The sequence below is a fragment of the Bufo gargarizans genome, chromosome 1 (genome assembly GCF_014858855.1).
Source record: "Bufo gargarizans isolate SCDJY-AF-19 chromosome 1, ASM1485885v1, whole genome shotgun sequence".
NCBI classification, from domain to species: domain Eukaryota; kingdom Metazoa; phylum Chordata; class Amphibia; order Anura; family Bufonidae; genus Bufo; species Bufo gargarizans.
Window position 1 is genome coordinate 368,320,389 of NC_058080.1, and position 144,179 is coordinate 368,464,567.

The 144,179-nt window shown below is 45.0% G+C and overlaps 1 protein-coding gene across 1 annotated transcript; it reads right to left on the reverse strand.

Moving 5' to 3' along the window:
* Window positions 1–569: 569 nt before the first annotated feature.
* Window positions 570–120,038, reverse strand: HCN2 (hyperpolarization activated cyclic nucleotide gated potassium and sodium channel 2). The gene is made up of 8 exons (XM_044269687.1): window positions 119,576–120,038; window positions 78,678–79,101; window positions 35,848–36,009; window positions 30,848–31,066; window positions 25,578–25,724; window positions 18,706–18,946; window positions 11,454–11,618; window positions 570–3,904 (listed from the first exon to the last, which is right to left on the reverse strand). Exons 1-8 carry the CDS (start codon window positions 120,034–120,036, stop codon window positions 3,012–3,014), a joined length of 2,712 nt encoding a protein of 903 aa, XP_044125622.1. The 5' UTR covers window positions 120,037–120,038; the 3' UTR covers window positions 570–3,011.
* Between the last annotated feature and the right edge of the window lie 24,141 nt (window positions 120,039–144,179).

A 144,179-nucleotide genomic window follows, 5' to 3' on the forward strand; every position in this document is an offset into this window, starting at 1 on the left:
TTATATGTGTTACCCTACAGGGGCAGTCCCATTAGAAGTCCGTTCCTCAGACAATCTTTTGGTAAGATATCAAATTGTCAAAAAAAAGGTTCCTAAATTTCAAGACAAATGGAATGTAGGAATCATTGCAGGCTGTAGTAGGTACTGCTGTATTCTGTCACAATCAAAGCCACGAGCCAGCAGATGGCAGAATGGATTTTCGCTTCTGATAAAATGAAGTCACTGAAACAAACAGTATTAGTCTAGTTAGGACTGCCCTTGCTAGGATATTTCTTAAAGCAGCACTCCAGTGGTAAGGACCTGTTCCCATATTGTGGTTTACCTTTAGTGTAGGTGCAGACATCTAGTGAAATATCATAGAAACATGAAGAACTGCAATGTACTTGGATGAAGAGGACATGATAACACGGTATAAGGGTCCATTCACACGTCCGTTGTTTCTTTCCTGATCTGTTCAGTTTTTTGCGGAACAGATCTGGACCCATTCATTTTCAATGGGTCCTGAAAAAAATCGGACAGCACAATGTCAGATTTTTTTTCAGGACCCATTGAAAATGAATGGGTCCAGATCTGTTCCGCAAAAAACGGAACAGATCAGGAAAGAAACAACGGACGTGTGAATGGACCCTAAGGGTGCTGCCACGCTATGTTTTTTGGTTTGTAAATAACAGCAATTACAGTCTTGGAGGTTTTTTTATGTGGCATTTTTTTCCAATAGAGGTCTCTGAGGAAACACTGCCCCAAAAAACACGTTTGCATTGTGTTTTATATTTTACTACTGCCCAACATGTTAGATATGACCATGGCATTTGTCACTGCAACAAAATGCACAAGAACCACTGGAGGGGGTTTATTATGGCTGTATACCACTTTTTGGCATGCAGAAGTTGCATATTTTGTCAGAAGTGGTGGTCTGCAACAAACTGTTTTCCTTTTTGGCCTTTTACGATGCCCTTTCCACTTTAGCAGGCTGTGGGTGGGAGCTCCACAGCATGACACCTGAAATCTACTCCAGCTCCCAACAGGAGATGTGACAAATGTATTAATAAAGTTGGTATGTCACTCCAATGCAGGGCAAATTAACACCCACGAACATAATGCTGGTCTTAATAACCTTTCCCTGCTGTGTTTTTGCAAAACAAAAGACATATGTGGAGATTTATCCAGACTTCTATGCCAGTCAGTTTCTGTTCTAGTAAATCCGGAGTGCTGTGATAGGTTCAGCCCCTCCCTTTTATCATCACTTGGCCAGATGCTAAAAAAAAAAGTCAAAAATCATGGCGTGCACCATAATCTGCGACTTATTAATGCCACAAGAGTGCTGTAAAGACAATGATAAATGCCCCTAATAATATGAAACCAACCTAACGCAATTTGTCTGGCCAGGTACTGACTGCCGTTAGATATTCCCTGCTATAGTAGTTTAATCACACTACTTTTCCATTCTGGAAACAGGCCACAGAGATTGGAACCGTAGTCCATCACTGACCAGCTTTCAAATGGAAGCATGTTGGTCTATGATGGGAACAGAGAAATTCTTGTTTCATCCTAAGGCACCAAACCACTGATAAATCACAAAATGTGAAGAAGTCCTAAATGTGCTCTGCCACCACATTCCTCCTTCACGACGCGTGAAAGGTCCTGATGTGTAGCTTCTACGAATCTACGGCTATAAGAGACACTCAACCCCTCTCCTGCTTTATAACAGGATGTTTAGTGTACAGATTATACAGGTATATATATCTTAATATACAGCTGTGATATACATAATATGGCTTTCTAAATACAATCCATGAAATCGACAAACAGCAGTGAGATATAGAAACAAAATGAATCAAAACAAAAAAGGGGGGGGGAAAAAGCTTTACATAGTTGACAAAACACATACAGGTCCTTTGGTGCGAGGGATCTGGCAGATCCATGATCATTGGAGTGCCCGGTAGAGGTGAAGGGCTGCTTGGCACCACAGATAAACCAGGAGAAGGTTGTAAACTAGCAGCTGCAATTTCAGAGCATGCGTGTCTGGCTACCAGTGTTTTTCTTTTTCATATATATATTTCTTGTATTTTTTTTAATATTAAATCAAGCGTTGACACAGCAGCCTCATCAGTCGTACTGGTTACCCATTGGAAGGGTTAGACAGTATAGATTGGCATTCAGCTGTAGACAGTGGTTGCATTATTGCTGTAAGGATACATCTAATACCACAATAGCCCCCTGCACCATTGCTGCAATGCATACAGTTATTAGTACCACATCTGTCTCTAGGACTTACCGTACCCAGTCTTAATAACATTTTGGTGGTTTAACTCATTACAGGGAGAAAGCAGCACTAACTGTGCTGAACTAGCATTCATACGTGTGAGATCATGTGCCTCCCCTTTAAATAAAAATGATTATAAATTAAATTGCTTATGAACGATCATATAAATATAGGTGCTTCACATGATACCCATATGTGACTGTCACTGGATTAAGGTAGCCCAGGAGGACTAGAGCTGACACAAACTGCCCGCAGCCTGCGCAGAACTACTGGCTTGGTATGTTTTGGACTTAAGTAACAAACTTGTAGCTTTTACATTTTTGTTCTCCGAGTGAGGATCTATCAAGCAGGCCTTTTGGATTTGCAGATTCTTGTTAACCAACACTCATTAGCATCCAACAGCCTCTTCACTAATGGCAGGCCGGCTGCCTCTGTCCCATCTAATTGAAGATTTACGCACTTCAGGCAGAGCGCTCCACAGATCTCTGACATGGAACAGTGCCACATTTTCCTACTCCTGTAAACAGCAGAGGAGTTATGTGGTCGACTGCTGTCAGAGGTGGTATTTACTGAACTGACTACTAATTCCCCTGACATTTTCACACATTAATACCTCCACTATTCATCATGATGCTATGAAAATATTAGGAAATTAGCAAAAGACAAGGAGTGACTGACTACAAGTGCACATTTTACTTTCTCAATTATGTACCACCCAGAACAGATGAGGTTAGGTGTTCTCACTCTGTCACAAATTAGCGGACAGTCTCCCTCTTACTGGATCGGTATCTGGGGCACTAACCACAGAATCTTTCCTGCCTCCTAATGATGATCCCACTGCAGAGTCCGAGACACCACCAACTGTACCAGAAGAGGACAACTGGTGGGAGAGGGCAAGTCTTGCAGGGACAGGCACCCTTGGGCCTGCCTGTGGCCCTAAGCCCCCCTTGGCTGTAGAGGAGGTTAAGCTGCCGGTTACTTGAGAGGGAGCTGGTGGACTGCGGAGCGGGGATGCTCCTTGAGGCAGTGAGGGCTGTGAAGCAGAAAGTGGACGAGACTCGCGTGTTAGTGTAGCAGAATGCAGAGAGTGTGTACTCTTGTGTACAGAGAGCCGATGGGGAGAGGCAGAAGCCCCAGAATGGGTGAGAGAAAGTTGTGAGCCTGTTTGATGTTTGGCTGGATAGGCAAAGTTCTGAGACACTCTTGGTGATTGGTTTGGAGGACTGGGCACGACAGCAGACTGTCGACGTGGACCTTGGTGGGGAGGTGGATGATGCTGTAAGAGCTGCAGGGGTGGTTGGAACAGAGCTGGGGATACAGAAAAGGCTCCAGGCCCTCCTTGGGCATATTGGAGCCGTCTCATGATTCGGGGAGACCCCACTAATGGGCTAGCCATTGGAGGACAAAAGCTCATTGCCACGGCTTGCTGTAAAGTTGCAATAGCAGATGTGACTTGGGGTTGTGGAGAAGGAGGATTGCATGTGGCATACATCCCTCCACTCAGCTGGTTGAGCTCAGCCTGATGCACCATCTCACGATCATACTTTACAATCTCTTGGATAATTTCATTTTCCTGGTTGTTAAAAACACCCGAGTTCAAGTCATGCTGAACCTTGTGCATTAATATGGAATTCTTCTTCCCTGTGGGAAAGACAAATGTTCAATTAAACATGGTTTGATAATTTCAAACTTTTTAGGGCACTTTCAGATGAGCGTGTCCTGTGCAGATATCACGTGCCGTGTGTGGGGGTTATCCCTATTATGGACACTGCTTGTTTCTCTGGCGCACACAGCATTATACTGATTTATAATGCTGTGTGTCTGCATAACTTGTATCTAATTAATTATACTGACAGCATTATGTCAGTATACAGTAATTCTGGAGAAGTGAGGTCATACAGAGACGCACAGCATTATAAATCATTGTAATGATGTGTGCTCATCAGAGATGAGCAGTGTCCATAACGGGAAATCATGCATGAAGTGTGATTTCCGCACAGGACACGCTTGTCTGAAATTGGCATGATTATTTAAGTCGCCAGGTCACAATTAAAACATTCTCATAAGCTAGTTCTTCAGTGGCAAAGTATTTTGCAGCACTACACACAGATTGTCACTGATTACATTGGGCCTTGTCCCTAATGCAGCACAAATTTCAATTATTCTGCCGTTTTGGAAAACCTGAATAACTTAATACCCAAGGAAAACCCACACAAATACAGGGGGATTTATCATTGACTGTATGTCTGAAAACGATCCTTAAATTTTTTTTAAATTGTCTGGCTTGTCAAACGTACTACCAAATGGTACTGTTCTAACGAATAATGAAAGCAGCATTCATGTAGTCCTTGTGGTCCTTTAGTCACACTACTGCAAAACTGAAGACAATGGGGGAGATTTTTTAAATACTGGCCCCTTTTGGAGTGGTTTGCCAATCTACCTAATAGGGCAAAACTGGCTTTCTGACACACACTTACATACAGGAGCACTAATAACACTTTTTATTCACGTGCAGTGTTTCTTTATTATAAGAAAATTCCAACTCATATAAATTACACCAATGTAGTAAGACAACATGCAGAGATACCAGCAGTGGCGGATTACAATAGCGACATTCCAGCACCGACCCGAACGCCCACATACTGCAGCGGGGCACGGAAGCGCATAGTTTCCTGCCCCGCCGCCGATCACCGCCATAGGATTCAGGCCTAGTAGGCCTGAGGCCTATGCAGTAGTGAAATCCCGGCGCAGGCGGGCGTGATGACATCATTGTGCGCCTGTGCCAGGATGCAACACTGTGCGTGTGCGTGCCTGCCTCATCACGCCTTCCTCTCCTCCGCCTGGCCCTGAACACAGGTGAGTATTTAGCTTTTCATTTTTTTTTTTCTCCATTTTTTTATTTATTTCATGTGCCTACTTTGGGGGACATGTGGAGTGGGGACACACAGGAGGACATTAGTACATGTGGGGAAAATTACTATATGGAGGCAAATTATTATGGAAGGATAACTGTGGGGACAAATTATTATGGGAGGGACTACTATGTGTTGGGGCAGTGTGAGGGAAATTGCTATGTGGGAGAAATTACTATATAGGGGCGGTGTAGTTTGTAATACAGACACGTTAGATTTCTATAATGTGCCCTAGAATGCATGGGTCCGCTTCCATGATGCGGGGTGCACACCGACCCGCCTTTTGCGGGCAGCAATACAGCCACGGCTGCCCAACGCCCGTGTGCGTGAGGCCTTAGTGAGCTAAAAAAAAAAAAGGCGAACTCCAGAACACCTTTTGAACCAAAGCAACACAAGAAACAAATAGGAACAAGCCAACAAAGAAATCAGATTTCAATAAAGCGATTGTATGCATCAATAGCAAGCGGTCACGATCCTCTGTGAGTGCCTAGAACAATGATGGCCAACCTGCGGCTCTCCAGCTGTTGTAAAACTACAACTCCCACCATAGCCCTGCTGCAGTCTGGGCGTGCTGGGAGTTGTAGTGCTGGCCTAGAAGCTCCAAATCCAGAGCTGTTTGGAGTAAAGCTGCATCTTATACAATGAGGCCACTTTCACACAGTCAGTGATTGTGAGCTAAACCAGGAATGGAGGCTGCACAGAGATAAGGTATAACAGAAAGATTTGCATTGGATCTGTTTCTGACCCACATCTGGTTTTGGCTCACAATCATTATGGAGATCTGTGACCGAACACTGACTGTGTTAAAGTGCCCTACCTAGCAGAGACTCTTGAAGAAAAAAAAAAACTAAACTTTTTGGTATTTTTATTTGACCATCCATATAAAAAAACTTATTCCAATTTTCACTCTAGCCAGTAGAGCAATGGCAGTTCCTGCAGCTCACTTGTTAGCTTTACTGTGTAGACTGGGATAGGGTCTACAGGGTCATTATCATTAGTGATTTAATGATGACTACTGGACTGCTGGAGGCCTATTTAACACATAACAGCAACACTATAAACATAGATGAGGCTGTGTATGCATAACCCCTGTCACTCCTTACCCTCTAGTTTAGTGTTTCCCAACCAGTGTGCCTCCAGCTGTTGCAAAACTACAACTCCCAGCATGCCTGCACAGCCAAAGGCTGTCCAGGCATGCTGGGAGTTGTAGTTTTGCAACAGCTGGAGGCACACTGGTTGGGAAACACTGCTCTAGTTACACCCCATCACTTTCATGAGACCATTAACTTCCACTTCTGCAGCTATCATAAAGCACAGACATGCTCTTTAACAATGACCATATAACCAGAAAGTTTTTTTAAATTAAAAATAACTAGCTATACTATTAAAAAAAAACTAATAAACACATTAAGGCAGGTTTATTGTTGCATTAATGCACTGAAAAATACAGGAAGTCAGAACATCATATTATTGAAGGCCCTGCATGCTTTTTTCTGACATACAATATACAGTAAATATATCAGGAAGATGAGACAGGGCTCCACATTCACACTGACTGCATGTTGAGGAAACAGTTTTGTGCCACTAATAAAGGGCCCAGTGTCCTTGTATGGTAGACATTAATAAACCTCCCCCATTAGGACTTAAAGGGGTTGCCCAGGTTCAGAGCCGAAACTGGACATACCTCCATTTTCACCCTGGCAGCCCCCCTGACTTGAGCATCGGAGCAGTTTTTTTTTTAGATCAGGTGACGTATCGGGGCTCTCCATGGGGCTGCCAGGAAGCCCGGTGATGTCACCGGCATTGATGGGCAGGAGTTAGCACTGTCCTAGCCAGTAAAACTGCTAGGGCAGCGATAAAGCCCGCCAATCAGAGCCGGTGACGTCACCGAACACACTGCCGGGCAGAAGTTTCCGCCCGGCAGTGTGTTATTGAAAACAAAAGAGCCCGTGCCCTGCACAATTTAGCGCAGGGCAAGGGAGCGCATCGGAGCATGAGATGCTCCGATGCTAGGCTCAGGGGGGCTGCCTGGGTGAAAATAAGGGTATGTCCGGGTTCAGCTCTGAACCCGGACAACCCCTTTAAGTGAAAAACTGACCATAGAAACCGATCACAGTTCAGCTTTCCTTTCTGTAGAGAAGCTCTGGAAATAATAGCTATGTTATGGTTGGCTGTTAGATGCTAAATTATTTGGTATTAGTATTCTACTATTGTTAGTCTTATTTTTTTTTTGTTTAAAGGGGTTGTCTGGGATTAGCAAAAAGGTCTGCCAGATTGTAATTTCAGGAATTGCAACGGAGCACTATTCATTTAAATGTGGATAAACTGCAATACCAGACAATGCCCATGGAAACTAATGGTGAAGTTTCTGTATAAACATCTTGCATCATGTGTAGTCTGAGAGCGTTGCATCTGCTGGTAGCATACACTATAGCAGAAGTACAAATTCCTAGAAACACAGAAGACTGCCAAAAGAAAACGATCACATAGTCCATCTAGTGTGACCATCTATTTCCTTTTGATTTTTATCTTAGGATTATATATATATATATATATATATTTCACATTCTGTTAATTTTCCAATCACATCTGCTGGATATTTGTACCCAGTATCTACTACTCTTTCAGTAAAATAATATTTTCTGACATCGTTTCTGATCTTTCATCAAAATGCAAGCACTCTCTGCATACTTTTTTTTTCTCATTAAAGGGGTTTTCCGAATGTTTCATACTAATGACCTATCCTCAGGATAGCTTATTAGTATACAATCGGTGGGGGTCCACACCAGGCGATCAGCTGTTTGGGGGGAGTCCATTGTACAGCGGCTGCGCTTGGTATCGCAGCTCGGCCCCATTCACTTCTACGGGGCTGAGCTGTTCCTAGGCCATGTGACTGAGGAATGTGACTAGGAGGTCCCAGGAGTCAGACCCCCACCGATCAGATACTGATAACCTATCCTGAAATGGGTCATCAGTACAAAACACCGTTTTCCGAGACTTAAAATCGGTATCTGATGGGTGGGGACACCCGGTACCCCGCCGATAAACTGTTCGAGAAGACCCTCTTGCAGCTTTCCCTAGGCTGAATGACGGCGTGGCGCTGAGCTGCGATACCAAGCACAGCCGCTATACAATGTACGGTGCTGTGCTTGGTGACCTGAGAGAAGGCAGCAGTGCTCACAGGAGCCTTGTCAAAACAACTGATTGGTGGGGGTCCCGGGTGTCGGACCCCCACTGATCACATACTGATGACCTATCCAAGAGGATAGGTCATCAGTATTTAAACCTCAGAAAAGCATTTAAACGCTTCCTTTGCACATAGTTTCTATGGATAGATTTCTTTTTTTTTCAGTTATTTATTATGTGCGTTTTATGTGAAAACACATGAAAAAGGGCTGATCTAGAGAATGCTGTGACAGGGAAGAAATAATAAAAACTAGTGTAAAGGAAAACTGGCTTAGTTGACCATGGCAACCACTCAGATTCTACCTTTCATTTTCCAGAGGAGCTCTGGTTGCTATGGGCAACTCAGTTTTTTTTCAACCGGTTTGATAAGTCTCCCCCACAGTTAGTAGTATGATTATATTTTATATATATATACAGGTCCTTCTAAAAAAATTAGCATATTGTGATAAAGTTCATTATTTTCTGTAATGTACTGATAAACATTAGACTTTCATATATTTTAGATTCATTACACACCAACTGAAGTAGTTCAAGCCTTTTATTGTTTTAATATTGATGATTTTGGCATACAGCTCATGAAAACCCAAATTCCTATCTCAGAAAATTAGCATATTTCATCTGACCAATAAAAGAAAAGTGTTTTTAATACAAAAAAAGTCAACCTTCAAATAATTATGTTCAGTTATGCACTCAATACTTGGTCGGGAATCCTTTTGCAGAAATGACTGCTTCAATGCGGCGATGGCATGGAGGCAATCAGCCTGTGGCATTGCTGAGGTGTTATGGAGGCCCAGGATGCTTCGATAGCGGCCTTAAGCTCATCCAGAGTGTTGGGTCTTGCGTCTCTCAACTTTCTCTTCCCAATATCCCACAGATTCTCTATGGGGTTCAGGTCAGGAGAGTTGGCAGGCCAATTGAGCACAGTAATACCATGGTCAGTAAACCATTTACCAGTGGTTTTGGCACTGTGAGCAGGTGCCAGGTCGTGCTGAAAAATGAAATCTTCATCTCCATAAAGCTTTTCAGCAGATTGAAGCATGAAGTGCTCCAAAATCTCCTGATAGCCAGCTGCATTGACCCTGCCCTTGATAAAACACAGTGGACCAACACCAGCAGCTGACATGGCACCCCAGACCATCACTGACTGTGGGTACTTGACACTGGACTTCAGGCATTTTGGCATTTCCCTCTCCCCAGTCTTCCTCCAGATTCTGGCACCTTGATCTCCGAATGACATGCAACAGTCCAGTGCTGCTTCTCTGTAGCCAAGGTCAGGCGCTTCTGCCGCTGTTTCTGGTTCAAAAGTGGCTTGACCTGGGGAATGCGGCACCTGTAGCCCATTTCCTGCACACGCCTGTACACGGTGGCTCTGGATGTTTCTACTCCAGACTCAGTCCACTGCTTCCGCAGGTCCCCCAAGGTCTTGAATCAGTCCTTCTCCACAATCTTCCTCAGGGTCTGGTCACCTCTTCTCGTTGTGCAGCGTTTTCTGCCACACGTTTTCCTTCCCACAGACTTCCCACTGAGGTGCCTTGATACAGCACTCTGGGAACAGCCTATTCGTTCAGAAATTTCTTTCTGTGTCTTACCCTCTTGCTTGAGGGTGTCAATGATGGCCTTCTGGACAGCAGTCAGGTCGGCAGTCTTACCCATGATTGCGGTTTTGAGTAATGAACCAGGCTGGGAGTTTTTAAAAGCCTCAGGAATCTTTTGCAGGTGTTTAGAGTTAATTAGTTGATTCAGATGATTAGGTTAATAGCTCGTTTAGAGAACCTTTTCATGATATGCTAATTTTTTGAGATTGGAATTTTGGGTTTTCATGAGCTGTATGCCAAAATCATCAATATTAAAACAATAAAAGGATTGAACTACTTCAATTGGTGTATAATGAATCTAAAATATATGAAAGTCTAATGTTTATCAGTACATTACAGAAAATAATGAACTTTATCACAATATGCTAATTTTTTGAGAAGGACCTGTGTATATATATATATATATATATATATATATACACACACACACTATTGGCTTACATCTAACTCTGGATTATTTATTTTATTTTATTTCACTAAATGTCCTAATGAAATATAAAACAAGCAATATCTTATGTACATCAAACGTCAATTAATTGTTAACACTAAAAATATTGGCAGGTGTATTTACTGAAATAAAATACATTATCCAGGGGGGCATGATCTCCAATTGATCAGGACACTCTTTTTTAGCAAATAATTTTTAACCATAGAAACCTAAGGAAAGTTATATTTGTGTGGTCTCCTGGGATATATCGGGTGAATTTCAGGTGACTTCCACATTGCTTAGTCTCCAGAAGACCACTAGCTGTCACTGAATTCTATTCAGTGCATATGCTCTAAATTTTTCCAATGGAAGCATTCAATTTCCATATTAAAGGGAACCTGTCATGTGGATATTTGATTATAATCTAACTAATTATATACAATCATTAACTACTAAAAAGTGCCTTAGATGTATTCGCTTACTGGTGTGACAGATGGTTACCTCATAATATACACACAAAGATGCCGCATGCTAATGAGCCGATTTGAGTCCAGCGTGATGTGGTTGAGTCCAGCGTATATTTAATTCAGAGCTATAGCCACTCCCCCGCCCACCTGCTGCTGATTCATATGGAAAATAACTGTCAATCAGCAGCAGGTGGGCGGGGAGAGTCAGGAGCTCATGAATATTCAGAACTTATCATTATTAGCTGGAGCTTTTCAATAAAAGATGTTGGCAGATTGACTGGGTCAATTAAAGAAAGTGACCCAGCATTTTGCTAAGAGAATCAGTCACTTATTTATGTAGCCCTTAGTTAGGACACCATAAAACTGGTGACAGATTCCTTTTAAATATGGTGTACACAACCTCCTATGGGACCATACTAATACTATATCTCTGCTGTTGATTTTACACAATGGCAGATAATACAGATTACACTGTAGAAGACGCCACGGTCCAATGCATGCTGTATTTTCAAGAAGAATACAATGCCAGGGAGACGTTGCACAGATCAGCACTGCTGTGTGAATGAAGCTTAAAAGGAAAGAAGGTGTTTAAAGTAATCTTACCTATTCTGTCCAGTCTGTCTATGGCGACAGTCTCAAATGCACGCCTCATCATGGGATATTCTTCCAGAACCTCATTGAAATGATCCACAGAAAGAGAATATAAACGGCAATATGTGTCTGCTCGGACACTAGCTGTGCGCCGTCCTCGCGTCAGCAAGCAAATTTCTGCAAAACACAAAACTTGATGAACAAGTCTCCTGAACAACTGGACTGAATAGGGTCAATTTATTAAAGCTTCTATGTCCCTCCTCATTTTGCAAAAAGTGGTGCACTTGACACCTTTCTAAACAGTGGGAGGGGTGAGGCCTCTGTGGCTCGATAGATTTAACATTATTTATACTGAAAACTGGCTATATTATGGTGCATGGACATCTGAAGATGTGCTACAGTTATGAAACCCTTCTCGAACACTCCATGTAAATATACATCAGCGATGCAGGATGAGTTTACAGAGCGGGCTCGCTAGTTGAGTTTGCTTAATGCCTGGCAGGTGCCAGCTGTGTGATACAGCTGACACCCAGCCACAATGACAAGAATGGAGCTAACTCTAAGCCCGGTCATTTGACCTCCTCAGATGCCTTCTTTAATAGTGACCATAGCATCTAAGAGGTTAGTCAGAGGGATTGGGCTCCTCTGACCTTTAATCGGCATTCCTGCAGCACATTTGTGGGGTGCTGATTGCTTGCTATGGAAAACTAAGGCCTTGTGAAAGCTCCCTGGACTGCCATAGTACACTGCCTTATTATGCACTGCATGCAGCAGGGCTTAATAGGAAGCCTGTCCAAATCCCATAGATTGCAATAGTATACTACTGCAGTCTATGGTATAACCGATCGAATGATTGCATGTTGAAGTAACCTAGAAGAATAAAAAACAAAAACAAAACAAATGAAAACTAAAAAACGGTTTGTAAAAAATAAAAGGAATTTAAAACTCAAATCACCCCTTTTCCAATTGTACATAACAAAATAAATAAATAAATCATAATTGGTTTTGACACATCTTGAAAGGTCCAAACCATTTAAATAAAAGTTTTTATCCTGCTTGGTGAATGCCTTAATGACAAAAAAAAGAAATGCTGAAATTTATTTTTTTTGGTCACCTTGCCCCCTGACAAAAAAAAAAAAAAGGTCAAACAGTCATGCATACTAAATTGTTACAAATAAGAGCTACAGTTCATCCGCAAAAAAACAAACCTTCAAACAGCTGTGTAGATGGAAATATAAAAATGTTATGGATGTCAGAATATGGTGATGCAAAAGAAAGTCAGATTTTATTTTATTTTGTAGTTAAAACATAAAAATTATAGAAATTTGGTAACTGGGCTAATCTGCAGAATCTGACCGTTGTCATTTTTAGATGGCTGTAAAAACGAAATTTTCAATTTCACCCCACAAAGAATGTATTCCTATTTTTCATTACAAGATATGGAAATTTACACAGGGCCATTAAAAAGTACATCTTGCTTTACAGAAACCAAGCCCTTTACATGGCTAAGTCAACAGAAAAGTAAAGTTATGGCACTTGGAAGGCCGAGCGGAAAAAGTCAAAGTGCAAAAACAAAAATTGGCCAGTTCCTGAAAGGGTTCAGATATGTGCACACTACACGCCAACCTTATTCAACCCCACAGTGTTAGTATCTATTCCTGTAAATACTTTTACAACCTAACCTACTTCTGAGCACTGTACATAGCAGGTGACATATTCCATTTTTATTTGTTATATATTCCCACGGAGACTCCTGGGCTGCAGTTTCTCCCAAAAATCCCAGTTTACTCAGTCATTTCATTGTCAGAGATGGAGCGAGAAAGAGACACAAGGCCAGAGCATGCTGCACAGGGAATGCCCACTGTGCTCAGAGCTCTGCAGCTGCACGTTTAGGCTGGTCATGAAAACAGTAGAAGCAGTAAAGAAATCAGCTAACAACAAACTCACAACGTACAGAGATACATATGTTAAAAAAAAACAAAAAACGTTTTCCATGATGAAGATGTCTTTAAGACAAAGTAGTATAACAGCTGAGTCATCATGGTTTGTCTACTGAAGAATGATCCAGGAGCTGGAAATTACCAAAGCCGTGCTTGCATCTGCAGCAAGAGCATCCGTCTGCCTGATCCAGCGCAAATGCAATTATGTCGCAAAGCGGCTGGATCACTGCTAGATTCCATTATAATCACTAGGGATCCAGCATTGATCTGCTGACTCCAGCAATGTCGGGTCTGGTGAACGCCGGCAGCCTGACGGAAACGCTCATCAGAGATGTAAACGTGGCACGAGTAGTCTGGAGTAACAGAAACTTTAGAAATGATAAAACATTGAATAAATCATAATAAAGGGAAGTTTCATGACAGAACTGGTCTTACTCGCATAGTGTTCCCATATCTGGAAATGGTTTAAAGAGGTCACTATTCAGGAAGACAGCTAGATAGGATCAGTGAAGGTTTACACTACATTAAGATGAAGTAGACATTAAAGTTTTTTTTTTTTGATTTTTTTAACTGATAATCTATCCTCTGCATAGGTCTGACACCCGGGATCCCCCGCCAATCAGCAGTGCCGCAGCCTTCTCTTGGCTCACCAAGCACAGCACCATACATTGCATAGCGGCTGAGCTTGGTATCGCAGCTCAGAGCAGCACCTAAGCCATGTGACATCACATGGCCTAGGGAAAGCTGAGAGATGGCCGCGGCTCTACTGTGAGCACCGCTGCATTCTCAGACAGTTGATCGGCGGTGGTCCCCGATGTTGGACCCTAAGGCCCCTTTCACACGGGCGAGTATTCCGCGCGGATGCGATGCGTGAGTTGAACGCATTGCACCCGCACTGAATCCAGACCCATTAATTTCTATGGGGCTGTTCACATGAGCGGTGATTTTCACGCATCACTTGTGCGTTGCGTGAAAATCGCAGCATGCTCTATATTCTGCGTTTTTCACATAACGCAGGCCCCCTAGAAATGAATGGGGTTGCGTGAAAATCGCAAGCATCCGCAAGCAAGTGCGGATGCAGTGCGATTTTCACGCACGGTTGCTAGGAGACGATCGGGATGGAGACCCAATCATTATTATTTTCCCTTATAACATGGTTATAAGGGAAAATAATAGCATTCTGAATACAGAATGCATAGTAAAATAGCGCTGGAGGGGTTAAAAAAATAATAATTTAATTCACCTTAATCCACTTGATCGCGCAGCCGGCATCTCCTTCTGTCTCATCTTAGCTGTGTGCAGTAACAGGACCTGTGGTGACGTCACTCCGGTCATCACATGATCCATCACATGATCTTTTACCATGGTGATGGATCATGTGATGGACCATGTGATGACCGGAGTGACGTCACCACAGGTCCTGTTACTGCACACAGCTAAGATGAAGACAGAAGGAGATGCCGGCTGCGCGATCAAGTGGATTAAGGTGAGTTAAATAATGATTTTTTTTTTTAACCCTTCCAGCACTATTATACTATGCATTCTGTAGTCAGAATGCTATTATTTTCCTTAATAACCATGTTATAAGGGAAAATAATGCAATCTACAGAACACCGATCCCAAGCCTGAACTTCTGTGAAGAAGTTGGGGTTTGGGTACCAAACATGCGCGATTTTTCTCACGTGCGTGCAAAACGCATTACAATGTTTTGCACTCGTGCAGAAAAATTGCGCGTGTTCCCGCAACGCACCCGCACCTTTTCCCGCAAAGCCCGTGTGAAACCAGCCTAACCGATCATGTACTGATGATAGGATAGGAAAGGAAAAATCTCGGAAAACCCCTTTAAGTACACCAGTCAAGATGTAATCAAGTTGTGGTGTAGGTCTTCTACTTCATAAGAAGACATCAATTAAATGAAAACATGTGAATAACACCATTGTAATTACTTAGTCTTTCTGACTCACTAATGGATAATGTCTTAGCTGTGCCGTTCCCTAACCAGCAGACCAATAGTGTTTTAGCCATTGCTTAGAAACAACAGATGCAGCCCGTGGGTGACAACACCTGACCTGCATGACGTTGTGCAGATATGTCACTGTCACTCAGAGAAGGGTTGGAGAAGCGTATACATAATTAGACATGTTGTAGATCACTTAGGCTGCGTGAGGTGAACGCATTGCACCCGCACTGAATCCGGACCTATTCATTTCTATGGGGCTGTGCACATGAGCGGTGATTTTCACGCATCACTTGTGCATTGCGTGAAAATCGCAGCATGCTCTATATTCTACGTTTTACACGCAACACAGGCCTCATAGAAGTGAATGAGGCTGCGTGAAAATCGCAAGCATCCGCAAGCAAGTGGTTGCTAGGATGAAAGTCTAATCACTGTATTATTTTCCCTTATAACATGGTTATAAGGGAAAATAATAGCATTCTGAATACAGAATGCTTAGTAGAAGGTCAATTGTAGAAGGTCAATTGGGGGTTAAAATAAAATAAAAAAATTGGCTCACCTCCTCCTCTTGATCGCGTAGTTGTCGATCTTTTATTACTTCTTTAATCATGAGCTGGCGGCTAAAGGACCTGTGGTGACGTCACATCACATGGTCCATCACCGTGGTGATGGACCATGTGATGAGCTCAGTGACGTCACCACAGGTCCTTTGACAGGTCCTGAAGAAAGAACAGGAGACCGGCAGCTACGCGATCAATTGGAAGAGGTGAGTTAATTTATTTATTTATTTTTAACCCTCAATTGACCTTCTATATTAAAGAATGGTATTATTTTCCCTTATAACCATATTATAAGGGAAAATAATTACATCTACACAACCTTGTACCCAAACCCGAATTTCAGTTAAGAAGTTCGGGTGTGGGTACCACATTCAGTTTTTTATCACGCGCGTGCAAAACGCATTGCAACCCGCGCTATAAAAACTGAACAACGGAACGCAATCGCAGTCAAAACTGACTGCAATTGCGTACCTACTCGCGCAGGTTTGCCGCAATGCACCCGGGACGCATCCTGAGCCAAGTGTGAACCCAGCCTAAAGGGGTTATGCCGTGATTGATGTAAAAAAATAAATACAAATCTAAAATCATATGGTATATGACAATCTCCTTCTAACAAAGCTAAAACCAACTGTGTACCTCACATGTATCCAGAGAGCTCACCATTCATCATTGCTACAATTGTTCTGCTAGATTTATATCAGTCTGGCAGCTTCGGGGGGTGTCCTTTCTGCTGCAGCTCTTTCCCTGTACCTGCCACAGCTTATAACAGAAGAAATGGCTGGGGGCAGTTGAAGATTTAGGGCAGACACACAAACTAGTTTAGTGTGAGAAACTCGCTGCATGTGGCAATGTGATTTCCCGTTCTAACGTCTGCTCCTCTGACAGGATCACACAGCATTATTGTGATTTATAATACTGTGTGTCTCTGTGAGACCTGGAATTAAATGAATAAGGCCTCATGCACACGACCGTTGTTGTGTCCCGTGTCCGTTGTTCCGTTTTCCGTGATTTTCTGCGGACCCATTGACTTTCAATGGGTCCGTGGAAAACTCGGCTAATGCACCGTTTGTCATCCGCGTCCGTGATCCATGTTTCCAGTCCGTGAAAAAAATAAGACCTGTCCTATTTTTTTCACGGACAACGGTTCGCGGACCCATTCAAGTCAATGGGTCCGTGAAAAAACACGGAGGCACACAAAATTGTCATCCGCGTCCGTTTTTTTCCTATCGTTTGCATGGCAAACTTGACTTATATTTTTTTTTACTTTCCTTCATGTCTGGTGATCCTCCAAAAATAAAAGAAAGACACACGGAAACAAAAACAGATCACGGAACAACGGAACCCCGTTTTGCGGACCGCAAAAAAATACTGCCGTGGGCATGAGGCCTAACACTGACAGCATCCTGTCAGTATAATTCAACTGATTACATATCTCACAGGGATACACAGCTGTATAATGCCGTGCGATCCTGTCAGCGGAGCAGAGGTCAGAACGGGAAATCACATTGCCACATGCAGCGAGTTTCTCACACTGGACTCGCTTGTGTGTCTGTCCTAAATCTTCAACTGCCCCCAGCCATTTCTTCTGTTATAAGCTGTGTCAGGTACAGGGAAACAGCTTTCTCACTTTCACCTCGCTAGTGTGTGCCTGCCCTTAAACTGGGCATGTGCGGCCTTCTCAGTGAGGTGGACAAAGAAATAAGGAAAAGAACAAACAGCAGGTGGCGCTACACAGATAAATTTTATTGAATAGCTCAGTGACTATACTAAATATTTTAATTACATGCAATTACAAAAGTATTCAGATCCAGGTGCTGGTTTGAAGTGTAGAATATGTTTCATGGCATAACCCATTTAAGGCACATTCAGGCAAGCAATCAATGTTCATGTTTCTGTGCTGTACAGACAGCATCCAAACTTAACTTGACCATCGGTCCATGCAGAGAGAATCGCAGTATGCACTACTTTGGTCCAATTTTCGTGCAACTTTAAAAAGCTGCCATTTTTTAGGGACCGGAACATAGACTAGTTTTACATCGCTCGTCTGAATGTGCATAAGTTTGTGTTTTATTTTATTTTATAGCTTTTGTTTTTTTTATGGAACAGAGACAGGAGAGGACGGGCCATAGACCCTAGAGGGAAATTTCCCGGTGAGCCGATGCCCAGGGGGCGGCCCATGCCCTCCTCATGATTGCCAGACAGGTACATTAATTAATGTAGCAGCATCAGGCACGCATGCACCTGGCCAGCACCCGCAGGCTCCCTCCTATATTCAACTGTATTGCCGTCCTCAGGATGATAATACAGTTTCATACTGTGGTGAGGTATTCTGCTGGGGCGGTATCTTGTCCTGCACTATGGTATTGCTGGCCCCTTCTACTTATGTTGTCTCTGCCTACATGTGTTGGCCATCCTATTTGTGTTGACAGAAGATGGGGCCACTTTGTTTTCCAGGGCCACTTTAAGTTCCTAGTCCACCCTTAAACTGAGGGATAGATCAGTTGGGGGCATTATGTAAGGCTTCATTCACACGTCCGTGGAACATGGTCCATGAGATACCGGACTGGCATCCTGCCTAGTGCAGGAGCGCACTGTCATTGATTGCTATGACACTGAGCTTTGTGCTGCAGTACAGCAATATAGATCATACAAGTTTATTACTGTACTGCAGCAGCACAACGCGCACAGCGTCATAGCAAAACACTGTGCGCTCCTGCACCAAGCAGGATGCCAGTCCGGTATCTCATGGACAGTGTTCCACGGACGTGTGAATAAAGCCTAAACCAGAAACGTGCACTCTCTCTTACCTCCAAAGTAAGAGCCGTCCGAGAGCTTGACCTCCTTGTTGCCTTTGGTAAGCACGCTAACCACACCATGTTGGATGAAGTACATCTTCTTGCCAATGGTTCCCTCACGAATGATGTAGTCGGTAGGTTGAAAGACCTCAAATTTCAGCTTGGTAAGCATTGCAGTGACAAAGCAGGGGTCTGCATTGGCAAACAGAGGCATAGATGCGACCAGTTTCCTACAATTAAAATTGACGATCTCCTGGCATAGGGATGGAAGCCAAAGCAAGAAGGAGATTAACAAGATGTAGATATACATAGCATAGATGTTGTTATGCAGAAATATTTATTTTCAAAGGTCAACATTTTCCATTTGATAATTTCACTAATTAAAGGGGTTTTCAGGGGGGGGGGGATTTATGTTAAAAAGTGCCAGGATGGATTAATAATCCTTACTGATAACCCGCCATTAGCACTGCATGTCGATCCCGGACCAGGGCTTGTAGAGCAGTGCAGACCGAAGGGGGAATCAGTAGGGTTGAGTAACGCGTCTTTATTCTTTTTATCGCTTCTGGCCTTTTTGACATTTTTACATTATCTCTGAGCTCCATTTTTATTACTTTTTTATTGAAAATGTTCTACCGTTCTGCTCTCCCTGGCTGGCTGTGGTTTCGTCTAACACTGCAACCACGGCTAAGCCCACACATGGCTTCCACCCATCTCCCAGTAACGTGTAGGGAATATAATGGTTTGTAGTGGCTCACCCGACTATTGCATATGGAGTAGGTGCCCCAACTGATATAGACACACCCCGTCTATAGAGAAAGATCAATGTCAAATATAGAGTAGTTGTGCACACCTCATTTGGAAGAATACAACTGACGTATAGAACAAAGGTAATTACACTTTTATTCCAATAACTATATGGCAGTATCCAATGTACAAGGAATCTCAGAGATAGGCCTCATGCACACGGACGTTTTTTTTCACGGTCCGCAAAACGGGGTTCCGTTGGTCCGTGATCCGTGACCGTTTTTCCGTCCGTGGGTCTTCCTTGATTTTTGGAGGATCCACGGACATGAAAAAAAAGTCATTTTGGTGTCCGCCTGGCCGTGCGGAGCCAAACGGATCCGTCCTGAATTACAATGCAAGTCAATGGGGACGGATCCGTTTGATGTTGACACAATATGGTGCCATTTCAAACGGATCCGTCCCCATTGTCTTTCAATGTAAAGTCTGGAGTTCTGTTATACCATCGGATTGGAGTTTTCTCCAATCCGATGGTATATTTTAACTTGTAGCGTCCCCATCACCATGGGAACGCCTCTATGTTAGAATATACTGTCGGATATGAGCTACATCGTGAAACTCATTTCCGACAGTATATTCTAACACAGAGGCGTTCCCATGGTGATGGAGACGCTTCAGGTTAGAATATACAAAAAAACTGTGTACATGACTGCCCCCTGCTGCCTGGCAGGTGCTGCCAGGCAGCAGGGGGCAGACCCCCCCCCTGTTTTTAACTCATTGGTGGCCAGTGGGCCCCCCCTCCCCTGTTGTTAACTCCTTGGTGGCCAGTGTGCGCACCCCCCTCCCTCCCTCCATTGTTTTAATACATTGGGGCCAGTGTGCGCGCGCCCCCCAACCCCCCTCCCTCCCTCTATTGTTTTAATACATTGGGGCCAGTGTGCGCGCGCCCCCCCAACCCCCCCTCCCTCCCTCTATTGTTTTAATACATTGGGGCCAGTGTGCGCACCCCCCCACCCCCCTCCCTCCCCCCATTGTAATCATCATCGGTGGCAGCGGAGTAGAAGATTTTCATACTTACCTGGCTGCTGGCTGCTGCGATGTCTGCGTCCGGCCGGGAGCTCCTCCTACTGGTAAGTGACAGCAATGCGCCGCACAGACCTGTCACTTACCAGTAGGAGGAGCTCCCGGCCGGACGCAGACATCGCAGCAGCAAGCAGCCAGGTAAGTATGAAAATCTTCTACTCCGCTGCCACCGATGATGATTACAATAGAGGGAGGGAGGGGGGGGGGGGGGGGGTTGGGGGGGGTGCGCACACTGGCCCCAATGTATTAAAACAATAGAGGGAGGGAGGGGGGGTTGGGGGGGCGCGCGCACACTGGCCCCAATGTATTAAAACAATAGAGGGAGGGAGGGGGGGTTGGGGGGCGCGCGCACACTGGCCCCAATGTATTAAAACAATAGAGGGAGGGAGGGAGGGGGGTGCGCACACTGTGCCACCAACAGTTAACAACAGGGGAGGGGGGGGGCCGCACAATGATATTCAAACTGGGGAGGGGGGGGGTCTGCCCCCTGCTGCCTGGCAGCCCTGATCTCTTACAGGGGGATATGATGGGGTTAATTGTACTATCATATCCCCCTGTAAGAGATCGGGTGCTGCCAGGCAGCAGGGGGCAGTCTTGTACACAGTTTGTAGTGTATTCTAACTAGAAGCGTCCCCATCACCATGGGAACGCTTCTGTGTTAGAATATACTGTCGGATCTGAGTTTTCACGAAGTGAAAACTCAGCTCTGAAAAAGCTTTTATGCAGACGGATCTTCGGATCCGTCTGTATGAAACTAACCTACGGCCACGGATCACGGACACGGATGCCAATCTTGTGTGCATCCGTGTTCTTTCACGGACCCATTGACTTGAATGGGTCCGTGAACCGTTGGCCGTGAAAAAAATAGGACAGGTCATATTTTTTTCACGGCCAGGAAACACGGCTCACGGATGCGGCTGCCAAACGGTGCATTTTCCGATTTTTCCACGGACCCATTGAAAGTCAATGGGTCCGTGAAAAAAAACGGAAAACGGCACAACGGCCACGGATGCACACAACGGTCGTGTGCATGAGGCCATATTCAAGGGCAAATAAACCTATGAATATCTCAGATGGTCCCCAAGTGGTTATAGACCTCTGACCGTTCAAAGAAAATAACAAATATTATAAATTAAAATAGTATTAGAAATATGTAAAGTAAAAATCTGTAGAATAAAAAATCTAGCAATTCTCTTCAAATGGGTATAATCATTAATCATAATTCATCAATATAGTGATCGAAAGTTCATCCACAATTCGGCCAAGTGAGAGCAGTAAATGATATCCACAATGGGACCACAAATACAAATAAAAACACAACGTGAGGTGTATAATAAAACGTGAATATATAGAAGAAAATATACAAAAGTAAATCCACCTGAATATTATAATAAATTCATAAAATGAATCCACCTATAAAGAATCAAAATAGAATCATTCAGGATGTTTCCACCTATATATGAGAAGTTCCACCTGTAGAGTAGGGGGAAGAAGAGGGAGGATTCCACCTCTATATAATAGTAAACTGTGTGTGAAGATTCTTCCAATGATTACTCCATCCACAGCGGAATTGCAATGGTTAAAATGGAACAAAAGATTAAAAAAAAGTTCATCCACTATGAAAAACGGCACTGTATTGCAATAGATGGATTTGAATGTTTCCAATTACGTGACAATGTGTCACTTCAGTGTTGAAATGAGGTATCATATATTGGAATACATTAGTGATTGTTGCAACTTTTAGCGGTTCCTGCAATTATATAGGTGATCGGGCTAGGAGATAGTGCCCGTACTCACAGTTCGATGTCTCGACTGGAACACAAACTGGCAGTATCGCAGCACAGCGGAGGGTCGGCTAGTGTACTACGTGTCTGCCGCAGACATCCTGAATGATTCTATTTTGATTCTTTATAGGTGGATTCATTTTATGAATTTATTATAATATTCAGGTGGATTTACTTTTGTATATTTTCTTCTATATATTCACATTTTATTATACACCTCACGTTGTGTTTTTATTTGTATTTGTGGTCCCATTGTGGATATCATTTACTGCTCTCACTTGGCCGAATTGTGGATGAACTTTCGATCACTATATTGATGAATTATGATTAATGATTATACCCATTTGAAGAGAATTGCTAGATTTTTTATTCTACAGATTTTTACTTTACATATTTCTAATACTATTTTAATTTATAATATTTGTTATTTTCTTTGAACGGTCAGAGGTCTATAACCACTTGGGGACCATCTGAGATATTCATAGGTTTATTTGCCCTTGAATATCTCTGAGATTCCTTGTACATTGGATACTGCCATATAGTTATTGGAATAAACGTGTAGGGAATATAGCTTCAACGGGGCTATTTCAAGGGTTAGATCTATTAATACCACTTATCTACTAGTATTAGCAGCCTCAGTTATAATAAAGGGACACTAGAATCACATTTTTATCACAGATTAGCCTGTATGTGAATATTCTATGTATTTATTTTTTATATTTTTTCCCAAAAAAAAATGGTGGATAGTTTACTGGATATTACTTTTTGAAGTCACTCCGTGTATTCTACTTTTTGCCCTGGCTCTAAAAGCGAATGTGTCATCAGAAAATGACCTATTGTTTAAATCTGATTTTTATGTTAAACTTTTTTTTTTTTTTTTTTTTTTTTTTTTTTTTTTGGTGCTTTATTTTAACATTTTCCCATTTCACATGTCACTATATATTTTAAAAAAAAATTCTTAAATTCTGCAGTTCTCACACTTGCCACTAGGCCTAAAATATGTCAAGATTGTCTGTTCTTTGATATACGGTAGGCGATTTTCCTTATAAAGATGCATGATCCGTTGTACTACTTCATCTTTTATACCCAGATGCTACAACTGGAGGAGAATCAGGCTAAGCGGATTAATATGAAAGCTTCCAAACAATCACAGGGAATTTCCAACAAATCTGTGTTTAATGCAACCGTTTGGTACAATATATTCGGATGTGTCAGAGACCATTCGTGTTCATCAGACGTCTGCACATCTATAGCTACACAGAGAATAAAGTGAATAATCTTCTGTGCTACTCATAAGGGTCCATTCACACGTCCGTAAGTGTTCTGCGGATCCATAAAACACTGACACTGGCAATGTGCATTCCCCAATTTGCAGACCGCACATCGCCGGCACTATAATAGAAAATGCCTAATCTTGTCCGCAATTGCGGACAAGAATAGGATATGTTCTATTTTTTTAGCGGAAATGGAAGCACGGATGCGGAAGTGCGGATCCGCAAATGCGGATGCGGACAGCACATTCCGGCCCCAATGAAAGTGAATGGGTCTGCACCCGTTCCGCAAAATTGCGGAATGGATGTGGACCCATTTTGCGGACGTGTGAATGGACCCTAAGTCATATTGTGGTGAGTTTCCAGGGCTTGGCAAACACCTGTCAGATTCCCCGTACACATGCATGCTCAACTCAGCCAAGCTGCCTCTTAAAAAAAATAAAAGGTAAGAAATTGTGAAAAGGTATTAAAACGTTAAAAAAAAGCTACTATATTTGGCATTGTTGTAATCATACTGAACCAGATTATAAAAATATCATGTTATTTATGCCAAAAAGTGAAAAATGTATAATGTAAAAACTTAGTAGCAGTATTTCAGTTTTTTCCCTTCCCCCTTCCAGAAATATGGACAGAGGTGTGTACCCCAAAAACTGCACTATTAAAAACTACAACCTGTCCCACAAAAAACAAGCCCTCATACGACTACATAGACTGAAAATTAAAAAAGGGAATTGCTTGGTCATTAAGAGGTTAATTAATGTTTTTTTTTTGGAAGAACTTGAACATCAGTCTGCCTGTTCTGGTGAAGCTGTTGGGGAAACCAAACAAAACATCTATTTTTATACTGTTTATAGCTAAAAATTATTCTACAAGATTCTCATCTAATTAAGCAAGTTTTGGTCATGCCTTTAGTTTAGATTTTTTATCCCAGAATGTCGGGCAGATTGTTCTCAAGCCCGCAGCTATTAATGGTGTTGCCAATAAAGGCTTGAACAGGGACTAAAGTACTCAGTATAAAGGAATCTGCTACTGAAGTCAGGTGGAATACCATATCCAATTACATGCACACCTTATCTCCAGCTTTTGTGAAGGCTATATCGATTTCATAAGAATTTAGCTATAATGAGTGTTTATGAGCTCTAAGGAATTCAGAGATAAGGTCTAAACATCCAGCCATCAGAGCAGCAACATGACTGGTCTAGTAAGATAGGACAAAAACCGCAATTTTTTTTATTTTTTTATTTTTATATATTTTTTTTTAGAAAGACCAAATGAAAAAATAATCTTTAGCCCAAAATGAGTAAAATTCAGTAAAACAAATTGGCACCAAAATAGCCTTTAAATATGTCACATCTATCCTTTTGTTAAAGGGGTATTACAGTTTCAGCATATAAACCCCTTATTCACTGCATGATGACATGTTATATATTTTTACTATATATACATTCTGTGTCAAAACCTCACAGTCTTCAAGACATCTTCTTACTGTCATTTAGTAATAGCCTGTTAGGATAAAAATCTGTCCTAGTCATATGATGGACACACTGGTGCATGTTTTTTTTTGGTCCAAATGATAGCACCATGCTAGTTTACTAGATCATTGAGACTTTTCGTGTCTTCCATTCTGGTAATTATGTGAAGATATGTAGACTTACACATAAGCAGCATGTATGTACTCTGCACACCTTGAAATTTTTTTTTTAAGAGGTGTTGTTCATCTTAGGCTCTTTTTGTGCCAGATTATTAGCCCAGAACATAATTTTTTTGTACATTTTTTTTTACCAAACTTTGGTTGAAATGTAAAGTGCTGGATGACATTTTCACAATGTGTCGGTTGTCTCAGAAAATATATGGGTATGGGGAAAAGGATTTTTGACATTTATAATTCAGCTTTGTATAAAAATTCACAGTAAAGTGGGAAAAGGCTTAACCTAATGTTCCAATGCATTTTCTGTTGGAGGCTCATTAAAAAAAAAAGGCCTTTCACCATCAACAAGATTCATACCTCCCTCAAAGGTTCGTTCAGCTCCTCCAGAATACTGTCTTCATCAAACATCTTCCCTTGATATCGATGCTCGTAATAATCATGAAGCCTTTGGCGAAAATCTGCAGGCAGTTTATGGAAGGACATGTACTGTTCTACTTGCTTGTACTGTAAATATAAGATAGAATATGATATCGGAGACATTAGGGAAAATGCAATCATTTAAACACAACATTCACATACAAATACCCTCCACCAATGACCATAAAGCATTCCACCATCCTTCTATGACTACCTAAAGAATTACTAAGCCTGGAAATGAATGCTAAAAGTAAAAAAAAAATAGGAGGTGCCCTCACTACTATTCAGTTTAAGCCAGTCTTGTAGAAATCCTGTGGAGAACACAAGAGTTAGGCCCCTTTCACACGGACGAGTATTCCACGCGGATGCGATGCGTGAGTTGAACGCATTGCACCCGCACTGAATCAGGACCCATTCATTTCTATGGGGCTGTTCACATGAGAGGTGATTTTCACGCATCACTTGTGCGTTGCGTGAAAATCGCAGCAAGCTCTATTTTGTGCGTTTTTTTACGCAACTCAGGCCCCATAGAAGTGAATGGGGCTGCGTGAAAATCACAAGCATCTGCAAGCAAGTGCGGATGCGGTGCGATTTTCACACGCGGTTGCTAGGAGACGATCGGGATGGAGACCCGATCATTATTATTTTCCCATATAACATGGTTATAAGGCAAAATAATAGCATTCTGAATACAGAATGCATAGTACAATAGCGCTGGAGGGGTTAAAAATAAATAAAAAAGAATTAAACTCGCCTTAATCCACTTGATCACGCAGCCCGGCTTCTCTTCTGTCTTCATCTTTGCTGTAAAGGAGGAAAAGGACCTGTGGTGATGTCACTCCGGTCATCACATGGTCCGTCACATGATCTTTTACCATGGTGATCGATCATGTGATGGCCCATGTGATGACCGGAGTGATGTCACCACAGGTCCTTTTCCTGCAAACAGCAAAAAAGAAGACAGAAGAGATGCCGGCTGCGCGATCAAGTGGATTAAGGTGAGTTTAATTATTTTTTATTTTTTTTAACCCCTCCAGCGCTATTGTACTATGCATTCTGTATTCAGAATGCTATTATTTTCCCTTATAACCATGTTATAAGGGAAAATAATACAATCTACAGAACACCGATCCCAAGCAGTTCGGGTTTGGGTACCAAACATGCCGATTTTTCTCACGCGCGTGCAAAACGCATTACAATGCGGAAAAATCGTGCATGTTCCCGCTACGCACCCGCACCTTTTCCCGCAACGCCCGTGTGAAAGAGGCCTTAATGTCCTGCTGATCTCTTCCATCTTCAGCTGGAGACCAATAGAGGGGCTTAAACAATGGACAGACTTTTTGGCCTACTGCAGATACGGCATAGTTGGAAGGCTCCTGCTCCAGCCAGCTGTCTTACCACCAGACACAGAACAGTGACTAAGAGGGTGGCATGGAAAATCATCTGGGACACAAAGATATCTTCATATATTTCTCAGTTTTAATTGAAATATAAGTCCGAAGGAATAGAGGAAATAAAGTAGGGAAGTGTCCAGCTATTTTTTTGCATTACCTGTTTAGGGAGGGGGGATTTATCATTTGCAGTTTTGCTTTTGGTGTTAGTTTTAAGTCTGTCTTTGGTTTGTGAAATTATGAAATTGGTGCACAGTAAAAAATAAATTAGGCACAAGTACAATGTGGTTTCGATGCAATTGTTTTGTGCCATTTATAAAAGTTGTAAATGATAAATGAGGCAGAAAAATGGCTTACGTGGCAAAATTCACTTAAAACCGACTCCCCTTTTGAAAGCGGCGAAGTGTGGTGCAAGAGGCTAAATGTTGAGGTATCTGGCATAATAACTTTTGGGCAACATAGGATTTGACACAAAAGAGACGCAGAGCAATTGATAAATGTCCCCCTTGGTGTCTAATGCTCCTTTTCCCTCTATAAGAAATGGATTGAAATGTTTCTGACCCCCTAATGGTACCATGCCCCCAGCTGTTCTTTCTAGTTGGCCATGCTCCCAGCGTCTGTATGGTCAGAGGATTATCACATACTCAACAACACTGACATTAACGAGTTAGCAGGAGACACTAGGAATACAGGAATTGGAAAAGTATGGCCCTGATCCAGACACTAGTCTTCTCCAAACGGGATAAACTCCTATAGCGAGGTTTGTATATACATTCAGCTCTGAAAGTCAAGGTAGTGAACCTACTCATATGTTACACAGATGTATAAACAGTAACCCCCATTATAAACTTTACTTTCATAATTTAATATGTTTTGCTAGACTCTTAAGGGAAATGAGAAGGAGAAGATACAGTAGATGCAAACGTGGAGTTAACAGAACCAACCACAGAGGCATAAAATATTAGTGGAAAAATAGTAACATTGTGTATCACTACATGGACGTATTAAAGAAGCACTCTGGGTTTTTTATATTTTACATATATATTTTTTACTTACTACCAATATCCCAGCAGTGTAATTTGCACACCCTAAGAGTCCATTCACACGTCCGTAGTGTATTGCGAATCCGCAATACACCCGGCCGGAACCCCCATAGAACTGCCTATTCTTGTCTGCAACTGCGGACAAGAATAGGACATGTACTATTTTTTTACGGAGCCACGGACCGGAAGATTGGTGGCGCGCTCCGGAAATGCGGATGCGGACAGCACACTGTGTGCTGCCTGCATCCATTCCTGCCCCATATAGAATGAATGGGTCTGCACCCATTGATGCGGACCCATTCTACGGACGTGTGAATGGACCCTTACTCAGTTGCATCCATACATTTTGAATAGGGTTGATCCGAAGCTCGCTTCGCTCAACACTAATTTTGAACCTTTTCATTATAGGAATCTGGTCAGGTGTTGTCAGGTCTGAGCACCAGTCAGAGCTGGTCTCCCCTGGAGCTGATTTCCTGTAAACTACAGAATGACATCATCACCCATCAAATCTCCCCACCCTCCATATTCCTCTGTATATCTCTGTATTCTGATAAAGATATATAATGTTTCCCTATGTAAAAGACCAGGAGTGCAGATATATAGTAGGTGAGTGTATACAGAGATTAGCTGCAGTTATATAAACCTCCTGACTCACACTGCCTACCTGTACTATCTGTGTGTGCTGACTCGCCAGTGTAGGTCTATAAAATGTAGCTTCACACTGGTTTCCCTGCCTCCTGCATATAAAAGCTGACAGGAGAGAGGGTTGACAGGCTCAAGCTGCATCACATAGGAAAACATGGAGACCTGCAGAGGGGACAGCAGATATGTTATGGCTGCTCTCGGAGGATTAAGAGCAGTGCAGTCGGGGGAGACTCCGCTCCCTTTGTCTACTCTAGGCAAACCCAGGACAGAAAATGTAGGATTCATTAGGAAAACCATATCTGATGGGAGAAGGAATTAAATGGCTGACAACCCACAAATTACCGTACACATCATGTAAAACAGGTATAAACAAGACGCACACAAGAGCCTCGATCTTTTTCTTTAATAATGGCCTATCCTGCACTATAGAGGCAAAGAAAAAAAAATCCTGGAGTGCTTCTTTAAAGGGCTGCTGTCCCCCCACTAAACTTTTTTTTTTTTTTTTTTTTTTTTTTCTTACTTATAATCCCTACACTGCGATTTATGCCTACATAATCTAATTAATCCTTTTGGTCCAGTAGATTTTGTTTAAAACGTGCTTTTAAAATATGCAAATTACCTTGCTACCAGCAAGTAGGGCGGCTACTTGCTGGTAGCAGCCGCATCCTCCGATCCTAAAGACGCCCCCTCCGCATGTTGATTGACAGGGCCAGGGAACGGGATCGTTCTCTGCTGGCCCTGCCTGTTTGCGTTCAAAATCTGGCGCCTGCGCCGTACCTGTCTTCAATCGGCGCAGGCGCACTGAGAGGCGGCCGCTCGCTCGGCCGCTCCATCCTCAATGCGCCTGCGCCGGGTGTAGATGTGACGTCATCGGCGCAGGCGCATTGAGGATGGAGCGGCCACCTCTCAGTGCGTCTGCGCCAATTGAAGACAGGTACGGCCGTGGCGCAGGCGCCAGATTTTGAATGCAAACAGGCAGGGCCAGCAGAGAACGATTCCGTTCCCTGGCCCTGTCAATCAACATGCGGAGGGGGCGTCTTTAGGATCGGAGGATGCGGCTGCTACCAGCAAGTAGCCGCCCTACTTGCTGGTAGCAAGGTAATTTGCATATTTTAAAAGCACGTTTTAAACAAAATCTACTGGACCAAAATGATTATTTAGCTTATGTAGGCATAAATCGCAGTGTAGGGATTATAAGTAAACAAAAAAAAAAAAAAGTTTAGTGGGGTGACAGAATCCCTTTAAGAACTGCTTTCCAATGTGCCCTTGATTCTGTACTTATTAGCATAAAGGAATTAGAAGAACACATTACATGAAATGCAGACATAGGAAAATGGAAGCAGTGATTGCCTAGTAGAATATTGGTAGATGAATATCATAACTGGTTAAACATAGCATCATAAAGGCTAGGGACTGACGGCAATAAGGCGGTGCCTGTGAGTCGTAGTTTAAACTGTAGCATAAGCAACCACTATGTCTCCGTATGAGATAAAGAAGTCATGGGATACTTTTGATGATTGCAAAATTCTAACCATGTCGGAATTCTTGCAGCTCTTTGAGGTTCTTCTTGGTATTTCATTGGAGTCAATGTAATTTTGTGATCTCACTACCATTCACAGGCAAAACCATACTGCTGAGGTGTCCTTTAGCCCCATACACATACTGTACGTTCCAACAATTCAGGGTCAGACTGGCCCACCAGAGGATCCTCTGCTGGGCCCAAGCTCTGACAATAATGGACACCTAGTATAACAGGGCCCATAAGGTCTTATATATACAGAGGGTGGCCCCTAAGAATCATTTCCTCTGGAGGGCCCCAAGGAACTTCAGTCCAACGCTAATTCATATCCATTCAGAGGATATTTTATGCCCCACCCCCAAATCATACAGAAGCACACACAAAACCATTTTGGAGGCATGTTTGCAGAAGCCCCATCCTGTGAAACATGGGATGTTGAGGGGGATGGTAATACATAGCTGGTGCATTCTTAAAAAGAATAAGACTTTGTATCTTGTGATCTGCTTATCTTGTGAAGGAATCTACACAGGCTTTAACAAGAAGTATAAAGAAGGATATCGTCATAGAAAAGTGAGCGGTACAAGTGTGCGGTTGGCAGACAGAGAGACTTACCTTTTCTTGATACTGTCTGCGAGATGAGTCCAGTGACTGGATAAGAGCAGTGGCATGTCCAATAAACATGGCATAGCATGTGGCACCTACGATCATGCTCAGCATTGTCAGCCAGATATCAGTCATGCTTTCTGGAGCCTGACGTCCGTAACCGATGCACAGCATGTGGCTCATGGCCTTGAAAAGGGCGAAGGAGTACAACTCGCTCCACGAGTCATTCTGTGCAAAAGCACAAAAAGCAAAATTAAACACTCTTTTAAAAATGGTGCCCATCCTCATCCTGCTTACCAGGCTGAGAATGAGCCTATACATAGTGTTTTAAACACCTTCTTAAAATCCCAATCGTTTTTATTTTTTATATTTTTTTCGTGCCCGTGCTGAAAGGTGGCATGGATGAGGCATGCCACAGATGTGTACTGATATGTTTTGTGCAAGGACATGAGCGTCATGTCTCTAAGTAACCAAGTAACGATGCATGCTGCAACCGTCAAGGAGCGAGCATCAATAAAGTGCACCAACGCAATGTGTGCAAACACTGTGCTACATATACATGCACCATTACATTGCATTTCTAAGCCGTGTCCCATAAACAACCCTCTAAAACACATACAGACCAAGAGAGCCAACTACAGACACTGCTCAGAACACACTTTACCCAGAGGAGCAGAACGAAGAAACCTCACTTGGGCTGAAAGAAGAGAGAGCCAGAGAAAGTGGAGACGGTGAGATAGATGGAGGCAGATCATGCGAGGATGAACAGGATCAGACATGATGGTGAACATGGACAAACATCTGGTGTTCAATGTATCCGCAATCGAAAACAGGGAATACACCTAACGCAAAGGCTGCAGTGATGGATTATTAAAAGGAAGGAAATGGAGACCTCAAGGGACTGTAGAGCAGATCTTATTATGAGAAACAAAAGGCAAGACAATGGAAAAAGGGTCCAAAAATAAGAGCTGGGAAGATACAAGAGAAAGGACACAACAAGGAGGTGACGTGCAGAGAGACAGGAGAGAGAAAAAGCTATTATTATTCCTGTGCTGAGCCATGCGATTCCAGCTGAGACACAAACCAAGTCACTGATCCCTCTCTCTGCCCCATCGTGGTTTCTCTTGTGCCACTTTGCAGCCAACTGGCACCGGCCTTCTGTGCCAAGCTGAGCTAGAGAAAGCTTCAAGGACTTAACCCCTTCTACTTCAATACAGTTTTGTTAGTTAAACAAATATCAAAGGCTGGATGAGACATGATAAGAAACTGAACATATATGATATCCAAAATATTAAAAATAATATGCCTTTTAATTAACCCTGGTATTGAAATGCAAGGTATTGAAAAGCTATAAGCACTTTTAAACCCATTTGTATTGATAGAATATAAGAATGACACATGTTTACTGGTAGTCTTGACTAAAATATTGTACTTGTTTTGTGTATACAGCTCCTATGCAAATCTGTCACACTAGAGCCAGGGCCTACAAACAGTGGAGGCCATTTATAATGGTTGCATGCCAGTTTTCTGGAGTACAAAAGTCATTGCATTTTGTTATAAAAAATAAATAAAAAATCCCTAACTTTTAGGATTTTCCTCTTCTCTCCCCACTTTTTTGAAAAAGAGGGCAAGGGTAGGGTTTAGTAGAAGGGGCCATGGTCACTACATCTGACACATTTGTAATAATTTACACCAGAATACTGGTGTAAATTCTAAATAACATCTATGCCAGCTCCTCCCACTTCTTGTGACACATTTAATAAGAGGCACGCACCTATCAATAAATTTGTGACTTTTTCACTGAGACTGCCACCACCATTTAGTATACATGTCCCAGTGTGTACAGCCTTCTCTTGCAGTCAGGTGTTACTCCCTTTCATCTGCTTCCCCCTCTATGGGCTGTAGGTTAGCAAAAAGAGAGGGAGGGTGGAAGAGGGTAAGCCATCACTGCAAACACAAGATTTATATGTAGTCTGAAACCATGAAGACACCTCGAAAACTTTACTACCAGGGCAACCATGGATGTGCAAGCCTACCCTTACATGTTATTTGAGGTTTTGCCTTCCCACCATTAGTCAGAACAGAGCTCCTCTCAGTAGTTACAGCACTATCCCCAACTATTATAAACTGTCTCCCATACGTCCTGCCCACTTCTAGTAGTCACAACAATCCGATCCCATACCTTTAGTCACAGCAGTCTTCCCAACAGCCTCGATTGTCACAGTAATCCCCTTACCGCAGTAGTCACAATAGTCAGCCCTTTCCCAACCAGCAGTCACAGAAGACCTGAGAATTCCTTCTCAAGTGAACAAGCAAGTCTTGGCAGGCCTACTATTTCAGTGGTTATAGAGAGCCTCCGCAGCTGCACACTCAATGTACTTACAGGTGCATCTCAATAAATTGATATATATTTTTTATATATATATATATATATATATATCTCATATAGATTAATTACACACAGAGTTAGCTATTTCAAGCTATTTCTTTTAATATTCATGATTATGGCTTACAGTTAATGAAAACCAAATGTCAGTATCTCAGAAAGTTCGATTATTGTGAAAAGGTTCAATATTGTAGACTTATAGTGTCACACTCTAGTCAGCTAATTAACACAAAACACCTGGAAAGGTTTCCTAAGCCTTTAAATGGTCCCTCAATCTGGTTTAGTAGGCTACACAATCATGGGGAAGACTGCTGACTTGACAGTTGTCCAGAAGACAGTCATTGATAACCTCCAAGGAGGGTATGCCACAAAAGAAGCTGGCTGTTTACAGAGTGCTGTATCCAAGCATATTAATGGAAAGTTAAGTTGATGGAAAAAGTGTGGTCGAGCAACAGGGATAACCACAGCCTTGAATGGCTTGTCAAGAAAAGGCCATTCAAGAATTTGGGGTAGATTCACGAGTGGGCTGCGGCTGGAGTTAGCGCTTCAACAGCCACCACACACAGACATATCCAGGACATGGGCTACAACCTCGCTTTCCTTTGTCAAGCCACTCATGACCCACAGACAACGTCAGAAGCGTCTTACTTGGGCTAAGGAGAAAAAAATACTGTTCCTCAGTGGTCCAAAGTCTTGTTTTCAGATAAAAGTAAATATTGCATTTCATTTGGTAAATCAAGGTGCCAGAGTCGGGAGGAAGAGTGGAGGGTCACACAATGCAAGTTGCCTAAGGTCCAGTGGGAAGTTTCCACAGTCAGTAATGGTTTGGGGAGCGATGTCATCTGCTGGTGTTGGCCCACTGTGTTATATCATGTCCAAAGTCAGGGCAGTCGTCTACCAGGAAATTATAGAGCACTTCATGCTTCCCTCTACTGACAAGCTTTATGGAGATGCTGATTTCATTATCAGGCAGGACTTGGCACCAGAGATGGTCAGTTCGCAGTGTTCGCCAGCGAACACATGCGGGCTGCCATGTTGACTCACCCATCCGGCGATGCACAGGTAAGCCCTTACCTGTGCCTGTGCCAGGAGCTGGTCTGAAATCAAATGTGGTCACCGGGAGCAGGAAGTTCTAAGAACAGCCGCCGGGGGCCTTCATCAGGCTGTTCTCGGAACTGCCTGCTCCCGGTGACCGCTTTTGATTTCAGACTGGCTCGCGGCACAGGTAAGGGCTTACTTGTGCATCACCGGACAGGTGAGTCAAGATGGCAGCCCGCATGTGTTCGCTGGCGAACACTGCGAACTGACCATCACTGCTTGGCACCTGTCCACACTGCCAAAAGTACCAATATTTGGTTTAATAACCATGGTATTACTGTGCTTGATTGGCCAGCAAACTCACCTGACCTAAACCCCATAGAAAATCTATTGAGTATTGTCAAGAGGAAGATGAGAGACACTAGACCCAACAATGCAAACAAGCTGAAGGCGAAGCAACCTGGGCTTCCATAACACCTCAGCAGTGCCACAGGCTGATCGCCTCCATGCCAGGCCGCATTGATTCAGTAATTAATTCAAAAGGAGCCCTGACCAAGTATTGAGTGAATATACTGTACATACCTTTCAGTAGGCCAACATTTCTGAATTATAAATAATTTTTTAATTAATTTTTAAATAATTCAAATTTTCTGAGATACTAACTTTTGGGTTTTCATTAGGTGTAAGCTATAATCATCAACATTAACATAAATAAACGCTTGAAATAGATCACTCTATGTAATGAATTTATATATGAGTTTCACTTTTTGAATTGAAGTACTGAAATAAATTAACTTTCTCGATGACATTCTAATTTATTGAGATGTACCTGTACATTAAGCATACTACAATGCACGCTCCACTGACTGCTAGCAGGAGGCGGCAGTATGTAGCTTCCCACATCAGTCTCCTACAATGCAGGAGGAGTACACAGCACTGAGGGACCACATCCAGCTGCTGAAACTCCAAGACGATGCATTCATGATGGGCCAACCCCTGAGAAATCTGCACAGGTGGCTGTATACACAAAACAGGAGGATATTTTATTACAAAAATGTGCAAAATCCCTTCCTTTTTAGATATGCAAGTAAGGCCTCTTGCACACGAACATTTTATTTCCCCCCCATTTCCGTTCCGTTTTTTGTGTTTTTACGGAACCATTCATTTCAATGGATCCTCAAAAAAAAACAGAAGGTACTCCGTATGTCTTCGGTTTCCGTATTTCCATTCCGTTCAAAGATAGAACATGTTCTATTGTTGTCCTCATAACGGATAGTACTGTTCTATCAGGGGCCAGCTATTCCGTTCCGCAAAAAACTGAAAAACCCATACGGTCATGTGCAAGAGGCCTAAATGTAAGAATTGAGATTTATAGTTGAAGAATCTCCTCAAGTGACTAAGAAGAGCAATGCCAGCATTTAGATGATCAGATTTCTGATAAAACTGTTCTGAAGACTATAAACCCGCTATCAGTCACCAATGTATCACGTGTCTCTCATTCTCATTATTAAGATTAACATTTGTGAAAAGGACAGAGGTGCAGTCAGAAATACACAAACACGTGATATATGTATGGGCTACTTACAACCATCTTGTTAATGGACACCCAACAATTACTGGGGAATTCCTGAAGCATCGGGACAAGGAACTGAAGACATCCATCCCAGTGGCATAACAAGAGCATCATGGCAATCAGGTTAATAATGCGCATCACTGCGCTAGCCAGGTCGTAGGTCATATGAAATATCTGAAACAGAACAGAAAAACAATCATCAAATGACCAGCGGTTGTCACACACAGCAAGATGAGCAGGAACATTTAGCCACATGTGGTAAATTTATTTTCGGCTGAAGAAATTGGGAGTTGTCAGCTAAATCCATGTGAACAGATTTCTTGTGGATTGTGCTGTGGATTCACTGTGCATTTGGAGGCATAAATTCAGAAGTCCCATGATCATCCACACATACTGTACTGTAATCTGTTCGCATTTGTGTGGGTATGAGCTCCGCCAAACAGTATCAAATAGGCCACCTCTCAACACACCCTTATATGGGTATTTAATATTGCTGACCTTTCCTATCAGATGGCAGAGGTCTGACACCCAACACCAACGCCGATCAGCTGTTTGAGGAGGCCTCCCTGTAGCACTGTCCTTTGGATAGTGGCTGTGCTTGGTATTGGAACGTAGCCCCATTTACTTGAATGGGACTGAGCTCCGCCTAGGCCACGTGACTGATGAATGTGAAGGAGGCAGCAGCAATCACCGGAGCATCTTCAATCAGCCGATCGGCAAGGATGCCAGGAAATGGACCTCTGCCAGTCTGAAACTAATGACCTAACCTGTGGGTAGGCCACCAATATGAAAATCTTGGACAAACCTTTTGAAAATAACTTGAGTCTTATGTTAATTTGCACAGTTCTTTCTACTCCTGTCTCAGAGACGGCTGATGGAGTCTTTATAAGACAACCCTTTTAATAATTGCTCAATGAAGAGTTTTACAACTTTATAATATACTTTGTTTCGATCCCTTACCTACACATTTATGGGGGATTGTGGCTGTCAATAATAATGGTGGTTGCTGTGTCTACTGCGGGGGTGGGCAGTGTGGATCTAGTCCTACTGCACGTCGTTGCTGGCGCCTAGACCTGGCTAATATATTGGCAGACCCAAGTTAATATGTTTTTTTCATTAAAATCAGATCTGTTTTTTAACATACAAAGATACACTAAATACAAAAAGTATTTACCCAACAGCTCGGCGATCCCCAGGCAAACTAGAAACCGCTATGTGGCACCACCTGTGTACGCAAAAGAGCCGCAGTGGCTAGCCCTGAATGTGCAAGCCAAGCAGTCCATTGTTTGTCAAATTTAATATTGCTTCTTTTCACATATACTTTCCATTCCATATAAATCATATTATTTGTTTATTAATTCCGTTATCCCTGGAGCAGATGATTGTAGCCAATACTTAGCTATGAGTTTCCTTGTTAGATATAAGATCTTGGCAAGCGCCAACTGTATTATATCTGTAGTAGGGATGTCTATTACACAGCCCAGGAGCCCAACCCTGGGGACTTTCAGTAGCGAAACATCATAAACGTCTTCCAGAAGGGTGTAAACCGCAGACCACAGACCCGTGAGAGCCAAACATGACCACAACATATGAGCTATGTCTGCATCGAGATGGGTACACCTAGGAAAACTAGCATCTGTCTGAATGCCCATTTTATTTTAACAAAAGAGGTGTCTTATACACCCTGTGTAGTAAAAATATTTGTGACCTATTCTGTGCCACCGATAAAGAGAGTGATGGAGTGTAGGCCAGAACATTTTCCCACTGGGTGTTGGAAAGGGGGCCGAGATCTGCTTCCCACTTATCCTTCAGCCCCTGTAAAGGGTCTCCAACACACTTTGGCAAGAGATCCCCATAAGTAAAGGAGATCAGTGTTTAAAATGTAAGGGCCATAACTATCCTATCAAAGACCCCAGCACCAGAGATGGGTAATTGTATCGTGCTCCCCTGAGAATGAATGGCGTACCGCAGTTGAAGATATTGACACTGAGTGTTCTAGTCCAAATTCAGTCCGTAAAGTCTGAAAGGCTTGTCATTCTCATATAATTGGCGATTATATTTTACCTTTCCTTTCCCTTCCGAGGCATCAAAACCTGGCAGTGCACCAAGTTAATATGATTACCTAGGAGGCATACTGCAGACTGCCAACAGGAAATAGACAAGATGACCTTCAATGAAAAGGAACCTGTCATGTTAAAAAACTAATGACATGTTATACACATATCAGAAATTTTCACAGACTGACTAAATGAAGGGGGTCCTGAGCACCCAGCAGAACCAAATACCATAGAGGATCACAAAATACTACCTCAACAGAAGGAAGTACCATAGTGCTGCAAAAAATACTGCCGCCCTTACCAAAGAATTCAACTGTCATGATCCTGAGAACAGTGATACAGTTGAATTCAGGAGGGCATTTGCGGCGGTTGAGGAAGTGTATAAGTACCTGATGCTCCTGGCATTAAAGGGAGTCTGTCACTGTGGTGAAGAATGAGAATCCATTGTATGAACATGTCCTCCATCCTTCTGTTTAGGTGGAAAATTACTGATTACTAATGCTCCTAGCTACAAGGCCAAGGTAATGGCCCCCTGGCTTCCTTATCAGAATCTGACATACAAGAGAGAATTAGACTCCTTGTTAGTTTGGAATGCGCTGCTAACGAGTACTAACTTTGAGATAAGATTCAGCAGAATCTTTTTAATTAGTAGAATTTTATTAGCATGATGTGGAAGTATTACCTTTTATGAATAACCAATCAAATCATTAGTTTCGCTTTCCACCCCCCTTTGGTGGTGTGCCAGATTTTTCTGTTATCTATACTGTTTTAAAATGTATGCTTTTTATGGAATAAAGGAGAGTAGTTGATTCAGCAAGCGTGTCTGTGTCAGCTCTCCGAGTGCTAATAAATAAAACTTCAATTTTGAATCCCGACAATCATAGAGGTAGGGGTTTTGCCCCAACAAAACTTGGCACGCAACGAGGGGCTCGACTTAGGGTCTATTCACACGTCCGTAAGTGTTTACGTGGATCCGCAAAACACGGACACTGGCAATGTGCGTTCCGCATTTTGCGAATCGCACATCGCGGGCACTTAATAGAAAAAGCTTATTCTTGTCCGCAATTGCGGACAAGAATAGGACATGTTCTATTTTTTCGGGAACGTAATTGCGGACCCGGAAGTAGGGATTCGCAATTCCGGATCCGGGCAGCACATCGTGCGGCCCCATAGAAATGAATGAATGGGTCTGCAATTCCGTTCTGCAAAATGCGGAACAGAATTGCGGGCTTGTGAATGGACCCTAAAGGACACTTCATTGATCTCCCAACAACTTGGATAATCCGGACCGGGACATACAGATATTAAAGTCAGCGCTGAAAGGTAAGAGACTTTATCTCAGATCATTAGATCATTATATCTGTGCCTCCCTGACCGGTTGTCTGGCTCGAGGGATTGTTGAAGGAACGTACGTATAAAGTCCTTTTGCAGTCTAGTTCATATTGATAAAGAACCTTAAAAGTTGAAAATACCTATGATTGTTGGGTTTAGTTTCTGATTATGAGTAACTTTGATTTGGATGTTTTTGGTCTGGCTTTAGGAGTCATGGTATACGTCTGGTTTGTTCTGTACTGTGTTGGGAAAATTGCAGAACATTATAGAAAGGGAAATAAAAGTCCTTGGACTCAGATGTCCGGTGACATAAGAACTGCTGGCTGTAAAAATTATTAAGAGTCGTATAGAGGACAAAATCTTTGCAGAACTAAAAGTCCTCAATTTGCAGCTGGGAGTCGCTTCCTGACATCTATGAGGGCATCTATGGAGACACCTGATAATTACATCATAGCAATGGACTACATGGCTGGAGGAGACCTGTTTGACCTGATGAGGGAATGGATGCCGTTTGATATTCAGACAAGGTAGATTTCTTACATCTGAATCCTAATCATCTGCTGCATGTACATTGTAGCCCTAGAGCAGGGGTGACCAACTTGTGGCTCTTGAGCCACATGCGGCTCTTTGCTTCTTCAAGTGAGGCTCTAGCTGTGAAGCCAGGAAAGCTCACTCTCCACAGCATGCTCAGATCTCTTTTCCTCATAGGGCACTGTTACTACTTTGCAGCTCCAGCTCACTCTTCACTACAGTGTGAGAACGTAGTACGTGGAGACACGCACTATGACCTGACATTGTGCTCATCAGGTCACAGTAGAGAGCGTGTCAGACCTGTAGTAGCAGGAGCCCAGTGCCTGATTAGGAGAGGGAAGATATTTTTTTTAATTTATAGAACTGAGCATGGGGGTCTGATCTTAGCATGGGAGGTTCTGATCTGAGCATGGGGGGGGGGGGGGGGGGGAGGTTGGAGCATGAGGGTTTAGATTTGAGCATGGGCAGATCTGATCATGGTGGTCTTGTTTGAGCATGGGTTGGTCAGGTCTGATCATGGGGGTTAGATCTGAGAAGGGGGAGATCTGAGTATGGGGGGGAGATCTGACACTGGGAGTCTGATTGCTGTTGCCTGATCCGAGCATTGAGGGTCTTATTTTGGAGGTCTGATTTGGAGGTCTGATGAGGTTTGGGGATCTTATTGTAGGTCAGATTAGGATTGGGGATCTGATTTAGGAGTCTGATCTGAGGTCTGATGAAAAATATATTATTTTTTTTTCTCTGCTAATGAAAAATAAGAAAAATATATTTTTAGCAGACCTTAGATCGGATGAAAAATATTTATTTTATCTTATTTTTCTTTGTTTAAAACCTAGGTGCATCTTGTAGCGCGAAAAATACAGTGACTCGTGTGTAACTGTATAGCTCCTGGTAGTCATATGTTTTTTTTTTTTTTTTTTTGGCTCTTTGTGTATGTAAGGTTGGCCACCCCTGTCCTAGAGCAATGGACGACAGGAGATAATGAAGATACAGGACACTTTAGGGTACTCTCACACTAGCGTCGCTGGATTCCGGCAGGCAGATCCGGCAATCTGTATGCAAACTGATACCATTTGTAGACGGATCAGTCGGATTGGTCTCTCCGGTTGTCATCTGGAAAAACAGATCCGGTATTTATCTTTTTCACATTTTTAAAGGTCTACGCATGCACAGACCACAAAAATGTATCAGATTTTTTCGGAACACTTGGCCGGATCCGGCATTAATGCATTTCAAGTGTTCCGGAATGCTGCAGTATTTTCTCGGTCCAAAAACTGTACAGTGACTGAACTGAAGACATCCTGATGCATACTGAACAGATTGCTCTCTATTCAGAATGTATTAGGATAAAACTGATCATTTTTTTTCCGGTATTGAGCCCCTAGGACGGAACTCAACACCGGAAAAGAAAAACACTAGTGTGAAAGTACCCTAATTGTCTCATGTTCTCTGTATGATTATATATGTAACCACTGAGTCATCCTCTACTTTCTAATCCAGGCCTTTTGCGGCAGAGATGGTCTGCGGACTCCAATACCTTCATGAACATGGCATCATACAACGGTGTGTAGTATATTTATAATTGTATCTTTCCATTACATTTCTATTGTATAAAGATCTTCTCATTAATTTCCATCAAACTAAGGGCTCATGCACACGACCCTATGGCCTCCGAGACATACAGTCCGTGAGCGGGCCATATGTCCCGGATCGGCATACATCGTGCGCACAGGAGCACACAGCATCTTAGGTTATATATATTGTCACATATCATAATAGCTAATTGTCTAAAGGGTGTATTAGACAGGTAGATTTTGTAACAATGACGATTGACGATCAAATAGTTGACGAGTCGTTATCGTTCGTAACTGGTCCTTATTACACAAAACAATGATCGTAGAAGTAATGGTTATTGTGATTGTTCTAAAAACTAGAATCATTCGTAAATTCATCTATTACATACAAAGATTTTAGCACTTGGAGGTTCCACTCCGATTTCACTCCTCTACTATGATGACGTTCGAGTGACAAATTATTACACGGCGAGATGTCATGTCGACGAATGTTAATTTTTTACAAGTTCAAAGATGTGGTTGAACGAGAATCAAATGTTTTCACGATTGCTAGAAACTATTACACACTATGAACATCAGTGTATAGCGAACGATATTACGATTTTTAGGATAATTATTGATTCGTCTAATACTCCATTAACGTTTTCAGCTTCTATGCAAATCTCCATGTGGCCGACTGGCAATAACATCATCCATCAGATCCTACCTGTTCTTCCACTCAATAAACTGGGAGGATGTGCAGTCTGGCAGAGCCCACCCGCCATTCCAATGGGACTTTGTAAGCATAACACTAATCACACTCATCTATAGTGCTATCACTGCTCTATAGGACACACTCTATACAGCATTTAGTATATGACAAACTGATCTGGACGTGCATATCTGTCTTCTTATAGGAGTAATTAGCTGATATAAATCAGCCCCATTCCAATACCATCCAGGAATGAACCTTTCTTTACTGGATGTGACAAACCCACCAAGCTTCCACTACTCTGGACATGGAGATCAGTCCGTTAATATCAAGTGGATGATACAACTCAACTGGACTTTACTATTTACCAGACTGTGACAAAACCACCGAGTGTCCACCATTTAACATTGATGTAGAATCAAGCCAAAGATCTAATAATTTAATCTGATCGCCATATTTGGGGTCAGGAAGGAATTTTTTTCCCCTTATATGAGGACCCTACTAGTCCTCAGGGTTTTTTCTCCTTCCTTTGGATCAACATAGCAAGTGATTATATTATAGGTTGAAATTGAAGGTCTTTTTTCAACCTTACTTGTTATGTTACCATCTGGACATCTGATCTACAATGTGGCGGCAGAGACAGAAGGAAGCTGCTGAGAAACAAAGCATCTCTTTCACCCACCAATTGGAGACGGAAGGAAGCTGCAGAGTTAAAAAGCAGCACCTTTACCCACCAAACATGACAATCAGAATGCTGAATGCAGTGTTGTAGGAAGAACATCATAGAGGTATCCAGGATAACTACATCTACAGAGGTCACAATCTGCTCTTAACATTTACATCATGTGTGACCAAGACCTGGATTTCAAAAAGAGAAGACAAGCGTAAGCCAAGGCCTAAAGGGCGGAGTGATCTCCATCTGCTCCTTTACCCACTTTGCATAAAATTCACATACTTTATGCATAAATATAACATCTGAAAATCTATACAAGCTTCAATGTGATCATTTCCATATAGGTCAGGTCCATAAATATTGGGACATCAACACAATTCTAAAATGTTTGGCTCTATACACCACCACAATGGATTTGTAATGAAACAAACAATATGTGCTTTAACTGCAGACTGTCAGCTTTAATCTGAGGGTATTTACATCCAAATCAGGTGAACGGTGTAGGAATTACAACAGTTTGCATATGTGCCTCCCACTTGTTAAGGGACCAAAAGTAATGGGACATAATAATAATCAGAAATCAAACTTTCACTTTTTAATACTTGGTTGCAAATCCTTTGCAGTCAATTACAGCCTGAAGTCTGCAACGCATAGACATCACCAGACGCTGGGTTTCATCCCTAGTGATGCTCTGCCAGGCCTCTACTCCAACTGTCTTCAGTTCCTGCTTGTTCTTGGGGCATTTTCCCTTCAGTTTTGTCTTCAGCAAGTGAAATGCATGCTCAATCGGATTCAGGTCAGGTGATTGACTTGGCCATTGCATAACATTCCACTTCTTTCCCTTAAAAAACTCTTTGGTTGCTTTTGCAATGTGCTTTGGGTCATTGTCCATCTGCACTGTGAAGCGCCGTCCAATGAGTTCTGAAGCATTTGGCTGAATATGAGCAGATAATATTGCCCGAAATACTTCAGAACTCATCCTGCTGCTTTTGTCAGCAGTCACATCATCAATAAATACAAGAGAACCAGTTCCATTGGCAGCCATACATGCCCACGCCATGACACTACCACCACCATGCTTCACTGATGAGGTGGTTTGCTTAGGATCATGAGCAGTTCCTTTCCTTCTCCATACTCTTCACTTTTCATCACTCTGGTACAAGTTGATCTTCATCTCATCTGTCTATAGGATGTTGTTCCAGAACTGTGAAGGCTTTTTTAGATGTCGTATGGCAAACTCTAATCTGGCCTTCCTGTTTTTGAGGCTCACCAATGGTTTACATCTTGTGGTGAACCCTGTGTATTCACTCTGGTGAAGTCTTCTCTTGATTGTTGACTTTGACACACATACACCTACCTCCTGTAGAGTGTTCTTGATCTGGCCAACTGTTGTGAAGGGTGTTTTCTTCACCAAGGAAAGAATTCTTTGGTCATCCACCACAGTTGTTTTCCGTGGTCTTCCGGGTCTTTTGGTGTTGCTGAGCTCACCGGTGCGTTCCTTCTTTTTAAGAATGTTCCAAACAGTTGTTTTAGCCATGCCTAATGTTTTTGCTATCTCTCTGATGGGTTTGTTTTGTTTTTTCAGCCTAATGATGGCTTGCTTCACTGATAATGACAGCTCTTTGGATCTCATCTTGAGAGTTGACAGCAACAGATTCCAAATGCAAATAGCACACTTGAAATGAACTCTGGACCTTTTATCTGCTCATTGTAATTGGGATAATGAGGGAATAACACACACCTGGCCATGGAACAGCTGAGAAGCCAATTGTCCCATAAATTTTTGTCCCTTAACAAGTGGGAGGCACATATGCAAACGGTTGTAATTCCTACACCGTTCACCTGATTTGGATGTAAATATCCTCAAATTAAAGCTGACAGTCTGCAGTTAAAGCACATCTTGTTCCTTTCATTATAAATCCATTGTGGTGGTGTATAGAGCCAAAAATGTTAGAATTGTGTCAATGTCCCAATATTTATGGACCTCACTGTATGCTACTTTATAGATAAGTCGTAAAACACCTTTATTAGTGGCTTCTTATGCAGGAGGAGAAACCCAAAAGTTTTGTTTGCCTTCCCTGATCTTGACCCTGTTCACACCGGTAGAAGCATTCTCTAATTATATAAATACAAACACCCACAGATAGATGGATAGATATATAGATAGATAATAGATAGATTAGATAAATCAGGGGTGCACAACCTCTTTTTGGTCTGAAGGCCGCATTTTCACATCGCACTATTAAAAAAAAAAAAGTTAATCAGCGCTTGTTTGCATCAGCCTATTACACAGGCTAATGCAAAGTGACTGGGGAGGAATGATCACTACCAGAGTCAGAGTCATTATTGTACATCTTTCACCCCGATAAAATATGCAAATCAGCCGACAAACGAGTGATTCCTTGTTTATCGGCTGATCGGCGGCACAATTATACCGGCCAGATATCAGGAATGAACTTGTTGCACTTGTTCCCAGTAATTGTCCCGAATATCGTGCCGTGTAACAGGGGCTAAGAGATTTCCTGGTAAAAAATGATTTTTAACACGTTCCTCCAGCTTGGGCCTGAAACAGAAGATTCATACTTTACTGCTCCCTGCCGCTCCCGCTGTCTCCATCTTCTGGTTCCAGCGCTGTTTACATCCAGTTGGATATGGGCAAAGTGTACCTCTCCAGCCAATGACTGGCTTCAGTGGTGATGTGGAGGAATCTTCTGTGTCAGGGACTATGCTGCAGGAACTTGTTAAAAATCATTTAAACTAGGAAACTCTTTTAAGTGGCAACATTTCCTTCCTGCCTCCTAGTCCCAAATAAGCGCTTTCCTTCACTGCAGAGGACAGTGATCACTGGTTAATACTGCCTCCTGCCCCCCCCACATATACTGTAGGTGTCCTGCAATAACTAGTAAACACTTTCCTTCACTGAAGAGGACGGCGCTCACTAGTTCTTACGGCATCCTGCACCCCAGATATACTGTAGGTGCCCTGCACTAACCAGTAAGCACTTTCCTTCACTGCAGAGGACAGCACTCACTGATTCATACCGCCTCCTGCACCCCAGATATACTGTAGGTGTGCTGCAATAACCAGTAAGCACTTTCCTTCACTGCAGAGGACGGCGCTCACTGGTTCTTACCGCATCCTGCACCCTAGATATACTGTAGGTGCCCTGCAATAACCAGTAAGCACTTTTCTGCACTGCAGAGGACAGTGCTCATTGGTTCTTACCACCTCCTGCACCCCAGATATACTGTAGATGCCCTGCAATAACTAGTAAGCGCTTTACTTCACTGCAGAGGACTGCGCTCACTGGTTCTTACCACCTCCTGCACCCCAGATATACTGTAAGTGCCCTGCAATAACCAGTAAGCACTTTCCTTCACTGCAGAGGATGGCACTCACTGGTTCCTACCGCATCCTGCACCCCAGATATACTGTAGTTGTGCTGCAATAACCAGTAAGCACTTTCATTCACTGCAGAGGACAGTGCTCATTGGTTCTTACCACCTCCTGCACCCCAGATATACTGTAGATGCCCTGCAATAACCAGTAAGCGCTTTACTTCACTGCAGAGGACGGCACTCACTGGTTCTTACTGCGTCCTGCACCCCAGATATACTGTAGGTGCCCTGCACTAACCAGTAAGCACTTTCCTTCACTGCAGAGGATGGCACTCACTGGTTCTTACTGCCTCCTGCACCCCAGATATACTGCAGGTGCCCTGCACTAACCAGTAAGCACTTTCCTTCACTGCAGAGGACGGCACTCACTGGTTCTTACCACCTCCTGCACCCCAGATATACTGTAGGTGCTCTGCACTAACCAGTAAGCACTTTCCTTCACTGTAGAGGACAGCACTCACTGGTTCATACCGCCTCCTGCACCCCAGATATACTGTAGGTGTGCTGCAATAACCAGTTAGCACTTTCCTTCACTGCAGAGGACAGCACTCACTGGTTATTACCGCCTCCTGCACTCCAGATATACTGTAGGTGTGCTGCACTAACCAGTAAGCACTTTCCTTCACTGCAGAGGACGGCACTCACTGGTTCTTACGGCACCCTGCAGCGCAGATATACTGTAGGTGTGCTGCAACAACCAGTAAGCACTTTCCTTTACTGCAGAGGACGGCACTCACTGGTTCCTACCGCATCCTGCACCCCAGATATACTATAGGTGTGCTGCAATAACCAGTAAGCAGTTTCCTTCACTGCAGAGGACAGTGCTCATAAGTTCTTACCACCTCCTGCACCCCAGATATACTGTAGGTGCCCTGCACTAACCAGTAAGCACTTTCCTTCACTACAGAGGACGGCGCTCACTGGTTCTTACCACCTCCTGCACCCCAGATATACTGTAGGTGCCCTGCACCACTTTCCTTCACTGCAGAGGACAACACTCACTGGTTCTTACCACCTCCTGCACCCCAGATATACTGTAGGTGCCCTGCACTAACCAGTAAGCACTTTCCTTCACTGCAGAGGACAGTGCTCACTGGTTATTACTGCCTCCTGCACCCCAGATATACTGTAGGTGCCCTGCACTAACCAGTAAGCACTTTCCTTCACTGCAGAGGACAGTGCTCACTGGTTATTACTGCCTCCTGCACCCCAGATATACTGTAGGTGCCCTGCAATAACCAGTAAGTACTTTCCTTCACTGCAGAGGACGGCATTCACTAGTTCTTACGGCATCCTGCACTCCAAATATACTGTAGGTGCCCTGCACTAGCCAGCAAGCATTTTCCTTCACTGCAGAGGATGGCACTCACTGGTTCTTACCGCATCCTGCACCCCAGATATACTGTAGGTGTGCTGCAATAACCAGTAAGCACTTTCCTTCACTGCAGAGGACAGCACTCACTGGTTCTTACCACCTCCTGCACCCCGAGATATACTGTAGGTGTGCTGCAATAACCAGTAAGCACTTTCCTTCACTGCAGAGGACAGTGCTCATTGGTTCTTACCACCTCCTGCACCCCAGATATACTGTAGGTGTGCTGCAATAACCAGTAAGCACTTTCCTTCACTGCAGAGGACAGTGCTCATTGGTTCTTACCACCTCCTGCACCCCAGATATACTATAGATGCCCTGCACTAACCAGTAAGCACTTTCCTTCACTGCAGAGGACAGTGCTCACTGCTTATTACCGCCTCCTGCACCTCAGATATACTGTAGGTGTGCTGCACTAACCAGTAAGCACTTTCCTTCACTGCAGAGGACGGCGCTCACTGGTTCTTACCTCCTCCTGCACCTCAGATATACTGTAGGTGTGCTGCAATAACCAGTAAACACTTTCCCTCACTGCAGAGGACGGTGCTCACTGGTTCTTACCGCATCCTGCACCCCTAGATATACTGTGGGTGCCCTACAATAACCAGTAAGCATTTTCCCTGAGGGCTCACGCATGCGGCCATTGTTTTGGTCCGCATCTGAGGCGCATTTATTTTATGTGTCTTGGATGCGGACCCATTCACTTCAACGGGGCCGCAAAAGATGCGGACAGCACTCCATGTGCTGTCCGCATCCGTTACTCCGTTCTGCAAAATGCAGAACACACATGAGCACGTGGTTCAAACACTTGTAACTTTTATTTTTTGGACTACCAAAATAACTTCTGCAGCTTTTTATTACATAACACAAATTTTGGGTCACTTTTATTCAAACTATAGCTCATTATTAATATATGCAAATTATAATTAGTTCCCTATATGTGTTGGATCGTTTTATTATACAATATGTATAGTTTCACATGAATGGGGTGATAACTGTAATGGTTTTGGTTGGTGTGGGAGTTTTTTTCTTTTATGTATTTTCCTTTTTTTTATTTTTTTTTTATATATTGCTGCTACAAAAATACCTTTGGGGACATTGACTTTTAATTTTGCACATTTTCCTTTTATTTATTTTGTATTTTTTTTTTTATCATCACTAATATTTATTTTTAAAATATATTTTTACCATGTAATATGATAGTGAACAATTTTATTTTGCACTTTTTCCTTTTTATAGTTTTCTTTTGCTTGTATTTTATTTATTTATTTTATATCTTTTTGCTAAAATTCTTTTCTTTTTTTTAAATATATTTTTGCAGCATTGTATGTCCGATGAGTCACTGCCTGTGTAAGACGCTAAAAATGAACACAATAAATCTTTATTAGTTGTAAGGATAAAAAAGGGGGGCAACACCCGGTTACAGGCCACAATTGTAGTACTCCCGACACCCCAAACAATAGCAGATAAATATGCGCTAAAATTAAGCACCAAATATCACGGTAGCTTATACCATGTGCCTGAGAGTAATCAAACTTTGGTATGAAGTAGGGGGTTCTATTGGAACATCGGCTGTTGGATTACAAGATAGAGTGTAGGTGTACTGATTTGCATACACCACTTCAACACCCTATACCTTTAAGAGCCTAGAAGTGCAAATGACCCCACTTCCTAATATAGCACCCGTCCTCAGCTACCATCTGCAAATTAAATACATCTACTGGGGATCGTGCTGATAGATTACTGTATGATTTCCCACCCCAGAGCTGTGTGCCTGCAGTACACACACACAAGATAGGATTTTGAATAGGCAGCGGCTCAACACGTTTCAACATGTACACATCATCAGGAGCCCATACAGTGACAAAATAATAAAGGCAGAAGAAACGTGACCACACATATAGTGCGGCATCCGGCGCTGGTATGGCCGTGAGCGAACGCACCATCAGGCCAGCTGATAAGGGCAAATGCCCACCCCTAGGTGGAGCGAGGGATGCAGACGCTGCCAATGGGAGAGCAGGAGTGGGACAGGACCCGTCAAGCTCCCCCGGCAGTGCACAGAGAATATGCGATCCCGCTATAGTCAATGGGGCCGGAGCAGTAGTCCGTGGCCACTCACGTACACTAGCGGCAGGACGGATCCGACAGGCTGTTCACCCGCCGGAACAGCCTGCCGGTGGTCCCTGCCGCTGGTGTGAAACTAGCCTTTGGCCTCTTGCACACAAATGTATTTTTCTGTTTCCGTTCCGTTTTTTGGGTGGACTATATATACAGAACCATTTATTTCAATGGGTCCGCAAAAAAAACGGAAGGTACTCCGTGTGCATTCCATTTCCGTATTGCTGTTCCGCAAAAAAGCAGAACATGTCCTATTATTGTCCGCATTACCGACAAAATAGTACTGTTCTATTAGGGGCCAGCTGTTCCGTTCTGCAAAATACGCAATGCACACGGATGTCATCCGTATTTTTTGCAGACCACAAAATACATACGGTTGTGTGCAAGAGGCCTTATACAAAGACTAGAATGATGAATCACAAGGTGTGAAAATGATCCCGTAGACTTGATGTGTATCCTGGAGTGCTTATAATAGATAGTTCACATACAGGTCCGGCCTGCTCATAATCTTGTAGGAAGTAGGACACAACAGCAGGTTCTACGATGCGTTCACACACTGCAGATTTCGTTGCAGAAAATGTCTGTAACTGACAATCTGTTCTGTTCATCTGAATGGGGTTGTTTTGGCAGGAAGGACATAATCTGAAAATAATAATCTGCTACGTTATCCAACCTGAGTGATATGCTGCAGATTTTCTGCTTGTCAACGATTCTGTTGCAGAAATGCTGCTGATTTGAGACACTTTTCACTCCCTGCAATGCAAAGGGTGAAATCCGCAATGAAAATCCACAAGTCAGTTTTTGCAGATTTTTTTTCTGTGATGAGTGAACGAGAATTGGTAAACCTCATCCACTCTGGTACAACACTGAATAAAATGCCACACGAAATCTGCAGCATTTCAGTCACATGTGGACATGAACCTTGGGGTTCACACTGTGGATGTTGATGCTGTCAAGATCTGCCACCATTTCTACCACTTTGAATGCTGCAGACCAGCTCGCGGTTAAGCTCCGCTGCATGAAGCTAAACCACAAGCAGATACCCTCCCATGGCTTCCAGCCCCGTCTGCCCAGACACCACACCAAGAAGGGACATGTCCTTTCTTGGTGCAGAGTGAACATCAGCACTGCCTCCCACTGCAAACAATGGCATGTAGACACCACAAGCCAAAATTCCGCCGTGTGAACAGGCCTGTAAAGAGGTTTTCCCTCAAGAACTTTTATCACCTATCCACAGGAGGGGCTGTAACCGCTGGGACCCCCAGCATTGATGTTTAACTCCTGCTAAGCCACACGCCCAAATATCCCCTATCCTTTGATGACCATGTGTTGAGATAGGTAGCAACTAGGGATGAGTAAATCGACGTCAGATGAAACATCCAAAGTCGATTCGCATAACACTTTGAATACTGCAGGGCTAGACAAATTTCCTTGGTATCTAGGAGCCAGCTAAAACAGTTAGGAGCCCCCCCCCCCCCCCCTGCCCTGTATTAAAATCATTGGTGGGCAGTGCGTCCCCCCCCCCCCTCCCCGGTATCAAAATCATTGGTAGGCAATGCGCCCCCCCCCCCCCATCATTGGTGGCAGCGGCAGTTCCGATCGGAGTCCCAGCAGTGTAATGCTGGGGCTACGATCGGTTACCATGGCAGCCAGGACGCTACTGATATCCTGGCTGCCATGGCCAGTTACTCTGCAGCAATATACTTACATGCACTGTGGCTGCCCAACGCCTCCTTCTTCTTGTAACTCACAGGTCTGTGCGGCACATTGCTTATGCTTATAGCAATGCACCGCACAGACCTGTGACGAGTTACAAGAAGAAGGAGCGCCGGGCGGCCACAGCGCATGTAAGTATATTGCTGCAGAGTAACTGGCCATGGCAGACAGGACTTCAGTAGCGTCCTGGCTGCCATGGTAACCAATCGGAACCCCAGCATTACACTGCTGGGACTCCGATTGGAACTGCTGCTGCCACCAATGATTGGGGGGGGGGGCGCGCACTGCCCACCAATAATGGGGGAGGCCGCAGTCTATCGTACCACCACTCGCCACATTTCTTTGAAGAAGACGCAACATAGGGAACACTGTATAAACAAAACCCATAAAACCTTTTCGGAATTGCATTTTTTTTCCCCCACTACATCTTATACATTATTAAATGTTGGAATTAGAAAGTGCTAATTGTCCCGCAAAAAACAGGCCCTCAAAGAGCTATGTTAACGGTAAAATAAAAAAGTTAAACCAAAAGCTGTGCTGCCCGCTGTATTGCGAGCAGTGATCACATACCACATATCCATCAGCCCAAAAGAACTGCTGGATCTTAGAAGATGAGATCTGCCTCTGACCAATGGCTTGGCCGGTTTATACTTTACAGCAGCTCTATTTGCAGAGGGAAACAGAATGGTGTAAAAAAGTCTGGACTCAAATGGCTTAAATTCCACATACACTACGTGCAGAATTATTAGGCAAATGAGTATTTTGACCACATCATCCTCTTTATGCATGTTGTCTTACTCCAAGCTGTATAGGCTAGAAAGCCTACTACCAATTAAGCATATTAGGTGATGTGCATCTCTGTAATGAGAAGGGGTGTGGTCTAATGACATCAACACCCTATATCAGGTGTGCATAATTATTAGGCAACTTCCTTTCCTTTGGCAAAATGGGTCAAAAGAAGGACTTGACAGGCTCAGAAAAGTCAAAAATAGTGAGATATCTTGCAGAGGGATGCAGCACTCTTAAAATTGCAAAGCTTCTGAAGCGTGATCATCGAACAATCAAGCGTTTCATTCAAAATAGTCAACAGGGTCGCAAGAAGCGTGTGGAAAAACCAAGGCGCAAAATAACTGCCCATGAACTGAGAAAAGTCAAGCGTGCAGCTGCCCAGATGCCACTTGCCACCAGTTTGGCCATATTTCAGAGCTGCAACATCACTGGAGTGCCCAAAAGCACAAGGTGTGCAATACTCAGAGACATGGCCAAGGTAAGAAAGGCTGAAAGACGACCACCACTGAACAAGACACACAAGCTGAAACGTCAAGACTGGGCCAAGAAATATCTCAAGACTGATTTTTCTAAGGTTTTATGGACTGATGAAATGAGAGTGAGTCTTGATGGGCCAGATGGCTGGATTGGTAAAGGGCAGAGAGCTCCAGTCCGACTCAGACGCCAGCAAGGTGGAGGTGGAGTACTGGTTTGGGCTGGTATCATCAAAGATGAGCTTGTGGGGCCTTTTTGGGTTGAGGATGGAGTCAAGCTCAACTCCCAGTCCTACTGCCAGTTTCTGGAAGACACCTTCTTCAAGCAGTGGTACAGGAAGAAGTCTGCAAGGTAAGAAAAACATGATTTTCATGCAGGACAATGCTCCATCACACGCGTCCAAGTACTCCACAACGTGGCTGGCAAGAAAGGGTATAAAAGAAGAAAATCTAATGACATGGTCTCCTTGTTCACCTGATCTGAACCCCATTGAGAACCTGTGGTCCATCATCAAATGTGAGATTTACAAGGAGGGAAAACAGTACACCTCTCTGAACAGTGTCTGGGAGGCTGTGGTTGCTGCTGCACGCAATGTTGATGGTGAACAGATCAAAACACTGACAGAATCCATGGATGGCAGGCTTTTGAGTGTCCTTGCAAAGAAAGGTGGCTATATTGGTCACTGATTTGTTTTTGTTTTGTTTTTGAATGTCAGAAATGTATATTTGTGAATGTTGAGATGTTATATTGGTTTCACTGGTAAAAATAAATAATTGAAATGGGTATATATTTGTTTTTTGTTAAGTTGCCTAATAATTATGCACAGTAATAGTCACCTGCACACACAGATATCCCCCTAAAATAGCTAAAACTAAAAACAAACTAAGAACTACTTCCAAAAATATTCAGCTTTGATATTAATGAGTTTTTTGGGTTCATTGAGAACATGGTTGTTGTTCAATAATAAAATTAATCCTCAAAAATACAACTTGCCTAATAATTCTGCACTCCCTGTATATATCAAAATAAGTGTAATACATTGGCCAGGCCTCTTTCACACTTGCGTTGTCCGGATCCGGCGTGTACTCCACTTGCCGGAATTACACGCCGGATCCGGAAAAAGTGTACTGAAAGCATTTGAAGACGGATCCGTCTTCAAAATGCTTTCAGTGTTACTATGGCACCCAGGACGCTATTAAAGTCCTGGTTGCTATAGTAGTAGTGGGGAGCAGGGGAGCAGTATACTTACAGTCCGTGCGGCTCCCGGGGCGCTCCAGAATGACGTCAGAGCGCCCCATGCGCATGGATCACGTCATCCATGCGATCACGTCATCCATGCGCCTGGGGCGCCCTGACGTCACTCTGGAGCGCCCCGGGAGCCGCACGGATGGTAAGTATGCTGCTCCCCGCTCCCCACTACACTTTACCATGGCTGCCAGGACTTTAGCGTCCCGGCAGCCATGGTAACCATTGAGAAAAAGCTAAACGTCGTATCTGGCAATGCGCCGAAACGACGTTTAGCTTAAGGCCGGATCTGGATCAATGCCTTTCAATGGGCATTCATTCTGGATCCGGCCTTGCGGCAAGTGTTCCGGGTTTTTGGCCGGAGCAAAAAGCGCAGCATGCTGCGCTATTTGCTGCGGCCAAAAAACGTTCCGTTCCGGAACGGAAGACATCCTGATGCATCCTGAAGGACGGACTGTCCATTCAGAATGCATTAGGATAATCCTGATCAGTATTCTTCCGGCATAGAGCCCCGACGACGGAACTCTATGCCGGAAGACAATAACGCAGATGTGAAAGAGCCCTTATATATTCAAAGATCATGAAAGCAAGAGAATAATATATTTTTTTCTATTTTATTATACTTAACACCTCATAAAATATGTATTTTATGTGCATTACATATGTATTATAAGATTCAAAAATCAGCCTAGTAGAATAAAAATAGAAAGACTTAAAATGTAGCGCAATGTAAAATGTCTATGCTGACTAGTCACGTTACACTGTATATAAAGGAGCCAATTTTATTTTAAACCCTTTAAACATGTACAAGCAGCAGTCTGTGTCCTATAAAAGGCAGGAGAATGTAGCCTATAAAACATGTGGGGCCGAATCTAAATCTCAAGAAAAGCTGTAGGAATCCTGCGAGTGGAGGCGTTCAGAGGCACGCCTGATAGAAAACTATGTAGAGATCCACCTTACCAGAAATAAAAATATATATAAAGAACATTAAAAGCATAAAAACCATGCAAAACCTTCATGAAAAGGTGTAAATAAAATGGCAAATCTCCTAGTCAAGGATACAAGAAGGTTTATGTCTTGTCTTAACAATTTAGCAGTTTTTGCTGGGGTATACAGGTCACAAAAAGTTTAAGCATCAGGGTACATTTACACAACCGTATGTAAAATACAGATGACCTCCATGTGAAATCTGTGTGGCACCTGTGTTAAATTTTAACGGACCCATTGGCACACGGACGTCATCCGTATTTTGCAGACCACCAAATACATACGGTTGTGTAAATGTACCCCAACACTGAGAAGCTCCTACTGCAGTAAGAAGCCTAATTCGGCCTTCTGGGATCAAGAAACATGGGCCAAGGGAAGGGGTGATCAGTGTCAGACCGAGGTTCCCTGGGCCCACCAGAGGAAATTATTCTCGGGGCCCAAGTCTTATGTCATCAATCATATCTAGAAGGTTTTGAATCAAAGAAATAGACCGTAGTGGAAAATGATTATCTCCAAAAGGGTCATCAACATCTGATGGGTGGGGGTCTGAAACCCGCACCCCTGCCGATCAGCTGTTTGAGAAGGCACTGATGCTCCTAGGAGCGCTGCTGCCTTCTCCCTGCTCACCAAGCACAGCGCCGTACATTGTATAGTGGCAGTGCTTGGCATCACAGCTTAACCGTATTTACTTCAATGGGGCTGAGCTGCGCCTAGGCCATGGGACTGATGAATGTGATGTCACATGGCCTAAGGAAAGATGAGAGGCGGCCGCGGCAATACTGCAAGCGCCACTTCCTTTTCAAACAACTAATTGGCAGGGGTCCCCGGTGTCAGAGCCCCATGACGTCCGTATGGCATCCGTTTTTTTTTTTGCGGAACCATTGTAACAATGCCTATTCCTTGTCCGCAAAACGGACAAGAATAGGACATGTTCTATTATTTGGCGGACCACGGAACGGAGCAACAGATGCGGAGAACACACTGAGTTGTCCTATTGAAGTGAATGGGTCCGCACCTGAGCCGCAAAAAATGCAGCTCGGATGCGGACCAAAACAACGGTCATGTGCATGACCCCTTAAAGCCCACTATTCACTGTGTGCTTAAAATCTACTGTACCCAATGTACTATGCCAGGATTTGTGGAGCGGGCTCCTCTGACATGCAGTTCTCTTAGCTTGGCGAAGCAGGCACAGGCAGGAGCCCGCTCCACTAATCCTGGCGTAGTAAATGGGTACAGGGTTCCCAAGGTTCTAAAGTGCTATGCCAGGAGTTAGTAATCCTCCGGGGAGCATGGGCAGGAGCAGCAATATGCCCTCCTCATCCGTACTCAGTGAGCGCTGCTGCTGCCCATTGATAAAATGTACTCCGTACACCACTGACCTGTCAGCGGTGTACAGAGAACTGAGTTTTAAGCGCACAGTGAATGGTGGGCTTCAGGCAGGAAAAGTGGAGCAAAAATAGAAAATTCATTAATAAAGTATATTAGAGATAGTTTTATTAGGGCATTAGAGAGCACATATTAGAAGTTTATATAACGGTTTAGTTTTTCTTTACCAGGAAACTATATCTTTTTTCCTGTTCACACAGTGTTTTTTTTAGCACACAATGTCTAATACACTAGATAACTCACACACTGGACACCCCTCCAACCCCACCTTGTACAGGACACATGGTCTACACACCACTGACACACTGGACACATGGTCTACACACTGCACTGACACACTGGACACATGGTCTACACACCACTGACACACTGGACACATGGTCTACACACCACTGACACACTGGACACATGGTCTACACACCACTGACACACTGGACACATGGTCTACACACTGCACTGACACACTGGACACATGGTCTACACACCACTGACACACTGGACACATGGTCTACACACCACTGACACACTGGACACATGGTCTACACACCACTGACACACTGGACACATGGTCTACACACTGCACTGACACACTGGACACATGGTCTACACACCACTAACACACTGGACACATGGTCTACACACCACTGACACACTGGACACATGGTCTACACACCACTGACACACTGGACACATGGTCTACACACCACTGACACACTGGACACATGGTCTACACACCGCACTGACACACTGGACACATGGTCTACACACCACTGACACACTGGACACATGGTCTACACACCGCACTGACACACTGGACACATGGTCTACACACCGCACTGACACACTGGACACATGGTCTACACACCACTGACACACTGGACACATGGTCTACACACCACTGACACACTGGACACATGGTCTACACACCACTGACACACTGGACACATGGTCTACACACCACTGACACACTGGACACATGGTCTACACACCGCACTGACACACTGGACACATGGTCTACACACCACTGACACACTGGACACATGGTCTACACACCGCACTGACACACTGGACACATGGTCTACACACCGCACTGACACACTGGACACATGGTCTACACACCACTGACACACTGGACACATGGTCTACACACCGCACTGACACACTGGACACATGGTCTACACACCACTGACACACTGGACACATGGTCTACACACCGCACTGACACACTGGACACATGCAGCACACACCACTGACACACTGGACACATGGTCTACACACCGCACTGACACACTGGACACATGGTCTACACACCACTGACACACTGGACACATGGTCTACACACCGCACTGACACAGTGGACACATGGTCTACACACCACTGACACACTGGACACATGGTCTACACACCGCACTGACACACTGGACACATGGTCTACACACCACTGACACACTGGACACATGGTCTACACACCGCACTGACACACTGGACACATGCAGCACACACCACTGACACACTGGACACATGGTCTACACACCGCACTGACACACTGGACACATGGTCTACACACCACTGACACACTGGACACATGGTCTACACACCGCACTGACACACTGGACACATGGTCTACACACCACTGACACACTGGACACATGGTCTACACACCGCACTGACACACTGGACACATGGTCTACACACCACTGACACACTGGACACATGGTCTACACACCGCACTGACACACTGGACACATGCAGCACACCGCACTGACACACTGGACACATGCAGCACACACCACTGACACACTGGACACATGGTCTACACACCGCACTGACACACTGGACACATGCAGCACACCGCACTGACACACTGGACACATGCAGCACACCGCACTGACACACTGGACACATGCAGCACACTGCACTGACACACTGGACACATGCAGCACACTGCACTGACACACTGGACACATGCACCACACCGCACTGACACACTGGACACATGCAGCACACTGCACTGACACACTGGACACATGCAGCGCACCACACTGACACACTGGACACATGCAGCACACTGCACTGACATACTGGGCACATGTAGCACACCGCACTGACACACTGGACACATGCAGCACACCGCACTGACACACTGGACATATACAGGACACCGCACTGACACACTGGACACACGCAGCACACCACACTGACACACTGGACACATGCAGCACACACCACTGACACACTGGACACATGGTCTACACACCGCACTGACACACTGGACACATGCAGCACACCGCACTGACACACTGGACACATGCAGCACACCACACTGGACACATACAGCACACCGCACTGACACACTGGACACATGCAGCACACAGCACTGACACACTGGACACATGCAGCACACCGCACTGACACACTGGACACATGCTGCACACAGCACTGACACACTGGACACATGCAGCACACCGCACTGACAAACTGGACACATGCAGGACACCGCACTGACACACTGGACACATGCAGCACACCGCACTGACACACTGGACACATGCAGCACACCGCACTGACAAACTGGACACATGCAGGACACCGCACTGACACACTGGACACATGCAGCACACTGCACTGACACACTGGACACATACAGCACACCGCACTGACAAACTGGACACATGCAGGACACCGCACTGACACACTGGACACATGCAGCACACCGCACTGACACACTGGACACATGCAGCACACACCACTGACACACTGGACACATGGTCTACACACCGCACTGACACACTGGACACATACAGCACACCGCACTGACAAACTGGACACATGCAGCACACCGCACTGACAAACTGGACACATGCAGCACACCGCACTGACACACTGGACACATACAGCACACCGCACTGACAAACTGGACACATGCAGCACACCGCACTGACACACTGGACACATACAGCACACCGCACTGACACACTGGACACATGCAGCACACCGCACTGACACACTGGACACATGCAGCACTTCACACTGACACACTGGACACATGCAGCACACCGCACTGACAAACTGGACACATGCAGTACACCGCACTGACACACTGGACACATGCAGCACACCGCACTGACACACTGGACACATGCAGCACACCGCACTGACAAACTGGACACATGCAGGACACCGCACTGACACACTGGACACATGCAGCACACTGCACTGACACACTGGACACATACAGCACACCGCACTGACAAACTGGACACATGCAGGACACCGCACTGACACACTGGACACATGCAGCACACCGCACTGACACACTGGACACATGCAGCACACACCACTGACACACTGGACACATGGTCTACACACCGCACTGACACACTGGACACATACAGCACACCGCACTGACAAACTGGACACATGCAGCACACCGCACTGACAAACTGGACACATGCAGCACACCGCACTGACACACTGGACACATACAGCACACCGCACTGACAAACTGGACACATGCAGCACACCGCACTGACACACTGGACACATGCTGCACACAGCACTGACACACTGGACACATGCAGCACACCGCACTGACACACTGGACACATACAGCACACCGCACTGACACACTGGACACATACAGCACACCGCACTGACACACTGGACACATACAGCACACCGCACTGACACACTGGACACATGCAGCACACCGCACTGACACACTGGACACATGCAGCACACCGCACTGACACACTGGACACATGCAGCACACCGCACTGACACACTGGACACATGCAGCACACTGCACTGACACACTGGACACATACAGCACACCGCACTGACAAACTGGACACATGCAGCACACCGCACTGACACACTGGACACATGCAGCACACCGCACTGACACACTGGACACATGCAGCACACCGCACTGACACACTGGACACATGCAGCACACTGCACTGACACACTGGACACATACAGCACACCGCACTGACACACTGGACACATGCAGCACACCGCACTGACACACTGGACACATGCAGCACACCGCACTGACATACTGGGCACATGTAGCACACCACACTGACACACTGGACACATGCAGCACACCGCACTGACACACTGGACACATGCAGGACACCGCACTGACACACTGGACACATGCAGCACTTCACACTGACACATGATCACATACAACCCCTTTAAAGTGCTTCCGTCAGCAGATCTGTAGCTATGTAACTGGCTGACCTCTTTTGTGTGCGCTTGCCAGGTTAAGGTATCTGTGTTGGTCCCATGCTGATATGTGCCCGCATTGCGGGGGGGGAAATAAGTTTTTATATATGCAAATGAGCGTCTAGGAGCAATGGGAGCTGGGCCATTGCTCCCAGATGCTCATTTGCATATATTAAAACTGAGGGCACTTATGAACATGGGACCAACACAGATGCCTTCCGCTGCCAAGCGCACATGTAACAGGTCAGCCAGTGTAATAGGTACAAATCTGCTGACAGATGCCCTGTAACCTGACCACTTCCATATTCGGTGGTTATAGCTCCGTTCACAGATAATGAAAGCCACAGTGCTCTCCCAGATCTGTCATATGATACCCTACGGACCGCAATAGCTTACACTGGGGTCCATTGGGTTAAGTTGCAGTGTCTGTCTTTTTACGGTAAACACAGATGTGAACAGAACCTGATGCACTAAAATGGCCTTTATATTTCTGCTTATCTTTGTGATTTTGAGTTTTTAAGGCTGCGTTCACACGGGCGAGATTTCCGCGCGGGTGCAATGCGGTAGGTGAACGTATTGCACCCGCACTGAATCTGGACCCATTCATTTCTATGGGGCTGTGCACATGAGCTGTGATTTTCACGCATCACTTATGCGTTGCGTGAAAATCGCAGCATGCTCTATATTGTGCGTTTATAACGCAACGCATGCCCCATAGAAGTGAATGGGGCTGAGTGAAAATCGCAAGCATCCGCAAGCAAGTGCGGATGCGGTGCGATTTTCACGCATGGTTGCTAGGATGAAAGTCTATTCAATGTATTATTTTCCCTTATAACATGGTTATAAGGGAAAATAATAGCATTCTGAATACAGAATGCTTAGTAGGTGGTCAATTGAGGGTTAAAAAAAATTAAAAAAATTAACTCCTCTTGATCTCGAAGTTCCCGGTCTCTTCTGATGAGCTGTCGGCTAAAGGACCTTTGGTGACGTCAGATCACATGCTCCAATCACATGGTCCATCACCGTGGTGATGGACCATGTGATTGGAGCATGTGATCTGACGTCACCACAGGTCCTAGCCGGTAGTTCATCATTAAAGAAGTTAAAGAAGAGACCGGGAACTACGCGATCAAGAGGAGAAGGTGAGTTCATTTTTTTAACCCTCAATTGACCACCTACTAAGCATTCTGTATTCAGAATGCTATTATTTTCCCTTATAACCATGTTATAAGGGAAAATAATAACATCTACACTACAACAAACCCAAACCTGAACTCCTGTGAAGAAGTTCTGGTCTGGGTACCACAGTCGGTTTTTTTATCACGCGAGTGCAAAACACATTGCACCCGCGTGATAAAAACTGAACATCGGAACGCAATCGCAGTCAAAACTGACTGCAATTGTGTACCTAATTGCGCAGGTTTGCCGCAATACACCGGGACGCATCCGGACCTAATCCGGACACGCCTGTGTGAACCCAGCCTAACTCTGTTCAGTATGTGCAGTCGCTGGAATGTCTCTAGCCTTCACAGTTTTGATGGGACGTTACATTTTTCCATGTTCCTTTGTAATTATATGCAAGCTAATTACAGAAAAGGGAAATGGATGCAGGTTATAAGTGCTTTGTGCATGGAAATACTCGAAAGCGGAGTGCTGGCTGACACATCCAACAGGCACCTTGGGGCCCAATGTGTCAGCAGCACTGATAGATTAAATCAAGGGTCTGCTAGAGGGACCATTACAGTATCTGCTGAACCGTCTTGTCGTCTGCGTGTTGGAATCGCTGCTACCCTGTCATTAACAATCAGTATTATTTACCATACTTGTCAGACCTATAAGACACGTAAAAATATATAAACTGTAGAGGGAAAATTCTTTCTTCCTTAATTGGGGACCAGACATTGCAGAACTGACTGTAGCTAGTTGTGGGGTTGTTTAGAGATGGCCATACACATTAGAGCTACGTCAGTGGAATCCGACGATTTCACCAGGGTTGGCTGACCATCTAATGCAGGAATCCTCAAACTGCTGCCCTCCAGCTGTTACAAAACTACAACTCCCAACATGCCCAAACAGCCTACAGGTATCAGCCTACAGCAGGGCATTGTGGGGGTTGTAGTTTTACAACAGCTGGAGGTCCGTGGTTTGAGGATGCCTGCTCTAATGTGTATGGCATCCTCCCAACTCTCTCCTGATAGCTCCATCGAAGTAGATAAGGATTGGGTATGCTGGATTTCAACTGCCCGATCCATTTGTTCTCAGGTCTGGCAGTGGCTTACTTGCCTCTTAATATTCATGACATAGGCATGTGAGGAACGGGAGAGATGGCTGTCAGCCGAACTAGTGCTTGGCCGAAAATGATCTGTGTATGGCCAGCTTGAGCCACCCTGGGCACATAGCTAAACATAAAAAATAAAAAAAATATGAAAGGTTTAGTCCTGCAGGGCAAAAATATTTAGTGCTCAGAATGGTGAAAATTTATAAAATATAAGAATATATGCTCACCCTCACAGAACCCCAGCTGCTGCGGTGCTGATGCTTACCGGGTACCTGCTGGTCTTTCTGGTCTGGGCTCAACAGACAAGAAATCGCGGTTGATGACCGCTCAGCCAATCAGTGGCTGAGGCAAGTCCATTGTTGCACCAGTGATTGGCCAAGTGGTCATCTCCTGCCACTTCCTGTGTGTCAAGTTCAGACCAGAAAGTGGTGACCAAGAAGGACCAGTTTTGTTTTACAGCTTCAGTACACTAAAGGATAGGAATGTATCATCAGCAGATGGCTTTATTTGAATCAGGATATTTTAAACATTTAAAAAAACTTTATTATCTACACAAAACAAAAAACATAAAAATAAAAAAAAATGTTCTAGCTGCCACACTAGCCACTCAAGCAGGCAATTTCTTTCTGTAGCTCACTTGTCAATACATGTCATTTTATTATTATTTATAAAGGTGGGAGACTTATTCGTGACAGTATTATACTGCTGAAGGCTTAGAGGGAATCTGTCACCAGAATCATCACCATTAAACTAAAACCATTGTCTTGCAGCACTTACTACCTCCTTTCCAGATGTACTTTTCTTTCCTTGCTGCTTGGTTTCTATCTTGAAAAAATCCACTTTATTCCTTATGCAAATGAGCCAGTAAGGTGCCCAGAGGGGCATTATTTTTGTTCAAAGGTGCCCAAGAACACCCCCATTGAGTGCCCAGGCCCGCCCCCCAGCACGCCTCTCCTCGGCTCATACTCTACGCCCCCAGCAGCGCCGTTGTCCCCCCCCCCCCCCCCAATATCACTAACGGCAGAGAACCCCGCCCACCATTGCTTTCAGTGTCACTGACCAATCTCGCCGCGATCTTCCAGCAGAGGATGAAACTGTCATTGGGCTCGACGCATGCCCAGTGAAACATTGGAGGCCGATTCCCTCAGTTCCGAACACTGCCTACGCCTCCACTCTTCCGGTTCAACTGAGGGAATCGGCCTCCAATGTTTTACTGGGCAGACGCCGAGCCCAGTGATGGTTTCATCCTCTGCTGGAAGATCGCGGCGAGATTGGTTAGTGACACTGAAAGCAATGGTGGGCGGGGGGACAACGGTGCTGCTGGGGGCGTAGAGTATGAGCCGAGGAGAGGCGAGCTTGGGCTCTGCTGGGGGGCGGGCCTGGGCACTCAATGGGGGTGTTCCTGGGCACCTTTGAACATAGATAACGCTCCTCTGGGCACCTTACTGGCTCATTTGCATAAGGAATAAAGTGGATTTTTTCAAGATAGAAACCAAGCAGCAAGGAAAGAAAAGCGCATCTGGAAAGGAGGTAGTAAGTGCTGCAAAACAATGGTTTTAGTTTAATGGTGATGATTCTGGTGACAGATTCCCTTTAAATAAGGCAGGAAGTCAAATGTAGGAAATATTTAATAATACTAAATATTATAATAACAATAAAATGTCAGTATTACTGTACAGTGATCACAGTAAAAAGAAAACCCTAAAAATAACAGTGGAATTGCCTTGTTTTGCACTCCGCCATCCTCAACGTTTTTTTTAAAACAATGTACTGATGTATCCCAAAAAGGTGCCATTAAAAAATACAACTCGTCTCCCATAAAACAAGCCCTCACAAAGCAATGTCAATGCAAAAATAAAAAAGTTATGGCTTCTGAAACACGAAGATCAAAAAACAATAAAAAAAATCACAAAGTACCAAACTAGGTTGTGACCTTAAAGAGAACTTGTGGTCGTGGCCACCAGGTACGTACCTGACCCTACCTGGGAAACCTAACCCTAGGCGGTCAGAGTTGTGCCGCAACCGCGTCGTGGAGGGACGCCTGAAAGAGGGCAAAAGACATACTGATAGGCAAAAGTACTTTATTGCGACGTAATCACAAAGCCAGGTTCTGACTGTTGACACCATAGGGAATGGGAAGGGGAACTCCAAGCCTTCCTCTAGCCCCGCATATCCACCCCAACTAACCCCTGCAATAACGACACTGACAACGTTCAACTTTTAACCTTTTATTTTGTTGGGTGGTAATCGGCCACAGCTTTATTCAAACGGCAAAACCATAACCTTGAGCCGTGCTCTCCGCCAGCCGCTGGTATCCCAGCGGGCGGATCCGCCCATTTTTCCTCCAGAACCTTTACGATGCAATAACTAGCCGCCAAGAAGGAGCACCGCCCTCAAACGGGGCTCCGACCACCACCCAACAAAAACAGGGCCTGCTCCACCCCATCCTGAATACCTGAAAGGAAAATGTCCAAACCTATATCATTCAGGTGTACCCCATCAGGCCTCATCAACGAACGGTTATCGCCCTCAAGCTGCCGGTGTCTGACAACCACACCACCCCGGGACCTCACAAAACGGGAAATACGGGCATTAATCGTCCTCCTACACCTCTCAACCGCCACCCCCCCTTGCCATACCACACGAGGGATAACCACACCAGGACTACCTCACGAAAAAAGGAAGGGAAGCGCTCCAAATCAGACCTGATGAGGGTCAACAATTCCACCAGGGGGACAGAACCTACATCATTCCCCCCTGCATGTAAAACCAAAATAACCGGGCCACTGGCCTGCGAACCGATTTCGACCACTTGAGACAGGAGCTGAGCCCATCGCAAACCCCGTATTCCTCTCCAGGCAACGTCCACCTCACGGAAGCCGAGTGACCTCCCACCAGGCCGGCAATCAGCTCTCTGAGCTGCCCAGAAAACATACGAATGGCCGATAATCCACACGGCCGGACGCCCCGGACCGTGCGCCTGCCAAGTTGCCGGGGAAACAGAAGATCGAACCAGCGCCATCATTTCCGGTCCACCAGGTCCCACAGATACGACGGGCATTCCCTGCCCTCCAAATCCGCTCCCGGAAGAAAGGACCTGAAATCCTGCCAACGAAAACGGGAAAGGGCATCAGCAATCTTATTATCAACACCTGGAACATGACGAGCCCTAAAATAAATATTACATTCGAGGCACCGGAGTACAAGATGCCGGAGCAAAGCCAGAACCGGGAGAGAAGAGGAAGACAAGGTATTGACAGCGTAAACCACACTCAAATTGTCCGTCCAAAAGGAAACATGCTTATTGGCTAGCCGGTCCCTCCACAATTCCACCGACACCACAATCGGGAACAACTCCAATAACGTGAGGTTCTTGCACAAGCCAGCAGAACGCCAGGCATCAGGCCATGCACCGGCGCACCACTCCACCCCCAGAATTGTGCCAAAACCACACGACCCGGAAGCATCTGAAAACAGAGACAGCTCAGAGTTAGGGGTAACCACAGACATGTAACAAGTATGGCCATTGAAAGATTGCAGAAAAGCCCTCCAGACCCGCAAGTCCTCCTTCAGCGACGCAGTGAGCCGGATGCGATGGCCGGGGGACCGAACACCCCTGGTGGCTAAAGATAAACGGCGGGCAAAAACACGGCCCATGGGCATCACCCTACAAGCAAAGCACAAAAGGCCCAAAAGAGACTGCATCTGTAGTAGGGTAACCTTCCTCACTGCTAAAAACCCATCAATCAAATCCACAAGCTTCTGAAGCTTCTCACACGGCAACCGAAAAACCATATCGACCGTGTCTATCTCAATACCCAGAAATGACAGACACGTGACAGGGCCTTCTGTTTTTGCCATGGAAATCGGAACCCCAAACTGAGCCATCCTCTCCAAAAACAGATTCAGCAACAACAAGCACCCACCCCCAGAACCTGGAGAAACAAAAAGAAAGTCATCCAAATAATGCAAAACTGACGTAGAGCCCGACTCATAACGGATGACCCATTCTAAAAAGGTACCAAACAACTCAAAATAATGACATGAAATGGAACAACCCATAGGGAGACAGGTGTCATAGTAAAACTTACCGTCTACACAGCAACCTAGTAAATGAAAACAATCGGGATGAACAGGAAGCAGACGGAAAGCGGATTCAATATCCGACTTGGCCAGGAGGGCCCCCTTGCCCGCCTCCCTAACCAATGCGACCGCACGGTCAAAGGAGACATAAGACACCGAGGCATCCTCCGGACCAATGGCATCATTAACTGACGAACCCTTCGGGTGGGATAAATGATGAATCAACCTGAACTTACCCGGTTCTTTCTTAGGGACCACACCAAGCGGGGAAACTCGCAAATTCGGGAATGGCAACACGTCAAATGGACCTCTAAACCTACCCAATGAAACTTCCTTAAAGACCTTATCCTTCAGAACCTCTGGTAGCTCCCGAGCCGACCTCAAGTTATCCGAAAAAACCGGAGAACGGTTAAGAACAAAAGGGATAAAAAACCCAAAGGAAAAACCAAAACGGAGTTGAGCCGCAGCCTGTTTATTGGGGTACCTGTCTAACCAGGGGCCCATCTCTGCCACGCTCACCGGGGTCCTTGAATCCCCCTTGCTCAAACTGTTTGGCTGGCCTAACAGCGGGGCGGGTGCACTTACTAGCGGGGTGAGGGCCACCGCAGGCGGAGCACTCGTGCTTGAACCTACACAACCCGGCAAACCTGCAGCTCCCTTCATTGAACAACCAGCAGGACCCGGGGCGACGGACGGCCACCGGTCCATGGGAAGGTGATCCCCCTGAACCAGCGGCCGCCGCTGGAAAGGGAGGGGGCCTCTGCGCGACCATTAACCTCAACCAAACATCCGTCGCCTTAACCCCCCACCCCATCTCCGGGTGCAACGCCAACCGACGACGAAACTCCTCATCATACCGCCACCAGGCGCTGCCCCCGTGCGATTTGTAAGCACTATATATTATATCCTGATAAACGAAAAGCTCGGAACACCGCTCAGGATGACGCTGTCCCATAACACAACCCAAAACGGAAAAGGCCTGCAACCAATTGTTCATGGTCTTGGCCACCCGGGGTCTACGCTCAGAAGGCCTATCCGAAAAACGCCGTTCCTTATCCACCGTGTGTTGGTCAACCGATATGAGGGACCAAACGTCCACATACTGGTTAGCCCACACCTTCTCCCTAACCGCTTCCTCCAGGTGGGAACCGAGGAGGCTAACCCCGCAATAGCATGAATCCTTGTGGACCCCCGCCAGAACGGGAGCCTGTCGAACACTAGGAAGAGGGGACCCCGTAACCTGGGCAGGTTGTTGCAACCGATCCAACAACATCTTCAACAGCTCGGCCGTGTTCGTCTCCCCCGCCCCCGTCCCCGCCACACCCACAGAATGGTACTCACCGGAAGAAGAGACAGGAATCACCGGAGGAGCAGGCATCGGAACCTCAGGCTGCACCGACGCCGTAGGAGCCAGGCAACGGACCCTGGATGACTGATGACGCGACCGACCAGCGCGACGCGAACGTGCGCTCGACCAGACTCCCCCGACGCAGCCAGCGACCCTTCAGAGGAGGACGGCGAGCGCCATCTGGAGGATCTGGAGCGCCCGCTCCGCACCGAGCCATCAGACCTGCGGCGGGAGTGACGCCTGCGGGAACCTCGCCGAACACGCCTCCTGCTTTGCGGAGAGGAGGACGATGAGCTGGACCGAACCCTGCGCTGGCGTGACCCCTGGGGAAAGGAAAGGGGGGGCGGCAGAGGGTAAGCAGTAACTGCAGGGGCAGAAAGGGGCTCCAACTGCACCCCATCGCCAGCATGAGACAGAGGAGCAGTCACTTCAACAACCGCAGCTGGTGGCAGAGCCCCATCTAAGGGCTGCTGTCCCTGGGGAGCATGAGGGGGCAATGACTGGGAAGCCGGAGGGGTGAGGGGGAGACCCTGGGATGAGGAGCTGCTGGCCTGTGCACCCATTACTACCCCACCGCTCCAAGCTGCAGTCACACGAGCGACAGCAGGACGGGACATGTGAGGAGAGGGAACCGGAAGGGGCGGAGCCACCGATGCCTCGGCAGCACGGAGAACCTGCCGGCCAGCATGAGAAGCCCCATCGCCAGCAGGAGCGCTCAGGGTAAGCGAAAAAGGAGGGGGGGGACTGTAACCGAACCTAGCAGGGGGGCGGATGTGCCGAGCAGACCGCCGGCCCCCCACCGCAGCATCGGGATCGACGGGCATTACCTCAGGGGCGCACGCCAAGCCAGGGGAGGAGGAGGCAGCATGAGGGGAACCGAGGCTGCTCAAAAATGAGCGCAGCCATCCCTCACCCCCCTCCGCCATTCTCGCCCTCAAAGCCTCCAGCAGAGGGGCATCTGAGGCGGCCATCTCCATGCGGACAGAGCGCTGCAACCACACACAAAGCGCTTCCGCTCAAAGAGGAAGAGGAAAGGCGGGACAGCGGCATATATGCCCTCCTGGCTGACCGCCCACTCTCCCCACCGGATCCCTATGTTAACCCCTGAATGCCGAACGGAACGGGCACTAGAGGAGATATAACTAAAGGGAGGGAGGAAAACAGGGGGGGGGGGGGGCCACCAGTCCCTGTCCACCCTCCCTAAGCCGTCGGGTGGCCACCAGAAAAGCTGTTGACATTTCAGTATCGGGGTGAGGTATGTAACGGGTGAAACATGCCGAGTGCCAACGCCCTAACTTCTGAATAACGTGTGCTGGTACTTGATTCTTGGATGCTGCAGACGCAGCGCCTATGCGGAACGAATGTCCTGAAATGGTGGAGGGGTCACCGCCCAGGCTGGCCACCAGTGACCTAACGTGGGATACGAACTGATGGGTGGTGAGTGGAACCACCCCGAAGGGTAACAGTGGACTGTTAGGCCCAGACCCCGACAAGGCGGACCGTAGCTGACGGAGCACCGTGACGGGGCACCATTGGTGTGACGTGGGATAGAAGGACACCGGGACAGGGGGGCCCACCTGGGAGGTCTTGGACGTCCTGAGCAGTAACGTGAACCCCTCGGTGTTCTGGACCAGCTGGCTGACCGTGAGGAACTTGCTACTGCCGGAAGAACAAGTGAACTCCCCAGGCCTCAGAAAGCCGTAAAAGGCTAAATAGATGGCAGATTTGAGTACCAAGCTGGGCAAAACCCCGAACGGATTACTGTCCAGGACGTCGGATAGATTGCGAAAAAGGGGCCCGGTGACCGCTTGCCTACGCCCTTGGCCTTGAGGTCCGCATTTGCTTAAGCCCTTGAGTGCTGCTTTAACAGCATGCATAGCGAACACAGATGGTCGTTCGGGATGACTAACGGAGAGGAAATGTTGTACACCCGCTAGGTACGACCTCACCGTACTGTGGGAGAGCTTGTGCACTGAGTGGCAGTAGCCAATGAACGCCAGGATGTGATCTGGAAAACTGGATTCCCCCTGAGGACATTCCCCTTGGAACCTGCAGAACATCTTCCACCCGGTGTGGTATGCTCGGGTCGTGTTGGGCAAGAGAGAATTGCGAATCAGAGCGTGGGCCGTCTCAAGGTGGTCGGTTACGCTAACATTAAGGACTCGTGAGGAGGAACGGTGGCGCCTGTCGCATCTGCCTCTGGCATGATCTGAAAGAAACGGGAAAAGTTAGCCCTGGATAAGGCGTCGGCAGCCAAGTTTCGCTCACCTGGCACGTGCGCGCTATGAACGTGGAAATGGTGGTGTAGGGAGAGCTGTACTAACCGTCTAAGGAAACACATGACGTGGCTTGACTTTGATGACCCACTGTCTATGATGTCTACCACGGCTGCGTTGTCCGTCACAAACAGGACGGACTGGTTCGCCCAAAGACTGCCCCATATGTGAGCAGCTACCACAATGGGGTACAGCTCGAACAGTGCCGAGGTTTGGAGGAACCCTGGGATTAGTACTGCCTCGGCAGGCCATCTGTCTGCAACCCAGTGAGTGCCAAATATAGCAGCAAACCCTGTGCCGGCCGCCGCGTCTGAAAAGACTAAGGGGGACTGGCACGACAGCTCGGGAACGAATAGGGACACCCCGTTCCACCGGTCCAAAAAATGGTCCCACATACGGAGATCCGCTAAGGCCTGACTGTCCAGACGCACTGGGCTGTCCTGTTCTGGGGCGGTGCATAAGAGCGCCAGCAGGCGGGATATGAACGTTCTGCCCTGCGGAATGATACGCATGGCAAAATTTAACATGCCCAGTAGCGACTGAAGATCAGTCTTAGTGACCACCGATGTGACTGAAAACCTGTGGATCACTTCTCTGACTCTCGTTAGCTTGTCCGCAGGTAACCTGGCTAACATGCGTTGGGAGTCTAACTCGATGCCCAGAAAGGTGATCACGGTGGACGGGCCCTCTACTTTCTTGGAAGAAACTGGTACCCCCAACTGGGAGAAACACCTTAGCAGCTTCCCCAGCCCCAGAGGAGCAGCCCCTGGCCTCTCAATCAGTAGGAAGTCATCTAAGTAATGGATGACGAATTCACAGCGAACCTTGTGTACCAGAACCCAGTGGAGGGCTTGAGCCAGCTGATCGAAGAGCCAGGGGCTGCTCTTGGAACCGAAGGTGAGTTTTGTGGCAAAGTAATACAGGCCTCTCCACCTGATACCGTGCCATTGCCAGAGTGCTGGCATAATGGGGAGCAGTTTAAAGGCGTCCGATATATCTGCTTTGGACAACACGGACCCGGGACCTGTCTGCATGATGATGGCGATGGCCTGGTCTATAGAAGAATACCTCATACCAACTTCTTCCGAAGGAATGAGGGAGTTGAGGCTGGGGACCTGGGAGCCATGTGGGGCAGACAAGTCAATGATGAGTCTCTCCTTCTTACTGAACTTGCCTGTGACGACCCCTACGGGACTGACTCTCCACCGTTGAAATGGGGGTACTTCGAAAGGACCAATTAAGAACCCTTTGACTAACTCGGACTCTATGAGTGTGTCTACTGAGCCAGGATTCCTTTCGGCTGACTGAAGGTTCCCACACTCATGTGTGACCTCTGGGGTCGTGATTAATCCCGTGTGGAAACCCTCATGGAACCCTGACACCAGGAACTGCACAAACCCTGGATTGTGATGACCCTGCAATAGTACTTGTAGACGACTAGTATTGACCACGCTCATGTAATTCTTCACCGATTTTAATGAGCAAGCTACTCGGGGGTGGGCCCTGAAGCAGTTGGTACAGATATGCAACAAACGGCATTGCCCGAAATTACAAGACGCGTAATTAAAATTGTTGCATATCTGGGCCCTACCTAACTGGACAATGGGTCGTCCTAGTTTGTCTACCGAATTGGGGGGTCTGAAGATGTCGAGTGGCCCCGCTGAGGAGCCGGAGGGGTATGATGTCGTGCTGACAGCCGACTTATGGCACCACTCTACTGAGTGGAAGATAGACTGACAGGCAGAACAGGAGGGAGCTTTCAGGCCTGCAAAGTGTCTGCAGAACAACTCTGTGTCCAAGACGGACCAGTCTGTGACATGTTGAAACTGGGACAGGGCTGCAGCTGCTTTGGCTGAGAACGAACAGTGGTAATCATAGAACGCGTTCCCACCATACCTATGACCCAACTCTGTGACCCGAAAGAGGTACAGGTCTAGCTCCTCCCTCCTGTCCGGCCTGGCAGTACAGATGACGTCCCTGAAAAGGCTGAAAGCCATGACAAACTCTGGAATGTTCAATTTGCGATTGAGCCGGTGGTCGCAGCTTCTCAGCACCACCGAGACTTCCCCGCAAGCTATGACCTTGTTGTCGGAAAGGTCCCTGGAGGCTATTAGTAGCGAAGCGAGATTGACATCCCTACCCTCTAGGATGTCCTTTCTGATGCTGATGGGGACAAAATGAGACGGAGTCACGTTGGGGACTGGCTGGGCAGTGCGAATGTCTGCTGCAGCAGAGGTGGAGGCGACCGGAGGCTCGGGGGAAGAAACCGACACTGCCGAATTGTGAGCCTCGACTGACTCGAGTCTAGCCTGTATGGACGTGACGGCCGAAGTCAAATTGTTCAGCATGAGGTGTAATTGGGCCAGCGATGTTTGTATCGTGGCTGCGGGGGGATCACCGCTGCTGGGCACCAGGGAGTCTTTCCATAGCCGGTATAGCTCCGCTTTTCTGGCAGATGCCGGGAAAGGAACGCCCCGCCTCGTCAGCTCCGCCATCAGCTTGGGGATAGTCCAAGCACGCAGGGATAACGTACTGCCCCCTTCGGACGTCCCTGCAGCGTTTTCATCCACTGATGCTTCCATGATATCAGACGCGTGCGACATCACAGCTGTGGAGACAATAACGCAAGGTGACCGGCTACCCTGGGCGACCACCAGTGTCCGTGAAGCTGTTTGACAACGTAGTAGAAAGGTGCACTGTCCCTGTGAAGCACACACACTAACCCCAGACAGCCGTGAAAGAGTGGCCAGGAACCGCCACCCGAAAGTACACGCCAGGACCTGACTTACTTACCAACTGAGGAACTCTGCGTTCTGGACCCCACGGATGTTTTTAAATGGAAAAGGAAACCTGGACGTAAAACAGTGCATGAGACCACTCCCTTGCTAGCGATCAATACCTCCCGTCCACTGACGTGAACCCCCACTACCTTGTTCGTGAGAAACTCGGGTGAAATCCTAGACTGACTTCTTTTGTGTATTTTATATATATTTTTTTTTTTTTCACAGACCTGGGAAACAAACAGCACAAAGAAACCAGTCAATGCACGAGGTACAACTGATGGAGCACGAGCTGTGAACTGTGGATTTGATCAACGGGTGGGGGTGGCATTGATTGACGTTTTCCACCCCCCGACTCTGTCTGTCGTTTGTGGTGAACCCCTACCTACCTAAGCAGCACGGCGGCCCGTGCCAGACTTTAAGTGTGTGCGAGGCGCGGGCCATTGCATCCCCCACCGTGCTCCACCAAGCGGGGGATACTTATGAGCAACGGCTCGCGCCTCACGCAACACGATTTTTGTGCCACGTGGAGAGCTAACGCGTGTCCCTGGCAGGGTGCGCAGTGCGGGGGCCCCCTCCGTTCGAGGGCTGGCCCACCCGCCGGCTGAGCACACCTGCCGCGTGGGGAGCTGCGCAGCCCTCAGGAATGAACCGGCGCAGGGAGGACCCCCGGTGGTGAGAGCCTATCCCTGCCGATGATGGAATGCCGCGTGGGGGGCCTCACCGGTCCCTGGTGGAGTGCCCAGTGTGAGGGTGCCCTCCTGCCGTCTGAGGGCCGACCCTCCGCCGGCTGAGCGCCTCCACCGCGTGGGGATCCGGCATAGCCCCCTGGCATGATTTGGAACAGGGGGGAAGCTTAACATGACACCGCCTTCCCCCTTATTCTAATTAACCTCGAGCCACGTGGGAGGCCCACCGCTCCCTGGTGGAGTGCCCAGTGCGGTGGTGCCCCCCGATTTTGGAGGGGCCGACCCACCGTCGGCTGGGCAACTCCACCGCGTGGGGACACGGTGATGCCCCCTGGCTAGGACAGAGACGGGGGGGGGGGGGGGGGCGTGTGTGGCCTTGCCCCACCCCAATTGTGGCAAGGAGGGTCGCATGGAGCCGCCCCGCTCCCGGCATAGCGCTAATGGCAGGGGCGCCTCCCCCCAACTGGGGGGCCGGCCCGCCACTGAGGGGCACGCCCACCACGTGGGGGAGCGGGGCAGCACCGGCAAGACATGGAGCGTGGGAAGCGCATGAAGAGGTGGGCGAGGGGCGGCCTCCTGGCCGTGGGCCCCGCCCCCCGCCGGTGAGCAACCGCCATGCCCGAGCTGAAGCGGCGGAGGAGGGGAGCGCAGTCTCCTGTCGGCTCCACCACCTCCGTCGGACGAACGTGAGCGGGAACGGGGGCATGTGAAGTGGTCCGGAGCGCGGGACCCGCTTACCAACAGGGCCGACCGCACCACCGGACATCGACTTACCTGGCCTGTTCAGCAGGACTGTCAGGTACAACGCACGCTCCGGAACACTAGAACTTCGTACGCCGTACGCATGTGGGAGGGCGCCGGCCGCTGATGTAGGCAGCCAAGCCCCTCCCACAAATACAGGCCAATGAATCGGCCTTACACGTGTCATCGGAAAATGACCTATTGTTTAAATCATGTTTTTGTGTTAAACACACATGGAATTTTTGTTGATTTTTTTATTTTTTTTCCATGTCACTATCTATATTTAAAAATATATATGCACACATAATCCTACAATTATCACACTGCCCACTAGGTCTAATAATAGGTCATGATTTCCTGTTCTGTACAGGTACCTTTTCAGCAGTCATTACCATTATCACCATGACAAGCAACACCCCTGTACAGATAAGACACGATCCACCATTCACAATAGGAAATATCACAGCTTATAAGCCCCCCCGCCCCCCCCAATCTCTGCACAGAGCATGCCTAGAAAACAGTGGGGCCTCCTGCTATTCATTGTGTCTATGGCCCATGTAGCTGCTCTCAAGAAACAGGAATTTTAGTTTTTTTTGTTTTTTTTATATAGTGACATGAAATGTTTTCCAGCAGAAGCCATTCATACTTAGAGTACTGTACCTTCACAGTACAGTTCAAATCCGACAGGCTCTTAGGCTCTTCACGCTGCATCCAGCGATATTTGTGCGTCTGGAAAGCACCCATAGCACCGCCAGATCCCATTATAGTCCATGGAGATCTGACGGTGGATGGCAGAATCTGGCAACTGTAACTGTGAACATACCCTTACCTGCCATGTAGTATCATAATTTGTATTATGTTGCTTCGAATAAACATGGGCTTCTTTCCTATATTTGATGCAGATTGTGCAGATGTCTAAACTGGCATGAGTGGCTGAGCTCTAATGAGTGCCAGCTCTGCAGAGGAAGCAACTTAATGATTCCTCTGGATACACCATGTCCTCAGGTACGTTCGCTATATAATGTGACTATAGCTATACTGTTACGCCATATGGTTCATACTAGATAAGTGTCATACATTGAAGCTGGGTGACGGTATTGATTCATCCCTTAGTGTATTTCATACATAGTCACTGTGGACCGTGTCTCGCAAGAGACATGGTCATCCAGGGAGGCTTGGCCCCTTGCTTCTCTATGTATCTTCATTCCATCTTGCCTTTTTTCTCCATTGTTTTATAGATGTTATTTAATAAAGTGAAAATATTTTCGATAGTTTGTGCCCACAGTTTTTTGTGTTTATGACATTGTGCGTAGTTTTGGTGGGGCACGGTCATCAGTAGACAGAGAGGTTTTGTAGGTTTATGTGTACTAGATAAAGGGGTAGTCTGCTAATGAGGATTCACTGTATCTTACAATTGACATAAGTTATTACATTAAAAAAAATGTGGGAAAATGTCTGTCATACATGAAACATTTCCAGATACTCATTTTTGGTTAGCTTGGTCCATTAAGTGGATACAAATGAGCCCTCCTTTTAATCCTAAATCATCTACTCCAGAAGAATAGACAAAGTTAATGTTACAGACCACTTTGATGATATGTGGAAACTCAGAGATGGAGAGTAAGGCCTCTTTCACACTTCAGTGTTTGGTCAGTGATTTCCATCAGTGATTTGTGAGCCAAAACCAGGTGCAACTCTAAACACAGAACAGGAGCAGATCTTTCCCTTCTACCTCATGTCTGTGGAGGCTCCACTTATGGTTTTGGCTCACAAATCACTGATGGAAATCACTGACCAAACACTGAAGTGTGAAAGAGGCCTAAAGAAGGTTGAAAATTCTTCTTGAGACATTACTGGGCACCAAAACCTTATCTACACCATGTAGTGTTTCCTGAAAGGTAGCAGGGATTGATATTAGAATAAATGGTACAACCAGGATCGGGCTGGTCCACAGTTCATCAGGTGAATCCCCTGGAGGGCCCCTGACAAGGTGGGCCCCCAGTCCTCCACCCATGCACAAATGGCCTATGGCACATACAGGCACCAGCCTATACTTATATAAAAACTGGGTATATTATTTAACAAACTACGCAGGTTATTATCATACACGCATCAGGTGGTGGAGAAGACTTCTAGGCACAGAGGCAGGTCAACCAGTATCCTCTTTCCTCAAGGACCCTCATAATGAAGCATCTTGACCACGTAGCTGTACAGTGGGCCCCCAGAATGAATTTCACTGGTGGGTCCTAGGCACCCTAGCCAAACACTAGGTACAACATAAGGGGAAATGTAGATACATCACTTCAGGCTCCGTTTTGAGCTGGCTCAATTAACTTGGCAAGATTTATCTAAGCCTGTAGTACACATACTTGGTGACACTCTTATGATAAATGCACCATTTTATTCTAAAGATAGCGTATTAAAGGGGTTGGGTCATCTTGGATTACCATTAGGATATGCCACCAATGTCTCATATGTGCAGATCCCACCTCTGGGACATCTCTAGAACAGGGCCCCCAAAACGAAGAACAGTGCACTGTGCATTCGATGTATGCTGTCCGTTCACTTTTATGGGAGCTCTGAAAGGAGCTGAGCAGTCACGCTCGCCTATTTCCAAAACTCCCATAAACAAGAATGGAAAGTGCACTGTGGGAAGTGAATGGAGGGTGGCTACTCTTGCACGGTGCGTCCTCGTTCACTTTGGGGACCCTTTCGAGAGATAGGTGCGGATTTAGAAATGGGACCTACACCTATTGGATGGGCCAATCCCTTTAATCCATTTACAGTATGTTAAGTAGTATGCACAGCAGTGTTCCCAGAGGACGATTTCCACTTTCAACTCTAAATTATGCCTATCTGGGTTCCAGACTGTTAAAGGGGTCTGCTCTGAACCTGGACATACCCCCATTTTCACCCATGCAGCCCCCCTGACATGGACATCGGAGCATTTCAAGGCTTTTTTTTTTGTGAGCTTCTGTATTTTTCAGACTATAAGAGATGCACCAGGTTTAGACAGCAGAAAATATATTTCAAACTAAAACTTCCCTGGTGGTCTAAGGAAGTGAAGAGGTGAATCTCACTAACTTTGGCTTTGATATATCACAAGCACGGTAATGGTCTTCCTATGTTGTCGTTTAACATTAGGGGAAAGAAATTCTTCACAATGAACCGCAGCTAACATTTTATCACTTCCACAGACACAAAGCACAAAGCACATCCGCCTTATGGCTGTCAACAGCGGTTATAGAGACAGCTCTACCGCTAAGAAGAGCGTCTGCACAGTTCTCAGCTCATCCATAGTACGTTATCAGGCACCATGAACGCTCTCCTCAATTATTATAAAAGCGTGAGGTTTTTCTTATGAGAAACTACATTGTAAAGTCTGATAAATAAGGTACTTTCTATTTCATAGTGAAAGGCATAGGCATTCCAAGGAAGGTGGGGAATGTGAGAAATTAACAAAAAATGCTTACCTAGTCAATCCCCCAACATTCTAGGGCCAGTGCTCCAAGTGGTCTATGCTTCTAGCACTGCAGTGAATACATGCCTGACAACTCCGTGTGTCCTCTGCAGCTAAATCCCTGGCCTCGGTAGTCATGTAATGTAATCAGGATGTCACTGACTCTTTGCACAGAGACCAACCTGGCTACTCAGGTGACCACTGAGGCCAGTGATAAGCTGCAGAAGTTATGCAGAGTAGTTGTCACGCTAAAGCATAGACCACTGGGACGGTGGCACTGGAATAGCCAGGGATTAAGCAGACGATGAAGGGGATACCAGAAATGCGTTGACAGTGGATTGTTTTGCCAACAAACTTGGAAAATTTAATATGATGGCTCTCAGTGAGATCAGCAAAATGAGGTTGAGGAGTAGCCAATGAGGAGAGTAATAATAATGTCAATAATACTGAGTTGGCTTCCATGTGCATTATCTTCTGCTCTCCAGAGATTTTTTTTATGTTTTTATGCTTCCACTATTGTAATACAATTCTTTACTAAAACATGTCAGGAGTTGTGACAGGTCCTCTTTAACATGAGTTGCTTAAAGCACCAAATGAACAGCACTTACCTCTTCCCATTGATGAATATACCGGATGAGCCTGGAAAGTCGAAGTAACCTAAGTAGACTGAGGATTTTAGTAAACCTCACAATTCGTAAAGCACGGGCAGTCTTGTAGACTTCAGAGTCAATTCCTTTTTCTACAATGAGAAATATGTAGTCCACAGGAATGGAGGATACAAAGTCCACCACAAACCATGTGCGCAAATACTTGCGCTTGATCTTTTGTGGATCCAAGATGATTTCAGTGTTGTCCTCAAACACAATACCTGTGCGGAAGTTCAGGACCAGGTCCATAAGAAAGAAGGTGTCCGACACAACATTAAATACGATCCATGGTGTGGTTGTCTCTTCTTTGAAGAAAGTGATTCCCACAGGGATGATTATGAGGTTCCCCACCATGAAGAGTAGCATTGTGAAGTCCCAGTAAAACCTACAGACAGAAGAGAGAATAGTAAGATTAGGAGGCCCTCCATTTTATCACTTATGATGCCCACTAGATCTCTCACAACTTGTTTGTCTGTGGGAAATGTCAAGAACACAATAGCAGACAAAAAACAATTGTTAATATTTGCTCTGAAGTCAGAACAGAATTGACTTATGTTATCGATAAGAAATATTACTGTCGTTATTTCAGGATATTTAAAATTGCTGAAAATCAGAACATAAAGACTGTAGTTAAGGTACGATCTCAAACTCTATCTACAAAAAGAGTCAGAATAGAACTTGCAGACCTCCAGCGGGACATACCCAGATTCCAGGCAATGTCCCACTGTCTCAGGAGGCATTACATTTTGCCTATGTCTGTGTCCTCAAATCATGGACACCGGTGAAGACAATGGTGAATTAGGGAGCAGTCAGCTACCTGCTCCACTATATACTCTATCCTCATCATTGGAAGCTCAGCACAGGCAGGATCATTGAAGTCACTGCATCAAACCTGCCCACATGCCAGGGCAGGATGCATAGGGGGCCAACAACTCTCTGAGGGACACAGCAGCCATGGGAATCAATAAAGAGCAGCCCGAAGAGCAACAGAATGGAAAGGAGGTTCTGAGACAGCAGAAAGCAGCGGCATTTGGCCAGCTGCTCAGTATGGGACCAGGTGGCATCAGTCACTATTGGGGTTATACATAGAATGAATCAGGAAGCACTCAGCTCACAGAGGTGCAAGTGGAGCCAGGAGAGGGGGAGGGGGGGGGGCACAGGGAAGACAGCCACATAGTGGAAGGAAAATTCTTGAAAAGTGTGGTGTTTGTAACCGTATGTGAAGAAGTTCAGTTTTCTAGTATAGAGTAGCAGGTATAGGACATCAGTGTCCTATATAAATGGTGTACATAATAGCAGGTACGTGGGTACAGTATCTTCATAACTGTGAAATAGCAGGTATAGGGGTACAACGAAGGTTGTTATTGCTGCATGGCAACGTCCTCGCACTTTTTTTTGGCTGGTGGCACTGGCGTGCCTTTCCACTTTCAACTGTATCCCCATTCTCAGAACATGATTACAGTTAAAAAGTAATGGTAGAAGTCAGCTTTCCTAGGCCACTAAACACCTGCATCCATAGGAGGATCTGGGACCTTGGAACAGGCCAGCGCATTGCTCTGTGGCACACTTACTGTGTGGGGGTACCAAGGGGGCATTGTTACTGTGAAGGGGCACTAAAAGCCCATCAGCACTGTATGGGGTCACTATTACTGTGTGTCACACAGAAGGTACTACAAAAGTGAGTGGGGCACAAGGTGGACACTTTTACTGTGTAGAGCACAATAGGGGCCAACTAGGCAGGGTTAGAGGCATGCCTTAAAGGGGTTCTCCGGGAATTAAGAAAATGAAAATACTAAAATATTACTTTATAATAAATATATTCCCAAATACCTTTCATTATTTATAATGGCTTATTTTGTCTGCCATCATCCTATTAGTACACACACAACCTGTCCTAATCACAAAGCAGGACAAGTTACTTCACAACACTGAGCTAAAGAGCTGCCTCATCCTCCTCTCTGCCCTACTGGTCAGGGATTATGATCCTGAATACAGAGGATAAGAACTTTAGCCGAATCTCCGGGGAATTTAGCACAGAGAGGATGGACAGGGCAGACTGTGACTGTGGTAATATAGACTGCATACAAATGCTGCTGCTCATTAGCCACACCCCACAATCCTCATGTCTCCTCGACATCTCCATCCCCCCCAGAGATTCACCTGTATTCAGGATCATAATCCCTGACAAGTAGAGCAGAGAGGAGGATGAGGCAGATGTTTACCTCAGTGTTGTGAGGTAACTTCTCTTCCTGTATGATTAGAACAGGTTCTGTGTACTAATAGGCGGCCATTTTATTTTTCCTAATGATTGCTCCCCAGACAAAACGAGCCATTATAAGTAATGAAAGGTATTTGGGAATATATTTATCATAAAGTAAGATTTAAATATTTTCATTTTCTTAATTCCCGGAGAACCCCTTTAACATAAAAATTTTGCCTCTGCATGCACCACAACTGGTGTCTCTATTTGCATTCTTGTAAAATTGAGAGGTATGAGCTGATGTTACTAAATATGTTTGGTAATATATTTACATTTCTATGGTTAGGACCAGAGGCGTCAAAGGGAGCCCTGGGGTGACCAGGCACTTTTTTGGACATACACCCTGGAGGTGGTCATAAAACTATTATGGAATAGCATGCGATTGTGAACTAGCAGCAGTGTCCAGTTGGTGTGGTGCCAGGCAGTCACATCATATCTGCTGAGTACCATGACAACTCACCTTTTTGTGTTTGCGGCCCTCATCTGCTGTGGACAAGAAGACCAGAGAAGAAAGAGTTCTTGGCCTACTCTTGCATAGCAGCAGAGCAGAGTATAGTTGCTGTTGCCACCCGGGCAGTCACGTGACCCCAATGCAAGCATCATACCAGCGTCATGAACATGTGACCTCCTGCTTATTGCCATGACAAGTCCTCCTAGGACCCATAGGCCTCCTCTGCTGTCACAATGGACATATCTATGCCCCACATCAGGTACAGATAGGGTGCAGTAAATAAGGGTCTTATTCTAATTTCGGGAGTCCAGAATCTATTTGTAACGAGGCACAGTCACCTTTGGGAAGCAATGTGAATGCCAGTGACAGGGTGCACTGTTGAAAGGAGAAAAAAGAGCTATTGGGGACTGAGAACAGCAAGAGACTGGGCAACAATTTTATAGCCGGAACTAATATCAGGGTGGATTTGATTTAAATCAAAATGATTTAAATCACGATTAAATCACTAGTCAGTAAGGCTTAATTTAAATCATAGTTTTCTACATGAAGACTAATTCTTGCTGGTATAACTTATAATATACAAGTAGATAAAGATTTTTAGAATAACTTTTCATATTAGTTTTGATTAGGTTGATTCTGTATTCATAGGTTTGTAGAAGTTAGGATTAAGGTCTTTTTCTCAACTCTGTTCATGTTATAACATTTTTGCTGTGAAGAAGAGGCACGTGATCTCTGCTGAGTCAAATTCAGTTTTGAGAACTGCAAAAGTAAACCAAGCATCTGTGATAACATCTTGTAGGCAGGGAAACTGCCCAATAATCTTACAAAAACCTCTGTAAGAGCATGACATTGTGAATGGATTAATGGAATTTATTTACCCAAACAATTACACATATAGAAACATAGAATGTGTCGTCAGATAAGAACCATTTGGCCCATCTAGTCTGCCCAATATACTAAATACTATGAATAGCCCCTGGCCCTATCGTATATGAAGGATGGCCTTATGCCTATCCCATGCATGCTTAAACTCCTTCACTGTATTTGCAGCTACCACTTCTGCAGGAAGGCTATTCCATGCATCCACTACTCTCTCAGTAAAGTAATACTTCCTGATATTACTTTTAGACCTTTGCCCCTCTAATTTAAAACTATGTCCTCTTGTAGCAGTTTTTCTTCTTTTAAATATTCTCTCCTCTTTTACCTTGTTGATTCCCTTTATGTATTTAAAAGTTTCTTTCATATCCCCTCTGTCTCTTCTTTCTTCCAAGCTATATAAGGTCCTTTAATCTTTCCTGGTAAGTTTTATCCTGCAATCCATGAGGTGAGCGAAGCTGGCCCCCCTTCAATCAGCACAAACAAAAACTCCAGTGTGTTTCTTTAGTGCTACGTTTGTGCTGTTTTGTGCCGCAAAAATTAACATTTGTGCTGCTTTTATTTTAAAGATAATAGCAACTGTTTGTTTCAACATGATGACATCACCAGCCCCCCTACAACAGCAAAAAGACATGACACTTGCTGGATGGTTAGTGCTACGTTTGTGCTGGTTTGTGCCGTTTAAATCTCCATTCTACCTCATTTCGTTTTCGAGTTATTAACCATTTATTGAAAGGTCATCAAAGGACATGCTGCCTGAGGAGGGAGACCGGAGGGCTGGAGCAGAGAAGTGTGAAGACAGTCTGTGAGTGAGTCTGCACTGTGACTGTCTCTTGTCTGTGGGACAGAAGGGGGGGGGGGGACTCTTCGATCTGCTGCTGCTTCATTCTATTTAGTTGTGTTACTGTTTCATTAAGCAGTTTGTCTCCATGACACCTGCCCCCCCCCCTCCACATATCCTGTCCTATCTCATCCTCATGGGGCCCCTGCTGTCTCCTTTCCTCCCTCATGTATCCAGAGCTCCTGTCCCACCCTCCTATCTCCTATTGCTGCCCTGCACAGACCTCCTGCCCCTACTTGTTGTATGAATCGCCCTCAGAGCCCCTTCCACCTACTTGCTGTGTCCACCCCTCCTGTCCATCCAGGGCCCCTGTCTCACTCCTCTGCCTCTCATTATGGTGGCATCTGAACAGCATTCACCATAAGGACCTTCTAACGTCACAGGGTCATGTGACTATGCCCCCCACCCAGTACTGTGCCCCTTTATACCCTGCATTGTGCCCTCTTACCACACCCTGTGCAGTGCCCATAATCATTCCCTGTACTGTGCCCTCTTATACCCTTTTATACAGTCACTGTATGGTGGTTTTATCATTGTATGGCGGTGTTATCACTATATGGCGGTGGTATCCAATAACTGCATGGCCATAACTGTATCCCCTTCCATGCCCACACCACTTTTTTTAGACCTGGCATGAGCGGGAAAAGATACAGATTGCGGTGTTAAGGACCTTTGCGCCACAATCTGTGTCAGAAAAACGCCTAATATAGACGTATTTCTATATAATAAATGACCCCCTAATTGTATTATTATTCGGGGGTAGGGCTAATATCTTTATAGTATATACATTCTAGTGTATTATACTGTGCCCTGTATTTCCCAGTAGAAAATTATCCTTGGGAAGCACAGTCCTCATCCCTGACCACCAGGACCAGGTAGCGCTCTGTCAGTACATGGCGGCCTCCCCTCTCCGCCACGCTGCTCCGCTGTGTACTGGTGCTTATTCTGACACTAGGGCTGGGTTCACGTCCTATTTTTGCCATCCATTTAATGTATACCAAAAATGTATATGTTAACAGATGCCTCAGACTGATGCTGTATAGTGGCGTCCGTTCACCATACAGTTCCATTGTAAAAAAACATATACGTTAACGTATGCATTTTTTACTTGACCCTGCAGGATACAAAAACGTGGAGTGCTGCACATTTGTATACATCAAACCGATAGGAAAAACGTGATGTGAACACACATTTGGGGGGAGGGGGGCGTACTAAAATTTTCTGTGGGGCCTAGTCAGTTCTAGCTACATCACTGCACATCTCCTTCTCTCCTCCAGGCCTGGCTCACTGCTGCAGCGGGCCGCCGGAGAGAAGGAGCGCAGGGAGCTGCGGTTAGTGAATGACAGGACCGCCAGCTCCCCTGCAATGATAGGTATGTGAGGGGGCCACTGGGGGGTCATTCATCACACTGTGAGGGCCCCTTACACAGTATAATGACTCCCAGTGCCCCCCATTTAGTATAATGATCCCCATTGACCCTCCATTTAGTATAATGACCACCAGAGCCCGCATTAAAAATAATAACCCCTCGTGCCCCCTCCATACAGTATAACCCCCAGTGTGGGGGCGACTGGGGGTCATTATTCTGAATGGAGGGTCACTGTGAGGTCATTATACTGTGAGGGCCCTTTACATAGTATAATGACCCCCAGTGTCCTCCATTTAGTATAATGATCACCAATGACCCTCCATTCAGTATAATGACCCCCAGAGCCCCCTCCATACAGTATTCCCCAGTGTGGGGGCTACTGGGGGTCATTATTCTGAATGGGGGCGACTGGGGGTTATTATTCTGAATGCAGGGCCACAGGTGGTCATTATACAGGGGGGGGGGGAATTGGGGGTTCATTATACTGTGTGAAGGGCCACTAGTAGTCATTATACTGTGTGAAGGGCCACTAGTAGTCATTATACTGTATAGGGGCCACTGGGGGTCATTATACCGTGTGGGAGCCACAGGGGGTCAATGTAAAAAAATGCCTAATGGGGGCCCACTGGGATTTATCGCCCAAGGGCCCACATGAACCTGGAGCCGGCCCTGGCTGAAGCATACTAACTTTACACAGGTAGTAAGACAAGTTAATGTGGACTGGCATCACTTGAAGTAAGAATGATTATAGCATGCAGACACATCAGTCTCAATGAAAAAGGTAAAAATAGGTTTAATAAGGAATGGCAACATCAGAGACCTGCAACCTGTGAAGGTGTGCGGACACAGTGAGAGTCACAAACACATGTGCATTTGATGCATTTTGTCAGTGCCTTTTGTGACAGCACATCCTACAGTGATTATGTGACTCAAGAAATAAGCAATGTAGAATGTTTTCAGCTTGTGAAAGCCATGGCAGAAAAAGGTGTACAAAAAGAAATTTACATGCTGAGAGGTAAAATCCTAAAGGAACATATTTGGAGCAGAACAAATAAAAGCAGGACTCCAGCTGGTTAAAGCTGAGTGCAACATATCATCAATAACTTCAAATGTGTTCTCAACAGTGCCCAGTATAGTGGCTGAGAGCAAATGGAGCATCAAGAAATATTGCATGTGTATCAGTTGACCAAGACACATTAAAATCCAGAGGAGTTTCAGCTCTACAAGATGCAGTCAACAAACACATTAACTTACCACCTTCAAAATGCTCGTCACCTATCCATGATGTGCAACATACACCTATGGAAATGCAGTTTTTTGACCCTTCAGTTTCTGGAAATGTTCTTTGTAATGGTACAGTAGGAAACACCTTCAAAACAGGACAGCACCTTTGGATTGACACTGACATAGGACTCTGGGCAGCTTGTGAGACACGAAGCAGAGGTTCACAAGAAAGATTTATTGAAGCAGAACTCTCTGAATTTCAAGCCTACCTTGAATTAAATGAGAACAGGTTCACTTTAAGAGCTGTTGTTGCATTTTGCCAACCAGCTACCAGAAGCTCTCTAGGCCATTACATAGCCTACTGTAAAAGGTCTGATTACGCATGGGAAAAATATGATGATTTGACAAATGGTATGGCAGTGGTAAATTCACATACCGAGATCTGCCCCCATACTGTTCTGTACACAAGAGGTAGCTGCTTGTAGCCCACAATAGAAGACACCAGCACTGGACAATATGTGCCAGAAGTAAAGCACTTTTTATTAAATTGACACATACATCAAACAGCCAACATTTGGGGGCCATGCAGGGTCCCTTCTTTTGGCCCACATAGTGACGGTCACTATGTCGCTCAGAAGGGACCCTGTATGGCCCCCAAATGTTGGCTGTTTGATGGACACAGCGCCATCCATGTTGTCACTTCAAGCACCAACCTCTTACTCAAGGTCTGTACACTGTACGGAGTGCTGATGATTTTGTATTATTAGCTGCTTGTAGTTCCAAGTTACTGTTTGTTAAGGTTTTAGCTTGAGATAATCTACTTTTTTATGCACTTCCCATGGACAAGTGCAGTTACCGTTTAATGAAGACTGCGAAAAAATCTGGACTTTATATGGATATCGCTATGTTTGGGTTTATTTGTTCTTTATTTGTCATTGATTTTCATGAAAACTTTATGATCTTCAGTTTGTAAAATGATTTGTAGAATAAAAATGTTTGGGACACATTTTACTATTCTACTTCTTGATAGTATTTATTTTTTGGCTGTAGCTATAATCATTCTTACTACAAGTGATGCCAGTCCGCATTAACGTGTCTTACTACCTGTGTAAAGTGAGTCTGCTTCAGCCCTGGTAATGGAGTTCAGAAAATTAAGCAGCACAAATGATCATTTTTACAGCACAAATGCAGCACTAACCAACCAGCCCGGTTTTGCTATTATCTTACAAATAAAACCAGCACAAATGTTAATTTCTACAGTACAAACCAGCACAAACGTAGCACTAACCAACTAGCCCAGTTTCGTGTCTTTTGGCTGTGATGGGGGGCTGGGTGACCTTTTGTGACCTTTCACTAAATCAGGCATCCTCAAACTGCGGCCCTCCAGCTGTTGTAAAACTACAAATCCCACAATGCCCTGCTGTAGGCTGATACCTGTAGGCTGTCAGGCATGCTGGGAGTTGTAGTTTTGCAACAGCTGGAGGGCCGCAGTTTGAGGATGCCTGCACTAAATGGTTAATAACTCGAAAACAAAAGGAGACAGAATGGAGATTTAAACGGCACAAACCAGCACAAACGTAGCACTAACCATCCAGCAAGTTTCATGTCTTTTTGCTGTTGTAGGGGGGCTGGTGATGTCATCATGTTGAAACAAACAGTTGCTATTATCTTTAAAATAAAAGCAGCACAAATGTTAATTTTTGCGGCACAAAACAGCACAAACGTAGCACTAAAGAAACACACTGGAGTTTTTGTTTGTGCTGATTGAAGGGGGGCCAGCTTCGCTCACCTCAATCCATGTACCAGTTTAGTAGCTCTTCTCTGAACTCTCTCCAAAGTATCAATATCCTTCTGGAGATATGGTCTCCAGTACTGAGCTACAATACTCCAAATGAGGTCTCACTAGTGCTCTGTAGAGCGGCATGAGCACCTCCCTCTTTCTACTGGTAATTCCTCTCCCTATACACCCAAGCATTCTGCTAGCATTTCCTGCTGCTCTATGACATTGTCTGCCTACCTTTAAGTCTTCTGAAATAATGACCCCTAAATCCCTTTCCTCAGATACTGAGGTTAGGACTGTATCACTGATTTTATATTCTGCTCTTGGGTTTTTACGCCCCAGGTACATTATTTTGCACTTTTCAACATTACATTTTAGTTGCCAGATTTTTGACCATTCCTCTAGTTTTCCTAAATCCTTTTCCATTTGTTGTGTCCCTCCAGGAACATCAACCCTGTGTGTAATCAGCAAAAAGACATACCTTACCATTGAGGCCTTCTGCAATTTCGCTGATAAAGATATTAAACAATATGGGTCCCAGAACAGATCCCTGAGTTACCCCACTGGTAACAAGACCATGGTCTGAATATACTACATTGACTACAACCCTCTGTCTGTCCCTCAGCCACTGCCTAATCCATTCAACAATATGGGAGTCCACGTACAGCCTTATTCTACATAATTAAAAAACGAATCTTTATTTCTTGATGGAATATTTTCCTCAAAAAGCATTTTATATTAAAAAAATTGATTTAAATAAAAAAATATCAGATTTTTTATTTATTTTTTTAAAGATTTTTATCCACCCTGGCAGGAAGGAAAAGGAGGCAATCACAGGAAATGAAATGAGTAAAACTTTTAAAAATTAACTGATATTTATACAAAAATAAAATAAAACCCACAGGCGATAAGTTTGGCGCTTAAAGGAGAATTTAAGATGGAGAAACAAAGCCAAATTTAAAGTGGACAGAAAATTAAAGAGGAGGAAGAGGGAAATACATCCAGCATACAGGACAAGAGAACTGGTACTGTGCAGTGCCCATATATACAGAATAAGAGCAGATACTGAGAATTACACCCAGTATCCAGGACAGGAGAAGTGGTGGGAGGAGTTTCTGTTCCTTCCTGTTCCTGTTTCCTGTTGTTTGTGGGTGTGTGAGGTCCGGGAGGCTTACCAGTGCTTTGTTTGCCGGGGGAATTGCTACCCTTTCCCCAGGGGGTGGTGGTCTCTCCCGGTATGGATCCCCGGGCCTCTGGCTGCCGGCGTTCATCACCACGTGTCGGCAGCCGCGGCGGAGATGCGCAAGTGGAGAGGAGGGCCTCCAGGACTGGAGACCTGGGCTTGGATACGTCGGCGCTACTGGAGGTGGACAAGGATGCGTATATAAAGACACCGCAGAAAGCGGCCGCAAGGTCGCAGGTGATGGAGGGCAGCCCCGCAAGTGCCGTGGGCAGGAGGGGCCCTGCTGCTAGGAGCGGCTGTGATCCTTGCAGTGAGCCCAACGGAGTACCAGGTGGGGTCCGGAGGGGTTCCAGGAGAGCAGCCAGCTTGGGATCCTCTCTGGACAATTTGAGTCGGCACCCAAGAAAGCAGGATGCTGTGGAAAGGCCCGCTGCTGCACAAGCAGCGGGTGAAAACATGAAAAGTACAGTGGCTGGACAAGCTGCCGGACGGACTGTGGGACGGGATACAGGGAAGGCCGTGGAGAAGGTGACGAGGCCAGAGGCTGAGGTAGGTGATTCAGCATGTGGTGTGTCTGTGTCGGTGCCTCAGCCCAGCAACAAAGTTCCTGTAAAGAAGCCTGGTGTCGGGGGTTCTTCCTGCCCAGCGGTTGAGAGACTGCACAATTGGGGTACTTTGGGCCCTAAGGAGTCTTCAAAAACCTTTTCCTCCCGGGTAGCATATTTTCTCAACATGCATGAGGAGGTCAAGAGGGAATTAAAAAGACTAGCCAGGGGAAGGTGGTTCCTGGAACACAGGATTCGGAGGTGGACTCTCTGCCTTGTGGCCAGGGGGACCCCTCAGACCTGATTGCGGCCGCCTCCGGGGATGAAAGCGGGTCTGGGGGAAGGCTAATGCTGGCAGCTGGAGTCCCCGGTGGGCAGACTGTATTTTGGGGATGAGGAGGTCCCTGAGGATGAGATGGTGAAAATCACAAAGGAGAAAAATAAAACTGTAATTGAAGAAGTGCTTCGATTTGTGCCTTTTGAATCCGCTGGTGTGCCCAGCCCGGGTCCTGTAGTGGAATCGGGTCAAACAGTGCTGGAGATTAATTCTAAGATGGTGACGGGAGGTGCCCCCCCTTCCTGTAGTGGTAGGGTGGTCACAAGAAGCGCAGGGGGTAAAACCCCAAACAGTGTGGCGGACAAGGATGTGATGATTGTGGACAAGGTTCAAAGTGGTGGTGCTGAGAAAGAGGAGAAGAAAGCATTAGAAACTGATAAAACTGTTGATATTGTAAAAAGACCATTAAAATCAGTGGAAGGTGTAAAGACTTTGGAACCTGGGGAGAACACTATGGTCAATTATTCCGGTACTGTTCGGGCCGTGGGGGGTGCGGGAGGTGGGGAGTCCCCTGCGGGTTTTGTGGGGGGCTCCTCAGGGCCCGCCCCCAGTGATTCTCCGGTCTCTTTAGGGAACCCGACCAGTCCAGGGGGAGTGAAAGGTGATGCAAAAACAAATATGGATGCAAATATGGTTGTTAATGGGATTGTGGGTAATGATGTGCAGGTGGCTGTGGGGGTGAATGAGAACGTAAATGAGGTTATAAATGAGGATACAAATGAACTGGTGAATGGGATTGTGGATGAGGAAGAAATTGAGATGGTGGATGAGGATGCTTTGATTGAGGAGTATAATGCGGATACGGAAGTGGATGAAGAGGAGGAAGTTATGCGGAAGGAAGCAATGAGGAAGGATGTGAGAGAGAGGATGGCAAAAACAAAGACGTATGCGGGTGTTGTTTCGGGTGACTCTTTGCCCAAGGTTTTGGGCGGGGGTAACTTGCAACGGCGCCTCCTGGAGGCCCTAAAAAAAGGACCGGGGACTTCCATACAGGTAGAGGGAGGGTCGGTTGACCTAGCTTTTTGGACAGAAAGGCATGGTTTTAGGGCCTTTCCGAGAACAAAGGAGGGGTGAGATCGTATGGACTCACCCCACACCGGGGAGGGACCGTAGGAATGTGGCCCGTCTCTATTGGAGGAGTAAGGAAGCAGCAGTTCCTTCTAGGAAGACTGCTGTGGAACTTCTCCTGGGGGCGGGGTTTGTCGCAAATGACATCTTTGCGCTCATACATCCCTACGGCACCGCTATGTTCGACGTCAGCTTTGTTACGCCGGAGGGTTTGGAGCTTTTCTGGTCTAAATATGAGCTGATGAAGAACACCCCGGAGTGGCGGGGTTTTGCCGTCGAGGCCATCACCGGCCAATCGACTGTGAAGACAGTGACCGTTTTGACCTGTAATGAATCACTGTCTAGTGTAGACATCATGACTTGGCTTAGTCAATATGGTAGGGTGGGGCAGTTCCCTGCCAAGGTGCTCGATGAGCATGGCATCTGGTCAGGTGCCTGGACCTTCAGCGTGGAGCTGTTTGATCAGGGCAATTCTGTTGCTCATATTCCCTCCTCTGCCTTCATAGGAAGGGATAGGATTATGGTGTTCTATAGGGGCCAGCCAAAGGTCTGTCACAAGTGCGGCAGTCCCACCCACTTCAGCACACAATGCGATGTTCGCATGTGTGCGAAGTGTGGGGACACTGGTCATCTTGCCGCATCTTGTAGGCGGATCCGGTGCAACCTCTGTGGGGACCTAGGTCACCCGTTTAGTCGCTGTCCGCTTGCCTTCGCCAACAGGGTTCAGGGCCGGGCTCAAGATCAGGCAGGCACTAGCCGCAAGGCTGGGTCTGTGGTTGGGGAGGAGCCTGCTGCCGGGACTGAATCAGTTGGTGAGGGGACGAGCGCAGGATCCGAAGAAGCAAAGGCCGTCCAAGATCAGGCGGCTAGAACAACGCCGCAAGGATAGGGAACAGGTGGCAGCTGACCCTTCAGCTGGTCTTTCGGCTGGTCTGGCTGAGGATCCCGGTTGTAGTGACCCGGGGTACAGCGACGATGGGGAACCAGAGGCCCAACCTGTGGAGGCTAACCCATCCGCCAACCCTGTCTCCTCGTACGGCGAAAGCTTGGACGAGGGTGGCAGAGCGTGGTTGGAGGGTAGGAGGAACAAGCGGAGTAAGAAGAAGAAGAAGAAAGGAGAGGGTCGTAAGCCCTCTCTGGAGTGGGACCCATCTGTCCCACTCATCCTTGACCAGAGGCCTAAGGAAGGATCAACTGGGTCCCCTCTGGTGGAAGTCTCTAATCGGTACCAGGCCCTTGACGAGGATCCCCCAACTGCTTCAGCTGGGGGGGAGGAGGGTGTGGTGCCAGAAGGCGTGGGGGCCTCCTCGCAGGCTGCAGGGCCCTGTCCTTCGGGGGGTAAATTACCTTCTGGAGGGGGGGCCAAGCCTGGAACCTTGGGCAAAAAGGATGGTATGGATGTCTCTGTATGTTTGAAAAGACAGAAGGAGTGTGATGGTTCAGATGAAAATGCTGATGGTGGTGGGATGGGGAAAAAGAAGGCTATCTAACTCAATCAATAATGATGGCGGAACTCACCCCGTTGACACTGGCAAGCATTAACGTTGCCAGTATTAAGTCAGACGCAGCTCGTTTCCTGGCCCTTGATTTTTTCAGCCGTATTGAAGCTGATATTTTGTTTTTGCAAGAGACCTGGTTAACAAGTACAACTCTGCTGGCAAAAGCCAAGTGAGAATGGCGGCTAGGTCCGTCTTTCTGGTCTCTTGCGGCCGAGCCACGTAGCAGGGGTGGCGGTACTTTTTAAGACCGCCGAAAGAGTGGAATGCAGGAGGATAATCGAGTTAGAAATGGGAAGGTGCCTAATTTTAGATGTCCTCATGGGGAGACAAGAATTGAGACTAATAAACATCTACGGCCCACAGAGTAAGTGGGACCGCAAGTGTCTCCTCATGAGGATTAAGCCTTTTCTTTTTACCAGCCGGCAAGTGATCTATGGAGGGGACTTCAACAATGTGACGAGGGCCTGTGATAGGGGAGGCTCCAAAGGTGGGCTGGATGCTGATAGCGTTGCGTTGTCTAGGATAGTTGAGGATACTCGTCTGGTGGACGCCCATTTACGGCATAAGCCAGACCACAAGGATTTCACCTTTCATCAGGGAAATCGTAGGTCTAGAATAGATAGGTTTTATTTAAAGGAGGAGGCCGTTTTCTCGGCTTTAGAAGCCGTGGAAGTGGAATTCTCCGACCACTGTGTGATTATTTTCTCTTTGAATGTTGCAGAGACTCCCTGTATGGGCAGAGGTATGTGGAAGCTGAATTCATCTCTCCTGGAAGAAGTGACAGTCCTTTGAGGATGTCCTTCAGAGCCAGGAACCCTTGGTGGACCTCTGCAACAGTAAGTCGGAGTGGTGGGAGATATTCAAAAAAAGGACGGCAAGGTTTTTCCGTGAGCTTTCTAACCTCAGGAGCTGGGACAGATACTGTCTGTACCAGGAACTGAGGAAGAAACTTGAAAGACTGGTTCCGACGGGGGGTAGCCGTGAGGATATCTCTCGTGTGAAATCCTTGCTCAAGAGGTGTCAGTACGATAGATACGCCTCTTTGGTAGCTGAAAGGGATTTCGGGAAGTACCGCTCACCCGACCCCTTTGGAAACTGTAAGATGGCAGTAAAAAGTAAATTTGTGGTAGGCCTGGTCGACAGTACGGGTTCCCTGAATAGGTCCGAATCAGGGATCCTGGAGGTCGTCAGGTCTTTCTACTCTCATCTCTTGGGTAGGAAAGAACTAAATCGGGACAGTTTTTCAGCTTTCTTGGCTGAAGCTATTCCCAAGGCAGGAATAGACCCCTCTCTTGATGTTTTGGCAGAACCTATCAGACAAGAGGAAGTGGGACTGGCCATTGATGGGCTTAGGCCCAAGAAATCGCCAGGTCCGGATGGCTTAACATCCGAGTGGTACAAGGCTTTCAAGGAACAATTAGTTCCTCTCTTGACCGACGTGTTTAACGAGTGTCTTTCCTCGGGCACCCAAAGTCAATGGGTAAGTCAGCCCAGATTATTCTGTCAAAGGGTAAAGATCCATCCCGCATTGAGAACTGGAGACCCATATCGCTTCTCAATGTGGACAGGAAGATTCTGGCAAAAATACTTTTCTGCGGATTGGTGAAGTTTGCACCGAGACTTCTTTCTGAGGCTCAGCACTGCTCTGTTCCCGGTCGGAGCGCTTTTAGCGCCGTTCTCGGTGTCCGAGAAGCCATGGAGCGGGGCAGGGCGGGCCTTTGGAAAGGGTTTCTATTATCTTTGGACCAGGCGAAGGCTTTTGACCGGGTGAACCATGAGTACCTGTGGTCCGTTCTCTTGTGGTATGGTCTACCCGGGAGGTTTGTAGACTGGTTAAAAACTTTGTACAAAGGGGCGGAGAGTTTCCCATTGATTAACGGTTGGTCGGGTCGACCTTTTGAGGTGGCTTCTGGTGTCCGCCAGGGATGTCCTTTAAGCCCTTTGCTGTATGTGTTTGCGATTGATCCCTTCATTAGAAGGGTAGATCGTGGACCATTGGCGGGGGTGGGGATAGAACTGGCGATGCGGGGGCCATCTCTGAAGGTGGTGGCGTACGCCGATGATGTCTCCATTCTTGCCTCTTCGGAAGAGGAGGTGAGCTGGGTGATGTCGGATGTGGACCGCTATTCAGAGGTTTCTGGGTCTCAGATCAACCGGGACAAATGTGAGACTCTCTGGCTGGGGGAAGGGGATCCTGTCTTCGATCTCCAGGGCACTCTTCCAGAACCCCAGAAGTCTGTAAAGATCTTAGGCATCAATTTTGGCCAGAATGGAGATTATCATCAGCAAAATTGGGAGAGTAGACTAAAAGATGTCGCCCAAAAGGTGGACAGTTGGAAGGGATAGTCTTTATCCCTCAGGGAAAGGGTTCACCTGTGCAAAGCCTACCTGATTCCCGTGCTTTTGTATCTAAGCAGTGTTTGTGTTTTGCCAGGGTCTCTCTGGGGTACGGTCTACAGCCTCTTTTTCCAGATGTTGTGGGGAATCAGGAGAGAGGTTACTTACCGCACAAGGAGACTAGGCGGGTTGGATATGGTCAACCCGGTGGTATTCTTAACAAATACCTTTTTGAAAATTAATATTGCAAACCTCTGGAAAGAGAAGGCTCCTTTGTGGGTAATTTCCTGTAGGGAGTGGTTTCGGCCTTTCTTCCAGGAATGGGAGACAGGAGGGCGAGTGAAAGACCTACGTGCGTCACATGGATATCTCCCGGCTTATGTTGCCCCGGTTCTGAGAATCCTGAGATGGTGGGGTCTGGGGAAGGGAGAGGTGGAGCCCATGTCGAGGTTTTCCCTTGACAGGAAGGTTCTATCTTACCTTTTTCAGGCCCCACTGGCCTTGAGGGACTGCTCAAGTCAGGATCTGGAGGGTGGGCTGTCTTTGTTGAATTCAGAAAGGATCCCTAAGAAAGTTTGGGATGTGACTTGGCGCTGCTTCCACGGTAAGCTATATGTAAGGGACAATGTGAAGTGTAGAAACTCAGAGGAAAGGGGTTGTCCCCGGGAGGAGTGTGGTAACCTGCTGGAAACCATGGACCACTTCTTACTTCATTGTCTCTTTAATATAGAGGTATACAAAAGGGTGGGAGCTTCCATCGGTTGGTCTAGTCTGGCCGCCCTGTCCTATGCGGAGTGGGCCTATGGGGCTTTCAAAGACCTTGGTGGGAGGGACCGTCGCACTTTATTTGTAGTTAGTGCAGTGGTTAGGCACCACATTTGGTGTGCACGGTGTCTAGTGTCAACGAAGAGTCACAAAATCCTCCCGGTGGAGACGGTATATAGGAACATCATGGGTGACCTGGTGAAGGTACGCTCTCTTGAGTACGAAAGGTGGGGGGACCCCAAGGCCTCTCGTCTGTGGAGGGGCTTCTGTTTTGGGGTTCCTTAGCTGAGTAGTACTCTTTTCCTGGTGGTGGGCTGACATAGCACACTTATAGGTTTTTGTTTTGTTTTGGAGTAATGTAAGTATGGAAAGGCTTACGGGTACCAAACCATAGCTGGTTTAGGTGTAATAGTATTACGGTGTCTATATTGTATTTATAGTGTATTATATAGGTATGTTTTGTATTATGTTAGTATTGTGATAATATACAGACGTGGACAAAATTGTTGGTACCCTTTGGTCAATGAAAGAAAAAGTCACAATGGTCACAGAAATAACTTTAATCTGACAAAAGTAATAATAAATTAAAATTCTATAAATGTTAACCAATGAAAGTCAGACATTGTTTTTCAACCATGCTTCAACAGAATTATGTAAAAAAATAAACTCATGAAACAGGCATGGACAAAAATGATGGTACCCCTAACTTAATATTTTGTTGCGCAACCTTTTGAGGCAATCACTGCAATCAAACGCTTCCTGTAACTGTCAATGAGACATCTGCACCTCTCAGCAGGTATTTTGGCCCACTCCTCATGAGCAAACTGCTCCAGTTGTGTCCGGTTTGAAGGGTGCCTTTTCCAGACTGCATGTTTCAGCTCCTTCCAAAGATGCTCAATAGGATTGAGGTCAGGGCTCATAGAAGGCCACTTTAGAATAGTCCAATTTTTTCCTCTTAGCCATTCTTGGGTGTTTTTAGCGGTGTGTTTTGGGTCATTGTCCTGTTGCAAGACCCATGACCTGCGACTGAGACCAAGCTTTCTGACACTGGCTAGTACATTTCTCTCTAGAATTCCTTGATAGTCTTGAGATTTCATTGTACCCTGCACAGATTCAAGACACCCTGTGCCAGACGCAGCAAAGCAGCCCCAGAACATAACAGAGCCTCCTCCATGTTTCACAGTAGGGACAGTGTTCTTTTCTTGATATGCTTCATTTTTTCGTCTGTGAACATACAGCTGATGTGCCTTGGCAAAAACTTCGATTTTTGTCTCATCTGTCCACAGGACATTCTCCCAGAAGCTTTGTGGCTTGTCAACATGTAGTTTGGCATATTCCAGTCTTGCTTTTTTATGATTCGTTTTCAACAATGGTGTCCTCCTTGGTCGTCTCCCATGTAGTCCACTTTGGCTCAAACAACGACGGATGGTGCGATCTGACACTGATGTTCCTTGAGCATGAAGTTCACCTTGAATCTCTTTAGAAGTCTTTCTAGGCTCTTTTGTTACCATTCGGATTATCCGTCTCTTAGATTTGTCATCAATTTTCCTCCTGCGGCCACGTCCAGGGAGGTTGGCTACAGTCCCATGGATCTTAAACTTATGAATAATATGTGCAACTGTACTCACAGGAACATCTAGTTGCTTGGAGATGGTCTTATAGCCTTTACCTTTAACATGCTTGTCTATAATTTTCTTTCTGATCTCTTGAGACAGCTCTTTCCTTTGCTTCCTCTGGTCCATGTCGAGTGTGGTACACACCATATCACCAAACAACACAGTGATTACCTGGAGCCATATATAGGCCCAATGGCTGATTACAAGGTTGTAGACACCTGTGATGCTAATTAGTGGACACACCTTGAATTAACATGTCCCTTTGGTCACATTATGTTCTGTGTTTTCTAGGGGTACCATCATTTTTGTCCATGCCTGTTTCATGAGTTTATTTTTTTACATAATTCTGTTGAAGCATGGTTGAAAAACAATGTCTGACTTTCATTGGTTAACATTTATAGAATTTTAATTTATTATTACTTTTGTCAGATTAAAGTTATTTCTGTGACCATTGTGACTTTTTCTTTCATTGACCAAAGGGTACCAACAATTTTGTCCACGTCTGTATTATTATATTAGTATTATATTAGTATTGTTAAGTTTATAGTGGGGTTTAGTTAGGTTGGGAGGGGGGCTGGGAGGGAGGAGGGAGTGTATATATTTTTATTTTCTATTATATATATATATATATATATATATATATATAATAAATAAATAAATATATATATAAAATTATTTTTTTTTAAAAGAAAAAAAAAAAGGGTGTTTTTGTTTGTTGCAAACTGACTGACCCCAGTCCGACTGGGGAAAGACTAGGACTTCTCAAAGCTCGGGGTTTATCCCCTTGGAACTTTGGGGGTTATCAGTTTGCATATTTGCTGTGGACTGGTGGTGGGTTAGTTAGATTTAGTTCTATAAGTTGTATATAGTTTGTATATAGTTTGTGTATAGTTTATGTATATTGTGTATATATTTTATGGATTTTATATATACGTGTAAGATGTAAATATGTATAGTATGGGGTTACGAAAGTGTTTTGAGTGTGAATAGTATTGTAGGTTCTAGTGGGGTGGTGGACTAGTCGGGGTGGGTTTAGTAATGTGTTTTGTTTCTGTGTATAGATATTGTTATGGCCTTTTGTTATTTATTTATTTTTCAAATTAAAAGAGTCCATATATACAGAATAAGAGAAGATACTGAGAATTACACCCATTACACAGGACAAAAGAAGTGGTACTGTGCAGTGTCCATATATACACAATAAGAGCAGATTCAAAAAATTACACCCAGTATACAGGACAACAGAACTGGTACTGTGCAGTGTCCATATATACAGAATAAGAGCAGATACTGAGAATTACACCTAGTATACAGGGCATCTTAACCACTTCAGCCCCGCTAGGTGAAACCCCCTTCATGACCAGAGCACTTTTTACACTTCGGCACTACACTACTTTCACCGTTTATCGCTCGGTCATGCAACTTACCATACAAATGAATTTTACCTCCTTTTCTTCTCACTAATAGAGCTTTCATTTGGTGGTATTTCATTGCTGCTGGCATTTTTACATTTTTTGTTATTAATCAAAATGTAACGATTTTTTTTGCAAAAAAATGACATTTTTCACTTTCAGCTGTAAAATTTTGCAAAAAAAACGACATCCATATATAAATTTTTCGCCAAATTTATTGTTCTACATGTCTTTGATAAAAAAAAAATGTTTGGGCAAAAAAAAAATGGTTTGGGTAAAAGTTATAGCATTTACAAACTATGGTACAAAAATGTGAATTTCCGCTTTTTGAAACAGCTCTGACTTTCTGAGCACCTGTCATGATTCCTGAGGTTCTACAATGCCCAGACAGTAGAAAAACCCCACAAATGACCCCATTTCGGAAAGTAGACACCCTAAGGTATTCGCTGATGGGCATAGTGAGTTCATAGAACTTTTTATTTTTTGTCACAAGTTAGCGGAAAATGATGATGATTTTATTTTTTTTATTTTTTCTTACAAAGTCTCATATTTCACTAACTTGCGACAAAAAATAAAAAATTCTAGGAACTCACCATGCCCCTCACAGAATACCTTGGGGTGTCTTCTTTCCAAAATGGGGTCACTTGTGGGGTAGTTATACTGCCCTGGCAATTTAGGGGCCCAAATGTGTGAGAAGAACTTTGCAATCAAAATGTGTAAAAAATGGCCGGTGAAATCCGAAAGGTGCACTTTGGAATATGTGCCCCTTTGCCCACCTTGGCAGCAAAAAAGTGTGACACATCTGGTATCGCCGTACTCAGGAGAAGTTGGGGAATGTGTTTTGGGGTGTCATTTTACATATACCCATGCTGGGTGAGAAAAATATCTTGGTCAAATGCCAACTTTGTATAAAAAAATGGGAAAAGTTGTCTTTTGCCAAGATATTTCTCTCATCCAGCATGGGTATATGTAAAATGACACCCCAAAACACATTCCCCAACTTCTCCTGAGTACGGCGATACCAGATGTGTCACACTTTTTTGCTGCCAAGGTGGGCAAAGGGGCACATATTCCAAAGTGCACCTTTCAGATTTTGCAGGCCATTTTTTACACATTTTGATTGCAAGGTACTTCTCACACATTTGGGCCCCTAAATTGCCAGGGCAGTATAACTACGCCACAAGTGACCCCATTTTGGAAAGAAGACACCCCAAGGTATTCCGTGAGGGGCATGGCGAGTTCCTAGAATTTTTAATTTTTTCGATGATCTCTTCCTGAAATTTGAGGAAGGATCCTGTTCTCCCAGCCTTACTGTAGAGAACAAAACTATTGTACAGAGCCAATTGAATTAAATATACAGACACCTTCTTATACCAGCGTCTGGTGCGTCGGGAAACTAAATACGGAGACAACATCTGGTCATTGAAGTCCACCCCTCCCATGTGGAGGTTATAGTCGTGGACTGAGAGGGGCTTTTCAATGACACGGGTTGCTCGCTCAATTTGTATTGTCGTGTCTGCGTGAATGGAGGAGAGCATGTAAACGTCACGCTTGTCTCTCCATTTCACCGCGAGCAGTTCTTCGTTACACAGTGCGGCCCTCTGCCCCCTTGCAAGACAGGTGGTAACGAGCCGTTGGGGGAAGCCCGCGCGACTAGTTCGCGCGGTACCACAGGCGCCAATCCATTCTAGAAACAAATGCCTAAAGAGGGCCACACTTGTGTAAAAATTGTCCACATAAAGATGGTACCCCTTGCCGAATAAGGGTGACACCAAGTCCCAAACTGTCTTCCCACTGCTCCCCAGGTAGTCAGGGCAACCGACCGGCTCCAGGGTCTGATCTTTTCCCTCATAGACACGAAATTTGTGGGTATAGCCTGTGGCCCTTTCACAGAGCTTATACAATTTGACCCCATACCGGGCGCGCTTGCTTGGGATGTATTGTTTGAAGCCAAGGCGCCCGGTAAAATGTATCAGGGACTCGTCTATGCAGATGTTTTGCTCTGGGGTATAAATATCTGCAAATTTCTGGTTGAAATGGTCTATGAGGGGCCGAATTTTGTGGAGCCGGTCAAAAGCAGGGTGGCCCCTGGGACGGGAGGCGGTGTTGTCACTAAAGTGCAGGAACCACAGGATGGCCTCAAAACGTGCCCTGGACATGGCAGCAGAGAACATGGGCATGTGATGAATCGGGTTCGTGGACCAATATGACCGCAATTCATGCTTTTTTGTCAGGCCCATGTTGAGGAGGAGGCCCAGAAAAGTTTTAAGTTCGGAAACTTGGACTGGTTTCCACCGGAAAGGCTGGGCATAAAAGCTTCCCGGGTTAGCGGTGATAAATTGTGTGGCATACCTGTTTGTTTCGGCCACAACTATGTCTAAAAGCTCCGCAGTCAAGAACAGCTCAAAAAATCCCAGGGCCGAACCGATCTGAGCTGTCTCAACCCGAACTCCAGACTGGGCAGTGAAAGGGAAAACTACAGGTGCGGCTGAAGTTGGGGACTGCCAATCAGGGTTTGCCAGCACCTCTGGGATTCTAGGGGCTCTACGGGCACGTCTTTGCGGTGGCTGCGACGGGGTCACTACTGCACGTGCCACCGTACCAGCTTCAACTGCCCTTCTGGTGCTCGCTACTTCACCAGGTTGTACGGCAGTGCTGGTACTAGGTCCAGGGAGGGCTGGGCTGCTGGTGTATGCCTCACCACGTAATCCGACAGCACCAGCCCCACTCTGCTGCTCTTGAAGCGGATCCTGCGCAACCTGCGGTCTAGCGACACGGGGCCGGGTACGCCTGGTGGTATCAGGGACCTCAGCCTCCTCGTCCGAACTTTGGGTCAGAGAGCCACTGCTTTCTACAGGTTCGTATTCTGACCCGCTGGATTCATCAGATGAGGGTTCCCACTCCTCATCCGACTGGGTCAGAAGCCTGTAGGCCTCTTCAGAAGAATACCCCCTGTTAGACATGTGGGCAACTAAATTTAGGGGTATTCCCTGAGACTACCCAAGAAAAAAAAAGCAAGCCTGTCTTACAAAGGGGAGGCTAGCGAAGTACCGGAGGCCGCTGCGGTTGATAAAAAATATCAAAACTGATTTTTTTATCGCCGCAGTGCGTGTAAAGTGAATGTGCAGTGATCAAAAAAAAAATTTTTTTTGTCACTGCGGTGGGGCGGGTGTGGGCGAACGCACGTGTGGGCGACCGATCAGGCCTGATCGGGCAAACACTGCGTTTTGGGTGGAGGGCGAACTAAAGTGACACTAGTACTATTATAGATCTGACCGTGATCAGTTTTGATCACTTCCAGATACTATAAAAGTACAAATGCTGATTAGCGATACGCTAATCAGCGAATAACGGACTGCGGTGCGGTGGGCTGGGCGCTAACTGATCGCTAACTACCTAACCAAGGGACCTAAACTATACCTAAAACCTAACGGTCAATAACAGTGAAAAAAAAAAGTGACAGTTTGCACTGATCACTTTTTTCTTTTCACTTGTGATTGACAGGGGTGATCAAAGGGTTAATTGGGGTTCAGGGGGGTGATCTGGGGCTAAAGTGTGCTGTTTGGTGTACTCACTGTGAAGCCTGCTCCTCTGCTGGATCCAACCGACGAAAAGAACCAGCAGAGGAGCAGGCAGCCATATATCAGATCATATTTACTAATATGATCTGATATCTGGCACTTTGATTGGCTTTTTTAAAAATCAGCAACCTGCCAGCCGCGATCATTGGCTGGCAGGTTGCTGACGAAATACTGCTGTGCGAAATGCCGGCGCGAACTGCGCATGCGTGCGCGCATATTCGCGTCATCTCGCATCTCGCGAGATAACACGTATATGCGTGACTGTGCGCAGCGCTGCCACCTCCGGACCGCACATCTGCGTTAGGCGGTCCGGAGGTGGTTAAAGAGGACCTTTCACCAGAATAAAACTTCTAAACTAACTATACAGACATGTAGAGCGGCGCCCAGGGATCCCCCTGCACTTACTGTTATACCTGGGCGCCGCTCCGTTCTCCCGTTACAGCCTCCGGTATCTTCATAGTTAGGCTCCACCCAGGGGAACCTGCCGGCGTCTCCTTCTCCTATGCTCTAGCGCTGGCCAATCGCAGTGCTCAGCTCATAGCCTGAGAGAAAAAAAAGCCTCTCAGGCTATGAGCTGAGCACTGCGATTGGCCAGCGCTACAGCCTGGGAGAAGGAGGCGCCGGCAGGTTCCACTGGGTGGAGCCTAACTATGAAGATACCGGAGACTATAACGGGAGAACGGCGCGGCGCCCAGGTATAACAGTAAGTGCAGGGAGATCCCTGGGCGCCGCTCTCCATGTCTGTATAGTTAGTTTAGAAGTTTTATTCTGGTGAAAGGTCCTCTTTAAGTGGTACTGTGCAGTGTCCATATATACAGAAGAGCAGGTGATATCAGTTACATCCAGTATACAGGACAAGAGACATGGTACTGTGAAAGAGCCGAAGGCAGATTCTCAACATGTATCACACACACACACATATACACAATACAGACCCTTTCACAGGCCTCATGCCCTATCTAGAGTCTTAATGTTCATGTGACCTGAGAACCTGAAAAAAATATTGCATTTGGACAATATTGCTTTACCCAGCTTTCCACAAGCCTAATAGTGCAGCTTTCATCTCCCCTGGTATAGAACTTTGCATATTCATCAATGTATACTATTTTCTGCAAGTGTGATATCCTTGTGATTAGTCCTAGAGATGTTTTTCCAATTGACCTGTAATTTATGTGACTGTTGTAATGCTTGTGATCTGTAGTGATTTTATGGCCCATCCAGAGCTTTGTTGGTTTACCTACAGTACATATAGCATCTCTTCTCATGTGCCTTAATTCAGTGATTAATTGATTAATTAGCTAAATTACCCTTAGTTCTCTGATCACACTTCCTATAAATATAGACCCAGTCTAAGGGGAAGCACTCGCAGGGGTCAGCACAAGCCAAAAGCACCATTTCTGCCAATGTGCCATTTTGCCTAAAGCGCCTGGCAGTTAATCATGTCAGTTGGGCAGGCCAGGACAAGGAGATGCTATGTGTACTACTCAAACAAAGTTACACACAGCACAGGTATACTACGATATTGTCTCACTTAGGCTCTGGCTGCTCTTCTCATCACTATGGCTGTCTACTTTCAAAATCAACCATACCTTACACCCTCTGTCCCTTCTCTCCACATCAGTCGCTCACTCCTTCCCTTACCCTTGTTCAGTTCCCATACACTTTATACCCTCATACATTACACTAACCTATCTTCCTCCACGGTGCAGCATAAAAAACACCAATGTAAATCTTTCAACCACTTGCTGTCTCTTTCTGTTCTTCCTGCTACTAGCTGCAGCGGATATTTCACCAAATCCTGGCCCTCCCTCTGTTGCTAACTTCTCCTCTGCCTCACACAGAAACTCCAAAAATCTGATTCATGTTAACTGCACATCCTCTCCAGTCCCTTTTAACTGCGCACTCTGGAACGCACGGTCGGTCCGTAATAAGCTACTCACAATCCACGATTTCTTCCTCTCACACTCTCGCTTGCTAGCCCTTACAGAAACCTGGCTTCAACCCTCTGACACTGCTTCCCCTGCTGCCCTATCCTATGGTGGACTTCACTTCTCCCGTACCCCCAGACCTGATGACAGGCACGGAGGAGTAGGCATACTACTTTCTCCACAGTTCACATTTCAGGTCATTCCCCCTGTACCTTCTCTCACATTCCCTTCTTTTGAGGTTCACACCATCAGACTCTTCCATCCATTCCCCCTGAGAGTTGCGGTTGTCTATCGTCTCCCAGGCTCCCCCCACCAATTTCTGGATCACTTTGCAGCTTGGATTCCTCACTTCCTATCTTCTGAATCACCAACTCTTATTATGAGTGATTTTAATATCCCCATTGATGATCCTATCTCCCCATCAGCCTCTCACTTTCTTTAACCTTCTCTCTTGGCCTATCACAATTTACTTCCTCTGCCACGCATGAACAGGGCAATATACTTGATCTAGTCTTCTTCCGTCCTTGCTCAGTCTCAAACTTTAGTAACTTATCCTTACCACTTTCGGACCACAATCTTCATTCAACCATAAAGACCTCTCACTTTTCTCATGAAAATCCTACTTTTCACACTTACAGAAACCTACACACAATTAACTGCCAGCAACTTTTTAACACCCTACAATTAGCTCTTACCCCAATAACTTCCCTCCCCTGTCCAGACTTGGCTGCCAATCATTACAACCAGACCCTCAAAACCACCCTAGATGAAGTTGCTCCAATATCAATCAGTCCCTCTTGACACAGAACACGGCAACCCTGGAACACACCTGAAACACGTTTTCTACAGCGCTGCTCCAGATGTGCAGAATGCTTATGGAGAAAATCGCAAATATTAGCAGACTCCTCCATTATAAATTTATGCTCAAAACATATAATTCGGCTCTCAACAATGCCAAACAAAAGTACTTCACCTCTCTCATCTCCTCACTCTCAAATAACGCAAAACAACTCTTTGACACTTTGAATTCCCTTCTAAGCCCTAAAGTTCCTGAACCTGTCACTGACCTCTGCGCTGATGGCATGGCCACTTACTTCAAAGACAAGATTGGCAGTATCCAGCAGGAAATAATCTCCCCGTCCCTAAATAATTTCAATCCTCCTCCCTCCGATTCCTCCACATGCTTTCTCTCCTCTTTTGACCCTATAACAGAGGAAGAAGTCTCCAGGCTTCTCTCTTCTTCTTGACCCACAACCTGTAGCAGTGATCCTATTCCATCACACCTCCTCCAGTCCCTCTCCCCGGCTGTCATCACTCACCTAACTACAATTTTTAACCTCTCTCTCACTTCTGGTATCTTTCCCTCCTCTTTCAAACACTCTATTATCACAACACTACTAAAGAAACCATCTCTTGACCCGACCTGTGCTGCTTACTACAGACCTGCTTCTAACCTCCCCTTCATCTCTAAACTCCTTGAACGTCTTGTCTACTCCCGCTTAATAAGCTATCTCTCTGCAAACTCTCTTCTTGACCCCTTACAATCTGCCTTTCGCCCTCTTCACGTTACAGAAACTGCCCTTACTAAAGTGTCTAACGATCTAACATCAAAAAGAAATGGTGACTATTCGCTATTGATTCTGCTGAATCTCTCTGCAGCGTTTGATACTGTAGACCATAAACTCCTCCTCACCATGCTCCACTCTATTGGCCTTAAGGACACTGCTCTCTCTTGGTTCTCTTCCTATCTCTCTGGCCGCTCCTTTAGTGTATCATTCGCTGGTTCCTCTTCCTCTTGATGTCGGCTCAGTACTTAGGTCCTCTACTCTTCTCCTTAGGGCTCAGTACTAGGTCCTCTACTCTTCTCCCTCTATACAGCCCCCATCGGACAGACTATCAGTAGATTTGGCTTTCGATACCATCTCTATGCTGACAACACCCAACTATACACTTCATCCCCTGACATCACCCCTGCTGTACTCCAAAACACCAGTAATTGTCTGGCAGCTGTCTCTAACATCATGTCCACTCTGTATCTAAAACTTTACCTCTCAAAAAATTAACGTCTTGTCTTTCCCCCATCTACTAACTCACCTAAACTTGATATTTCAATTTCGGTCTGCAGCACTATCATAACTCCTGTGCAACATGCCCGCTGTCTTGGGGCCACATTTGACTCTGATCTTTCCTTTGTTCCCCATATTCAATCACTTACACGCTCTTGTCGTCTGCACCTCAAGAATATCGCCAGAATCCGCCCTTTTCTTTCGGTGGAAACAGCAAAAACTCTTGTTGTTGCCTTGATTCATTCTCGTCTTGACTACTGCAATGCATTACTAATCTGTCTCCCTCTCACTAAACTCTCCTCCCTTCAGTCTGTCCTAAATGCTGCAGCCAGGCTCATCTATCCATCCAACCGCTACACTGATGCTACTAGTCTGTGCCAGTCACTTCACTGGTTGCCCATCCACCACAGAATACAGTTCAAACTTCTCACCCTCTCCCACAAAGCTCTCCACAGTGCTGCAGCTCCATACATCTCCTCCCTCATCTCCATCTATCACTCTACTCGTTCTCTCCGTTCTGTTAGCGACCTAAGATTAATAACCTCCATAATTCGTACCTCTCACTCCCGTCTTCAAGACTTTTCTCGAGTTGCACCTACTCTCTGGAATACTCTGCCCAGAATACTAGAATTCACAACTTCTCCACCTTCAAACGTGCCTTAAAAACACATCTTTTCAGGCAGGCTTATCAAGCTACCTAAAATGACTTTTCCCAGACTAAACCTTTCCCCAACCAACTGCTATGGCCTTAACTAGATCCTCTAGTAGTCCCAAACCCAAAGCAGATCGGCCGGCACCACTCCTGTCAGTTCAATAATGGCTCAAATCCTACTTATCACAATCAACTACCTTATGTGTCACCCCCAATTCCTCATAGATTGTAAGCTCTTGCGAGCAGGGCCCTGACTCCTAGTGTTTCAGTTGCATATTAGCCAGTTAGTTTTGTTTCGTACATGAACCCTATGAATTTGTAAAGCGCTGCGGAATATGTGGCGCTATATAAATAAATTGTATTATTATTATTATGTGATATGATCCTGTGACCTCTACCCAGGTCCTCATTAACAGGAATATCAAGATTCCAGATATGAGGATCCTGCATACATCTGTGTATAGTGGTGCTTGAAACTTTGTGAACCTTTCAGAATTTTCTATATTTCTGCATAAATTTTACCTAAAACGACATCAGATTTTCATAAAAGTCCTACAGTAAAAGTAGATAAAAATAACCAAATCAAATAAACAAATAAGACAAAAACATTAGAGTTGGTAATTTATTTGAGGAAAACTGTCCAATATCTCATGTCTGTGAGTGGTAAAAGTATGTGAACCTTTGCGTTCAGTAAGTGGTGTGACCTCCTTGTGCAGCAGTAACTGCAACTAAAAGTTTCCAGTAATTGAAGTCCTACACATCAGCTTGTTGGAATTTTAGACCATTCCTCCGTACAAAATTCTTATGTCGGTGGATTTCCTCCTATGAACTGCTGCTTTAGGTTGTTCCATAACAATTCTACTGGATTAAGTTAAAGACATTGGGCCAGACTTATCATTAGCTCAAGTCAGAATAATGGAGTGAAAAAGTCGGAACAAAATGCGCAAACACTAAAACTGCGCACAAATCTGCCCTTTACTATGCTCGCCAGTTTTCTAAAAGTGGGCGTGTTTTCTTATGTAAATTAATCTCTAGACAGATTTACTATTGGGACTATTTAAAAAGTCGCAAAAAAATGCGCAATTTCACTCCAGTGAGGACCATGCTTATCTTATGAGACTTTTTAATAGAACATGCAACTTTTTCGTAAAGATGTGCGACTTTTGTAAAGCTTCTTACTGACAGATAAACTGCTACCGTCACACCACATTTATTACAGTCTTAAAGGGCCGGTCATAAATCTGACTTGGCTAAAACTGACTTTAGCCATATGTGAAAGTGGAGTGAGCTGTCAGAGTAATGATAAATCTGGCCCATTGACTTGGCCATTCCAAAACGTTAACTATTGTTAGGTAGAATGATTTGTGTTCTTAGGGTTGTTGTGTTAGTCTTGCTGCGTAACCCACATTCTCTTGAGATTCTGTTCATGGACAGATGTCCTGATATTTTCTTTAGAATTTACAGGTATAATTCAGTATTCATTATTCAATCAATGATGGTAAGCTTTGCTGGCCTAGATGCAGCAAAATAGGCCCAAACCATGACATTACCACCACCGTGTTTCACAGATGGAATGAGGATTTCATGCTGGAATGAAGAGTTTTTCTTTCTCCAAACATAACACTTCTCATTTAACCCAAAAAGTTATATTTTGGTCTCTTATGTCCATAAGACATTGTTTCAATGGCCTTCTGGCTTGTCCAAGTGATCTTTAGCAAATTACAGATCAGGCACAGTTCTTTTAGGAAAGCAGGGGCTTTCTCCTTGTAATCCTGCCATGCACACCATTGTTGTTCAGTGTCCTCCTGATGGTGGAATTCATAAACATTAACAGCTAATGTGAGAAAAGCCTTTAGTTGCTTAGACATTATCTTGGGTTTCTTTGTGACCTCGTAGATTATTGCACACCTTGCTCTTGGTGGTAATCTTTGTTGGTTGACCGCTCCTGGGGAGGATAATAATCTTGAATTTCCTCTAGCAGTACAACATCTGTGTGACTGTGGGTTGGTGGAGTCCAAACTCTTTAGAGATGGTTCTGTAACCTTTTCCAGCAAGATGAGCATAAACAACTCTTCTTCTGAGGTCCTCAAACATCTTCTTTGTTTCTGCCATGATACACTTCCACAAGCATGTTTGGGTAGATAGATCCATTGTCTTTCAATAAAACAGACCACTCACCCCCGATTGTCATCCCATTGTATGAAAACATCTGACTTTAATTTTACCTTCATATTATCTGCTAATCCTAAAGCTTTACATACTTTCTCCACTCACAGACGAGATATTGGAAAATGTTCCTCTTGTGTGAAAATCTGATGACTTCTATTATGATGGAAAGCAAAATGGAATGCCTTTTAAAGGCTTCTGTTTTGTATTCCGTCATAATACAAGTCTATAGGCAGCATAACGGATCCTGCATAATGGAAACTGGACTCCTGCATAATGGAAACCAGGAAGGATCCATTATGCTGCCCATAGAATTGTATTATGAAGGATCAAACGGAATGCCTCTTAAAGGCTTTCGTTTTGACTTCCGTATTATGGATTCCGTTATTTTCCATTTTATAACCATGTTATAACCGAAAACAAAAACGGAATCCAAAACGGTGATGTGAACCTGCCCTAACCGAGACACAAGGGTGTCCCAAGTGGGACATTTATGGCATATCGCAAAAGACTCACTCTTCTATTCAGATTAGGACTCTGAAGTGAACGAAGAGCACATGTGCCGCATCCTCTCCATTCAATGCTATGGGAAGAGCACTGACATGGCCATTTCTAGAAGTCAAATATTGGTGAATGGAGAGGTGGTCATGCTTATTCGGCATGTACTCTATTCACTGCTATGGGACTTCCGAAAACAGCCAGATCTGCTTGTTTGGTCCTATAGCCACGAATGGAAAGGACACTGTGAATGCCTGGTGTGCTCTCCTTTTACTTCGGAGTACTGTTCTGAAGATAGGAGCAGGTCCTAGAGGTGAGATCCCAATAAGCCTAAATGTTCCCTGTAATACAGTCCCTGTACCTGCCCACATTTTTCCATACTGCAGAAGACCACTTTAAAAGGCACTGTTAAAATGCACTTGTATTTAAAAAAAATCTCCATGAGAAGCTAATTGTCTATAGTTCTGATTAATCAATCAAGCACACCCTTGTGTCTCGGTTACTGAGGAATAGAGTTATTTATTGGATCAAAGTTAGTAAACTAATAATAATGGTGCAGGTTTTTTCACTGGCTATAGTCCACATCTCATTTGTAACTTATTTAATATTTATAAACGGTGACGAGTTGACTAATGATGAATGTGAATCTTTGTGAGTCTTTATGTTCTTCCAAGGTATCCTACTCCCATGAGGAAATTAATTTTCCCTCATTCTCAACCACACTCAGGGAGATATTGGATGCTCCTGTATTTCTGGATGAATTAATAGAGTTGTCCAAGATTTTCATATTGCTAGCCTATCCTCAGGATATCAGATTGGCGGGGGCCCAACTTCTGGCACCTCTACCGGCTGTTTGAAGGGACCGTGGTGTTCAAGTATCATGGCATCTTCCTATTATTTTTCCAATAATTTATAACACTGTTTAAGGAATTTCTGGCTCATGTGACCTATGGGAAACATGTCACCACTGCAGCCGGTCCCTGGCTGCAAAAGCACACGTGGCCCCTTTCAAACTGGAAGTTTACAAATAGAGACGGGAGTGTGCCAATAGCAATGGGGGACTGAAGGAGCAAGAACCCAGCGGCAGATAGCAGTTAAGTATGCTTCCCTCTGCAGGTCTAGTGAGGTGGTGGGAGGGTCTGGCAGAAAGGCTCCCAAAGATTGGACAAACCCTTTAAAATAGGGAAGAGGATTTCAGATCAATGCCCTAATAAAATATGGTGGTCTAATACGGATTAGTACCATTTTACATGGCAATGCCCCAAACTTTGTAGATTCTGGGGGAATGCCCTTGGTTTCTTGTAACTAGTTTGACATCCTAGCGATATGCCATGTGTCCCAAATGAAATGATCCCTTTAAAGAAGACATGTCATTAGTTTGAAAAAATTAAACCCTGTACTTTCCTTAAAGAGGACCTTTCACCAGAATTAAACCTCTAAAGTAACTATACAGGCATGTAGAGCGGCGCCCAGGGATCTCCCTGCACTTACTGTTATACCTCGGTGCCGCTCCGTTCTCCCGGTATAGCCTCCGGTATCTTTACAGTTAGGCTCCACCCAGGGGAACCTGCCGGCGCCTCCTTCTCCCATGCTGCAGCGCTGGCCAATCACAGCGCTCAGCTCATAGCCTGAGAGGCTTTTTTCTCTCTCAGGCTATGAGCTGAGCGCTGTGATTGGCCGGCGCTACAGCATGGGAGAATGAGACGCCGGCAGGTTCCCCTGGGTGGAGCCTAACTGTAAAGATACCGGAGGCAATTACGGGAGAACGGAGCGGCGCCCAGGTATAACAGTAAGTGCAGGGGGGTCCCTGGGCGCCGCTCTACATGCCTGTATAGTTACTTTAGAAGTTTCATTCTGGTGAAAGGTCCTCTTTAACTCTCGCTAACTCCTATGATTGCTCCAGTGTTTCTTTTATGTTAACACGAGTCCCTCCCCTCCTATTATTTTTTGCGCCCTATATGTAGGCAAATAGGGCAGTGGTTTGCCAAGGGGAAAAAATAGCAGTAGGTGCCCCTTTCCAAACCACTATATACATAGGGGGTGCCAAACGTAATGGCTGAATCTCAGGAACGTGGTGGGTGAGGCATGGACATACAAGAAACATCAAAACATTTATGGGAGCAGAGAAAATGAAGGTGACAAGTCCTGGTGACAGTTATTCTTTTAACACATAGTACCATATACTGCTGAGGCCAGTTACTGGCTTCAGCATTCATGTGTGTACTGTATGTTACTACTACAGCCACGTAAATAAAAAAGGCAGAGGAGCAATGGCGTTGGAAGCGGCTGGGGTCCAGTGGGTGAATATTAGTTCCTTTGTTATCTTATGAAGAAACCATTTTGGAAAGATCCATTAGATCAGTCTAGGAAACATGCTCCGCGCGGAAGCTGTATTTCCCAGACTGAATGCTGCTCCTCCGAAAGTGAACTCACAGTATCAAAATAATTCATGATATTGTGAATTACATTCTCACCGAGGGTCTACTGAACTGTGCTTACATAATGACAATGGTTCAGTAGACCCGCAATGAGATGGGAATTCACAGCATTGTAAGTTATAATGATGCTGTGAGTTTACTTCGGAGGAACGCTTGTCAGTCCCACACGGAGCACGTTTTCCAGACTGAATACACTCATGTGAAACTAGCCTTAGGATCTTAAAGGGGTTATCCCATGATTAATGTAAAAAATGAAAATCAGACATCATAGTACATGAGAATCTCTTTCTACCAAAGCTAGAACCAGCCCTGTACCTCACATGGATCCAGAGATCTCCTCGTTCATTGCTCTGCTAGATTTATATCAAGCTGTTTCTTTTTCTGCTAGAACTCTCTCCCTATCACAGCTCAGGAGGCAGTTGAAGGATGAAACTGAACATGTGCGGCCTTCTCGGTGAGCAGGACAAAGAAATAAGAAAAAAAGAAACAGCAGGTGGCGCTATACAGATACATTTTATTGAATAACTCAATGGCTATACAAAATTTGTAACTAGATTTAATTACAAAAGTATTCAGATCCAGGTGCTGGATTGAAAACTGTAGAATATTTTCGTGGGACAACCCTTTAATAGTCAATATGAGCTCTTACCTAGAAGAGAAATAGAACTGTCACCATGACAGGAGAACCCAATCCACAAAAAAGAAATGTGCTATTTCTACTAACCATGTGGTCTCCTGGTCATCATATCCTGCCATTTCTTGATTTATTTATTTTTTTCCCTTTTAAACATTTTTCCATTTCATGCTGCAATTTTATTTTTATTTTTTGTAAAAAAAATTTTAGAAACCCACATGAAAATAAAAACTACCGGCCTAAAATGTTCACAATTAAAATAATCATAATGATCCTGGTTCTAAATCCACCTATGAGACATTGATCAGATTTTTACTGTTATGGGAACTGACTTGCAGATATTAAATTTGCATTGAAGAACATGTAGAACTATGCCTTACCGTATATTTCTACCCCCACCGTTATACCGAACCTAATGCAAATACCGTTTCATAACAGGCAATCATATACCGAAAGTATGCTGAGTAATATGAACCGCCCTTGGTGTTTATAGCGGTTACCCTCAATTAATTGGATTTTACAATCATTTGCGTGGATTAGCTTCTTATTAATTAGTTATCTAAGTTAATTGGAAACATTTCCCTGCAAGACTCAAAAGGAATGTAATGGGAATTGCAGGATTCAGTCTTGGAGAAAGGGAAAAAGAACCATGCGTTTCATGATCCCTTTGTTCACCATATTGGTAGTAGGCCTCACCTACATCTGAGACTCCACTCCTATACCCGGGTGAGTACTTACATCTTCTATGCCCTCAAAGTGGCACTTCCATAGGACATCTCCTTTCCAGCATGCCCCTTTGCCTACTGTCTACCGTTTTAGTGCTGAACCGGTTAACGACATGCGATTGTGAAGCAGTAATGTTCACAATGGAGCAGTAAGTCACAGCAGCCGATAAAACTGACTGATGGGGGAGCAGCATGTAAGCATTGTGTGTCCTTGGTTCAAACACTCACTGCCAAGGCCCACACATGGTTCATTGAGAACGTCGGCAAGCCTGAGATGGAAGCTAGTCTAGGCCTGCCTTTCATGTTCTGGACTGAGCTTCCTAGTTCCAGTCAAAGGAAAAACTAATATATCATCTTCATTGAAAAAAAAAAAAACGGATTACATTTTAATTTTGTGTCTAAATTTTCTATTGTACTTTTTTGTTTTCTGCACACAATTTGCTGTCAGAGTTCAGAGCTATGCTTTACAGCGCCCACATGGACCATAATAACCTGTAGATGACTTCTCTATTTTTATGTCGTCTAGGCGTGCTCTGTGACCTGCTCGGAGGTGACTGCACAGGGAGGGGGAGTAGATAGGTTGTGACCGTCACATGTTGTGAATGGTGTGGTCCTGCATTATCTATAGGTGATAGCTCTCATTCTAATCCTGCATGTGATGATACTTAGATGACTCCTGAAAAGTGATCTGTACAGAGTAGAAAGGATCACTCTGCTATGAGGCACAGTGGTCTGAGTAAAAAGCACAACATTTCAGGATTTCTTAAATATAGATAGTGACATGGAATATCGGAACAAACACCACCAGAAATGCGTAAACAATGAAAGTTTAGAAGAATATGTAAACTACAATATAATATGAATATATAATACTAAGGTAGACACATAACTGAACAAACAACCTGCATGCACATATATAGTACTTCATAAAGATGATACACTGCTGGACAAACAGCCCACATGTATATAAGTAACACTACGTAATGATAACACACTGACGGACAAACAAGCCACAGGTATATATATATAATACTACAACATAAAAGTATACACACTGACGGACAAACACCCCACAGGTATATACATAATACTACGTAAAGATGACATACTGACAAACAGCCCACATGTATATAAGTAACACTACGTTAAGATAACACACTGACGGACAAACACCCCACAGGTATATACATAAAACTACGTAAAGATAACACACTGACGGACAAACACCCCACAGGTATATACATAAAACTACGTAAAGATAACACACTGACGGACAAACACCCCACAGGTATATACATGACGGACAAACACCCCACAGGTATATACATAAACTACGTAAAGATAACACACTGACGGACAAACACCCCACAGGTATATACATAATACTACGTAAAGATAACACACTGACGGACAAACACCCCACAGGTATATACATAATACTACGTAAAGATAACACACTGATGGACAAACACCCCACAGGTATATACATAAAACTACGTAAAGATAACACACTGACGGACAAACACCCCACAGGTATATACATAAAACTACGTAAAGATAACACACTGACGGACAAACACCCCACAGGTATATACATAATACTACGTAAAGATAACACACTGACGGACAAACACCCCACAGGTATATACATAATACTACGTAAAGATAACACACTGATGGACAAACACCCCACAGGTATATAGGTAATACTACGTAAAAATTATGCACTGACGGACAAACAAGCCACAGGTATACAGTATATATATATATATATATATAATACTACAACATAAAAGTATCCACACTCACGGACAAACACCCCAAAGGTATATATGTAATACTACGTAAAGATGACATACTGACAAACACCCCACAGGAATATATATAATACTATGTAAAGATGATGCACTGACGGAAAAACACCACACAGGTATATACATAATACTACGTAAAGATGACATACTGACAAACACACCACTGGTATATACACAATACTACGTAAAGATGACATACTGACAAACACACCACAGGTATATACGTAATACTACGTAAAGATGACATACTGACGGACAAACACACTACAGGTATACACGTAATACTACGTAAAGATGACATACTGACGGACAAACACACTACAGGTATACACGTAATACTACGTAAAGATAACACAGTGACGGACAAACACCCCACAGGTATACGTGTAATACTACGTAAAGATGACATACTAACGGACAAACACCCCACAGGTATATTAGTAATTCTACGTAAAGATGACATACTGACGGACAAACACCCCACAGGAGGTATACACGTAATACTACGTAAAGATAACACACTGACGGACAAACACCCCACAGGTATACTGAGGAACAAACACATCACAGGTATTTACGTAATACTTTCTAAAGATGCCACATTGCTGGACAAACACCCCACAGGTATATACATAATACTACTCTACGTAAAACTGACATACAACCAGACAAACACATCACAGGTATATACGTTATACTACTCTACGTAAAACTGACATACAACCAGACAAACACATCACAGGTATATACGTTATACTACTCTACGTAAAACTGACATACAACCAGACAAACACCCCACATGTATATAGGAATACTACATAAAGCTGACACAAACACCCCACACAGATACATAATATATCCTTCACACACTTCCTCCAGTCTCCTTACAAATATAAATTGAATCTGTGCATGGTCTTTACCACACCAATATGTCCTTTAGATCTTGATGACTCTCATGCACACATTGCTCCATGAAATGTCACATAAACCTTCTGACCCGTTTTCTCCACTGCTGATACAATTTCTCTGTGTGCCAGTCATAAAAACCATACAGTAAGTAGGGCAATAATGTATGATATCACACATATCAGTTATCTGCTACACTAAGGATAGGTCATCGGTATCATATTGGTCTGGGTCCGACACCCCCTCCAATCAGCTGTTTTGGATTACTGTGGTGCTGACAGCTACATACACTGGGTAGGGACCATGCTGGGGTACTGCAGCTCAGCTACCATTTAAAGGAAACCTGTCACCGGGATTTTGTGTATAGAGCTGAGGACATGGGTTTCTAGATGGCCGCTGGCACATCCGCAATACCCAGTCCCTATAGCTCTGTGTGCTTTTATTGTGTAAAAAAAAACAGATTTGTTACATATGCAAATTAACCTGAGATGAGTCCTGTCCCTGACTCATTTCACGTACAGGACTCATCTCTGGTTAATTTGCATATGTATCAAATCGGTTGTTTTACACAATAAAAGCACACAGAGCTATGGGGACTCGATATACTTGCGGATGTGCTAGCGGCCATCTAGCAACCCATGTCCTCATCTCTATACCCCAAATCCCGGTGACAGGTTCCCTTTAAGTGAATATGAGCTGAGCTTCAATATGCTGACATTGGAAAGTATAAAGTGCATAAAACCTTCTGCTTCCACCCTGTGGAGTGTTTCTGTGACAGTACGAAGCAGAAGATTGGTGACGTATCGGTTGTCGGACCCCCACTGATCTGATATTGATGACTTCTTCTTAGGAGAGGTCACCAATATATGTAGCCCAGAAAACTCCTTTAATACTACATGTAGGGATCGACCGATTATCAGTTTTACCGATATTATCGGCCGATATTCAGGATTTTGAAAGTTATCGGTATTGGCATCTATTTTGCCGATATTCCAGTAATGAATCGGGAACACGGATCTTGCTGCTGTCAGGATGACCCGTGTTCCCTCAGCAGCACAGGGGAGAAGGAAGCAGCGTCTCCCTCCCCCCCACCCGTGCTGCTGCCACCAATGAGAGGAGGGAGGACAAGAGGAGGGGAGGGGCTGTGGCCACTGCACCACCAATGAAGATAACTGTCTCATTAATTCATATACAGGAGGCGGGAGCTGGCTGCAGAATCATATAGCCGCACCTTAAGGGGTTAACTGCCGCGGATCGCAGCTACCGCTCATAGAGGTCGGGTGCGGCTATGATTCTGCAGCCAGCTCCCTCCTCCTGTATATGAATTAATGAGAGAGTTATCTTCATTGGTGGCACAGTGCGCCCCCCCCCCCCCAACCCCAGTATTAAAAACATTGGTGGCGCAGTGCCCCCCCCCCCCCAAGTCCCCCAGTATTAATCATTGGTGGCACAGTGAGCCCCCCACCCCAGTATTAAAAACATTGGTGGCGCAGTGCGCCCCCCACCCAAGCCCCCCAGTATTAATCATTGGTGGCAGTTGCCACAGGGTCCCCTCTCCCCCCTCCTCTGATCGGAGCCCCAGCAGTGTAAGCCTGGGGCTCCGATCGGTTACCATGGCAACCAGGACGCTACTAAAGCCCTGGCTGCCATAGTCAGCTCCCTGTTGCTGTGTGCACAGAGCAGCAGGGACAGTGTGAAGTCCTATTCACCCTGATAGATCTCTATTAGGGGGAATAGGACAAGGGTTCTAGTCCCTGAGGGTAAAAGTTAGTAAAAAAAAAAGGGGAAAAAAAACACACCAAAATTTTAAGTATAAATGAAAAAGAAAGATTTACCAAAAAAATCTACACGTTAACAATAAACATATTCGGCCTGAAAGTTCTCCGATTATCGGTATCACCTCTAAAAAAAATCAATATCAGTCGATCCCTAATTACATGATTTAAATTGGAATCATTTCTAAAAAACTTTCCTGTGTAAAGACATTACTGCCACACAAGCTATTTTGATCCCCTCTCAGAACGTCCACCTCATGCATCCAGTGCTGGTGGTCACACATGCTCAGTAGCTCAGTCCTACCATCTGGTTCCACTCTTACAGCATAATGATTCCTGCTATTGTACTGGCCAGTCAATAAGATTCAGAGCAACAGAAACAGCTTCTTCTCTTCAGCAGTGGACACATTAGGTGGGCATTCTAATCACAAGAACCCCAGGGGGCACCATACCCAGCAGTATTTAAACACAATAATTTTTTAATAGAATTTGAATTGAAATGCTATGTCTTGTGTGATGTAGCTGACTAATTAATAATCATGGGACAGTCCCTTTAAGATCGTGATACTATGAGGGAGGAGTCCTAATTTTAGAAGGAATATCTATCCTGTCTTTTGCAGGAAGTGGTCAGGTAAATGTGGACATGTAATACCAGGTGCTTTTCTAGTAATATGAAGGCTATAGATGTCAGCCTGAGTAGGAGAGGGGCCTAAGGGCACTTAGACATCATATGAAGTGACTCAACAAGCTGTGACTTCAGCACCTGGGAGAGTTCGGCCACACATAGGGCTGTTTACTTCTGGAGTAAACCTTCCATCAGAACCATGGACAGCTCCAAGACATGTATACTTGTTTACACAGAAGTTTGGGGATTAACTGCAAATCCTGTTACATGGGATCTCTTTAGATACAAGAGACGTTTCATGGGTTTGTGTAGAACCAAGCCCCCAAGCTTCTGTGGAGATCCTTCAAAATGTATACAAAGCATGAACATCTACACCATTTCTCCCAGTCTCAATGCCACTCCATTCATGCCTTTTGATGTCCACATTTATTGAATGACATATTTCCCCAAGGAACTACAAGGATTTTTGGATAAAGAGGGGACAAGTTAACATAGTACCTCAGTCACTTCAAACTACACAATCGCCAGCCATGCCGGGTGACAAAGTTATCAAGCATAATAACTTGGCTTACGAGAAGCTAATAAGAAGCCTACCCAGAATCATGTGCCTGGCACATCTCATGCAGGCTCCTTAATTATTGACCCTGGCACACCTATATCAGCCTAGGAAAGATGACATTATCAGGACAAAAGGGGTATCAAGAGGTACAGTAAATGATGAGGCATGGAAACCAGGTGATGTATGGCTGAAGCCTCCACAAACATCAAGTACATTGCAACCTTGAACAGCAGCAGGAGAGGGAGGAGAGAGCTGCTAACCCATTCCATGCTGGAGAGACCTGTAGAGGAGGCCTGATCTGCAGCAGAGAACCTGGAGGATGCACACCCCTTAAAAGATCTCTGCAGACTTCCTTCCATTCCTTGATGTAGAAGGTTTATTGGCTAGAGATGAGGCAGATTTTCTCCTCACAATAGGTTTCTGGTGCCCAGTGAAAATGTTCTGTAACCCACTTTGCTTAGTAATGGCAAGATGTCATCTAATGCAGGCTGGAACTTGCCCCTGTACCTACCCGCATGCTTCAACATCCAGAATGTGCATGCCAAAAAGGAAGTTGGCATGAAATGTAGGCTTGCATGCCATATAGGCCATCTCATGATGATGCTTCTCCTAGCATCTCTATGTCCCACACAAAGAACACCAGCCCAATGACCTTCTGGTGTCCCTTCAGAACCTTGGAGGTACAACATGTAAGTGGCAGCACTGCAGAACCTCACTACCATCCCCAATAATGGTCGAGAAGGACCTGCAAGGATGTGCCACAGCCTGGTATAAGACTGGGCACAAGGTCCTTGGTGGACAATCAATGCAGATACCTGGGAGCACAGGAATGGAGGGCACTGTGGTCTATATTGCCATTGGCTTTAAGCACCCCATCTGTGGCCCACCCCATCACTGTCTATGGTAGAGCCCCCGCCCCGGGCACGCACCTGAAGTCACTGTAGGGGTGTATGATCCAGGCCCCCGCGGATTTTACCCTCTCCTGCTCCCTCTCCACCGCCTTCTGGCTGCCGAACATCCGGAGAGAGAACTTGTTGACCCCGGGCTGGAGCATGGCAGAGAGTTGGCGATGCATGAACCTGGAGCGGCGCTCGTCTTCCCCGGCCTCGCCATCTTCGGTGTCCTTGCCAGGTGAGGACCCGCGCGGAGGCTCGGTGGAGAAGGACACCTTGTGTTCCCGAGGCAGCGCATCAGAGAGCTCCCGCCTGCACTCCCCATTCGGGCTGCCCTTCCCGGTGCCCGGAGTACCCGCCGAGCTACACGGGCTGCGAGTGCCTCTTCTGCCCGCAGTCCGGGGCTGCTGCTCATCAGGGGTCGCAGCTGTCTCCACTCCCCTCATCACCGCAGCACTACTACTACCGCCGCTGCCGCCGCCTCCCCGCCCGTCCATGGCAGCGGGGACCTGCGGAGTGAACCGAGGGAGGGACCGCGGGGCGGGGGAACTCCAGTGGGCGTGTCACATCTAGAAGAGCAAGCCAATGATGAAATAAGTGGGCGTTTCAGCCAATAAACGCACAGAAGGCGTACAGATGGAAATTACATGGTAGGAATGAGCCCGTGGATGACAGAGTGGGCGGAGACGCAAGTGGAACGCAGACCCTCCACAGTGGCCAATAGTTATTGAGCCTGAACCTTGTGCCGTATGCCGATAGGACGGGGAGCTCTTGGGGAGGGGCACAAAGCAGCCAGACCAATGAGCTGTGAGAGATGACAGCATGAAGGTGCGGGATTGGCTGGCTGTGGAAAAAGACTGCAAGAATCGAATAAGGGGCGTGGCATTGAGCGAAATGGGGCGGTATCTCTCTGCTCAGGGTGGTCCCATGGGCGTGGTTTGGATGAGACTGGTCAGTGGGAACATGTATACGGAGTGCTGCAGGGGAGGGGAGCCGGGGGTTCGTGTGTGATGGAGGAGGTGGGGGGCGCTCACTGGCCTGGATTTTGGGCTGGAGAGACTAATCCTGTGGCTGCATTAGTAATGTTATGTTATGTTTGCTAAAGTGGATTGCAGAGGATTTAGAGTGGATTTATGGGAATACTGCATGAAACAAAAGAATTAGAATGTAGCCATGAGAAAAGTGGCCGTAGCCCCAGTGTGAGGACAGCGGGGAGCTGCAGGAGGGCTTAGGGGACACGCCAGGACGTGGAGCCAGATATCACCAGGGATACCCGGGAATGGCGTCTACAGGAATGTGTGCCATATACCAGGACCACTCCAGAGCTGACCCTACTTACTGTGACCTAAAAACCGCCAGCCTTTACAGATGGACTCCGGCCAGTTGTCTTCTGGTTTCTACTCAATGTGCATGGGCAGCTTAAAGGGCTCGCCCAACCCCAAAAGCAAATTTAACTGGGGTGGGGTGGAGGATTGTACACGTTACTGCTGCTCTGCACTTAGAGGCACTGTGGTCACCAGGGGCGAACTGGGAGCTCAGAGGGGCTGTACCATCTCACATGTCTGATAGGTGCAGGTCCCACCTCTGGGACCCACACCTATACTTAGAACGGAGCCGGTAAAGTCCCATTCCATTCATTCCCATGGGAGCACCAAAAATACTGCTTGGCTATTTTCAACAGTACTATTGAAATAATTGGGAGGCGCACTACACAAGCAAGGCCACCGATCCATTCACTTCTATGGGGCTAACAGAAATAGTCGAGTCCGGAATGAATGGAGGGTGGCCACACGTGTGGTGCACCTTCAGGGACTTTGCCGGCTCTTTTCTAAGTATAGGTGCAGGTCCCACCTCTCGGACCCGCACTTATAAGACATTGGGGGCATATTCTAGTGATATGCCTCAAATGTCTTAGATGGCCTTGGAAAAAAAGGTGGGGCAACAGAAGTAGCCAGGGAGAACAAGTAGGCAGGACCAGTAATATCACAATGCAGCAGTAAATACTGCCTCAGCATAACCAAATACCAAAATGCAGCAGTAAATACTGCCTCAGCATAACCAAATACCAAAATGCAGTAGTAAATACTGCCTCAGCATAACCAAATATCACAGTGCAGCAGTAAATACTGCCTCAGCATAACCAAATACCACAGTGCAGCAGTAAATACTGCCTCAGCATAACCAAATACACAAATGCAGTAGTAAATACTGCCTCAGCATAACCAAATTCCGCAATGCAGCAGTAAATACTGCCTCAGCATAACCAAATACCAAAATGCAGCAGTAAATACTGCCTCAGCATAACCAAATACCACAGTGCAGCAGTAAATACTGCCTCAGCATAACCAAATACACAAATGCAGTAGTAAATACTGCCTCAGCATAACCAAATACCGAAATGCAGCAGTAAATACTGGCTCAGCATAACCAAATACCAAAATGCAGCAGTAAATACTGCCTCAGCATAACCAAATAACGCAATGCAGCAGTAAATACTGCCTCAGCATAACCAAATACTGCAATGCAGCAGTAAATACTGCCTCAGCATAACCAAATACTGCAATGCAGCAGTAAATACTGCCTCAGCATAACCAAATACCAAAATGCAGCAGTAAATACTGGCTCAGCATAACCAAATACCAAAATGCAGCAGTAAATACTGGCTCAGCATAACCAAATACCAAAATGCAGCAGTAAATACTGCCTCAGCATAACCAAATACCGCAATGCAGCAGTAAATACTGCCTCAGCATAACCAAATAACACAATGCAGCAGTAAATACTGCCTTAGCATAACCAAATACTGCAATGCAGCAGTAAATACTGCCTCAGCATAACCAAATACCAAAATGCAGCAGTAAATACTGCCTCAGCATAACCAAATACACAAATGCAGTAGTAAATACTGCCTCAGCATAACCAAATACCGAAATGCAGCAGTAAATACTGCCTCAGCATAACCAAATAATGCAATGCAGCAGTAAATACTGCCTCAGCATAACCAAACACCAAAATGCAGCAGTAAATACTGCCTCAGCATAACCAAATAACGCAATGCAGCAGTAAATACTGCCTCAGCAGAACCAAATACCGAAATGCAGCAGTAAATACTGCCTCAGCATAACCAAATAATGCAATGCAGCAGTAAATACTGCCTCAGCATAACCAAACACCAAAATGCAGCAGTAAATACTGCCTCAGCATAACCAAATAACGCAATGCAGCAGTAAATACTGCCTCAGCAGAACCAAATATCACAGTGCAGCAGTAAATACTGCCTTAGCATAACCAAATAACGCAATGCAGCAGTAAATACTGCCTCAGCATAACCAAATACCAAAATGCAGCAGTAAATACTGCCTCAGCATAACCAAATACCACAGTGCAGCAGTAAATACTGCCTCAGCATAACCAAATACACAAATGCAGTAGTAAATACTGCCTCAGCATAACCAAATTCCGCAATGCAGCAGTAAATACTGCCTCAGCATAACCAAATACCAAAATGCAGCAGTAAATACTGCCTCGGCATAACCAAATACCACAATGCAGCAGTAAATACTGCCTCAGCATAACCAAATACCAAAATGCAGCAGTAAATACTGCCTCAGCATAACCAAATACCAAAATGCAGCAGTAAATACTGCCTCAGCAGAACCAAATATCACAGTGCAGCAGTAAATACTGCCTCAGCATAACCAAATAACACAATGCAGCAGTAAATACTGCCTCAGCATAACCAAATACCAAAATGCAGCAGTAAATACTGCCTCAGCAGAACCAAATACCGCAATGCAGCAGTAAATACTGGCTCAGCATAACCAAATACCAAAATGCAGCAGTAAATACTGCCTCAGCATAACCAAATAACGCAATGCAGCAGTAAATACTGCCTCAGCATAACCAAATACCGCAATGCAGCAGTAAATACTGGCTCAGCATAACCAAATACCAAAATGCAGCAGTAAATACTGCCTCAGCATAACCAAATACCGCAATGCAGCAGTAAATACTGCCTTAGCATAACCAAATACTGCAATGCAGCAGTAAATACTGCCTCAGCATAACCAAATACACAAATGCAGTAGTAAATACTGCCTCAGCATAACCAAATACTGCAATGCAGCAGTAAATACTGGCTCAGCTTAACCAAATAACACAATGCAGCAGTAAATACTGGCTCAGCTTAACCAAATAACACAATGCAGCAGTAAATACTGCCTCAGCATAACCAAATACCAAAATTCAGCAGAAAATACTGCCTCAGCATAACCAAATACCAAAATGCAGCAGTAAATACTGCCTCAGCAGAACCAAATACCGCAATGCAGCAGTAAATACTGCCTCAGCATAACCAAATACCAAAATGAAGCAGTAAATACTGCCTCAGCATAACCAAATACCGCAATGCAGCAGTAAATACTGCCTCAGCATAACCAAATACCAAAATGCAGCAGTAAATACTGGCTCAGCATAACCAAATACCAAAATGCAGCAGTAAATACTGCTTCAGCATAACCAAATACCGCAATGCAGCAGTAAATACTGCCTCAGCAGAACCAAATATCACAATGCAGCAGTAAATACTGCCTTAGCATAACCAAATACTGCAATGCAGCAGTAAATACTGCCTCAGCATAACCAAATACACAAATGCAGTAGTAAATACTGCCTCAGCATAACCAAATACTGCAATGCAGCAGTAAATACTGGCTCAGCTTAACCAAATAACAGAATGCAGCAGTAAATACTGCCTCAGCATAACCAAATACCGCAATGCAGCAGTAAATACTGCCTTAGCATAACCAAATACTGCAATGCAGCAGTAAATACTGCCTCAGCATAACCAAATACACAAATGCAGTAGTAAATACTGCCTCAGCATAACCAAATACCGAAATGCAGCAGTAAATACTGCCTCAGCATAACCAAATATCACAGTGCAGCACAATATACTGCCCCAGCAGAATTAAATACCGCAATATGTTGAGATATATCAGAGCTGAGTGTGCTGGGGCAGCTTTCATATATAGATTTAGCAGAGCTGGGTGTGCTGGGGCAGCTATCATGTGTATAGATGTAGCAGAGCTGGGTGTGCTGAGGGAACGCTATCATATATAGAGATATAGCAAAGCTGAGTGTGCTGGGGCAGCTTTCATATATAGATTTAGCAGAGCTGGGTGTGCTGGGGCAGCTATCATATAGAGAGATATAGCAGAGCTGAATGTTCTGGGGCAGCTGTCATATAGAGATATAGCAGAGCTGGGTGTGTTGGGGTAGCTGTCATGTGTATAGACAGCTGATGAATACACTAACAACAGGACTTCAGAGGCCCGGAAACCTGTCGGCTGGAGAGGGGGTAAGACACACTCTGACTCTGCTGCCCCTTCCCCAAGGCCCAAGTGGGCACCGGCCCCGGCTTCCCTTTCCCTTTCAGGGCTGCTGTTGCGGAGGCCCCCTTTGGCTTCCGGTCACGGAGGTACTGCTGGAGATCCTCCGGGCAATTCCACAAGAACTGTTCTGTGGCGACGAGCTCCTTCAGCTGCTGGACGGTGGTGAGCTCCAATCCTGTTGTCCATTGGTCGACCGCTCTCAGCAAGGCCCGCATGTGATCGGCCCAGCTCTGGGTAGAACCCCGCTGCAAATTCCTGAGCTTTTTCCGGTACGACTCAGGGGTTAAGTTATACTGCCTGACCAGAGCCTGTTTGATGTCCTCATAGCTAACTTGATGATGTAGGAAGGAGCTACGTCGCCCCCCCCCCCTCCTCCTACCGCGCTGTGAGGAATCTCGGCATCCACATGTATCGGAGCCGCTTTGGACACCAGAGGTCCTGCCGTGCTGATTGCGCTCAGTGGAAATGTTCCCCCCTCGACCTAGTGCTCCCCGGACTTGGGAGCTCGCGGGCTTCATGGTCTTTTCCACCTCCTTCATTACATCACTGAAGGGATCGGAAGACTTGGCTTGCTTCTCACTCTGTCTCTATCTATCTCCGTTTGTAGCGGAGTTACCTCCTGCTGCCTGGATCCACGGATGGGCCATCGCTTGCCTCCATTCTATCCCTAAGGGGATTGCAAGGTTTGACCGTCTGTCTTTTTAGCCTCCACCTGTTTTAAAGTATCTCCTGCCTCCTGGTTATATGAAAAAGCTTCCTCCAGCCTCTATGAATAAGCCTCCTCTCTGAGTTTTGAATGTGTCCTTGGACCCCTTTGAAGCTTACTAGATATATATGGGTACGAGTGCTTATAGTTAGTTTTGTCTGTGATACTTTTGATGTTGTTTCATATATACACTGGGACTGTTCTGGATGAACTTTCTCAATTTACATGGAATAACTATTGGGAACAGTCTACATTGAGATTAAGCTTAGTTTTTTTTCTCTTTGTTTCCCTCCTCCCTTGTTATTAGGAGGAATGAAATATAACTGAATTTGATTAGAGGGAAGGAAGGGGGAAGGAGAAGAAAAGAAAAGGAGGGGAAAAGGAGGGAAAAAAATTCAAATGGAATTTCACAGTAAAAAATATTTGTATGAAACTGGAGGCATATGGAGGTACAGTAGAGCCCCATTCACCTCTGTGGCAGCCTTTTTATGGCAAAACAGAGCTGTGAAACGTCCATGTGAATGGACCCATAGAAAGCAGATTCTAGACTAATGTCCTGTGTTGTAACATGACCATTGAAATCCATCCTGTTCAATCTTTGTCAAAATCTGTTGTCATAAAATTATGTAAAAAAAGGAAAGTATCCCTTAAGGGTACTTTTACATCAGCGTTTTTAATTCAGCTTTCGAGATCCGTCAGAGAATCTCAAAACCTGAATTTTTTAACTGATCCGGTGCATTTAATACATCTGGATGGCTCAGTTTCAGCCGGATGTATTAAATCAAAATGCAACAAACCGGATCCAGTATGAAAATCATTGTCAGTCAATGGGCACCAAATCAGTTTTTTTCGGTTTTGTTACAGTTTGCAAACCGAACACAAAAACCCTGCTTGCAGCGGTTTTATGTCCGGCCCCAAAAATCAACTGAACTGAACTGATGTATCCTGATCAGTTCTGTCCCCGATAACAAGGAATGGGGACAAAACTGATCCGTGTTTTGTGATCCTCTGCCTGAATTAAAAACGTAGATGTGAAAGTAGCCTAAAAAGAAATATGTCATCAGAAGATTGTTTAAAGGGAACCTGTCACCAGTTTTATGGTGTCCTAACTAAGGGCAACATAAATAAGTGACTGATTCGCTTAGGAAAATGCTGGGTCACTTTCTTTAATTGACCGAGTCAATCTGCCAACATCTTGTATTGAAAAGCTCCAGCTAATAATGATGAGTCCTGAATATTCATGAGCTCCTGACTCTCCCCGCCCACCTGCTGCTGATTGACAGTTTGTTGCCATAGGAATCAGCAGCAGGTGGGCAGGGGAGTGGCTATAGCTCTGAATTAAATATACGCTGGACTCAACGACATCACGCCGGACTCGAATCAGCTCATTAGCATGCGGCATCTTGGTGTGTATATTATGAGGTAACCATCTGTCACACCAGTAAGTGAATACATCAAAGGTACTTTTTAGTAGTTAATGATTGTATATAATTAGTTAGATTATATTCAAATATCCACATGAAAGGTTCCCTTTAAGCAGTAGCCGACCATCCGTTGACTATAAACGTCCATGCGGTCCGCATTTAACACTGCAAAGACGTTCCTAAATGACCTTGCAGAGTTAGCAGCTGCATGAAGATCATGTAGGAGCAGGAAGCTGCTGTCACTGACAGCTGGGCGCCCCATAGAGAAGCCAGAGGCGGCTTCTTACCACCCCTGCCTTCTCTGTCACTGTATACACAGTGCTCAATGAACGCTCCGGTGCTAGCAATCATGTGATGGCCGAGGATCGGGTTACTCCATGAGCTGCTGGATCTTAGGCTCAGATCAGCTCTGCAGTGAGGCTCAACAGCCTAATCACAACCCAGAGAGCTGTATTCCTCCTGTAACTGGTTGCACTTTGTTCTATTAAAAGAAACTGAAAAAAAATGTGAAAAACAGACTATTGTTTGCCTTTTTTAAGAATACTAAAATAAAAATGAGCAATAAAGTGCCACCAGAGTAAAAAAGTAAAAGTAAAAAATAAACATGATTATTGTGAAAAAATAAATTCTGAAGTGTATATAATTACATATTATTAAACATCATCATGATCCTTGTTACAGGCGTGAAATAGATTGCTGTGCCTTTTTAATTCATATAACTACATAACTTATAATCATATAAATTCAACACAATACAAGGTGCACTGGTGCAGATTAAAAACAAGTAATAAAAAAAACACTTAACCAGTATGGATCCCAGCACAACAGGTGATTCTCTGTGTGGTACTGCGTAAACCGCGCATGCGCAGTATGTACTTAAACTTCCGCTACTAATATGGAACAAAACAATGCTCCACAGTTTGCTTATTCCGCAGCACACTTTTCCAGGAGATGAAAGGTTTCAGGTGCCTGGACATTCATTAGAGGCAGACTGGGGATCGGCTAAGAGACAAGTGAGACAGAGCAGAAAGCTGCAAATTAAGTCTGCACCCCTATTTCTGGAATCTAAAGCTAGGGAGCAAAGTGCAGGGTGAGCAAGATTGCTGCAGAGATGGAAAATTGGCCTGTTAGCTACCTTTGTAGCCATGAGAACCGTTCGATCTGGAAAGTGTAGAACTGTATAAGAACTGCCAGTCTATGCATGCCTAGAACTGTGACTGCTGTATTTAAGATTTATCTGCAAGTAAGGAACCGTTTCTCTTTTAAACCTGTCTCATAATTGCCTCACACTTTAGGGAACCCCGCCTCGCATCTCAAACTTCATCACCACTAAGGGCACCCTGAACCACCACCAGACAGGAGAGCCCCAACACCATGGAGTGCCCAGAATGGAAAAGGTGTACCCTTCCCATCACTGCACAGCCCAGGGGAGCAACAAAGAGAGGACTGCCACTGTGAGTAACTACTACTCCTGTTATTGCAATACTCACTCCGCTCTCCCCTGCATTCTGCTTATTCCTCCCCTTCATTGTTGAGTGGCGGCTTTAGCTGATAGCTTGGCTAGAGCCATCACTCAAGCACAAAGGAGAGAGGTTGGGAACCACCAGACACTCATTCTGCACGTTTACACCTGTATTCTCGTCACCTATCTGGTGGTATTAGTGCTTTGGTGAGGATGGTGAGAAGATTAACCCTGGTGACAGATTCACTTTAATGTTAACCCTTTATTGCAAAATGACATACACGTAGGAGTTCATGACCTAATCCAGCTCCATACTTTGCAGGTGCCAGCTGTGTAATACAGCTGACACCCTGCTGCAATTACTGGTAACAGAGTTAACACTAATCCCTGTCGTTTAAGCCCTCAGATGCTGTACTCAATAGTGCCTGCGGCATCTGAGTGGTTAAGCAGAGGGGGCCTCCCTCTGTCCTCCAATTGGAACCCTGTGGTGAAATCATATGTTCTGATGGGTTGTTGTGGCAGCCTGTGTGGCAGGCACAGCACTATGAAGTGCCTTTTGCGCTGTGGCATTAGAAGAATTTTGATATCTCTGACTTTTAGTCTAACCCGACTGTCTATTACTCTGTAATTCCTCTAGCGCCGTTCTATGGAAGCAGTAGGTTTAAAGAGCACACAAATGCTTCAAATAACTTCTTTATTAACTTCAACTTTTCTTCATATATAACACTGCCGCCTCCGCAGCAGATAGTCCATGTACAAAACACGCGTTGAAAAGATATCACAAAATGGCGGTATGCATAAGATGGTGGTTCAACTGTTCAATCTCGTCATTCAACATACAATGGTGGGTATATTTCTCTCTTCAGTATCTGTACTCTCACTTTAAGTTATTTAAGCACTTTATGATCTCTCTGAGAGGTATATGTGAGGTCTAACTAATAGTTCACTTACTGAATTTGGTCGCAATTTGCAATATGCAGTTAGCAGTAACTATTTGCAGATTGGTTGAGTATGATCTGGTATGGTTGTATGCAATCTGGATTGCAATATGGAATTTGAATTTGGATTGTGAACTTTGTAGTTTGCAATTGGTGGAGCTGTAAGTAAAGACACATATAACTAGCCCACATCCAAGACTGCGTATGATGTGTCACGTGATCCCAACACATGATCACACAGGTCAAAGGGCATGGGCATATCAAATGCCTAACTATACCAGTGCTGCAATAACAGTAATTGAAACATAATAATAATGTGTTGCATGTATCCCCAGTTGACTAAATAAATAATAATTAGATTAAAATGTTACAATTATATAGAAATACCATGAGGGACGATATAACAGTCATCACAAAGTACCCCCATAGTTACGGGGATACACATGCACATCCACCTAGTAGACGGTCGATATGCATAATGGTACCTCCTATTTTTTAAGTTAATACTAATGTGAGTTTGTGAATTTGAACCTGACACCACTGTTACACGTCCTTTTTGACATGCACCAGTATGGTCAGTGTTCATACAACCGCACTAGTCCCCGTTTCCACAAGGACACTAATGCACTCGTATAACCCACCTAAAAACTTAAAAAATGATGGACAACTCCATCATCCCCACAATTGGAAATGTCCCATGTCATCTACTAGGATAAGAGGAACATACAACACAATATAATAATCACTTAAAGCATCTGTAGCTTGTAATTTGTAGCGCTGGATAATTTTTGAGGCTTGCACATTATATGAAATTATATACAAGTCCATGCTGGCTCTGTCGATCCCATCAAATTCATAACTGCACTGCAAGTAAAAAAAGAGAGATAAAAATTAATCTCAAATAAGCACCAAACAACAAGATAAAAGCTAGACACTATCTCAATGCTAAAGTGATGTGGATTAGATTAGAATAAAATCCAAGGTTTAAATTCCACATTTAACCCTTTTGGTTTAGGCGTGTTGAGTTTATAGATCCAATGGATTTCACATTTTTTGAGGGACAAGATCATATTATCTCCCCTGCGGGAGACCAGGATATGATCAATGATCATGCACCTGAGGTTCTTCTCATTATGTCCACAATCCATAAAATGTTTAGACACCGGCAAGTCCATACGTTTCTTACGGATTGTGTACTGGTGTTGATAACACCTTGTTTTAAACTCTAGGGAAGTTTCTCCTACGTATAACATCTTGCAAGGACACCACAGAACGTAAACAACAAAGGTTTAATCACAAGTTAAAAAGTGTTCTATAGGGAACCTTTTTCCAGTAACCGGATGGATAAAAAAAAATCCCTTTTTGTATAAATCAGCAATTGATACAGTTTAGACACGGGGAGCAACCCATTTTTGTGTATATAGAACCATTTGTCCTGATTTCTTTTGAGAACCAAATGTCTTAAGTTCTTCTGTCTCCTGTATGAAATTAGGGGACGGGTTTTAAACTCATGGACATTCTCATGTTCACTACTCAGTATGGACTATTGTTTATTAATTACTTTAATAATTTTTTGACTATCCTCCGTATATGTCATAACCAGCGGTATCTTGTTTAGAGCTTTTTTAGTTGTTGATCTCATTAGATTATCCCTACTACGTGAATGTGTTACCGTTAATTGAGAATCTAGTTCAGATTTGGGAAAGCCCCGGTTTAAAAAAGCCTGAGACATCCTATCCAAAGTCACATTCAGTTTTGCTTCATCACTAACAATGCGTTTAGCATGTAAAAACTGACTTAAAGGGAGTGATTTCACCATCTTGCGGGGATGTGCACTATTGAAACTCAATAAGATATTTTTGTCAGTGGGTTTAACATATACGTCAGTGTGTCGCCAAAAAATTGAACCATAATCTTCACAAAGTGAAAATCGATAAGCTTTATTGATAACACATAACAATTACATACATGATGGTAAAAGGCAGCACAAAGGTGGAACGCAAAGATGAGGAACAGGACCTAAGGGGGAGCCGAGAGGTCAGCACACCAACAAGCACGTCAGTGACCACACCTTCCTTCAAGCCGATCTTAATATCCAAGAAATTTAGCTTATCCCTTGAATAACATATTGTAAATTTGATATCCGCATCTATTGTATGAAAAATAAATAAAAAAAAGCCAGTAATTGCGTTTATAATTGTGAATCATGTATATGTAATGAGATCATGGATGCATATATATTTTTGTAACTTATGAATTGTTTTTGCACTAATTGCATGTATTGATTAATTGATAGTAACACCCCTTTATATACTTGTATTGGCACCATTGTTTGTTATCACTGCTTGAAAAAGGTTCAATTGAGTGAACCGAAACGTCGCACCTTTGGTGAATAAAGCACATGTCACTTTAATGGATGTGCCACAGTATTCTTATCTTTTATTGATGCACAGTTGGTAGGATCACCGCCTTAACCGCTGGCACTCCGGTCGTACTTTGGTCTGGTGGTGCTGCCCAGAAGCTTTTACTTTATCTTGTGTATAAACATATAAGCTATATTAGCAACCTAAGACAGGATTTAGCTGGCCAGCTACAGCCTGGGGTCTTGTGAAGGGTCCCAGTCCTGCCTATATGAAACTACCTCTGGCAGGACAAGGGGAAGCAAGCAGAAATCTCATAGACTGCAATAGTAATACATTGTAGTCCATGTTGTAAGTGATCAAACAATCATATGTTAAAGTCCCCTAAGTGGACTGAAAATAAAAGTAAAACAAATAAAAGTTTTAGAAAATATTGAAAAAAATATTGAAAAAATCTAATCACCCACTTCCCAATTTATCCTATAAAATAAACAATAAAAAATAAACATAATTGGCATTGCCGGGTCTGAAAATTTTCTTATTAGGCCTCATGCACACAACCATTCCGTTTTTTGCGGTCTGCAAATCGCGGATCCACAAAAAACGGAAGCCGCCCGCGTGCCTTCCGCAATTTTCAGAACGGAACAGGCGGCCCATTGTAGAAATGCCTATTCTTGTCCGCAAAACGGACAAGAATAGGACATGCTTTATTTTTTTTGCGGGGCCACGGAACGGAGCAACGGATGCGGACAGCACACAGAGTGCTGTCCGCATCTTTTGCGGCCCCATTGAAGTGAATGGGTCCGCACCCGAGCTGCAAAAAATGCGGCTCGGATGCAGACCACAACAACGGTCGTGTGCATGAGGCCTTATTAAAATATAAATTATTTATCCTGCGCAGTGAATACCGTAATAGAAAAAAAGCTAATAAAGATGGCCGATTCACCATTTTTTGTTCTTCTCTCCCTCCCTAAAAAATTTAACAAAAAGTAATCAAAAACCATATGTATCTCAAAATGGTGTAACTTCAGCTGGCCCTGCAAAAATGCAAGCCCTTACTCAGCCCTGTGGACAGAAATAAAAATTATAGGTGTCAGAATATAGCGATGCAAAGTACCGTAAAATTGATGTTTCAAAGGTTTTGATTTTTAAACAGCAGTAAAACAAAATAAAAACAATATGAATTTGGTATCGTTGTAATCATACTGTCCTGCAGAATAAGGTCATTATATCATTTTTAGTGCATATTGACTGCCATAAAATCAAAACCTAAAAATCCATAGCAGACTTGGCTTTTTTTTTATTTCATTGCATTAAAACATACAACTATCTGAAACTGAATCTGTTAGAAACTGAACCTCTTGTCTTTTCCCCATATACTACCACCTACCTAAACTTAATGGAGCCTTACACAAGTATGCTTAGAAATTCTGCGATACTTTACCCAATACCTAAAACCACAACAAGGAAGAAAAGTCCTACTGTCTGTGGTTTAAAAAAATAATAATAATCACTCAGATTTCAACATGTCCTAGTTGCCTGTGGATGACACTGTTATAGGGAGGGGGATCTGTGGATGACACTGCTATGGGGGGGATCTGTGGATGACACTGCTATGGGGGGGGATCTGTGGATGACACTGCTATGGGGGGGGATCTGTGGATGACACTGCTATGGGGGGGGATCTGTGGATGACACTGCTATGGGGGGGATCTGTGGATGACACATACCGTATATAGCATCTTATGCTATATGTGTCATCCACAGATCCACCCCATGACAGTGTCATCCCCATTTCCCCCTCCATAACAGTGTCATCCACAGATCCCCCTCCCTATAACAGTGTCATCCACAGATCCCCCTCCCTATAACAGTGTCATCCACAGATCCCCCTCCCTATAACAGTGTCATCCACAGATCCCCCTCCCTATAACAGTGTCATCCACAGATCCCCCTCCCTATAACAGTGTCATCCACAGATCCCACTCCATAAAAGTGTCATCCACAGATCCCTCTCCCTATAACAGTGTCATCCACAGATCCCACTCCATAACAGTGTCATCCACAGATCCCCCTCTCTATAACACTGTCATCCACAGATCTCCCTCCCCGCCACTCACAGGAGAGTACATTTGACATTTCTAAACTGTAATCCATATCCTGCAGTAACTTTAACTTTAAATCAGGATTAAGCGGTCGCTCATCTCTACTAGTACCTTAACCTTACACCACTCAGCTAGCTTCGGTAACAGGGCCAGGCTACAGCCTACAGGCACTGCCTGTTAGTTGTTACCAAGCGAGCGCTGATTTCTGCAGGTCAGAGGATACGGATTACAGTTTAGAAGAAATGTACACTCCTGGGAGCGGTCCAGACCAGTGGCGGATCCAGAGCTTGGTCTCGGGAGGGGCACTTCCAGATTATTTTCTGTCTGCCGCCACAAAACAATGGTGCTTATAGAACAGACTACACAGTGTAGCGGTATACTGTATATTGTGGGGCACAGTGGATGCTATATGTGTATAACAAAGATATTTCACATGAAAACTTACAATTACTTGGCTTGGGGATCTCGGACACCACTTCAACACTTGACTGGGGGTTCGGCGGAGCTGATGTGTTTTATCCGAATAAGAAAGATTTTTTATAATAAGGATTTGGAGAAGGGACAGAGGGATAGCAGAACAGAGAGAGGCTGGTGCTGCTACTAGGGGGTCATACCATGGGGGAGTAATAAAGCCCACCATAATGCCCCCCAGTAGAAATAATTCTCCTTATAATGTGACAGTGCAAAAAATACCCACTTGTAATGCCTCCAGTTGAGCTAATGTCCCCATAGTGCCCCCATAATGTGCCAGTATAAAATACCCCTATATAGTGCCCCGAGTAAATGCCCCCATAGTGCTCCTCTCCCCCCTTCCTCCTAGTGCCCCCCATAATGTACCAGTATAAAATGCCCCAAATATAGTGCCCCAGTAGATGCCCTCAGTGTCCCCCATAATTTGCAAGTATAAAATACCCCTTCTTAGTGCCCCCCGTAGATGACTCCATAGTACTCCTTTCCCCCCTTCCCCATAGTACCCACCATAATGTGTCCCAGTATAAAATGCTACTGTACAGAGCCCCCCATATAAAATACCCCTTCTTTGTGGCCTCAGTAGATGCCCCTATAGTGCCCACCAATAACGTGCCAGTAATAAGAGCCCCCCCATCGTGTGCCAGTAATAAGAGCCCCCCAATGTGCCAGTAACAAAAGCCCCCCTTAATGTGCCAGTAATAGGCCCCCCCATCATGTGCCAGTAATAAGCCCCCATCATGTGCCAGTATTAAGCCCCCTATCATGTGCCAGTAATAAGACCCCCATCATGTGCCAGTAATAAGACCCCCATCATGTGCCAGTAAAAAGCTCCCCCATCATGTGCCAGTAATAGGAGCCCCCCATCATGTGCCAGTAACAAGAGCCCCCCACATCATGTGCCTGTAACAAGAGCACCCCCATGTACCAGTAATAAGAGCCCCCCCATCATGTGCCAGTAATAAGAGCCCCCCTATCATGTGCCAGTAACAAGAGCCCCCCCATGTGCCAGTAACAAGAGCCCCCCCTATGTGCCAGTAATAATAGCCCCCCATCATGTGCCAGTAACAAGAGCCCCTCCATGTGCCAGTAACAAGAGCCCCCCCATGTGCCAGTAATAAGAGCCCCCCCATCATGTGCCAGTAACAAGAGCCCCCCATGTGCCAGTAACAAGAGCCCCCAATGTGCCAGTAAGAGCCCCCCATGTGCCAGTAAGAGCCCCCTCATCATGTGCCAGCCCAGTAACAAGAGCTTAGAGCCCCCCCATGTGCCAGTAACAAAAGCCCCCCCTATGTGCCGCCCCCCCCCCTCCCGAGCTGCTCAGTTGGGGGGGAATTTCAGTTGGGGGGGGCACATGGGGGAGCACAACATGATGTAGGGGGGGCCCCCAACGCCACTGCTTACAACCATGTAGCTTGTAAGCCCTCACGGGCAGGACCCTCTCTCCTTCTGTACCAGTTTGTAACTCCTCTTGTTTATGCTTAGTGCAATCGTCTGCATTATGTATGTGCACCGCTTATCATATGTACAGTGCTGTGGAATGAATGGCGCTTTAATAATAAATAATAATAATAACTACTGGGCAGCATGCCTACTGTCTTGCGATATATTCAATCACTTGTAGACTCGTGTTGTCTGTACCTTAAGAACATCTCCAGAATCCACAGAAACAGACAAAACTCTGGTTGTTGCTTTGGTTCATTCTCGTCTTGACTATTGTAACTCATTACTAATCGGTCTTCCACTCGCTAAACTCTCCCCCATTCAGTCCGTCCTAAATGTAGCAGCCAGGGTCATCTTTCTGTCCTACCACTACACTCACGTCTCTAACCTGTACCAGTCACTTCAATGGTTGGCCATCCACTACAGACTACAGTTCGCACTCCTCACCCATAAAGCTCTCCACCGTACTGCACCTCCATACATATCCTTCCTCATTTCTGTCTCCCACCCTAACCGCACTCTACATTCTGCCAATGATCTAAGACTAATATCCTCCATAATTTGAACTTTCGACTCCTGTCTTCAAGACTTTTCTTGAGCTGCACCAGCTCTCTGGAATACCCTGCCCTTCCTTATCATCAAACGTGCATTAAAAACATATTTTCAGGCAGGCTTATAATGTTCCCTAAACTGGCTTTTCCCCGTTAACCTACCCTGTGCCTCCGCATTCTTTATAACTGGAGGCCATCTTTTGACAGTAATCCCCACACTTAATGCATTAGCTCGTACAGCTCCGCCTGTACTATCCTACTTAGTACATAGATGGCTGGACCACTTTAGAAGCACTATTACCTTTCTTGTCGCCTCATTTCCTCATAGATTGTAAGCTCTTGTGAGTAGGGCCCTAACTCCGAGTGGGTCATTGGTATATTAGCCTGTAATCCTGTGAGGTCTATTTTGAGTTGTACATGAACCTTCTGAATTGAAGAGCTGTCGAATATGATGACACTATATAATTAAAGATTATTATTATAATTTGTCCGCAAAAAAATAAGCCCACATACAGCTATATGAAGGGAAAAGTAAAAAAGCTATGGCTCTTGGAAGATGCAGAGGTAAACAAATAAAATTAAAAATCAATATAAAAAATGGCCTGTTGAAATAGTGGCTTCGAGGAGCAGATTTACATATACACTGTATGAACCCCCATTCTGCACTGACTCTGTAACTTGGAAAGCACAATTTACATGCAGCATACTAGATTTTCCTGTAATTGCGGATAGAGGGTTACAGGTTAGCACCTTCAGTAAGGTTATATTTCTGTTCTGCTATATTAATGACATGGATGGCGCTGCAGAAAAATATTGCCATCATTAAAAATGCAACTGCCGTAACAGTAGAGCAATGGATCCCGATGCTTTGTATGAAGATATAAAGAACCCAGCTCTTTTGTTTTCAGAACAGACAAGACTGAACAGTCCCAGGGATAATATGTCCTGTCCATCTTATCTCTGAAATGTCAGCTGTGCAGGGACTTGAGAGATAATTCTCAGAGAGCAGACATACCCTTCTATAGCCTAATGGTTCCCAACTATTTTGTTTTCTGATTATTATAGATGCCTCCCCTTGCTATGGGAAAAACAGGAAAACACATTCCAAGGTTTGTGACTCCATCAAGGGAGTTAAGTGTTGTGGGATAAATATGCCCAAACTTTCCCGCAAGTTAGGTCCATGCTTTGTATAGATCACCAACAGACCTGAGGTGCAGCAATTTTCACAGATATCCTCTTTGCCTACGGAGTTGCAACTGCTTCATTGTATACTAGCTGTGCTTGGTATTGTAGCTCAGACCCATTCACTTTAGTGGGACTGAGCTGCGCTAGGCCATGTGAAGGATAAACATGATGTCACTAGCTTAGGAAGAGGCTGCGGCACTTACCGGAGCGCTGTAGCCTCTTCAAACAGCTGATCGGCGAGTGTACCAGGACTCGGACCCCCGCCGATCTGATGTTGATGCCATAGAGCAGGCTTGATTAAACTGTAAAAAAAACTGATGTGCGCACCATAGGGTAATTCTGTGAGTACAAAGGTGTAAGCGATGATAAATTACAAGGCTCACCTTATGTGGTTGTGCAAATGTAGGCACAACACTAGTGAAAGCTTGTCAGGAAAGCCTGGACGCCTGGATATGGCGGTCTGCAGCCACGGGATCACAGGGGATCTTCTTGTTGGAGATGCCTGGAGTCTCCAAGAAGATGATTGGCACAAAGAAAACGAATACGTCCCACGGCGCAAAAAAACGTCAACCAGTCACCAGGATCAGGAAAGGAATCTTTTATTGCAGCGATACTTACGGTATCGCTGCAATAAAAGATTCCTTTCCTGATCCTGGTGACTGCCTGACGTTTTTTTGCGCCGTGCAACGTTTTCGTTTTCTTTGATCTGATGTTGATGACCTATCCTGAGGATAGACCATCAATATCAAAGTCTCAGAAAGCCCCTGTTAGTGCTGCAACCATTGGAATTACCAGAACATCTTGTTGGATGTTATGCAAGAACCCATTATATATTGTAGTGGTGGATTGTCCCCATAGGAAACAAGGGGTAACCATATTGCCTTACTCTACTAGCCCCTGAAACCTCCTTGACTATGACCAACCAAACCACATGAAAAACTCTTCTCTAATATTACTTTAGCTTGCACTACATCTGCCAGATTACTAGCCCTGACACAAAATGTCATATTAAAATCTAAAATGTTTTGCATTCTGTACTGGATGATTGCAACCTTCTCTATTGCTGATCCATATTCAAGACTTCAAGCATCAATGTCATAGATGGTGTTCTATATGTTATTCCAAATTGGTGACTTCACTGCTTGTCATCTTTGCCCCTCCACACGGGCTTCCTCCTTTGTGGAAGTTAAATTCAATTGTACAATATATCACCCATGACAGTTTTCCCAAGTTATCTACTTTTCTCTGGTTTATGGTCAAGGACATTGGTCGGCCTCATATGTAATTTTTCCTCATGCCAATCTCTACTGTTTTTTGTGAAGTTATCGTGGACTTAGGTTTCTGATTATGTTATCTAATTCACTATATATCCTCTCGACATGTCATATCATATTATTAGCATTAAATTGCTGGTCTGCCCTGGTTAAAGAGGCTTCCAGGAAATTTGTTGGGGGTCCAAAACTCCCTCAATCACCTGTTTCAGGCAGCCAGAAATTATGCACCCGAAATTATGCCGTAAACACGAGCTGAACTGCAGAGCTCCATCTACTGTATAGTTTTGGCTGCCCGAAACAGCTGTTTGGTTTGGGTGCCGGGTGTCCGATCCTCACCAGTCTAATATTGATGACCTATCCTGTACATAAGTCATCAGTATCTATGTACCAGAAAACCCCTTTAAGCCCTGTTCTCTAGGCCAGGCTGCACCTCCTCAGCCAGTGAAGACCAAGCAGATTAACAGAAGATTAACCCATGTGTTCTCTGCAGAATTTCTAGGGTAAGCGTTCCTTTAGCAGGTCCATGTTTAACCAGTTAGCCAGCAGACCTTTGATTCAGTGCTTGCCTCTCTGGGCAGAACAACTCACAGTATAGTTTAGACCTGAAAGAATTCAATTTATATAAACAGTTTCTCCCAAAAAGGGATTTGTTACTTTACAATTTATGATCTTGTAGAGGTCTATAAGGGGCACACTTCCCGTTTGAAAGTGGGAGTGAATTTCAACAATTCTCTGAGAAGAAATCATTCTGTATAATGTGATCTTAGATAGTTATGTACTGTATAAAAATATGTCACAAACACTTCCATGGCCATTCAACCACACCTTGTACTAACCGATGCAAAAGCATACAGAGATTCAGCCCCACAGAGAAACTTCAGCAGCAGAATTGCTATACTAAAGGCCGCCATACACATTGGTATATTGTCAGCTGAACCTGCCGTCTTTAGCAGGGCCAGCCATCAATCTGTTGTATACAGGGAGCTCCAAGATTGACAGCTGTTGAAGGTGTGTGGTCACCTTAGCACTTGCACTGTAGTCAGTAGGTCATCTCATCTAAGTCCTGCTCTTCTACTGCTCCCTCGACCAAGTGGAATGCTGTTACCGTAAAGCTGCAAAGTGTTAAGCCGCACAAGCCTACATAAATGAAATGGTAGGTACTGAAAATCATAGCACGTGAAAGTCAGCAGTGGCAGCATTCGCCACAGAGTTGGAAACTAGGTTAGTGGATGGTGTCAGCATAATAACTTTTGGGGAGCATAGCCATGGGCCATAGCCTATGGCCTCCATGACGCAGCCATATCAAGCCTAAAATCAGCATGTGCATTGTCAACTGTGTTTGTAGCAGTATTTGAAGAACTTTTCTACTGAATTTAGTAGTTTGAGGATAGAATTTGGGCTTGGCTGAAGTAAGAAGAACATTTTCTGCTCCAACATGTGGTGCCAACTTTAAAGTAGGAATACTTGTCAATAGTTCTCATTCTAGTGAAGAGAAGTGTTAAAGGTTTTGTCCAGAATTTTGATATTGATGGCCTATCCTCAGAATAGACCAACAATATCAGATTGATGCGGGTCCAGCTCCCTGCACCCTCACTGATCAACTATTACCTTGCAACTTTGGCACCAGAAGTCAGCTCCAGAACTACACAGCTCCATTTATTGTGTAGTGCAGGAATGGCCAACCTGCGGCTCTCCAGCTGTTGCAAAACTACAACTCCCAAGCATGCCCAGGCTGCCTACAGCTATCAGCCTACAGCAGGGCATGGTGGGAATTGGAGAGCCACAGGTTGGCTATACCTGGTGTAGTGGACTGCAGAGCTGCTCCCATTCACTTCACTGGGTGCAACACTGCAGTTACCAGCTCAGTTCACTACACAATGGGCAGAGCTGTAGTTCCAGTGACAGAGCAACAATGAGACAGCCGGGTGTTGCACCCATCCATTATAGTATCCATCAGTCTATGAATATTAAAACCCTGGGCAACCCCTCAGCTCAGCAAAATAGTATATTCAGCATTACAACTTTACATGCCACTTCTGCTAAAGCTGGGATATATCTATTTACTTAAGCTGTCCATGAAATAGACAAAGTGATCTTAGGTAAAATGCTGTCTGTTTCCAAGGGCAACCAGTGGAATTTTGAAATCAGCTCTGTGAATAGGTAAACATGAAATAGCTTTAAAAGCCCTACCAAGCAGTTGTCATCCACAGTAATAAATGGGGTTCGACCCTTGGGACCCACAGTGATCACGAGCATGGGGGTCCGCAAGTGCCCTGACTGATATAACAGAGTGCTTTACTGACAAGTCCCAATGGAGCTGTGGTCATTCATGCGCACTACAGGAACGTTCACACAGAGAACTTGTTGATCCCCCGGTGGTCATACATATACTGTACTACCAATACTGTGTTATTTCCGGGCCCTTTAAAGCAAAGTACAGTATTTGCCACTATTTATATACTGTATATTTGATTGGTAATATATTAAAAGCTGAATATTTGTAATGCAATAGGTCCGAGTCACAGTGCAAATGCTGTACATGTAAAGCTTATCATGTAGACTATACAATATATTCTGCTACTGGCTTATCCCACCTTCATCGTTTGCCATAGCTCTCCAGGACATTAGTAATTATTCTACATGCTTACTTCTTTTATCCTAACGCCAAATCTGCCTAGGTATGCAGCGATACGGAGTAGGGGATTTGTTGCTGCATACCTTGGCAGATTTGCCGTGTACGTCTCTTGTAAAATTAAGTAACGCCTCTGTGAGAGCAGTGATGGAAGCCATATTGGTTGTCACCTAGCCTTCCCAGAGGAGCTGTTGGCTAAACGGAATTTACCAATTTAACATAAGATAACAACTCAATGATTTATAGTTAAAGTCATTCAATGTTCATCAAGTAAGGGATAGATGCAAATTAATTTCAGCCGATGAGGCTGTTGTGATATTCATGTGGATTCAGTGCACTTGGTTCTGCGTCCTCCTACCTACGTGTATCAACCCATATTAGCTTAGTATTGTATTACTCATTAGTTCTGCAGCACTTCTTTTGCAATAGTCAGACGAATGGTGGACCGTGCGTGAGAAAAAGGGTTACTGTACCTTCTGGAGCGGTGAGTCATTTTTTCCATCTGACAGGTTCCCTATTGTGCTGGAAAGCAACATATTCCTATCCATAGTCACTAATCTTATAAGCAGCATTTTCTTCCTTTCTGTATGTGAATGTGCTGATTTCATGAGGGGCTCAAAACAGGTACAGAATATTGCAATACTCTATATTCTCTCAAAGGGAATTAAGTTCTTAACACTGTTATTAACCGGGGCATGCTATGGAAACACATTTTGTTGGTGTACCTCCCACATGCCAACTTCATATATTCCGGAATTATTGGCATCGCTCAAAAACTGGGCAAGATAATCACATAAAATAATACATATAACGATTCAAATGTTCTTCAAAATGTAGAAATTTCTCACCATTTAGATAACAGACATTACTTCTAAAAAGTGTGGTCGTAATTACCGCCACCCATAGTTTATCTGAGATAAAACCGGAGGAGTTTGTGTGGGAAGTCTCTTTTCCTTGCTCTTAATTTCCAGGCGGCTGAAAAGCATGAAATAGTTTAACATCTACCTAAGAAGAGGGAATGCAGCCACTAAATAAGGGCCTTTTTCACGCGTCAGAGAATTAACGGGTCCGTAAAGACATCACAGAAGCCTTTTTAGTCCGTGATTACGGATACCTCACACACATTATAGTCTGTGGGTCCATGAATACCATGGACACAGCATGGATGCCAACTGGTTTTGGTCTGTGGTTTTCATAGATCATTGCTAGAAGATGCTAGGGAAACTAATTTTCAGCCTAGAAGTGTCTGTGAAACATGGATGACACATGGATTGAAAATCACAGATCAAACACGGATGGATCACAGCCAGTGTCACAGACAAAAGAAAGACCTTGCCGCCATGGACATAACATGGACGTGTCATTGAGTCCTAAGAAAGATGTTGAGAGAGGCAAAGACCGGATGAAAAGTCACAGGTTCAGAACTGCACACTTTATCCTCAGCTTAGCATAGCAAACAGTTGCAGAAAAGTCAAAGGTGGTAAAAGTCTTTATGCCTGTTTTTTGGGGTAAAAAAGTTTCAAAATTTGGCTCAAATTTTATTTTACACAAATATTTAGCAGCATTTTATGTTTTACACCGCTCTGCACTTTTTAAAAACATGGACAGAGCTTAACAGTAGGCACAGTGCCTCGACAGTCGGACAAATTTAAAGGGGGTGTTCACCCCTGGGCAGACCCCCCACCCTCCAGCATGGGCAGACCTGCAGAGGGAATCATACTTATCTGATCTCCGTCACTGGATTCCAGATACTTTGCCCTAACCCTGAGCTGCTGTAGTTCTCAAGTCTCCCTGCATCAACATCTGGTTTGATGTAGATCACATGACCAAGACCTCTCTCTCTCTCTCTCTCTCTCTCCTCGCCCATATGACGCTCAGGTGTGCTGTTCTATATTTGGCTGCCCGTATACTGACTTCTGCCTGTGTTGAACCTTCACTGCATGATCTGACGTTTTCCTGATCTCCATTCTGAACTCTGAGCTGCCTGCCCTGACCTCGGACTGTTTATCAGATTGCGCGAACTCTGCTTGCCCTGACCTCAGCCTGTCCCTGATTTCAGTTTGGCCTGATCCATATGTGCTGTGCACCAGTATCCTTTTACCCCTGTGGGTCAGCCATGACTTTAACAGAAACTACTTCAAGAGGTAGTGGCCTGGTGGTTCACCTGCAGCGAAGTCCAGATCCCTGTATAGGAGTTAAAGAGTGAATACTAGTGGAGACACTTAGATAATGCCCTTAAGAGTAGCCCCAAGCCAAATCTGTTTAAGTGGCACTGTGGATCCATATCCACTTCATAACAGACTGATGTATGCCTAGGTCTTTATCTGTGCTTTTTAGCCATTTCCATCCTCATGAGTCTTTACAAGACAACTTCTGAGGTATTCTCAAAGTTGCATCAAGGCATGGTTCAAACTAACCAATCATTCTTGAGGAGAACAGATTTTCCATTAATCAGGCTTTTTGTGCCTTTATTTAATGGGCAAAGTACCAGTGAAACCCACACTTCCAATCCCATTTACTTAATTTAAACACCTTTTTCCAGTTAGCTCTTGGAGAAGTTATTAACACAGAGGTTAATTTACTTTTACATCTTATGCCGGTCTATGATAACCATTGCGCATCCTCTGGCAGTCCGTGCACCAGAATGAAATCTATGGCAGCTCAGAGCTGCCACACATTTCTGTCTTCATTCCCCCCTC

Excerpts from the sequence above, each read along its gene's own strand:
- HCN2 (XM_044269687.1), bottom strand. The coding sequence starts at position 120,036 with ATGGACGGGCGGGGAGGCGGCGGCAGCGGCGGTAGTAGTAGTGCTGCG. Across the intron at positions 11,619-18,705 it reads GGACGGCTCTTACTTTGGAG|AAATTTGCTTGCTGACGCGA; the intron begins GTAAGAGAGAGT and ends TGTGTTTTGCAG. Across the intron at positions 3,905-11,453 it reads AGACAGACTGGACAGAATAG|GGAAGAAGAATTCCATATTA; the intron begins GTAAGATTACTT and ends TCTTTCCCACAG.